This window comes from Equus przewalskii, chromosome 16 (genome assembly GCF_037783145.1).
Source record: "Equus przewalskii isolate Varuska chromosome 16, EquPr2, whole genome shotgun sequence".
Taxonomy (NCBI): domain Eukaryota; kingdom Metazoa; phylum Chordata; class Mammalia; order Perissodactyla; family Equidae; genus Equus; species Equus przewalskii.
In genome coordinates, this window is record NC_091846.1 from 20,618,856 (window position 1) to 20,763,034 (window position 144,179).

The 144,179-nt window shown below is 39.2% G+C and overlaps 1 long non-coding RNA gene across 1 annotated transcript; it reads right to left on the reverse strand.

Annotated features, from left to right (window-relative positions):
* Window positions 1-6,574: 6,574 nt before the first annotated feature.
* LOC139076333 (uncharacterized) lies at window positions 6,575-84,876 on the reverse strand. The gene is made up of 3 exons (XR_011527796.1): window positions 84,736-84,876; window positions 27,617-27,857; window positions 6,575-9,197 (listed from the first exon to the last, which is right to left on the reverse strand). It is a non-coding gene; the product is annotated as an uncharacterized lncRNA (long non-coding RNA).
* Between the last annotated feature and the right edge of the window lie 59,303 nt (window positions 84,877-144,179).

The window sequence follows — 144,179 nt, forward strand, 5'->3', positions numbered from 1 at the left end:
TACCTGATTTGGGGGAGATTCAACTAGACCCTTAGCATATGCATGAATGTTCTGTTTGTATTTGAGAATTAAAGCATTTGAGTCACGTAAAGTTTACTAAAGTTAATAGAGGGCCCTAAATTTTAGATTTTAGTGAGGAAAACAGAAAGGAAAGGAACAGATATTTATTAAGTAATTAATTTACTGTAGGCACTGTGCTTAGTGCTTTCACATGTGTTATCTAAATTTTTCCATCAACCCGGAGAGAGGAATATTCTCTCCCTCTTCTCCATTTTTTCTCCTCTCCTCTTCCCTGAACGATGGGTGGTAACTGTGTGGTTCACTGAATTGGGAGATTTATAATCCTGTCTCCCTGGGACATGTGAGGAGATGCCCAGGGCCTGTTCCGACCTCTTGGAGGCCATTGTGGTTGGCCCTGGCGTCAATGCTATATTAACAGCGAACATTGACTTTTCTCAACCGTGAGCCAAAAAGGCTTCATGGGCCAGTCGGAACAATATCACACGAGACAAAGGCTCCTTTGAAGTGAGAGTCTCTCTCACTGGCCAAGTTTTCAGAGCCTCATGAGGCATTTGATTCTGCAAGGTGAGTCCCAGTCACAGCAACATTCGTTAAGGACTTGGGCTCTGGAGCCAAATGGCGCGGGTTTGAATCCCAGCTCTGCTGCACCATGAGCAATGACTTACCATTTCTGCCTCTACCTCGGTTGGTTTGTCTGAATAGTGAGGAGATCTATAGTACTCACTCCATGGTTATCATGAATTTTCAATGTGTTAATACACGCGGAGGGTTTGGTACCATGCGCGGTACCAACAAGCTCTCAGCAAACACTGGCTATTGCTGCTGTAATTTATTATTAATATCACCATTACAATTATTTTCTAACTCGTAGCCTTTCTCTTCCTCTAAAATTAGATACGATCGTATTTTGGAGAGTGGTTTTGTTGCTTCTATAAATGAGAATAAACCTACTTATGTTGAATACTATAAAGCAGCAGTGTTCCAATAAAATAAGATGTGAGTCACATATGCCATTTTAAATTTCCTGGTAACCACAGCAAAAAAGCCAAAATAAATCAGTGAGATAAATTTTAATAAGATATTTTATTTAATCCAATATATCCAAAATATTTTTGACATATAAAGAATATAAAAATATTAATAAACCATTTCCCACTCTTTTATATTCTTTGTCTTCAAAACGTGGTGTGTATTTACACTTGCAGCAAGCTTTTAGAAGGAGGAGTGCTGAGTCAGGAAGGAAAGCCTTGGCCCTTCAAGAGATCTGGGTCCCAGTGCTGACTCTGCTCCAACCTTCTAGAAATCATGAAAGTGTCCTAAGCACCTGGCATACAGCCTTGTGCAAACTGACTTTAGGCAAATCAAGTCATGTCTTTGAACCTTAGCTTCTTCCAGAAAGCCAAAGAGGGGCAATAAAAAGGCCCATGGGCCGACACTTTAAACAAATTATCCCAGTTTTCAAATTTGTTCAAGTTCCCAAATGTGGTAATAGGCCCTTAAGCCAATGAAAATCCTCTCCCAATCAACATGCTGAGGTTGCCAAGGTCTATTTGGAGCTGGCAGGAAATCTCCATTGTCTGCATTCATTTATGCTTTGCATGAGCATCTGTTGGGTACTTGCTCTGTGCCAGGCACTCTCCTAAGCTCTGGGGAAGCAGGTATGAATAAAATCCTGTCTTCAAGGTGTGCACAGTCTTGTAGAGGAGGCACACACCAGGGGGTGCTATAGTCGAGGTCTAGAGCCCTACCACTGCATAGGAAGAGGAAGAAGCAGTAAAAGCTGCAGTGGAGAGTCAGTGCAGGAAGAATTCACTTCATGGCTCACGTTTCAGCTTGGCTTTTAGGGAGAAGTGAGAAGTCAAAGTGACTCAAAAGAATGGCTAGTGATAGTAAAGAACATTCCAAGCAGAGAAATGAATGGTGCCCCAGGCATTAGTGCATAACCACAGAGACCTAGTGATCCATTTTCTGACTTGGGATGCATGGGGATGGGCAGTGGCAAGTTTCATTTCTCATGTTGATGGACATTGAGACTGGTCATTTATAGGTGGGACTGGAAGAGCCAGAGCTAGTCCCTTCCATTAGACATGCTCCTTCCTGACCTCTCTCCATTCCCTCAAGTTCATGGGTGAGCTCCTTCCTGACCCCTCAAGTCCCTCCAGTTCATTGGTCAGCTCCAGAGTGAGACTTTCCCTGGATCCCTCAGGCAGCCTTCATCACTCCTCCCTTGATGATGGTGGTAGGATAGCCTTAACCATCCTGTATGCTGCTCCATGAGTCTGGGAGCTCATTGAAGGTGTTGTGTCCCAAGTACTTGACACTGTTTTGCACAAAGAGGATGCCCAGTAAATATTTTGAATCAACTTCAGAAATTCAAAAACATGTATTGAATGCTGAATTCACAGGAATAGTCAATATGTACTCTTGATGTATTCATATTTATACTTACATCATCCATGTAGCACAAAATGAAGGTTTGGTGACTTATCTGCCAAATGGAGCATCTTAACCTATAAGTCTGGTTTCTAACTCTGAGCTATTTTGTGGTAGTTGTGCCAGTTTTCAACCTACTGGATGATTTACCAGTATTTACCAAAGAATCTAGCATTTGTAGATATTATTCCACTTATACTTATCCCTGTTCTGTCTGTGTCAGGTAGGCATACTGCCTGGCGTACTGCACAGGCTTGTTCTGACCATGAAGTGAGATACTCTGTTTGAAAGTGCTTTGCAAAACAGGATGTGCTTTGTGAAGGCAAGATGCTATTGTTGCTGGTATCCCAGGATCCAGGGCATATGGTGACTTGGACTCCCACCTGACATGAGTTTTCCTAGAAACTTATTTTTGGTGGTTGTCTCAGAGGTACCACCCATTCCCTCTAGCATGCTGTCCTACATACGTGCATGACTAAGGTTCAGCGTTATGTTCAGTTGGTTAGAATAGGAAATGAGGGATCTCACTTTTCCTCACATCCAAGAGAAAGAAAACACTGCATCTTTTGGGCACAAAGAACAAGTCCACTGTGTGCCTGACACTGGGCCAGATGCTTTACATTCATTATCTCTAATGCTTAAAACAGCCTTATAGCGAATGTTCCTCCTTTACACATGAAAAAATGAGCCCTATGAAGGGTACATAACTTGCCCAAGGCACCACAGTCAGTTAATGATGGAACCAGTATATGAATAAAGGTCTGAATTACTCCAAAGATCCATTGTTTTTATGATGCAATTGCCTCTGGAATGTTCACTTTCATCATCTGTAAAATGGGTTGAATAATACCTTCTTTCCCTACCTAAATAGGAATGCACTATTATGACACTAAATGACACACTAAATGGCATAATGGTAAGAGTAGTAACAGCAATAATAGCTATCTAATGCTTCACCTTTTCACAGCACTTCTGTGTATATCCTTGTAAGAAAAGAGGATGCCCTGTGGTCCATAAAAGGTATCCTAATGGTTACAATCACTGGACTCCTTACGTACGTCTATGTGGGGAAAGAAAATTCCCTCCTGGACCTTCCAGGGACGTAATATAATGTTAAGGGCACAAGCTCTGGAGTTAGACTTTGCCCTGGGTGACCTCAGGCACCAGTTACAGAACCCTCTGTGGTAGATAAATACAGAGCCTCCTTCAGGGGCTGATTTGAGCTTCAATGAGATATTGATGTGGAGCCCAGAGTAAGGGCTCAGGAAATGTTAGCAATAACTACAGGGATGTTAAAGCACTGCTGTGCTTTTTCTGTAGGTGAGGTGTCTCTAGGCATCTCAGTTTCCTCCTCCTTCCCACTCTTCCCAAACTCCAGCAAGAGCTCACAGAGCTTGTCTTTGTTCCTTTTCAATTTGGTGGTAAAAGCAGGACAATAGATCATTTTCGAAAGCAATAACTTCATGATTACATATAAGAGTTTGCTGCTTTCGCATGTTATCCAGATTGAATTGTTCACCTCCCCTACAGGGTCCATTAAAAAGTGATGTATTTTTATGTATTATTTTGCTGGACAACAAAAATGCACGTTTTCCTGTCTGACTCCATCAATCACTTTGTCGCTGAACTGATGAGATCTCCCCTGGGGAGCTGAGCAGTGATTTACTCTGCACCAGTGTATCCAGCTCAGCCTCCAATGCATCTACTGAGGATACTCATGTCTACTAATCTGGAAAGGGATTTTGGCTCAATATTTAAGGAATTTTATCTATGAGGGACTGGACTAATGGAAGAACAAATTATGGGGGACAGAGACAAAAATTCTAAAAGGCAAAGCAAAATTCATGGAGCAAATACTTAGTAGGTCATCGGTGTTGACTCTCATGAAATGAGCTTCCTGATTAAGCGGGAACAGAGCTCTGTCCTGGTAATCAACTCTTACCCCCTTCTGTAGAGAGAAAGACTGGGGACAAGGATGAACATTATCTAGAGGTTGTTGTACAAGAAATGCCAAAGCTTCAGTGAAATCGTTTAGTTCACCAAGAGATCCATCTGGCCCACCACTATCTGGGGAAGAATTGGAGGGAAGCCAATGGCCCTGCATAACAAAATGGGAGAAGTTGCTGGGCAGCAGTAGGTGGAGCATCTGAGAAACAACTTGAGAGAGCAAAGAGAAAGATTGAGAAGAGAGATAAAGGAGCCAGGGGACTTTCAACACCAGGAATGCCAGTCATTGCTGCAATATAATCCCCCTCCAGTTCCCCAAATCTTCTGGAAAGTCTTATATAAATAATTTCTTTGTGAGTTTTTGATTTGGGAAGCAATCATGGAAAAGGGCTACATTCTATGTGGGAATCAATGGAAATGGTAAAGACTAAGCAACAACCATAAGACAGAGAACAAGATACAGGGAAGATGGGAAGTTGGAGTCGAATGTGATCGGGAGATGTACACTCCTCGGACATTTGTAGATATCTTGGTGTGGCATCAGACTTCTCACAAGGTTTGGAGTGGAGATGATCCACTCTCAAAGACAGCATGTCACCAGCAAACATTTACACGTCAACCCCTTAGGTGGAAACAACACGCCCATTGAAAATTGAAACTTTCACTGAAGTTTTGACATTTCTTGTACAACAATTTCTAGATAATGTTCATCCTTGCCCCTCCTCCCTAGTGGTCACCTAAATCAGTTTATGCTTTTCCGAATAGGGAAGAAAACGTACAGACAGTCCCAATACAGGAATAGAGGGAGTACAGACAATCATCAGAGAGAGGGTTTGTGTAAATTTCCAAATGATTTCAGCACTGTTGATTTTGCCATAAGCCTTCTTAATCATAAATAAGAAAACCAAGATGCAAAGAAGAAAAAAATGTCATCAAATTTACTCTGAAGAAAAGCAAAGACATAAATAAAAGGGAACAATGGGATTTCTAAAATAACCCCAGAAACTTGCAGAGCTGCCATCAAAAGTCCTTGATGAATTGTTCAAGTTGGATGTGAGTTCTGTGTGGGGAAAGGTCAAAAGGATAGTTTTTGTTAAAGCCTGTCACAGACTGACGTTGACAGCTGCTGGCAAATCTCTGCTGTCAGCTGGGAGTTAACTCTCCAGAACCCACCTGCTGCTGTGGTCCAGTTAGTAATGAGGACTGAGGCAGGCTGGGTTGGAATCTCAAAATCAAAGGTGTGAAAAGACTCAGGTCCCTTACCTGGACACTCTGGGGCTGAGCATGTGATATGGAGATAACAGATAAGAGCGCTTTGTGCTGCCATAAGTAATAAATACAAAATTTAAGCCCTTGAAAATGGAAAAGTCTATACAATTTCCAAGTATTCTTTTAATTAGATTATTATAACCAGTTAAAGGTATTTTCCATATGGTAATCTTATTAGCAAAAAAAAAACTCTGGAAAATTTGTCTTGGGTTTCCTTACACATTACATGGCTTATGTTTTATGGTTGTGAGGTCATAGCTGTGAAATATCCCCCTTTGACAACTTGACTATGATGTATGCTGTTATATTTCAGTAGCTCAGGGTGATTTTTCAGCTGGAAGAAAAGTTCATTCCATCCTATCACTGCTAATATCATCTTCATTTCCACTTGTGTTCCACCAGTGAAACGCAAAATGCCAGAGATTTGGACACCATTTGGAACCAGTTGCAAAATGGTAGACATTGCTAAGATAGCAAACGAAATAAAGAACATAGACATTTTATATACTCCAATACTAATAATTAAAGTGCCTTGCATTAGTTATGGGGCTCAACTCTTTAACCGGGTAAGATAAGAGTCTCAGTTACAGGGAGAACTTGAAGTAGCTGCTGCTCTTATTTGAAACACAAATGTTGGCTCACGTCCCTCCTTCTTCCTCTTCCATTTGCTGCAGCGCCCCCAGCGCCACCATAGTTGGCATCCAGTCCTAATTTACTGAGATATCCAGAGAGAATTATGGTGGAGCATCCTGGCAGCAGTGGACATCTTAGGGATATGTAAAAGAAGATGGCAGCTGGCAAATAGCAACGGAAAATCTGTTCATATCGATTCACCTGGCGAAATCTATGGTTGAGGTAACCTCCAATTATTCTTTTGAACCAGAGACAAAGAAATACACACAGAGATAGTCATTGTGGCTTTATTTACAATAGATTAAAAAAAATTAGACAATCCAATGGGGTTAGATTAAATAATGATTAAATACATTATGTTGTAGCTATACAATAAAATGTGGCATGGCCATAAAATGCAAGCTTAGAAGAATATCTATTGAAAAAGGGAAATACTCATTATATTATATTTTGTAAAAAACAGATACAAAACTGTATAAAATTAAAATCCAAATTTGTGATATATATATATGAACATAGTTATACTACAAAAATAATTTTTATAATTACTCAAAATTTCTGCAATGAACACTTAAGAAAATGTAAAATACAATATGCACACTTTTACCTAATGATTTGAAGACTTTTAAAATGTATATATAGCAAGTCTGAACTTTCAAGTTTTAGAAAACTGATCACACAGCTGGACTTTTTCTTTAACCAAGATTGTCAGAAAATCACCATGAGAGGAGAAATACTAACAAATGAGCATAACAGCTGCCGCACCATGATGAACAAAGCCCTCACCGTTAGTCTCATTTCTAGTCACATGGAACAATACCTGGACCTCTTTTTACAAATGGGAGAGATTTTTGTTTGTTTTTTATTTTTCCCCATCTTAGAACACAGGGAACTAAACTTTTTAAGAAAGGCAGTTTTTGAATACTTTCTATAATATAAAAATTCAGCTCCAGTGGAAGGAAATAGGCCCCACCTTGGCCTAAATCACTAATTGATAATCATGTGTTTCTTGGGAGGTTCTGATTCTCTGGGTAAAAACCTTCTTCACTCCAGAATATGAGAGTCCCGCTGAGACAGGCAATCCTTGATTACCTGGAGGCTAATTATCCAGCTTCTGCATTATCTCAGGTCTGGCTGCTCCTCTTCAAGCTACTGGCAAATTTAGTTCCAGCACAGGAGGGGAGCCCAACCAAGCCCAGTGACCGTGTTACCAGCAGGTACAGAAGGGATGTGTAAGCCTGAATCAGTCCACGTGTGATTGTGAGTGTGGACTCTCCTCATGGAACAGACTAGAAAAGGACAAAGTAAGAAAGTACTGGACTAAAGAAGAAAGAGCAGTTCAAACAGGTGGGATGAGGGGTGTCCTCAGAGAGAGAGGAGAGGGAACCCATCAACATCCCCTCAACTTCAGGGTTGGGTTTGATCCATGTGCTCCTCCACCCCAGTAGTTAGGCCCAAGGTAATTGCTGTGAGGAGGTCTACCAGAGTTAAGATTTTCTAGTGGAGAGGATTGCTCTGGGCAGGAGGAACGGACATTTGTTGAGTGCACACTATGTGCTAGGTGTTAAGGGGAGGACAAGGAAGACAGTCTTGCTGTCCTCGTGGTGACAAGTGCAGCACAGACATGGTCTGTTCTGAATTTCCATGTGGGGCCCTCCCATCTCTTCTGGACCCCCCAGCACCGAGGGCTGCCCTCTCCAATCTCCCTCGTGAATCTGCACCCAGTGGAGAGCGGCCATGCTCCAGAGCGCCCCTTGTAATCTTTCCCTATAAAAACCTCCAAAGCTGCTTCCTTCTGCAGCAGTCATGCTGCAGGAAAAATCTGATGAACTAATTTCCACTTAAAGTCTGATGACTAAGAATTATCCGTGAGTCCTTACTGATGACGAAACAGAGGCTCAAAGAGTTTGCACCACCTGCTCAACGGCACGTAATGGCCCAGATGAGACCGCAGGAGTCTTATTACTTGTCCAGTAATTCTGCCATATGGTCTTAACACAAAGAACTCCAGGAAACCCAGAGTTTTAGCCCAAAGGAATGAGTTGTTTCCTTAGGTAAATTTTCAGGCATTTGGATTCTCACATGAAAGAGAGATTTTTGGGTCAATGGACTTTCTGGGCTTTTATTACCCCACCTAATCCTACTCTATCTATATTTAAGACAGAATTTGCATCTGAGAATACATAATTTGCTTTTAGGCACAAAATTCATATGCAGTAAATCAAATGACTTAAAAGAGAGGGCACACGCAGTGATGGAAAGGAGTGGAACTAGCTGTTGGGAGGCTTCCTTCAAGTCCTGACTCTACTGTCTCCCAACTCTGTGACTTTGACCAAGACACCAAGCTGGAATTGCCTTGAGAGGGAAGGAGAGCTAATGAAATTACACCTAGCACAGAGTATAGATTTTATCCAGTTTCACCGTACTGTGCATACTCAAGCAGATGTGAGCACCCAGTGATGCATTGGTGGGGCCAGCCCTGAACCTAAAGAGGTGGAGGGAAGACTTGCAGCTCTTACCACTTTCATTTTCACACACATGCATCTAACAATAGCATCCTCATCCTCAGAGGCTGTCCTCCCTGGCCTTTCATACTTTGGGTCTTGAAGCCCCTGTCTCTGCGGTATATGTGAGTGGCTCAAATGCCTGGTTGAAACTCTTTCCTTTCCTACTAGGCCTGGACACGCTCAGACAGATTCCTTGAAATAGTCTGTGTTGATTCCCCTGGGAGGCATTGGTTTTCACTGATTCTCAGGTGGCCTCCATAGCCTCCTTTGGTTGTCTTCCACCATTTTGGGTTGATAATATCCATGTACAACTTCAGTCCTTCGTAAAATATATTTTTCCAAGTTGCTAATGCTTCTTTTTCTCATTAAAAAAGTAATACACATTCACTGTAGAAAATTTGGAAAAGAGAACAAAGAAAAATAATAATTTCCCATAATCCCACCTCTCAGAGAATACCACTGTTAATCTTTACGGGTATTTCCTTTCAGTCTTTTTTCTCTGCATTTAACATACACTTAACTTCATTGGAATACACTATTATATCCAGCTTATTTTTTTTCACTTAACATGTTGTCACATAGATTTAGGGACATTCATTAACACAATATTTTTGATTGTCCTAGACCAATATTTAAACCTATTACAGCAATTAATATATGCAGAGTGGTGTACAAGTAAGACCTTGAGAAATAGCATAGACTCCATGGCTCTCAGGTTTTTCATCAATAAAATAGAAAGTAAACAATACTAATCTGCAAGGTCTTCCATAGGATTCTTTAACAATAGAATATGAATTTGGAGAGACATCTTCCCTCCCTGGATTCTGTCACAAGGACCTTAACCATAAGCTCCAAGATCTTGTCTCAAGATTCTAAGAAGAAAGATTTGGGGCCTATTGTAGATACAGACCCAAGTGACATAAGAAACCAAAACTGGCATAATTTTGCTCTGAGTGAGTAAAGAAGGAAGAAGCCTAGACCAGTGAACTATTGTTGCCAGGGAAACTAACTCCTGCCATCTCAGATGCCTTACATTGTATCTTTCTGGGATGCCAACTTCACTTTTCATCTCAGGACCATAGGTAGAATGTAGCATAGCTTAGGTTTTCTCTGAAATAGGGGTTTTCCTCCAGTAGGATTCCTTTCCACATTGTCAGTTGTTTTTTAGTTTTTTAGTTTCCCTATTTCAATAAGTCCTTCTTCTGATTGTTTTGACCATTCTTGTTTCAATTTGGTTCCTGAGTTTCTGCTTTACTTACTTAGCATTGTCTTCTCTTTATTTAAACTATCCCGCACCCCAACCTTGTTTTATCTTGGAGTCTTAGTTTGAAAGGCTTCAGAATCCTGACAACTAAAACATTTGCCCCACACTAGGCCTTTTGCTCTGTGTGAAGCTTGAGATCAACTCCTGAGCAGCGACCTTTTCCTCTTCAGTACCAACAACAGACTTTTTCTGATTTTGTGCAGAACTTTGGGAAATGTTTAAGCTCAGAAATGCTTCAACATGAGTGGAGGAAGCGAGTTGGGGCCTTAATTCTTTTGTCCAAGGCTTAAAATTTTCAAATTGTACCTACAAACCGGTACGAGATAATTTTACTTGAAAGCAGACCATTTCTCTAGTATGACCTTGAAATGCAGTGTCACTTTTATGAAAATGCCCCAACACAAATTTTCAGGTATGATCACTCAGTTTAGCTTTTGTGTTAACTCTTTCCTGGCAGGTTAGGAAAAGATTACTTGAAAGAAAATGCTAAATACATAAAAACATCTCTAGTTTCCAGGGCTGGCACTAACGTAGGTAGATCAGATGCGGCCCAAATCTTTCCACCATTTGAAGTACTTTCTGGAATTACAAAACCTTCTCAACGGAAGGTCTCATTAAGAAGCACATAGAGCTTCACGGATCGGGTGAGCACCTCAGACTAGTTTTGGAGCAGATGGAGGGTGAAAGTGAGGAAAGAGGAGAAGTGGAAAGGGTCAGACTATAGGACCCAGCTCCAGGAGAATGGGCCCAGAACAGTCACCCCAGGGCACACATGGCCCAGGGGAGAAAACAAGAACTAAGTTCCAAGGGTGGTAGCAGAGGGCATGAGAGTTCCTGAGAAGGAAAGGAGGTGGGAAAAAACCACTTGAGAAAGAAAGTCTCCCTCAAAATTCTCCCAGACAGACTTTGTTCTCTGAAACGACCTCTCCCCTTTATACTCAGTCTCTGTTATCAAAAGACTAAAAACCTTGGGCTCTTTCAAGAAAAATGACTACATTCACATTTTCTTGGAAAAATTTGTTTAGATTCTTTCCTTTCAGAGCCAGAAAATTGTTTAAACGACAGGATGGGATGTACTTTCACCACTTTCCCTATTCTATACATTTCTACCTCTTGGGAGCCAGATGCTAAATTGTTTCCAGCCAGTTAATAATGGCTGTGGTAGTGAAGCTCCCGGGGGACCCCAAAAAGGAAACCTGCCTCCATTTCCAGGGCTCTGTTACATGTGTTGGCTGCTGGGTGGATTCGGATTAGACAAATAAAGGGAGGAAATAAGGCATGGAAGTGAATTAGTTCTCTGTATAACCCAAGTGGGCAAACCCCTGAGGTTACAACCTGCTCCTCAGCGTGCCTTGTGCCTCCACCAGCATGCCTGTCAATGCCTGAAATTTGCGGTCACTTTAGTTTAACTGCAAAGGTCAGGCTGAGTCAAATGACAAGAGGAGTGCCTCAAGAGAGCATTCTATATGGTGCCATTGATTAGTTTCCTGTTTATTCAGTCACGGATGCCATCAACAAGCACCCTTTGAGGACCCTGTTGATGGGAGGTGACATGCTAGGTGCTGTACAAGGTACAAAGATGAGTTAGTCAAAGCTCTGCCTGGAAGAAACACCCAGAATAAGGCTTAAGATAAGACAGGAACATGTATAAATATAATAACCTATAATTTTTATTTTTACATTAGTATGTAGTAATAATAGCTATCATTTATTGATTCCTTGCCCTGTGCCATGCAACTCAAGGGCATTATTGCTGATCATCACAGCCACCTTGCCAAGCATGTCACCCACAGGGAAGCTCGAGCTCCAAGAGGTTACATGGTTAGTAAGTGACAGAGCCAGGTTTTGAACTCTAAAGCACGTGCTTTGAACACACCAACACAGCGGCTCTGGTCCATCTGTCCCCGTGAGATGGTCAGATCAGGTGCAAGTGTCACGGGAGCTCAGGGGAGGGAGAGAGAGCCTCAATCTGGAGGAAGTAGGGAAGACATGTATTTAAGCTGTGCCTTGAAAGATTAGCAGTGTCTAGACCTGAGGAGACAGGAGCGGGAGGGAAGTGGTGGGATGGGGAAGATCTGATAGGGAGAAGGAAGCATGGTGAAAAGACATCCATGGGGACCGCCCAGGACCTGGGGAGGGAGGGGTCATCTCGGGTACCAGAGGTGGAGAGATGAGGCAGCTGCAGAGGTAGGAGTGGTAAGTGATGGAAGCATCTGAGAATACCTAAAAAAAGCAACGAGAAGTCATTGAAGATTTGTGAGAAGGAGAGTGACCCAGTCTAAGCCCAGAGTCAGAACGGTGGAGGATGGGGTGCAGAAGAGGAGATGGGGCGAGCAAGGGTGAAGCCACTCTTCTTCCTCTGGTGAAGCAGGCCAGTGCCATGGGGCTGTAGAGAGGGGGCAGCTGCACAGGTGTTTAAGGAGGTAGAAGCCAGTGACTAATCACCAACGTGACTGGCAAAGGGAGGGGACAGAAATGGAACAACCCTTTTGTGCCTGCGTAACTGGGAGGAAAATACTGAATTAGCTAAATACTAAGTTGGATTATTAGCACATTCTACAGTGTTGGTTCTCAAATTGTTTTGACCTGTGGGCAGTTAAAATGGGCTCAAAGACCCTATTTCATTTCTACACTCTTGCTTACCAAAAAAAAAAAAAAAAAAAAAGAATGAGGCTACTTTTATGAAACAATGAAAACACATAAAACTCTAAAAAGTTAATTCATGCCCAAAGCAAAAGACTTAGACACTGTGAAACTGTTAAAAAAAAATATACAATATGCCAGCTTGGGACCACCAGGAGAAGCCCCGGATCACTAGTGGGACCACACCCCCCACTGAGGAGCCCTCAGTATTATTTACCCCCAGGAGCAGGGCATTGGTTGCAGTTAACCCGAATTCATTTAATAACTCTGATTGGGCGCCATGTGCCATGTTCTGGGCTAAATGCTAAAAAGAGCCTTTCCTGATCAATTTCCTCTTCACCTACATCAGCTCCCCAGCCTCCTCTCTGAAGCTTCCCTACCCCTCCTCATCCCAACACAGCCTTCATATGGGACAAATACGTTGTTCCCCACTTTATTCAAGCCAAGAGATTCATCATCTCCATCACACTCAGACCCTCACCAACCAATAGCCTCCCAGATATTCATTCTCGTCCGCCTTCCTCTGTGCATTTGTGAAGGGCGACGCTGATCTTAGGAAGCCCCTGCTTCCTACCTTATGATATCCCAGCCTTTCCATAGCCTGAACCAGTCCCCGGTGGAACCAAGCAGGGCTTCAAGCCTGACAGACCCCTCAGTGCAGTTCAGTTTTTGCAGCCTTGTCCTGGTTTAATCTGCAGTCCGATTTGCTACTTAGTCACCCCAAGCCCTTATCGACGTCTTAGATTTCAGCATGCCTTTCTAGGCTGAATATCTGTGTTTTCAATTATGTCACCCTAGGTGAATTACCCTCCCGTTGTTCAAGGTCAAACTTTGAGTTGTTATTTCCTGCCCATACAGCTAGTCCCTTTCCCCTCCATCCCTTTGGGGCAGTTTCTCAATTGTCACTGGTGTTCCCAGATCCTATCTCTATCAGGTTTCATCTGTAAATTTAATTATGAAGCTATGCCCCATTTGGCTTCATTTCATTCCATAGTACAAACATTTTTATGCATCCATTCTCCACAAGGTATCCTGGGCTCCAAAGATATCCTGGTCATGCCCTTCTGTAGCTGTATGAAATTGAAAATTTCGGGATCCTTAAATGGAACTAGGTGAGCCTAATTTCGTTCACATTGTTGCGTCCCCTCACCTGATCAGTGGATCCTCTGATCCTGCATTCAGATGTTTCTATAGCCACAAACGACTGTTCTAGCACAAGTACTCAAGAAAAGGTTGTTAAATCAGAAAGAGGAAAGCAGAAGCAGAAACAGCTAAGTCAGAGCCATTCTGGAAAATAGTCACTAATGCAAGTCTTCTTGAAGGGCCCTGCCCTGCTTTCCTACTCAGTCATGGCCTAAGTGAACTTTCACCTTTGCAGGTGTAGACTCTGGGCAAGTCTCTGCTTGGGCATAGCTACTGCTCCCCTGCTTACACTTGAGGTCCCAGTGCCTGAGTTCAGGCTTTACCCTCTTCCTTCTGCACACCACCTGCCTTAACTCCTCTACAGAAGGGAGCATCCCCAAGTGTATCTTTGGAGGGGGCAAGGCGCCCCTCACTATTCTCAAACCTAAAGAGGCAGCATGCATGGCTCAGCCGCGTGGTTCACCCGTCACTTCTAACAATGAAACCTTTTCAGATCCTTCAATCTGGACCTTTCCATTGTACCCCAGCAAATGTGATGTCCCTGGTAGTTAGTTCTTTGCTCATGGGGCTATCATTTAAGTCATACGGGCTGTCTGTCCTGCTCTGCCTGCCTCGGGAGCAGAAACTGGGAGCAGGAGCTATATCAGTTATCTTTACGTCCTCCCCTCACCTAGCACACAGCAGGTGCTCAGTAAATGTTTATTGAATGACTCCTCAAACAAGTCAATATTAGAGAATATACATTTTCTTTTCAGACACTGTTTTTGTCTTACCAACCTTTCATTGAGTCACTGGTTTTCAATGTTTTTAAGAAACAGAAGTCTTACTTCAAACAAAGTCTTATTTGGAGGACCCCAGCCCCTCAGTGTATAAAGTGATAATAGCAGAGCTCTTCTTGTTTGGCCCAGGCCAAATCTTCCTTCTCTCGTGAAGATTTCTCTCTGATCATCCCATCCATGGGGGCCTTGTCCTTTTCTGAACTTCTGGAAGTCCTATTGTCTCCTCTACTCTTTCGGCATGTCCTTAGTCTGTACCAAGGAAAATTCACACTCACTGAGGCTTGCTGAAGGTCAAGGCCAGTGATAAACACTTTACATATATTAGCCCATTGAATCCTCAGGGCAATCCTGTGAGGTAGATGCTATCATTACGCCCATTGTACTGATAGAAACTCAGAGAGGTTAAGCAATTTGCCAAGGTCACACAGCGATTAACTGGCAGTGCTAGGATTCAAACCATGAGTTAACTGATTCATTGTTTCCTGTTTTAATGTGCCTTTATTTTATTTTTCAAACTAGATTGTAAGCTGAAGTCTAGGAGCTGCAACTCTACTTCTTTCTCTCCTTGCCCCATGCTTAATACAGCATTTTGCCCTGAAGAAGAGTACAATGAACAATTTTTCAGAGCACACTTGGTTCCTGAAGTATATGCAGAGTTCCTCGCCTCTTCCTCTTCAACATCTGTCTAAGCAGAGGCTGTCAGCTTCAGGATAGGCTATGGTCTCACCGTCTTTCTTCCTAAAAAAAAAGGTTCTAGTTCTGAAACTTGCAAAGACAGGTTTTTGCTGCTGAAAATACTAAGCACTTCCTCCAAAGGCTGGAAGCTAAGCAGGAGTTTCACAGGAGGGAAAAAACAACAGAGACCTCCTCAAGTGGAGTGGGGAGGCTTAAGGCAGGAAATCGAAGGTACTGTCAGAACAGCTCTAGGGAGAGGGGAGGGGGGGGAGGAAAGAGAGACTATTTAGATTTTTACCACTTGGGACCCTATCCCTAATTTAACTTCTGGACTAAATTTTAAAAACAGACAAGTAGTAAAAGCCTTGCTCTCCGTGAACTCTGGCCCCTCGGCCTGTTTGGGATGTCACAGAGAAAGGCTGCACTTGTGTGCGGCAGCCCTGAGGGGACGCCCAGTGGCCCAGGTGGGATGATTGATCAGGGAAGCCCCAGGGGCTCAGCCTGCCCCCCACCCTCCCTGCACCTGCGCTGTGGATAAACAGGGCCTGCCGTCTGCAGGGCCCCTTCCTGACAGCCCCCAGGCCTTCTCGGGCCTCGCCCCTCGGGCCCTCTTGCTTGAAAATTAACCACGGGTTTAAAGTGAAAGAGAAATGGCTACGTGAGCCCTAAGCATTCGCAAGTGGAACGAAAAGATGAGCAGACAGCAAACACAGCCCTAATGAAAGAGGCCCCTCGGTGTGTGAATTTTAGGATCTATTCTCTCTTAAGTTTCAGCTTTATGTTCTTACAATGGTATGTGTAACAATATTGCTAAAATGTCAGGTGGTTAACCACACTTTCATTTTTATGTTCTGATTTGAATAGTTTAAAGTTAATTCAGTGATTTCAACAGAAGTCTCAAGTCTTGTGAAGGATTTACAGAAGTCCTTTAAATACCTGGCTTTTCTTTGGAAATGAAATAGTCTTCAAAGCCTGATACATTTCTAGTATCCGTGGATAACCAGTCGAGTTTGCTTTTTAACGACTTTTACACACGGTGAATCAGGACAGAAGCAAGTGTGTTTTAAAAACAAAACACACTCACACATGCACATGCACAAGCAAAATGTGCTTTGAAAAAGGAAAGCAAGGGCCAGGTGATAGACACTGTCAGGGGATCTTCACACAGTTGTGCTTTCTCAGACAAATATTCATTTTCAAAATTAAACTTTGTTCTATTTTTTCATTATGCACTGATGAAAATTGCTATTATTACAATCGATACAAAAATATAAAACAAAACCCTTGGTTTAAGTGCTGACTTGAAAATGTTCAGTGTTTCCTATCATTTTCCTGATTCTCCTAAGATCTGAGTTACATGGATAGCTGTTCACTCTATGTCCTTTTCTCTTTTCCTTTCTTATAAAAATATTGGAACAGATTATGCAAAATGCAAAATAAAAGCACATAGTCTGAAGGAAAATTGCTCATGGAGGGAGAGATTAAATAAACAAATGAATATACAAATAAAAACCCGAATAGTAAAAGCCACTAAAAGTAAAGTCAAAAGACAAAAACAATCTAGAAAAAAATGGCAAATTATATCAGAAAGGGTTCATTGTCTTTATATATATAAAGAGCCCCAACGAATCAAGAAAAAACTCCAATAATCCAATGTAAAAAATGAGCAAAATACATAAACAGTTCACAGAAAAAGAACAAAATATGGCCCTTCAAAGTGTGAAAAGATGCTTACTAGCACTTAAATAGGAAAGATGAAAAAGAATAATCCCATGTTGGCCAAAGATGAAGAAAAAGGCTGATGGGGGTGAAAAGATATACAATCTCTATGGGTGACAATTTAGCCAAATCTGTCAAAATTGCAAATGCATTTATCCTTTGACCTAGCAATCACAATTCTAGGAATTTATCCAATCTATATTATTTTACACATGTGAAATGACATATGTAAAAAGATATTTACTACAACACTGTAATAACAAAAAGTATTTTAAAAATCCACCTGGTGGTCAACAGGGGACTAGTTAAATAGATTATGGTACAGCTCCACAATTCTTTATCTGAAACCCTGGGGTTTGATGTGGTTTGCATGTCAGAACTTTTCAAAATTTAGAAAGCTAATACAGTACATGTACCATATATTACGTAAAACCCCTGGAGTGTTCTGGGGCAGCGGGCAGTGATCAAATCCATTAATATTTCTGCAGAGAAACTATGAATATTCATACTAAATGGGAGAAATACAACTCATGTCAGTATTTGACACAAACTTAGGGAAATTTTTGGTTTTCAGAGTTTTTTAAGTTAGCAATTATACATAGGAGATTGTAGGCATGTCCATCAATATAATGGAATACCATAGAGCTATAAATAAATGAAAACACAGTTTCTGTACTGAATAATCTCCAAGATAGATATACTAAGTTAAAAAAAAAGAGAGAGAGATAACCATTTGTGTACAAAAGAAGGGAAAAAGAGTAAATAATATATGCATTTGCTTATGTAGGCCAAAGATGGCGCTGAAATGACTACATTTGCTTCTGGAGAGAGGACCAAGGAGGAGTCTAGGAACTATGAGTGGAAGGGAGACTTTTCACTGTATGTGCTTACATATCTGTCCTATGTAAATATATCACCTTTCAGAGTATACAAAAAACATTTACATTTTTAATTGCTAAACAAAATGTGTTTATGGATTACCAATGGTTAATCGGGCATTATACTTGTGTGGAAGTCTGAGAGACCTCATGGCACCATGTATTAAGTAGCAACTATGGGCCAGCACTAAGCTAGGTACATCGCCCAGATTATAGCTGGTCATGGGAGGTAGGCATTAATATCCCCATTTTAGAGATAAACAAACCAAAGTTCAGACAGAACGACACAACAGTAAGTAAAAGAGCTGGGATTCATACCCAAGGTTGCCTGAGCCTGCATTCTGTGGCACAAAAGAACCTTGGAAAATGGGAATTAGGTGGTTATCTATTGAGAACATGTTATGGAAGTTATGATCAGATGATGAGTGTTTACTTGAACTCAATTCTTAGGACATTTGAGATTCTGCTCTACTCTGATTCCTCTGGGCGTAGCTCATGATACGGCATCAGCAAAGCCTACAGACCAAGGCACCTGTGCCTTGGATGAGGGCTGGGATTGCGAAATCCTCCACCACAAGGAGCTGAAGCCCTGTGGGGTCCAGCGTGGACATGTCTGCCCACAATGGACAAGCAGTCTGGTCAGAGAACACACTGCCCTTTTCCCCAGATTGCTCACGAGCACTGACTGGGGAGGAGGAGGCAGGAAGGAGCTATGGACTGAATGTTTGTGTCTCCTCAAAATTCATATGTTGAAATCTGAATCCTCATGATGGCATATGAAGATGGAGTGTTTGGGAGGTTATTAGGTTCAGATGAGGTCAAGAAGGTGGATCCCTCATGATGAGATTAGTACCTTAATAGGAAGAGACCTGAGAGAGCTTGCTTCCGCTCTCTCCTCTCCACCATATGAGGATATAAGAGGATGGCCATCTGCAAACCAGGAAGCAGGTCTCACCAGACAGCAGATCTACCGGCACCTTCCCAGCCTCCAGAACTGTGAGAAATGAATGTTTGTTGTCTAAGCCACCCAGTCCATAAGAATTTGTTATGCCAACCGGAGTTGACTCTAGCTCTGGAAATACTCACCTTCTGGTCTCAAGTACTGTATATTTAAAATTACAGTTTGAAATTCATCAAAACCCACAAATAGCAATGGGATTTATCTATTCAGTCATTATCCCCTTTGTTCCATAATTGAGAGGAGCAAAGCAGGACAGCACAGACGCTTTTCTTGGGATCAAGTACACGATAGAGGTCTGGACCCATTGATGTGGGACAGACTGATGGATTCAGTCTCGGCTCCAAAACATGCAAGGGTTTCTCCCTTCCCAGAGCCCCAACAGGCCACCCATCTCCCAGTCTTGTGTCCCTTCCACCAGGAACAGGAAGCAGATGGGAGTCTTTGAATTAAGCTGACCTTTAGCTAATGACGCTAGAAAGATTAAGGAAAAAGTAGTGAGTTTTAACAACTGACAGACTTTGAAGCTGGACTTCTAGGGCAACCAACCCTCTCCATTTGTCCTGGGACTGTCCCAGTTTTAGCATTGAAAGTTCCACCTCCTGGGGAGCCCATCAGAACGGGACAAATTAGGATGACTGAGCACCTTGCCTAGGTTTCAATCCCAGCTTCACCACTTCTTAGCTGTGTGACCTTGAACAAGTTACTTAACTACTCTGGATCTCAGTTTCTCCAAGTGTGAGATGGGGAGAATAACAGTCGCTGCCCCAAAGGATTCTCATGAAGATTAAATGAACATTTGTAGAGTGCTTAGAACAGTGCTTGGTAAGAGCTAAGTGTCTGTTAAACAAAATAAATTATGTTAAACTTTGTTGAGCCTTATCGTCGTTGTTTACAACCAGTGTGTGCAGGAAGGCATTGAGCACTCTTAAACCGCATGACTATGCTGGTGGAGACAGAAGCACAAGGATGTAAGTAACTTTCACTGAGACAGTTATTCAGTGAGTCAGTATGCTACAAAACCAGGGCAAGAAGCCAGCATTCCATTCGTCCCGGCTCAGCCCACTCTTCTGATCCTTGCTGGTTCACACTTCTTGCCCTGACTGATTGCACATAGTAGGCTCACAATAAATATTTATTAAATGAATGCATAACTTTTTTTCACACACACCTATCCAGGGTTGCTGGAAGGAGTGTGTTGTTTCGCTTTCTCTTATTTATTTGCAAAGGAGTGTAGCTAATGCTAAGGTTTTGGGCATAATGCTTACTTCTGATGAGATTTCCTGACATGGTAGACTGAAGCAACTGCAGAGAAGAGACAAGGGTCCTCTTCTTTGGCAGTTATTTATGGTCCTGAATCTGTGGGTAGCCTGAACACAGCAACGCACGCGTTAGTTATAAATCGGTCAGCGCTCCGGACACCTGAAGCCTTGCGAGCCTGCAGCACAGCTTGGCCGGCTGCTTCTGCAGAGAAGTCCACACAGTCTTTCACACGCACACTCCGTCACTTCCCTGCCCACCTGTGCAAACCTGCCTGCATTGTGGGGACACACGGGCCTGCCTGCCTGCTGAGTTCCAACCCAGCTGAGTCCCACCCCAGCTGAGTCCCAAGTCACTGGTGAGGCCGGTGGCTGAACCACAGACCTCAAGATGTGCAGGCAAGCTCTGCAAAAGTCTCCACTCCTGCACTGCTTAACCAGCAGCATATGTTTTTTTGGCTAAAAGGTGTTTAAATGAAATCATTTTTTCCATATTACTTTGAAAAGTTTATTTCATCAGCATGAAAATGTTTAATAATATTATTTGGGGGTTCTAAAAAAGAAATTACCATTTTGAAGATGTTTCTTTTTCATTCACTTAGGAAAAAGAACACAGTGACATTTAACCCTTTCCACAAATGATGCAAGCGATATGACTTGAGATGAACAGTTGCTCTGGAAATCAAACAGCATGAAAGACTGTGCCAAAATAGAGAAAGGAAGACTTGCTCCCTCCAGACCTGTACTGGTGTAAGGTGACAGGTTGGGCTTGCTTTGAGTGATGATTGTAATAAAATAGAGCAGGCCCCCCTGCCCAGACAGCTTTGCAAGGTAACTCATGTGCCACCAGGAGAGCATGTGCCAATGCTGGCTCCCCGAGGCTGGCAGATTCTGGAACCATCACAGCTCTTTCCCCAGAGAGCCACATTCCCTTGAGGGGGCAAGCACTTACATGGAAAAGCTCTAGGGGTTCCTGGAAGACTGGGGTGGGGGGGTGGGGATTCAGCCTCCAGCCTCCCCTTTCATTCAGCAGAAAGCACCTCTTTCTGTAGCTTTCACCCAAACAACAAAATCAGACTGCTCTAAGCCACAGTCCCAAGCAGGCCTGCTCCTAACATGCATTCTAGCCGGCTAGGACAGAGAATATAAACGGAGACCCGTCTAGTATAGATCAAGATATTTAGAAGTTATACTGCAAGCTAACAAACTGTGAAATGTGTCTACTCCTCTGTCTTGATAAGTAGACCTGGAAGGCCTCGTACACATTTAGAATTCACAGACTCTTCAGAATTCTACACTGGAACATGGGGGCTTAGGGAAAGTTGGACCCTGTCACTGAGCTCCCAGCCTGTGTGACCCATCCTACTTTTGTCCCTCCTCTGGTTCTGTCCAACATCACAGAGGACTGATGTCCCAGCCCTCGCTTCCAACCTCTGCCCTGACTGCCCACACAGCGCCCCATTGGCCAGTCATCACTGTCAGACACCAGATTGCACAAGGCCCTGGAAGGGGGCTTGGGGCGTTTGAGCAGTCATCAAGGGTCCCAGGTCCTAGCTACCTAGGGGCAGTCTAGAAGAGGGAGTACAGGTTCTGAGTGTTCACATGGACCCTGTCCTGTGCGGGCAGCTGCAGGCAGAGGGGAGCCCGGAGAAGCCCTCTCAAGAGCAAGGCCCAGGCAGGGCCTCATGCCCAGGTCATCACACCGAAGAGGAGACAGAGGACAAATCACCAGCAAAGGGCAGGAAAAGGGGATACTTGATCAGGACTGCTGAGTTCCTTGATGCAGGGCAACTTTTGTTTCCATGAACTGGGAGGAGGCAGGGAGAGGACGGGAAGGGGACACTGAAAGGTCTGAGTGATGCTCCCCTCAAGGAATGTGAGTGAAAGAAGGCAAGCATTTCACTTTAACAAGACGTATCAGGGTCAACTATTTGGGACTTGGCATGGGCTGAAAACAGCGGATCAAATTTTTATCTCTGGAGATATCCCCTGTCTTTCACAAACGCGATGTCAAAGAAGGGTCAGACATTAAAGAAACCACAAGGAACCTAAAAATATGTTCTTCATAGCTATCAGGCTTTGAAGAGCTTTGCTTTGTAAATGAAGGGGGAAAGGGTGGCATCTTAATCAAGCAGCCTTTCTTAATGGCTTTCAGGTTTTCTCAAGATCTTTCTATAAAACCAAAAGACACAGATGAATTAAAAAAATTTAAGCACATATGGGAGAAAAATAGTACAGAAAGACTGAGGTTTGGTGAAAGAAAGAGATCAAGAACAGAGTAGCAGAAGAGAAGTCCGTGTGTTGATGAGAGCAAATGAGGCACTGACCGAACGGGAGGCAGAGGAGGTGATCTCATGCCCTGTCTCCTGAGATTGTACATTATGATGCAAACACTGTATTTAGTTAACACTTTTGTTCCAAGCAACTCAAATTCTCACTCTACCTGCATTAAGCTCTGTTCATATTCTACAAGGCAACTTGTATGTCTTCACACCTCTTCCCCTTTGGGAAAATCACAAAAGGCCTGTCCTCTCTCTTATCTTCTCTGTGCCCTTAATCTTGTCCCCATATCCAAAAGGGTTGTGAGACAGAGTGGCGACAGATTCCTATGAGAATGAGATTCCTCCACTTGGATGTAGAGGTTAATGGAGTATGAAAAGGAACTCAATAGCCAAGAATTGAGGGAAGAGGCAAAAATTACTTTTATCACCAGTAAGAAATTTCGGACTTCAGGAGGTTTAATAACTTGTCATAGAGCAAGAGCGGAAGCCAGAAAGAGACTACAAAACTGGCAGGACCAAGCCATGCTCCAGGCACCAGGGTCCAAGTGCGGCCAGGTTACCATTATCCCTGCACAGGGTAGAGCCCCAAAGCCCAAGACGACGATACACAGAGGAAATTTGAAGAGCGGCATGAAAATAATTATGAGTTGGAAGGATTTACTCCAAAGGCTTAAATCTATATAACCTGGCCAAGAGATCGCATTGCTAAAAGGAAATACGATAGCGGTGGATATGAAACAAGCACTCAAAGGGCATAAACAAAGGCTTAGGCTACTCCAAGGGAAACATAAATTCAGTGATGTGATGGAAAATATAGGCTCAACTGGAGGGGAATTACTATATTGGGAAGCTCTATTAATCTGTTGACAGTTTCTCAAAGAAAGTGATGGCAGCCTGCTAATTTGCCTCATTTGAAACCGGTCTGTATGAAGAGCTGGAAAATATATCTCAGGAAGCGATACTGTGCAACAGGCGAGGGATGGGTTGCCTTCATAAATCTTGATCATTTTTCATCTTGATGATTTTTCTCTCCTGTTTCCAACCATTCTCTTTTCCATTCTCTTGCCAAGCCCCCCTCGGATCCACAAAATCTTCTTCTACGGAAAACTCTTTCTAGGCTAAGGGAAGGGAGCGACTGACCAATGGCTTGGGATTCTGAGTGGGGTCAGCAATTGGTCTGCATCACCCAGGCCCTGAAAAGCCAACAAAAGGCTTTTGATCTTGAGTTATCCTCCTCTGCAGACCTGGCTTCCCTGCATCTCCTCTTGGTACCCCAGAACCAAACCTTAAAGATGCCAACTCTTAAAATCAAGAGTAGTTCAGATCCCAGGTCAAAGGGCTGAGAGGACCCAGGTGAGCTAAGAGACTTTTTCAGCTCTAGTGAGGAGACTGAGCAACAGTCTCTCACGCCTTTCCAGCAGGAGCATGGCGCTTTCCCTAATGCTTTTTCAAGGGCTTTCATTTTCATCCAAACAGCTTTTAGCATTGCCAAGTAAAAGGAGAGGTGTCGCTATCGTCCAAACTATAAGTGAGCAGTATAGTCTTATGTGGCTCCAACTGAAAGAGAATTTTGCTGGAAGGTCCAAATAACAAACCACTTTTTCCAGATGTCAGAAAGCCTGAGGTCTGTGTGAAGAATGCAGCGTTCCCGACTTTTCATCTGGTCTATCTGTGGAAGGACAGAGATGAAAGGCCCCACAAGAAAATGTTTGCTTCAGCTCGCCCTGCTCTTTGCTCTGAGGGCGCCCCAACAGGCCTTGACTCAGTGGTTCAGAAACACACTGTCATGTGAGAGGCGAAATTACCCCGGGAACAATAGGACTTGGACGCTGGGTTTTATTTATCGAAATAAAGATTGCATAAATAGATAGGGACAGAGAAAATGGTTTTGAAATATGCTCCTTGTTATAACCCTGTAGCCAGCACTCAAATAAAAGGGGGATCTAAAGAAGGAAAATCCCTGCTTGGAGTCCCAGGGGAGCGATACCGTCGTAGGGAGATCTGCTGACACAGCTGACGCAGACTCAAGACGTCTGCCAGGATGAAGTGCTCTGTGGCTAAGAGTAGAACCAAATCCTTCAATTAAGACAGAGTCACACTATGTGGAAACAAAACCACATCAGGCTCCACTGATGTCTACTCATGAAGTACTTAGCTTATTTTCCTACATTGAGGAAGCACCTAATATAAATGATAAAATCCAAAAAATGAATTGGGTTTTGTAAGTCACAAGATATTAACATCAAAAAGCTACAACCTGACCCCAGATTTGCTCTCTGGTGAACATAAAGGGCTCGGTTGCAGTCCCATCCCCCTTCACCTGTGTTCCTTATTCACTGCTTCTTTCCCACGTCCCTGTCCTCTGCTTGTCTCCTATATTTCCTCCCCAAACCCACTTTATCAGGCCAAATGTGTGTCCTCTATCAGAAAAGAAGTTTTGCTCTGTCCTTCCCGAGTAGGTACACATGCGTGCCATCCTCCCGGGGCTCCTCAGTCTTCCACTAGGTTAGGGCACCCTGTTCTTTAATAAGTAAATTGGCTTATGGGAAACGCAGCACCCTCAGCATGCTGCCTCTGAAGGCACGAGGGGAGGATCCATTCCAGGTCTCTCTCTAGCTTCTGGGAGCAGCAGGCCTTCCTTGGCTTGCAGATAGCTTTCTTCTCCCTGTGTCTCTTCACGTCATCTTCCCTCTGTGTATGTCTCCTTATGTCCAAATTTCCCTTTTTATGAGGACACAGTCATTTTGGATTAGGGCCAACACTAATGACCTCATCTTAACTTGATTATCTGAAGAGACCTTTTTTCCAGATTAGGCCACATTCATACATTACTGGGGGTGAGGACTTCAACGTCTATTGTGGGGACACGCTTCAAGCCATAACATGCATATAATATATTCCAAAACTTTTAGGTACTGAGAACATAGCAACGAAAAAGGAAAGTCCTTGCTCCCATGGAGTTTACATTCTGGTTGGAGGAGACAAATAACAAATCTATAAAGTGTCAGGTGATGAATAGTGCCATGAGGAAGAATAAAGGATGCTGAGGAGTTGAGCATCATGGAGGGTGTAGTGTTTGTTTTATATCAGGTGATCAGGAAAGAACACTCTGATAAGGTGACCTTCATCAAGACACCTGAAAAGTGAGAGAATGAGATATGGGGATATGTTGAGAAGAAAGTTCCAGGCAGGACAGTAGGTGCAAAGGCCTTGAAGGGGCAGTGCTTGGCTCTTTAAGGCAGCCTAGAAGCTAATGTGGCAGGAGAGAAGGAACTGGGATGAATGATGGGTGGAGATGGGTCAGAATGGGATGGGGCTGGGAGCATGGCATACAGGATCCGATAAAGAGCCGTGATAAGTTTCCTTTGGCTTTTACCCTGAGTTCCATGGTGTCTTAGTCAATTCAGGCTGCTATAACAAAGTACCACAGACTGGGTGGCTTATAAACAACAAAAATTTATTTCTTACAGTTCTGGAAGTTTGGCGTCCAAGATCAGGATGCCAGCATGGTTAAGTGAGGGCCTTGTTAGTCACAGGTTTCTCATTATAGCCTCACATGGTGGAGGAGGCAAGGGATCTCTCTGAGGCCTCTTTTATAAGGGTGCTAACCCCGTACATAAGTGCTCCACCCTTATGACCCCATGACTTCCCAAAGGCCCCACTTCCTAGTACCATCACCTTGGGGATTAGGATTTCAACATAGGAATTTTGTGGGGACACAGACATTCAGACCATAGCAGATGGGCAGCCTCTGGAATGTTTTAAGCAGAGGAGTTAAAATTGGAACCACATTTAAGAAGCATCACTCCAGCTTCTCAGTGAAAATAGACTGGTAGTAGGTCAGGGGTAAGGGCAAGGGTAGCAGCCATGGCCCCACCTCTGCATGGAGAACTGAGTAGCCTTCAGCCCCTCAGGCTAATGCAGGGTGGCAAGGACAGTTCAGCATCCCTTGCCCCTTCTTCTAGGAACAGAACCCCTATTTCTTGTGGGGAACCTCCTTCATGTGGGTCAGGTGTTGCTGACCCTCCCAACCTCTGTCACACGAGTAGCCATGGGTCCAGGCCTGGTCAACTAGAGAACAGCCTGGCTCCAGCTCCAGTGTTCACAGATGAGGCTGTACCAAGTGGAGGCAGTCGCAGCCCTTCCTAGAATGGTTGTACCAATGTCTGGGCTTGCTGAACCCATAGGCAGGGAGCCTGGGACTGCTGGGACCATCATGTTCACCACCCAGATAGAGCTTGTCCGAGAGATGGGGAAGCATACAAGCCTTCCCTTGGGTCCTCACTATGCGAGGCTCCATTCTAAGAGATACATGTGGATCAACTGATTTAATCCTCACAGCTACTGGATGAGGTGTTTGACATTATTATGCAGTTTTACAGATGAGGAAATGAGGCATGAACAAGTTATAAGAAACCTCCCCAAGATTATAACCCTGGAAGTGGAACAGCCTAGATTCAAACCAATGACCTTTGCTTCTGAGAGCTCAAGTTCTCAATCTCCACTCTAGACTCAGGAGAATCTCAGGACCGCAAAGTTACAAGGGTCCTTCAAGATTATTTAGTCCAGTGGTCCTCAACTTGATCAGACTCAATGTCCCTTTTTATAACAAATATTTTCTAACATCTCATTTAGTATTCTAAATGAACTCCATAGCTAATATAATTTACCTGCACACATATTTCTAAATAATTAATATCTTTTAATTATAATATAAGTAAAAAGAAAATAATTTATAATTTAAAAAGACATGCATTTTGCTAGTAAATGTTCAAGCGTGGCTCCTCTAGAAGACATAAAGTCAGATGACTACATCAGGAAAAGCTGAGGCTGTGAAACGGGCAAAAAAAAAAGCGTGGATTACTGAGTGCTGTGTTTAGCACACTTTTCTAAGTTATCTCCACTTTTCATTCATTGCTCTTGAGCTAACAAGGCTGTACACTGTAAAAGAAAATGGCAGTTCTGCAAATGCTTCTTGTTCATAGAAAGGCAAAATGTGTCTAGTAGAGTACAATTGATTATTTCCCTGTAGATATTGATCAGTTTTGCATTTATTTGTGTTTGCAAATTTATCTAAGCACTCTATTAATTGATGAGTTACACATAAATCTTTAACACGCTGTATTAGTCAAGGTTCTCTAAAGAAACAAAACCAACAGGATATATATAAATATACACGAGAGATTTATTATAGGAATTGGCTCACGTGGTTATGGAGGCCACGAAGTCCCATGATCTGAAATCTGCAAGCTGAAGAACCAGGAAAGCTCATGGTGATTTCAGTCAAAATCTGAAGGTCTGAGAATCAGGGCTGATGGTATAACTTCTAGTCTGTCGGAAAGCCCAAGAACCGAGAGTGCCAATGTCCCAGGGCAGGAGAAGACAGATGTCTCAGCTCAGGCAGAGAGTGAATTTGCCCTTCCTCCACCTTCTTCTTCTACTCAGGCCTGCAACAGATTGGATGATGTTCATCCTCATTGGTGAGGGTGGTTTTCTTTACTCAGTCAACCAATCCAAATGTTAATCTCTTCCAGAAACACCCTCACAGGCACATCCAGAAATAATGTTTTACCAGATATCTGGACATCCCTTAGCTGAGTCAAGATGACACATAAGATTAACCATCACACGGGCTCGTCTTCTAGCTGAATGAAAGTCATGATTAAAAGTACTTTCAAAAATTACCCTTCAATATACCTATATGTAGAATTATTGCAAATATGGCAGTTAGAAAATTAGACTGATAAAGACTCAAACGCCAGGTTCAGTATTGCCATCAGTCATGTCATTTTCCAAAATAGTGAAGAATTCTTGGTAGAGGACTAAATAAAATGAAGTACTATCTTCCCTCAATAAGTGCAGTAGGACCATTCTCGGAAAAGTCTCATATTTATTAAAACTATCAAGAAGTATTTGTGTGTGTATGTGTGTGTACAAATATTTGTGTTTAGGTTCTAAGGTTAGATAATTTATATATATATATATTTGAGTTAGACTCTAATCTTGGGTAATTATAAACAGGGTTTCCAGCCACACGAATGTCCGAACCATTAGAAAGTTGTGTGGGCATGAGATCATTCTTCATTGTGTAGGACTTTACTGGGAATAGCAGGTCACAACATCCTTGGCCTCCACCACGAGCCACTAGTTTACCCCAATCACGGCAACAACCAACAAAACCCCCAAAGTTTCAAAAATCCACCATAGAGTGTACTGCCTCTATTGAGGATGACAGATCCACTCCAAACACACTTCTGGTTCTTGAATCGCCTCTGTAACATCCTAAGCGCACGCTCAATAAATATTTGTTAAATAAATGAAAATCTGAATAAAGGAAAGTGTGGAACTGTTGATGTTAAAGACTCTGGAGGATAATTATCAGTAAATGTATACCTTTTATAGACGTAAAAAGTTTCCTGAGGCAACCACGCACTTAGAATGTTTTTTTTAATAGATTCTTAGAATACTCAATCCTTTCCTGAATTAGCAGAAACTTTAAGTAGAGAACTACTAACGAGTTATAATCACATACCTAAACCTTGAGGGAACCTTATTTATTACTGTCTTCTGACTCTTTCTTTTCGACCTTACTGACAAAGCCAAATAATACAGGTCATACCCTGTATTATTACAACTTCCCTGTCTTCAGAGTCCACTCCTCCAAACAGCAATGAAAGTCACCTGGCCGTCTTCTCACGCTCCTCCAAGAGTTCCCAATTGCCTTCAATATTAAAACTCTAGTTAAAGCCTTCGCGGCCTTCCACAGATGGATGAATTCTCTCCAGCAACACTAGCCACTCCTCTGCCTCTCTGCCCTCAGGGCAAAGTCTTGCACCTTCCCACTTTGGAATGACAGCTTTGAGAATCACCATCTCTATGAATTCTTTCTAGATTAGCTCAGCTAATACTATCCATACAGATAGTTCTCAAAACTGTGCATTAGAATCACCTGTGGAGTTTTTTAAAAGTCCTGCTGGTAGGCTCCACCCAGGACCCATTAAACCAGAATCTCTTCAGGGGTGGAACCCAGGTATACAAATATTTTAAAATTCTCAGAGGTTCCCAGTGGGCAGACAAGTTTGAGAACCACCGCCCTAGTGCTACATACTGCACCTCTATCTTATTTAGCTTGAACTTTACCTGTTACACCTGTAAATATTTTTCTGGTGTGGACTTATTGTCTCCCTCCTCAAAAAGACAGGAAGTTCTCAAAACCTCTCAACCTTAAACGTGCATAGGAATAACCTGGGGATCCTGTTCAACTATGAATTCTGATTCTGCATTTCTAACAAACGCCCAAGTATCCCAAAACATGCTTTCAAAATGTAACACACGTGTAATACTCTTATCTATGTTATCCAACACATGAATTACTCTCAAGCTAAGAATTTCAAGAAATGAAGAAGGGAAAGTCTGTTCCTTAATTAGATCTCTGAGGAGATGTTTTGAATTGCTCCTAGGGGTGGTGGGGCCTTGGGCAAACATTTTTACTGGGTCCATGTTTAAATAAATAATTTGATTAAAAATATACTACAGTAAATCAAAACCACAATGAGATACCACTTTACATTCACTAGAATGGCTACAATCAAAAATAATGGAAAATAACAAGTGTTGGTAAAAATGTAAAGAAATTGGAACCCTTATACACTGCTAGTGTGAATATAAAATGGTGCAGCTGCTTTGGAAAACTCTCCTCAAATGATTCAACATAGGATTACCACACAATCCAGCAATTCCACTCCTTGGTGTATATCCAATAGAATTGAAAACAAGTATTCAAACAAAAACTTGTACATGAATGTTCATAGCAGCACTATTCACGACAGCCAAAAGGTAGAAACAACCCAAATGTCCATCAATTGATGAATGCATAAACAAAATGTGGTAAATCCATATAGCAAAATATTATTCAGGTATAAAAAGGAATGAATTGCTGACACATGCTACAACGTGGATGAACCTCAAAAACACGCTAAGTGAAAGAAGCTAAATACAAAAGGCCACATATTATATGATTCCATTTACATGAGAGAGTGAGAATAGGGAAATCCATAGAGATAGAAAGCAGATTAATGGTTACCAGGGGCTGGGAAAAGAGAAGAATGGGGAGTGACTACTTAGCGGGTACAAGGTTTCCTTTTGGTGTGATAACATTTTGGAGTTAGAAGTGATGGTTGCACAACACTGTGAAAGTACTAAATGCTGCTGAATTGTCCACTTCAAAATAGTTACTCTTATTTGAATTTAACCTCAATAAAAAAATTACAAAATCATAGGTCCGCATGAGATATAGTGATTTATCAGTAAAGATTTGAAGTAATGGGTAGAGAAGCATTCCTTACGCACTTTGTTGTCCAGTCAGCTCACGTGGTATCCAGGCGCCACCTCTTCCTGTTCCAGTCCTGGAACTATGTCTTTAGATTCTTTACTGTCATTTATGCCCCTTGCTGCCTAATTTCATGTCTTCTACCATGAGACAAAAAGTAGCCAGATTGTTATTATTCACAATACCATGGCTCTCCAGAGCCTGCATGTATGGAAACAAGACAGATCTTGCCCCCGCATCTATTTGATGCTGATTACATCATAACCATGGGAACACTGGCTTCCAATGACTCTCTCTAAGGTTGTTTCTGTGCCTGGTTCATGGATGCTGATCACAAATACAAGTCTTACCCAGAGTATGTAGGCGAATGTGGACAATAATTTGTTTTCTGGTCGTGTTAAATTTACCGTTCAGAATTTTGGAGACTAACCATAGAATGACACATCTTCCAACCACGTCTTCTTCTGCATTCTTTAGGCCATAATCTCTGCATTCCTGCAATATGATCTTTTTCAATGTTGGCTGTCCCCCTGCCTTTCACATACTACCACCAATAGGGAGGATTAGAAGAGCCTGTGGGAAGAGTGCTAAGAGTGGTCTCATTCACACAAGAAATGTTATTCTCTCACCCTGGGCAACTTAAGACTGACCTGGGAGAGTACAATGTCACTACATCAAGTGCACACTACAAGAGAGGACACTTATTGGTAGGGCCACGTGTCACTGAGGAGTGATAGTCCTGAAAGCCTTTGGAGGACAGGCACAGGCACTTGCTGGGGTCTAAGCATGGGACTGGGTTGGGGGCAAGTAAGGCACTCTCTGCTCTCTTGAAACAGCCTTCTCTGCTTGCTGTATGAAAGGGGGGATCTGCACACATCCACCTCTGTAGACCTAATAGCGTTCTTTCTCTCTCTTTAAATTGTTAACCTATGAAACAAGATCAAGTTCTGAGTCTTTAGAAACACAATCTTGAGGCTCAACCAAATTTGAGTTTTAGTTTTCAAATGAGCGCAAGTTGCTGCAAATAACAAAGGGGACCTTTCTAAAGTGACCTCTCTAAAGAGAGGCTAAAGACCTCCCCTACCTTTGTCAACACAATCACGCGTCACTTAACGGGGAGGATACGTTCTACGAAATGCATCGTTAGGTGATTTTGTCATTGTGCGAACATCATAGAGTGTCCTTACACAAATCTAAATGGTAGCCTACTACACACTTAGACTATATGGTACTAATCTATGGGACCACCAGTGTATATCGTTGACCAAAACATTGTTACTGTCCATCATTGACCAAAACATGGTTACATGGAGCATGACTGTATAACACTCATGTTTGTCTATTGTCTTTCAAACTTTAAAAAGAAAGAGTAATTTTCTGGACACCCCCAGTGGGATGTATTTTAAGACAAAAGATTCTAGAACTATTTATTAGCAGTAGTAGAGTTCATATTGTAATTTAGAAACTGTTGTGTGCAAATGAGTAAGTTTTTAAAAGTCTAACAGAATAGACAGGCTAAGAAAAAACTTAGGATATTGGAAAATGTACTTAAATGGGTGAAATGTCTAGAATTATTAAAATTACTAAAAATTTAAATTGTTTAATAATTTAACTTAATAAATAAATTTATAATAATTTATATTACATTATAATAAATTTGATAAATAATTGTTTAATAAATTGTTTAAACAATTTAAGTTGTTTGAATTGTATTTAAATTGTCTGAGTGGTATAAAATAGTACTATTTGAGATATGTTAGAGTAGACTATAAAAGGCAAATGTAAGCAAACTATATATTCTTCTGCCCCAAATATTTTTTCCTCCTTTTTATGTCTTGTTCACCAAAAGTGAGAAAAGACTGTGAAAGAGTATACGAAACGCCTTGATGGCACAGCTGAAATTACCGGGCCTTGGTACCTAGAGTGACAGGGTATTTTTAGCCACATTCAGTAAGAATCTGATCATCCACTTACCTGACCATCAGGGACTCACACAACACAAGTCTTCTAAAGATCAAACTAGATGGCCTATTGAGTTCATCCATTTTCCCAGATAAGTAAATTAAGGCTTAACAAGATTATGGTCACGTGCCACATAACAACGTTTTAGTCAAGGATGGGCCATGTACACGACAGTGGTCGCATAGGATTAGTACCATACAGCCTAGGTGTGTAGTAAACTCTACCATCTAGGTTTGTGTAAGTACTTTACAATGTTTGCACAATGACAAAATCACCTAGTGATGCATTTCTCAGAATGTATCTCTGTCATCAAGCAACACATGACTATATACCCCAAACTCAGAGAATAGGAAGGCTAAGATGAGAAAGTGTCAAAACCAGAACTAGAATCTGTGCCAGTCTACTGTATTATATCTCACTTCATCATGTCAACAACAAAGCGTTTCATGCGGCATGGAAGGGATCTGCGCACTTCTGCCACGGCAGAGTGAACAGCTTTCTGTCTGGAAGACTGATTTTGTTTTTGTTTTTGTTTTTTTTCTTACAGAGTGGCACCCGAGCTAACAACTGTTGCCAATCTTTTTTTCTTTTTTTTTCTGCTCTTTCTCCACAAATCCCCCCAGTACATAGTTGTATATTTTAGATGTGGGTCTTTCTAGATGTGGTATGTGGACGCTGCCTCAACACGGCCTGATGAGCAGTGCCATGTCCATACCCGGGATCCGAACTGGTGAAACCCTGGGCCACCGAAGCAGGTCTCGCAAACTTAACACTTGGCCACGGGGCCGGCTCCCGGAAGACTGATGTTTTAAAGTCAACCAGATAGAAACAGAGGTGAAAAATATTGACGTTTTCAGAGTAACATTCTGCCGTCATCTCAGGTGTGGAAAAACACTTCACTAGTCTACATATGACAAATATTGCCCTCCATAGGGGCACACTGTGAGGCTATGCAAGGCAAATGCTTCCAATAGGGCACTGTGTAAAACCCTAAGCAGTTTCCTCTCACCCATATTGGCTCTGCAGAGTTAGAAATGCTTTTTGAGAAAACACAAAGTTAGACCAGATAGGAAGGTCAAAGTTTGCACCCTCACCTGATTTTAACAACTTGCCTTCAAAACCTTGTTTTCAATGTCCTGAAAGGGAGCAGGGAGGGAAATCACAGTTTTCTTCAGTTTATCAATTTTATGACTTTCTTCTTTGTTGACTTACAGCTCTTTGACATTTATTTTGAAAACCTTCCCTTGAATTAGCAAAAAAAGCAGTTTCAAAGATTCCAAGAAAACTTTTCACTATAGATCTGGTACCCACATTAAGAACCAACACCCTTGCTTACAGGAAGTCAGGGCCGTGGAAATGACCTAAACCTTGAACTCCAGTGAAGACTCTTTAGTCACAGTCCATAAGACAGACTCATCATTCTTTGGTTTCCACGACTCTGATAATCCTCCCCAAAAGTATTTTCGTAAATCTTGAGTATGAGGAAATACAGAGGATTGTTGACAAGGGAGAGAGGAGGAATCTCATTTTGATGTGGTAATTCCCTTCCAAAAATATGAACCCAGTACAGCTGAGCAGCTCAGTGCTGTAAAACAGCTGTAAGTAGGCACTGTCATCTGGAAATCCGGAATTCATTTCAGAAAAATGTATCCTTAATTTCAGGAGTTCATCTAGAGAAAGTTCTAGCCTTTGAAAGATACTCAGTTGATCAGACCAATATCTCTCTGAATGCTTCAATCTTAATGTGTGAAGAACGAGGTTAGTACAACAAAATTTAGCAGCCGTTGTGAAGGAGCTAGTAATTCATTCATTCTATAGGTAACATGAAATTCCTACTATAATCCAGACATAGTGATAGGAGCTGGCAATACAGAGGAGAAGAAAACACAGTCCCTATCTGCAGGGTCTTGAGAGAGATATTAAACAAATAATTACACAAGTGACTATAGAATTACAGTTGTGGTTAATATTGCAAAGAAAAGCCCAGGGAGCTATGAAATTATAAGAGCAGGGACTAACATTTTAGACAAGTCAAGGAAGGCCTCCTGGCAGGGAGAGTGGTTATTTATAGTTATTTAAGCTGAACCCTTGAAAGATGAGAGGAGGTAGCTGTCAGCCCTGTAAATATCTGGTTTTTATTTTCCAAGAAGTCTTCAGCTTTTATTTTAATGCTATTTTTCCTTACCCTCACCCAAATATTCACTCAATAAAAAAGGGCTAAGTTGGCACATAATTGAAGAAGGAGACATAGCTTATTTAGGCCTACATTATCCAGACCCTAATTCAACTGCCTACATGTAAGCTAGTCCCCATTCCTTGCTCATTAGCGAGAAATTGAACTCAGAACTCTGCCTCTACTGTTGACTCCCATATGCTCATTAATCACACAAAGTCACTGAACTGTTTAGACACCATTCCAGGCTACTTAGAGCAAATGTCCCCCATGTCTGTCAGTAATTTTTCAGCTCCACAATAATTGCAGTGTTCTCTGTGAGACACAGTGTGAGAAATAATTTACTCAAGTGTGATTATTTTATTTGGGTAGAAATCAACAAGGAGTAGAAAAAGAGACTATTTTAAAAGTCAACGGTGCAGGTCTCAAGCTCCAGAGATGGCTCTCCTTTGGGATATTTTTAGCAGAAAAGGACTTCCATATGCCCATCATAGATGGTATCCTCTTTGTCTCCTGTTCATTACTTCAGTGAAGACACAACGGTACTTTATTATCCCACCAACCATCTTGAATCTCCAAATGCCTCATTCAGTCAGACAAAGAAAAATTGATTTTACATACTCAAAGAACATTTACTATATCAAAGACATTTTTCTAGGTTAGTTTTGGGATCTCCTGTGAGTTTTCATATGCACATAGTTTAGATCTTTATACAGACTAATGAAAAAATACTATGAATTAGTCCCTGATGTTGACACGCTAGCTCTAAGTTCGAGTAATTTACAGAGCTTCCCCAATTTCCTCCATGTAATGGGCTGTTTTGACCCACTGGGAACACTCCTCCTGTCCTAGTACCTCCAGCACGAACACAGCAGCATTCACAATCACATACTAACTTCCACTCTTCTGCACTCTTCTCAGGCTCACGGTCATACAATCATGCCCTTCAGAGAGCCAAGTCAGAGCCAAGGAGGACACCCACAGCATAAGCTTCCCAAGGCCTCTATCCCAGTCCTTGAGGTGATAAAATGAAACAGCTCTCCTAACAGGACAACTCCAAGAATAGAAAAGAGAAAGTTTCCTCCATCTGTTCCCAGGGTTGTGCGTCTCTATCAGCAGCCCAGGTGTGAGATTCTGAAACAGCCTCTTCCATTTTGCCTGCACTGAGTTTATTTTGTCCAGTATTTCAGAGGCGTCTCCTGCCTCTGTCCTCAGCATGGAGAAGAGAAACTCAGCAGAAATAACAGGATTTGTTTGTCCTCAGTTGACCTCCAAGGAAACTAGGACAGTGAGAGGCTAAGAAGGCAAGGTCTTTCAACAGCACACCAGTGGTCAAAGCTGGCTTTCAGTGGCACCTCTCCAAACAGCCAAAATCAGTGTCAAACCACCAGCCCCTGCAGCCTTTCCAAGATGCTCTGAGTGTTTATTCAGCCACTAAGTGTTCTGCCCAAAGTGGACTCCACCCAATGGTGAGCTAAGGCAAATCAAACCTTCATTCACACAGTTGGGAGTGACATGCCCACCCAGCCCAGCCTCTGATGCCTGCAAAGTCAAGCTGCAGCTGGCTCCAAGCTTGCAGGTGCCAGGCAGCTGGCCAAGCATGGCAGTGATCTCTGGGGCTGGGCAAGAGGAGATGTTTGCACAGGGCACTGTTCCCCCCTCCCCGCAGAAGCAACAGTGGAGGACACTGTGTGTTGTGGAAAGGGGATAGGTTCAAACCCCACTGACCAACGTTTGGATCCCAGCTCAGTCTCTTTCCACCTGTGCGACCTTGAGCAAGTTCTTTAACGGAGCTTGGATTCAGTTTACCCATCTGTAAAGTGAATATAATGATAATACCACCTCATAGGGTTGTTGTGAGGATCACAGAAGTAAACAACCTGGTACAATCTGGTCACCGTAGGAGGTCAAATAAATGATAGCTATGAACAAAAAAACCTTCCCCAAAGCAGTGACCAGGTTCTGTTTGCGCTGTAGCTGAAGTGGTGGGGAACTGCCTTTGTCCCAAGTCTGCTCTGGAGACTCTAGTGGGCTGTGCCCACAGCCAGATGTACGATGTGATGGAAAGACTTGCCTGGGAGCCAGAGGCCTGCACTATCTCTGCCTTTAATCTGTTGTGTGGCCTTGAATGACTCACCTCCCTTCTCTGGGTCTCATTTTATTCATCTATAAAATGGCATTGTTTTGATTTGTTAATCTTTAAGGCTTTGGGTTTGAATCATTCCTTTGTCACTTACTAGTTGTGTAACTCGGCAAATAACTTCCCTGAGAGTCTCTTTCTTCTCAAAATGCTTGAGGCTGAGGGTCTGCAGTGCAGGTACACACAGTTACCCAGAAGCTTAATTATTAGCACTCAAAAAGGCAGCACACAAGTCTGTATTAGCGATTTAGTCCAAAATCCAACATGTGTGGAACGTCCTGTGCTGTGCATTTAGAACACGGTTATGATCCTCACCATACGGGTGCAGGGAATTCACAACGTCCAATGGGGCCAGATTCTCAACCTTCAGCAAAGGCTCCATTATGGCTTCTAAACAGTATTCGCTAATGAAGGTAAGCAGACTTCTTGGAAATATTTTCAACTCCAAGTATGGAAACAAGAGTTTTCTTATTAACGAAGTTAATTGGAAAATCAAATGTCAGAACTTCCCTTTTCCTAGTTGTCCCATCCCAGTTGTCCAGAGACTAGATTGACATGCAGAAAGGGTTACCTAGCCGCTGTGCTCCCAGGAGCTTTTCTGACTCCCCAAAGGTAGCATGGCCTAGCAGCGCATTTTATGACTTCCATATTCACAACTCCCGTGAAATACACTGACAGGGTCCACTTATGGAGCCAACAGAGGAGTAAAGAAATCTCTTCCAAAAAACAAGTATTCCTGCTCCTGGAATTACTGCTCCAACCTTGGTTTAAAAGAATGTGGGAAATATTGAACGGCATTAACTTTCCTACAGTACTGTGGCTTCTTCCTACCCACTTTCTGCCACAGAAGTCAGCTAAAAACAATACATGCTATCATCTCAATAACTTGCTGATTAAAATGTCCCTTAAATATCCAGGGGGCCACCGATTCAGCTGGTCTCCAAAATAGTGTTTATAGTTTTATTTTTAGGCATCAAGAGAGGCTGAGAATTTTCTATACAATGTTGGCATAACCTCCCCTATATCTTTGGGTTAGGCATCTCTGCCTGAAGAAAAAAGGCTAATGAAATAGATGAGCATGTTCCTATGTGCTGTTTATGCATATGTCATGAAACATCTGGTCCAAGCATCTTCTCAGACATTCTTCCCGGGTGTTAGAATTTGTAGTTATTTCGATGGAGACCCATTGGCATACGTACCTCCCTACACAGCTTAAAGCAAGGTTTTCCACAGAACACCAGGATTCTCTATCTTTTGCAGGAAAGGAACATCATTTGTTTACTTTTTCTCAATGTATTTCTTTGATGGATTTTTCAACCAGTATCTGTAAAAATTCTCCATGGAACTTACTCAGATCTTAGAAAGTTTCCAAAAAGCTTCATCTACTGTTTCACTGTGTATCTTTAGTGCTTAGAACTAGTAGGTACTCAATAAACATTTTCTGGATAAATGAAAATGCCTTACTATTATTTATTATAAAACAGAGAGAAAAGCACAGTTGAGGAGCCATTAAGTCATAAATGGGGAAGAAATCATGGTCAGTGAGTTTATGCTTTTTCTTTGAGTTGTAAGAAAAGAGGAAAGAAGAGTAAGTGGTAACAAATGGGAATGAGGCAGATCTGCCAAGGAACAAAATGAACTATCTCTCAACTGTTTGAGAAACACACGCACACACACATATACACATGTACATACACACACACACGTACCACACAGGTCAGGCTGGTGAAAAGCCAAGTTCATAGAGTTTCCCAGTGAAACTCACGTTCTCCAATATCTCTCCTAACAGTGGGAGACCCGCTGAATTAGATAAATCTTTCCATGTTTGTGTCATTCGCTGAGGGCACAGTGAGGACACAGGGATTACAGGAGCTTATTTTTACATTGTGGTAAAACTGATCTGGACTCAAAATATCCCCTCCCCCATTTCCTTCTCATCGATCTTGTCAAAAGTTTCTTCGATTGTTTCCCCTGGTACTCCCGACAGATTTTTACTTCCAATGCAGAGCTCTACGGGAAGTATGAGAATTCAGAGACAAAAAGCCAGGAGATGTGTTATTATCTCCCTCCCTTTCCCCACCCTCACACCTCCATGACTTCGTGGTTTTAATATGACCTGAAATAAAACCGCACAATACACCGCTAAGACAGTTATATTGTCAGATGTCACAGAGAGACCACAAAATGCTCAGAATTTCAGCTTGATCCAAATTGAATTGTACGTCCCAAATCATGCGCGTACCACAGCCTCTTGACTTTGTAGCACTCACGGTCAAACAGTTCTTTATTCCCTGTTCAGGTAATCAGACTCGGAGAACAGCTTCTCATGGCCATTATCATCCGTAACACAGATTTTAAAATTTTTCTGTATTTTAGGTGTCATGTATAATACATAGATGTTGTGTATACAAAGTTTCAGATAGATAAAGTTTTAATGATTCAAGTTATGTTAGACTTTGGTTTTGGTTTTTGAAACCTGGGCATATCAGAGACCCATTTCCCCTGATCTCCACCCCTGCATGCTCAGATATTTAGCAAAACTGCAAGAACAGTGTTCATTCCACACTCATTTATTGAGTGCTGGTCTGGGCCAGGCACTGCAATAGCTGGTAGGAAAATCACAGTAAACAGAGCAAAGGCCCTGCTTTCACAAAGCATATGTTCCATCAGAGAGGCATATTTAACAAACAAGTAAACACATAAAAAATATATAACATGCCACATGGCAGTAAGTGCCTCAAAGAACAGTGACGTAGGATAAAGGGAGAATGATGAGTGTGTCTTTCAGGCAGGCAGGCAGGTCAGCGAAAGCCTCTAAGATGAGGTGACCTTTACCCAGAGGCCTGAATGAATTGAGCCAATAAGTACAAGAGGGAAGAAAGTTCCAGCTTAGAGATCAGCCCTGAGGTCGGAACCAACCTAAGTGTTTCAGAAATGAGAATCAGAGGGGTGGGTGAAGTGGCACAGCTACTGGTGAACTTGAAAGCAGTTGGCCTATTTAAGGCAAGCAGCTTCTACTCATCTCCAGGTGACTGTCGTTATACACGAAGGCAGGGCTAATGTTGGCAAAGCTTTACAATTTTTCAAGAGAAACTAGGAAATTTGGACTTTTGTGTGAAATCTCCTAATGTTTTCATGTTGGCTCAAATTTTTAAAATAGTCTGTGGGCCAAAACAAACACATGCGCAAGCCAAATCAAGCCTACAGCCACCAGTTTGTGAACTCTGCTAGAGATAAATAGAAGGATTACTTGATATGTTTAAATGTCAGGTCTTTTCACCCTACCTTTGGGCATCAAATTTTTTTTTTAAAGAGTACATTGGTGTCCAGTCCAAGCTAGAGCAGTCTACTCTATTTATATCACTACCCATTAACTCCTACCACACTCTATTAGAGTTAGTTGTGTGGGTGTCTATTTTCCTGACTTGAATATAAGGTTGCCTGAAGACTCTATCTTATTTGACTTATATTCTCAGTACTCAGTAATTATTTGTGCCTTAAGTGCTATATAAATGTTTCCATAATGAAGTTACTAAGATAATTAATCTGAATGAATCTTCCAAATGATAACTGTTTGAAATAATTGATATGTTTATTGAAAGTAATCATAAATATAACAATGAAATCGGAAGAGAAAAATATTTTAAATGCTTCAAAAATCAGCATAAGAAATTACATTATATATGCAACAATCACAATTAAAATATCAAGAAGATGTACCACCATTTGGAAGGTCAGAACCACGAGCAAGCCCTCGAGAATTCTCAAAATATCGCTCCATAGAAGCAAGAGTGAAAGTACCGGAAATGAGCACTACGTGGCCGTAATGAGGCACTCCTCCGCGGTGTAGAAATAGGGCGCCCCTCTACCAATCCAACCTACACATCAGATGAAAAGAATTTTTTTAAAGAAAGGGCCTCTTCTTTCCTGTGTTCTCCCCTTTCTCCCTTCCAGGATGGGCTGATGGAGCTTTGTTTATACTTAGGCCTGCAGCGCAGATGCCTGCACGAAGCTACCACGTTGCATTCCGTTTCTTAGTTCCCAAAGCATCTTCCTAATATATTATCTCATTTGATTCTCTCGACTACTTTTTAAGGTCAGGCAAGTATTATTATTCCTATAAATACATAAGAAAACAAGCTCAGAGAAACCAACTGTGCAACCCAATGTTTCACAACTGCCTCATGCTACGGCTCATGCTAGAGCTAGAAGCTTCCAAACTCCAACCCAGTGATCTTTGTACTGTATCATGTTGCTCTTTTTACATATAGAAAGCTTAAGAGATAGACATCTCTTCTAATAAAATTAAAAAGTTGAGTAGGAACCATTTTTCAAGATTGATGCTCAGTCCCATATTCCCAACTCCTTCCATGTTATTAGGGATTTTATAAGTTTATGATACTCCAAATATCGATTTTCTGAGCCAGATGAAATAAAATACATTCTGACATTTCTCAGAGGAAGAAGAGAGTCTCATGTGATCAGAACTTATATGATAAAATAGGAACTATTTCCAAGACATTAATTTAGTCTTTGCTATTTTAAGTTTGGCTAGGATCCATTAAATAGAAAACTAAATAATCCTGGTCATGGTGTTAAGCTAAAACATGAGCATCAAATCATGAATCTTTGTTTGTAATGAATGATTTTAACTTTTATGCCAACTGCAAAACAGTTTCTCAAACTACTGAAAATTCCAGCTACTATAGATGACAGTGTAGCTCAGTACAGGAAAAAAATTAAGGCCTAAAGAAGAGAGTTAAAGCATCTACTCCTTAGTGAAAATTGCTCTATCACTGTAACATCAAAGTATTAAAAACCAAGCATGCATCTTGCTTGAAAGTTTCAGCTGAAAAAATTCTTGCCCTTACTAAATGGTAGAAATCTAGGGAATCATAATTTTAAAGAATAAATACTGTTACTACTTGTGAGATAATAGAAAGCACTATTTTAGCAAATATGAATGCAACCTTAATAAATTGGTTAAAAAAATAATGAGATTTTAAACTATTAAACCTATAAAACAGAGAATAACACAAAAGAAAAGCTATAAACAATGCAACAGCATTTTCAAATATGGTATTGAAAAAAAATCATATTATTTACCCACATCAGCCTAACCAGAATTATGAGGTTAAGGCTATATATAATTTGCCCCTAAGAAAAAGTAATCATATAGCGAAAATGATAGGTTATTTTGGTAGCAATTCAAAATAGGGTAATTGGCACCAAAAATTATATGGCAATTTTAAAATGAGAACAACTTGTTGGTGTGTAGATAAAGAAGACAAATGGCATTTAGTTGAATTTGCAGTTGGAAACTATGCTGTCTTGGCTAGCCCTGGAAATAGTTACAAAAAAAACTATGTGTGGAACATTAAAGAAGTTATTTCATTTCCATGAGCCTCAGTTTCCATATCTGCAATATAAGAACAATAATATGAATCCTAATTATTTCATACAGATGGTATAAGGACAAAACAAGTTTTAAAACTGAGTTCCTAGGGAAATAGAAGATTATTTTTGTTATAACTTTTTTATCATTAGTAGTGTTTGCTAAGATAATGTAGCTGCCATTAACTTTTCATTATGACATTATTAATAAAATAAGGAAGGAAAACAGATGTCTACTCTAGTGGATCTTTTTGGTTGCTGATCAGAATATATTCTTCTCTTTCCCCATTCAAGCAGCACTCTAGATGGTCTTTGAGGAACATCCTATCTCCTATTATCAGTCATATGTTTTATGCCAGGTCTGATTGTCTTATTTCTCATCACTCTAACCATAATAATTAGCACAGAGATGAGCACATCACTTGATACATAGATGAGCACAAACTTAATCAGAATCAATGATACACAACAAGATATTTGATGAGATTTCCAGAAAGAAAAACAAAAGCTTTTTTAAAACCTTAGTAATTAGGAATTACAAAGCCCTCCCATTTCCTATTTGACTTAACAGTCAAACTGTCATAACAAATTATTTAGAAAATAATTTAAGAAATAATCTTAGAAATCAGAAATTGTGAGCTATAGCTAAAACTGAAATATAGGGCAAGCTAATAATTTCAATATTTTTATTATTAAATAAAACAGAAGGAAAATAAATGAGCAAAATATTAAGAAAGTAAACTAAGGAAATCAGGAAAGCAGAACATCAATAAATTAACAACGATGGGAGTTGGTTATTTGAAATCAACAATATGGAACATAAAGTTCTGGAAAATTTTTCTAAGAAAACAGAGAAGTAACCAAATAAATATGAAGAAGAGATAACAAAAATATGGAAGAGATTCAAATATTGATTATGAAACATCAAAAAAATTAAGGAAACCTTAATCACTCCAGAAAACAAGAAAATTTTATCAGTAGAACAAATTTGTTCAGAAGTGCTTTAAAGATAGAAAGCAACAAGGAATGAATTAATTGAAGTAAACATCACTCTGTAATTATACGCGAGAAGACTTTTGCATAAGTTGGCAGTGGGTCTAGGAGACTGCAAATGCAGAAGCAATAAATATAAGGAACAGGGCCCAGAGGATGAGTTAGCTGATCACTACACTCAGAGCATCTATGACAGTGATTTTCTCTATCTGCCCATTCATCCCTTACTTGAGACAAGATATAAGCAGCAGACTTGCTTCTGAGGTTGGAGTAAGAAATATGAGTGTTTAGGTCCAAAAGATAGGGAAGTCCCATGGGAGTCTAGTTATATCTTGGGGCAAGAGATAATCCCACTCAGTCAGAAGATGAGCTATTGGCACATGCTACCCAGCTGAACAATTTACTTGTCCCCTACAATAACTGAAAGTAATGACAATAAACAAGAGAATACATATAAAAATAAGAAGGGAATCTGAAAGAAGTATAAGCCTAGAATCAATAAATGCCCTGACAAAAGTACCAAACTCAACAAATCGGAGAACACTTGAAGATACACAGTTAATAAACAAATAAAAAACTTTTACAAAAGGGTAATTAATATTTTCAAAGGAATACAAGAAGATATATCCATGGAGTAAGAAAAAGATATTAGGTCAAAGAACCAATTAGAGATCTTAAAACTGAAAAAAAAAAAAATAATCTTTGAAGGAAACTCAAGAGATTGGCTGAATAGCAGAATAAATACTGATGAAGAGCAAATTAGCAATTTCAAAGATTAAGCTAAGGAATTCTCCCAGAACACAAAGGAAAGAGAAGTGTGATGGCAAGTGTGAAATAAAAGTTTAGAGCATGGAGGGAAGATCCAAAGTTTCAACATTTGCCTTACAAGAGTTAAAAAAAAAAAACATAAAATGGAAGGAGTGGAAAATCAAAATTAACTTAAAAATAATAGAAGACAATTTCACAGAGCTAAAGTAAAAACACATCTTTATAGTGATAGGATGCATAGTACAACAAATAATTCATATTTTGATATAAACAAAGTCCAAGGGAATTTAATAGAGTTACCAGAGGGACTATGCCTTAGTGATAAAGGTGAACTATCCCCAGAGTGAAGTCTATTCTATACCTGCTTGAGTGAAGTTTAAAACAGGTTTCAACACTGATCTGCAAAAACCTTAACTGCTTGCTAAAACAAAGTTTCAATACTCTTTAGAGGATGACAACAAAATCCAGACATTCAATAAGATAGTATCACAATGTCCAATATGCAATAAAAAATTACCAGATATGCCAAGGGGCAGGAAATATGATCGATAAGCAGAGGGAAAATCTGTGAATTGACACCAACTCAGAAATAACAGAAAGGATGGAACTAGTAGACAAGGATGCTAAAGCAACTATTATGATTATGTACAAATATTTACTGGAAAACATGAACATAATGAAGAGAGAAAAGGAAGCTATTTAAATGAACCTAATGGAATGCCTAGAGATAAAAATACAATATTTGTAATTGAAAATTTTACTGAATGGAATGAACACCAGATTAGACATTGCAAAAGAAAAGGTTGGTAAACTTGAAGGCAAAACAATAGAATTTAGCCAAAACAAAACACTAAGAGATATAAGAATAAAATTACCAGGGCCTTCTCGGATAATGTCAAGCAGTCTAATAGCCATGTAATTATAGTCTCAGAAGGAATGAGAGCAATAACGGCTGAAAGATTTCCAAGTTTGACCAAAACTCTAAACCCACTGACTCAAGAAACACAGAAACTTCCAAGCAGAATAAACATACACACACACAAAACACACGAAGGTATATAATAATCAAATTGCTAAAAATCAGTGATAAAAAGAACATCTTAAATGCAGCCAAAGAAAAAGACCTTATGCACAGAGGAAGAAAAATAATACACAAATTCTCATCAGAAACTATGCAAGCCAGAAGACAATGGAATCATATTTTTTAAAGGATAAAAAAATTATAATTCCTATACTTCTACATGCAGTAAAAATAGCCTTTAAATGAAGGTGAAATAAGAACTTTTTGAGACAAACAAAGTTGAGAAAATTCATCAACAGTAGATCTACATTACAAAAAATGTAAAAGGAAATTCTTCATGGAAAAGTCAAATAATAACAAATGACAAAAGGATTAATTCACCATGAAGATATAAAAATCCTAAAAGTATATGCACCCAATAACAGAACTTCAATGTGCGTGAAGCAAAAACTAATAGAGCTGAAGGGAAAAATTAACAAATCCACAATTGTAGTTAGAGATTTCAACACTGCTTCTTGGTAATAGATAGGAAAAGAAGACTGAAAATCAGTAAGGATATAGAAGACTTAGAAACACTACTAAAAATTTGACCTAACTGACATTTTTAGAATAATGGAATATTTCATTCCATTCCATTTCATTCCATTCCATTTTAGAAGAATGGAATATTTAATGAGATTATACCATATGCTGGGCCATAAAACAAGTTTGAATAAATTTTAAAAGATTGAAATAATACAGAATATTTTCTTTGAACACAACTGCGTTTAATAGATACCAATTCTAGAAAGAATCCAGAAAATCTCTACATTTAACAAAGTGAAGAGCACACTTTTAAAAAATACAGGGTTCAGGGGCTGGCCCTGTGGCCGAGTGGTTAAGCTCTTGCGCTCCGCTGCAGGCGGCCCAGTGTTTCGTTGGTTCGAATCCTGGGCGCAGGCAGCCCAGTGTTTCATTGGTTCGAATCCTGGGCACGCAGACATGGCCCTGCTCATCAAACCACACTGAGGCAGCATCCCACATGCCACAACTAGAAGGACCCACAATTAAGAATATACAACTATGTACTGGGGGGCTTTGGAGAGAAAAAGGAAAAATAAAATCTTAAAAAAAAATACAGGGTTCAAAGAAAAAATCAAAATAGAAATTAGAATTTTTTAAAATTGAATAAAAATGAAAACATCAAAATTTGTGGAATGCAGCTAACTAGTACTTAGACTGGAATCTATAATTTTAAATGCTCATATGAGGAAAGAAAATCTAAAACATAATACAACAAAATAGAAAACCAACACACAATAAAGAAAATGAACAAAGTCAAAAGTTGGTTCCTTGAATTTTTCGTATTTGACACCAAAAGTAAAGGCAATGAAAGCAAAAATAATTAAATGGAACTACATCAAACTGAAAAGCTTCTGCACAGCAAAGGAAACCATAACAAAGTGAAAAGGGAGACAATAATTGCAATATATCTGATAAGGGGTTAATATCCAAAATATATAAAGAACTCATACAACTCAATAGCAAAGAAATCAACAATTCAATTAAAAATGGTCAGAGGACATTCTTCCAAAGAAGACATACGAATGGCCAACAGGTAAGTGAGAAGGTGCCCAATGTCACTAATCATCAGGGAAATACAAATTAAAACCACAATGAAATATTACCTCACATTTATCAGAATGGCTATTGTCAAAAAGACGGGAAATAGTAAGTGTTAGAGAGGATGTGGAGAAAAGAGAACCTTTGTGCACTGTTGGTGGGAACGCAAATTAGTGCAGCCACTAAGGAAAACAGTATGAAGGTTCCTCAAAAAAATTAAAAATAAAACTGCCATGTGATTCAGCAATTCCACTTCTGGGTATTTATCCAAAGAAAACAAAAATACTAACTTGAAAACATAAATGCACTCTCATGTTCATTGCAGCATAATTTATAATAGCCAGGCTGTGGAAACAACCTAAGTGACATCACTGGATAAATAGGTAAAGAAAATGTGGTGTATACACACACACACACACACACACACACACACACACACACAGGAATATTATTCAGCCATAAAAAAGAAGGAAATCTTGACATTTGGGACAACATAGATAGACCTGGAGGGCGTTATGTTAAGTGAAATAAGTCAGACAGAGAAAGACAAATACCATATGATCTCACTTATATGTGGAATCTAAAAAACAAAAAACTGAGCTCATAGATACAGAGAACAGATTGATGGTTACTAGAGGCGGGGGATGGGAGGCGGGTGAAATGGGTAAATGTGGCCAAAAGGTACAAACTTCCAGTTATAAAATAAACGAGTCATGGGGGTGTAATATACAACATGGCGACTGTAGTTAATAATACTGTGCTGTATATTTGAAAGTTGCTAAGAAAGTAAATCTTAAAAGTTCTCACCACATAAAAAAAAATGTGTAACTATGTTTGGTGATGGATGATAACTAGACTTATTGTGGTGATCATTTCCCAATACAAACACCTATCGAGTCAAGTTGTATACCAGACACTAATAATATGTTATATGTCAATTACATCTCAACTGAAAAAGAAAGTTGGTTCCTTGAAAACACCAAACGAACTCGATAGGGCCTGAGCTAAACTAATCACCATCAACGACAACAAAAAAGAGGGAAGTCACAAAATATCAATATCAGGAGTGAGACAAAGGCATTACTACAAACCACACAGGCATTAAAAGGGAAGTAAGTGAATATTATGAATAACATAAGAACAATAAATTGGACAAGTTTAATGAAGTGAAAAAATTCCTAGCAAATCCCAAATTGCCAACACAGCCTTAAGAACAAATAGAAAACCACGGTGAGATGCCCACTACATACCCACTAGACTAGCTAAAATTGAAAAGACTGATGATACCAATCATTTGAAGAATATGGAGCAACTGGAACTCTTATATACTTCTGGTATGAATATCATAGAGTTATTTTAGAAACAAGCTGGCAGTCTCTTATAAAGTTATACAGACACTATTTCACCCAGCAACTCCATTTCTAAAGCATTTATACAATAGAAATGAAAACACAGGTCCACACAAAGACCACACAAATATTCATAGCACCTAAATTCACAATAGTCTCAAACTGGAAAGAATGTAAATGTCCATCATCAGGTGAATAGATAAACAAATTGTGGTATACACACACAAAAGAACATTACTCAGAAACAAAAAGAATGCACTATGATACACTTGATAACATGGAAGAATCTTAAAAAAATATATTATTGAGAGAAAAATCCAGACACAAAAGAGTACATACTGTATGATTCCATTTAAATGACATTCTACAAAAGGCAAATATAACTTATAGTGACAGGAAGCAGATTAGTGGTCGCCTGTGTCGATGGTGGAGGGATTGACTGGGCGGGGGCACAGGGGGACTTTGGGGGATGATATAAATGTTTTCCATCTCAGTTATGGTGTGGTTTCATGGGAATAGAAGTTTGTCAAAACTCATCAAAATGAACATTCAAAATGGGTACATTTCATTGTTATACAAATTACACCTCCATAAAGTTGATTTTTGCAAAGGATTGTAAGATAGGCTCCATTTCCTCTCTAGACTCCAGTTCTTCTCTCAGCTACTGATCTATTTCTTTAGCTAAACTCGATTATTCATACTAGTTTTCTCTAGTTTCCCTCCTCCTATTCTCTCTTAGGCCTGTTCCAGTCAGGCTTTCATCTATACCACCCTAATAAAATTACTCTACCCAAAGTCACTAGAGACTTCCCTTTTGCTAAATCCTTTTGCAAAACCAACTCTTATCTTCCATGACCTGTGAGCTGCATTCTACATTGCTGATCATTCCATCTTCTTGAGACACTTTCTTTGTCTTCCAGTACATATATTGTATTCCATGGTTTTCCTCCTATTGCAGTAGTTGCTTCTTCTCAGCTGCTGGTCCTTCATCCCTCCACAATCTTGAATGTTGGAGTACACCAGGGCTCAGTCCTTGGACTTCTAGTCTACTCTACCTATACTTAATCCTTCATCCTGTCTTCCATTCCTGTGGTTTATGAAATGTTGACAACACCTGTATTGACATCTTTAGTGTGGAGCTTTCCCCTGAACTCCAGATTCACATCAAATCACCTACTCAACATCTCTGTTTGGATGTCTATTAGATATCTCAAGATTAGTATCCCGCATCTTTCCCCACAAACTTTTTTCCTCCCAGAATGCCATATTCATAACGGCAAGTCCACTTACTCAGTTTTTCAAACCAAAAACCTTGGAATCATTGACTCTTCTCTTTATCTAATGCCACACACGCAATTTGACCCTACCTTCAACACATATTCAGAATCTGTTCACTTCCCACTACCTCTGCTGCAATCATCCTGCTCCACGTCATCATCATTCCTTGTTTCTGTAATTGTAATAGCATTCTAACTAGTCTTCCTGCTTCCTTCCTTATAAATGACTCTAAACACAGCAGCCAGAGTGATCCTGTTAAACTATAACACATCACGTCACTTCTCTGCTCAAAATTTTTCCGTGACTCCTCATTTCGCTTAGAATAAAATTCAATGGCCTTCAAGATCTTACACAATCTAGCCCCTTCTTTCCTCTCTCACCTCATCTCCTACCACCACTCTCCCTGTCCCAACGGTAGCATTTAGTTTCTCGTCTATTCCTCAAACATATCAGGCCTGTTTCCACCTTAGGGCCTTTGCACTTCCTGTTCCCTCTGCTTTGACACTTATTCCTGGGTCATCCACTCTCTCACTCACACAATGTCACCTTAGCTTTCCCTAATCACTCACTGCAATTTCAACAGACCTCAGCACTTTGTATTTCCATTCCCTGCTTTTTCATCTGACAGCATTTCCCACCTTCTGGTGTACTGTATGTCTTTCTCAGTAACGTTGTTTGTGTCTGTCTCTCCCAACTGAAATGTAAGCTCCATGCAGGCAAGAATTTTCACCTATTTTGTTCATCTCTGTATCCTTAGCACCTAGAACTATGTCTGAAACTTAATAGGACTTCAATAAATATTTGTTAAGTTAAGATTAATGGGGAAATACTAACATTAAAATCAGCTTTAAAGTGAGATTTTCCTCCATGATCATTATTTATCATTGTTCTGAAAGTCCTGGTCATACAACTAGATATTAAACAAAAATAAGAGTTTTAATGACTTAAAGAGAAAATCTTTCCATTATTTAAGGGATGACCTCTTCCCCAGAAAACCCAAAAGGCAAAAAATAGAATCATTTTAGAATTAGTAAGAGAGCTCAATAAAGTAGCCAAATACTCTTTAAATATATAAAAATAAATAGGTTTCCTATCTACAAGTATTTTGGGGAGAATTGTATCCTTCCAAAATTCATATGTCAAAGCCCTAACCCCCAGTACCTCAGAATGTGACCATATCTAGGAACAGGGCCTTTGAAAAAGTGATTAAGTTAAAATGAGGCTGTTAGGGTGGGTCCTAATCCAGTCTCACTGGTGTCCTTTCTAGAAGAGGAAATTTGGACACACAGAGACACCAGACATACGTGTGCACAGAGGGAAGACTATGAGGACACAGCAAGAAGAAGACCCTCTGCAGGACAAGGACAGAGGCGTCTGAGGAAACCAAACCAGCCAGCGCCTCCATCTTAGACTTCCAGCTGCAGAAGGGTGAGAAAATAAATCTCTGTTGTTTAAGCCATCCTGTCTGTGGTGTTTGCTATGGCAGCGCTTGTGAACCATTACAACTAGCAAGAACCAGTTAAAATATAAAATGAGAAAAATAGTTTTATTCACTTAAGCAACACAACAATAAAATACCTAGGAATAACCCTAACCAGGAAAAATCAATGTTTTGTTTAATTATTCTTAGTATGTACGATCCTGTAAGATTCTTGGCAAGGGCAGGGACCAAGTCTGTCTTATCCACCTTTGCATCCACAGTGCCTGGCACATACGGTAGTGGGATTATCTGCTCATGGCCACTAGAGGGGTCTTTGTCCAACACCACCAGTCGTAGGTGTTAAGGGTGTTAGGAAGTTAGACTGGTCTCAGTTTTGATTCATTCTCATCCCTCCAGATCAAGTGGGTTTGCTTTCCCTCAAAAGGATTTACCAAGAGCAACATTATAATTTCAAGCACATTTTCTTTAAACAAGTACAGATTTAAGGCAAAGATACTTGCTGTAACAGAAATCCCATGCCCAGTTACAGTGTGTCCCAGCTCTGAGGGCCACGGTGATCTGTCAGAGACCCTCCAAGCCCCTTCTCTGTGCTGTTGCTGCCGGTTCACAAGAACACAAGATGTAGATTCAGGGACAATTCGAGGTCCTTCCTGCCGTGGGGACTCCACTGCTGCCTCTTCCAGAAGCCCTCTCCTTCCAGATCTTCACATAGCTGATTCTTTCTCCTCCTCATTCAAGCCTCAGCTCAATGTCACCTTCTCTGAGACTCATCCAGATTCCAGCTCCATCTCCACCCTCCATTCAGTCCCTCGTCCTGTTTTATTTTTTATGCCTTTTTTACCATCTACCCGTCTCTTTGTTTCGTCTGTGGTCCACATTTCCTCCTCCAGACTGCAGGCTCCAAGAAAGCAGGGACTTTCAGTCTTACCTTGTGTCTTCAGGGCTCACCCCCAGGGCCTAGAACTATGCCTGGGGCAGGGTGGGCACAGAAATAGTTGCTGAGAACATGTCATTGGACTGATAAGGCAAAGTCAAGGCGATTTCTAGCCCGGAGATTACAGGCAGAGCTATAGTTCCTGCCCCTAACCTTGACTTTTGAGAGGGTCTACCTCTTTTCCCTCCTAGGTGCACAAGGAAGGAATTTATTTCCACTAATCCCTGCTACTCATCCCACAAAAGGGGAAGAGAGTTACTTGGGTTGAGGGTGATAGCCATTCTCCCACTTCTATGGGGTGAGATAATCTATCAAAAGTCCCAGGAAAAAGACCTGTGCTTTCTTTCTCCTTCCTTCTGTAGCTGAACCAGTGGGAGGCTGCAGCCGAGGGGCTCATTTTGGCTCTATCCTCAGGTCAGCCTTTATCAGTAACAAAGTGCATCATCTGCTGACTCACGTTTTATTTATTAGTTGATTTGTAAATCAGGCAGCGAACAAGGGTGGTATTTATTAGGAGCCCTCAAAGATCCAAGCAATGATTCCTTATTGTCTCAGTCTATTAATTGTTTCTGCACACTTAGAAAGTTGCCACTCATAAAATGGGCACCCAACCATTTATTCCTTAGTTGAAAGGGTAGTGAAGTCATCTATTAGGAAAGTTTGGGATTCTCTGTTTCCATTGCCATCTTGACATCACTGCAAGTGATCAAGGATGTTGAGATCAAAATATAATCTGCAAAGAGATCCTGGAGGGATGCTCTCTTTGAATGGAGGAGAGCCATTTATCTGGTTACAAAAGCCAAATCTTAGAAAGAGCAGCAGTTTATGTCAGATGCTAAGCTTCCTCTATGTGTGTGTGTGTGTGTGTGTGTGTGTGCATGTATGCGTGCTTGCACATGCACAAAGTGAAATAGCCTTGCAGACTTTTATAGTGGACACCAGTGAAATACTTGTGGAGTGACTGCCTAAACTCAAAATGTGCATAACCCATACAAATATATAATAAGAACAGAAAAGATCATGTTTTTGTAGGGGAGACTGAATGTTTTTAAATTATTTCATTTTTCCAATAGAAATTTCTTAGAAAGAAAATGACCTAAAGTTCATTTGAATATAAAAATAAGAAAAAACAGGTGAGAAGATTTTGAAAAGATAAAGTAATCCAGAAGACTTATATCATCGAGTTTTAAAATACACCATAATACATGGGGCTGGCCTGGTGGCACAGCAGTTAAATTCACATCTTCTGCTTTGGTAGCCCGGAGTTCGCAGGTTTGGATCCTGGGTGCGGATCTACGCACTGCTTGTCAAGCCATGCTGTGACAGGCATCCCACATAAAACAGAGGAAGATGGGCATGGATGTTAGCTCAGGGCCAGTCTTCCTCAGCAAACATAGAGGAGGACTGGCAGGAGACGTTAGCTCAGGGCTAATCTTCCTGGAAAAAAAAAATACTATACTACCACTTCAATTAAACAATGTGGTATAATTGTGAGGCTGAAAACAGACTACATTACATATAAGAATTTAACATCTGATAAAGAAAAACACCTTAGTAGAGAAACAATGAATTATTCAACAAATAGTGTTGAGAAAATTGGCTGAACCTTCAGGTAAAAAACTTACTTAGAACTTCACTTCCTACACTGTATAAAAATACCTTCTAGGAGCCAGCTCCGTGGCCTAGTGGTTGAGTTCGTGTGCTCTGCTTCGGCGGCCCAGGGTTTCACTGGTTGGGATCCTGGGCGCAGACACGGCACTGCTCATTAGGCCATGCTGAGGCAGTGTCCCACATGCAACAACCAGAAGGACCCACAACTAAAATATACAACTATGTACTGGCAATATTTGGGGAGAAAAAGCAGGAAAAATAAAGATTGGCAACAGTGGTTAGCTCAGGTGCCAATCTTTAAAAAATAAAATAAAATAAAATAACTTCTAAATGGATTACAAAGTTAAATGTAAAAATGATGTCATAAAGTTGGCATACAAGTGCGTCCACTAGAATGAGAAAAACTTTCTAAGCAAAAGCAACTGTATAAATCAAAAAGTAAAAATTGATTCACTTGACCACATAAATAATTAAAATGTCTATATGTCAAAATTACCATTAATAAATTAATGGCAGAAAAGCCTGAAACAATACTTGTACTCTCTCTGGAAGACAACATATTATATTGTATTAATATACAAAAAAATTCTCACAAGTCAACTAGAATTATTCCAAAACACACACACACACACACACACACACACACACACACACACATCACACCATTTAACACAGGCAGTTTTGAAGAGGAGCAGACTGAGGCCCAGAAAAGCTAACTAACTTTCACCGGTCACACAGTTAATAAGTGGCAGACCCCAGGCAGAATGGTTCCAGAATCCACACCATGCCACGCTATATTCACAGACACAAGACAGGCAGGACGACAGCAAAGGCCAACAGTGTTTTTCTCTGACTTGCAGATCTGTGGGTAGTTTTATTACCTGCTTTGGACGAATTGGAGGTGGGTCTCTGCCCACAATCAATCTCATGCTGGTGTCTATGCTCTTTCAGACAGGGCATCCTGTGGTGAATCCAGGACTGTGTTCTAAGATAAGGATTCCAGGCCCAGGTCAATACAGCCCTAGACTGGACACTATCCCCAAACCAGGGACCCTACAGACACCACAAAGGCCCTGTTGGAGCTCTAATGCATGGCTTTGTAGACCCATCTCTTTTAGGAATTTTGCCCTGAATCTCTGTCTTTCCTAGAGCAATCCATTCACATGAGCTATTCCTCTAAGCAACTGATCTCTTAACCTATTATTTCCGCAGGGGTGGAGGCACTCAGAATGTCACATTTTTCTTGGGAGATGCAATTGTTCTGGAACTGTTGCGTTGGTATATTTAACTTCATTTTGTTCCCTCTTCCTCCCCTGTCCCTGCTCCCCCAACGACTATGTGGATCTGGAGAATTCCTCTGCCCCAAGCAAGCAGTGCTACAATCAGGCATATAAAGCAAAGCAGACGTCCACCTTCTATCAGCTTTTTCTCCACCATTCCCCCAGGGCTTAAAGAAAATTCAAATTTTTGTTTCACTTCCTCCAAACTTTCAGATGTCACCTCCTGAAATTAGTATCCCAGCCCCTGCCTAGATGCTCTGTTTTTTCTATACTTGGGCTTCTCATACCACATACCAATTACTCAAATTCATCCCATAATAGGATACAAATGTCACTGTTTTCTTCTTCTGACCTTGTTCCCTGTTGAGTCTGCAACATCCCAGACCACAAAAAGCAAATACCAGGAGTATTTTGGGGAGATATGACCAGATGACTTCATGATTACTCAGACCATTCCGAGCTGTCCCAAAGTCATGGCTTGCTTGAGTTTTCAGTGCATTTGTCCCATATTCTAACCTCAGCCTCTCTCAATGTCTTTCTGCACTTTTGTTGTACAAAGTGCCATCTCCTTCCCAGAATAAGCATCCTCTAGCTATGATCAAGTCTGTCCAACATAGATTGCTTTCAGAAAAAAGGCCTTCAACACTTACCTGTTGATTCCCCGAGGGGTCGGGCCACCATCCACCATGCAACTAGATGGTCTCGAAAGTTCTCACTACCTCACCTCACTGCTTTCTCCAATTTTTGCTCCCAGACTCTGGGAAATCCCACCCAGTCTCATGGGTGGGACGGGATTTTAAAGTAGCCATACGGCAACACCAAAGTTCCCAATTGGAACCTTCTAGGTAACAGCCAACCTCCCTTCAATCCACACTCAGCACTTTCCCAGCTCCCTTCACAATCTTCCTTTGTTTACTTTTTTATCATGTGTGCAGAAGTTTATTGATGTCCTCACCCTTAGAATGGAAGTTCTGTGAGAGCAATAATGATTTAACTCATGTTTGAGCTCCCCTAGGCTCTTGTCACCAGTATCTGTCACAAGACCTTATTCATAGCAAGTATGCTTTTTGTTTGCTTTAAAGAGTATCTAGATACAGTCATGTGTCACTTAATGACAGGGAACATTCTAAGAAATGCCTTGTTAGGCAATTTTGTCATCGTGTGAACATCATAGAGTGTAGTTACACAAACCCAGATGGTACAGCCTACCACACACCTAGGTTATGTGGTACTAGTCTTATGGGACCACTGCCATATATGTGGTCCATGACTGTATTTCCAGCCACAAGAGAGTGCTCATGACCATCTTAAAGTTTCCTCGATATTTTGATACTAAAGACAGTGGACTTAGAGGATGAGGGAATGGAAAGGGAGGTAGCATCTGGCGAGTCTGGGATTCTTTCTTTTGATCTTTTGCAATTACCTTGCCCTGGGCATATCGTACTTCCACTTCCAAGGCTGGACTAGGCCCCCATGTTGACCATTAATTTATCACCGAGCATTCTTCCCTTTACCTAGAATATGATCTCTGCCCTCCCCACCTTTGTCCTCCTGACAATCTGCCATTCCTTCTTCAGGGTTCTTTCAAGGATTTCCCTCTCTGGAGAGATTTTTCCGTCTCCCTGCCTACAATGAGGTCCCTCTGCTCTGAACTCCCATATTAATTTATGGAAATTCCCCAATATATCCCGTATCTGTTAGATTTTAGTTTGGCTGCATAAATAGAAAATTCCAGAATAACAGTGGCTTAATCAAGATAGAAATTTATTTCTGATGTTAAAAACAGAACAAAACAAAACACATTAGGAATAAGTAATCCAGGGTTGGTAAAGCTGCTCTGTGGTATCATCAGAGATCTAGGCACCTAACTACTCCAACAGTCTAGTACTTGACTTCCACATTCAAGGTCACTTCATGTTTCAAGACAGCTGATAGAATTTCAGACCAGAAGAAAAAGAAAAGGCAACTATGAAAAAGCAGCTCCTCCTGCTAAGTTAGCTGCCTTTAAGAACTCCTCTTGGAAAGTCTACATAATATATCTCCATTTACATCTCCCCAGACCATACCCACCAGCAAAGCAAGCTAGGAAAGGGAAATAGTTATAACCAGAGATCATGTACTCAGATATAAACTGGGATTGATTTCTAAGGAGAAGTGGGAAACTGGATGCTGGGGTAGGTAACTATAGCTTCTGACACACAGCCCATATTGTAAACCATAACTACTTGTTTTTACATCTATCTCTTGTCTGCATCATAAGCTTCTTGAGGTCCCACATTGATTTTATCATCTCCAACTCCACAGCACCTTATACAGTGCCCAGCAAAAGGATGAGAACTTGTCTGTTTCATTCATCATGTTCATCACAACACAGACTCAGAAAATATGGATATAGGAATGAATGAGGTACATGATTCCAACATAAAAGTCTGGCCTAATTAAATAAAATCAATTCAATTCGACAAGCATTTATTAAATACCATCTATTTTCAAGACTCTGGAAGGAAATAAGATTAGGCTTCAAGCAAAAGGCTCTGCACACAACTTATAAATATTTCATAGAAGTGGGAGAAACTTAATCAAACCAAGGTGCTGTTAGAGAAGCCAAGCCAACATGAAAATCCCAGGAAGAATTCTACCCTGTCAGCATCTGGGAATCCAATATCGAGTTGCCTCTTCTCTCCTCATTTGCCAGAACGAGACTGGGCATCCACAGACCAGGGGAAAGAGGCTAAATGATTTACCCGCCACTGACATGTGTAGAGAGAAAACCCAAATCTTCTCACTTTAAGTCAATTAAATTACTCACCATTAAATTGCCAACCACATTGTGAGTTCATAGTAAGTTTCAATTAATGGGTTCTTGTTGATCAGTGAATGTCTTTCAATGGACATCTCCTGGTTTTAGTTTCCACCGAAACTTCACCACTGGTTAGTCAGAAATCCAACTCACTCTGATGACTGGATTCATAACTGTCAATCTGAAAACATCTATACTGGTTAAATAGGAGCTTTCCAAGAAAATACAAGGGCAGCATAAATTGATTAATAAGTACTAATCAATCCAATTCGGTGTGAATCGCCCATGAATATAACCAAATGTAAGTTCTGCAAATTATCGTGATGACTCATGTTATGGGTAAATGTGTCATAGTCCCAGAGCTCTCTGAGAACCTAAATATTCTTAGACTTCTCCTGAATGATTTCCCCTTTGTACAAGATAGACTCAGGTAAAAGCAACTACAAAGAGTGTCACTAAATTGTTTGACAAGTTATTCTACTTTGACACCGTGAAAAGTCTAGTTCATAAAATGTTTTCATTATTTGAATAATTTTTTGAAAGAGTGTTAATGGTTTTGAAAATGTGCCATGTAAAAAATAAGGATAAACCTTTTCAACTTTTGATTACCAAACTTGAGACCCCGAAAAATGGAACCCAATATTACCCCTGTTTAAAATGTCCATATTTGTTGTGTATTTTATTCTGGGAACAAGGCCGAATCCAGAGACATTTTGAGCTCATCAAATATGTAAATTGTTTTTCAAGCACTTTCGGGTTACCACAAAACCTAAATTGTTTGCAACCAACCAAGCACTTTCTCCCTTTAGTTTCAAAAGCCAATTGTATTTTTTTCCAAACAAATCTAATTCAGATGTAACTGATTCACTTGCACTTAAATAATTAAAATGCTAGTTTGCAAGAGCTGATTGGTGTGGAAGCAAACTCTTGAGCCTCTTGTCTAAGCCTCTTTGAGTCTGTTTTCTGAAAAACAGCAAGTTTTGCTTTGCCAAGAGTAAACTAACTGCAGTGGCACATTTGAGTTGAAAGTCTGATTTCAGTGCAAATCCAAAGCCATCATTTGGAGAGGGGTGAATCGTGCTGAGGCATCTCCTTCTGTCCTTTCCATCTCCAGAGGCTGCGCTTCTGAGCCCAGGTGACTTCCCAGCTTAAGATGCTGAGGGGACAGGAGCACAGACCCAGAGGCCTTTATCGGGAACACACCTTGGAGCTTCTAAGGCTTGTAATATTTCTTTTGAAAGACAATCTGGCTCTAGTTGATTTCCAAGATCAGTAAGATAGTTTTCACAGCTGGAGCTATTGAACCATGGAAGTGCACGTGTGTATTTCCAGGAGACTATAGTTCTCTACCAGAATTTACTTTTGGGGGGGGCAGGGGAAAGGGACTACTTCTATCAAAAACTTCTGAAAATTAATATAATGATATTCTAGATCATTTGGATGACAATCTTGGAGCGAATAATTGTTGTACACACACAGTTTTGTTTGAGATCACTGTCTGATTCACCAATTAGTTCTATTTCAACCAGCCCCTACTAACGAGTAAGGCACTGACTGCTTTCTCTGCACTCTACCTTCCAATCTGATACCATCGTTGTAGGATTCAACAGAATAACACATGTGATGAGAACCTGGCACACTGGAAACACTCCATAAATAGTAGATAATATTACTTTGCAGACTTTCATACAACACATGCAAGAATACTCAACAGAGTAGGGGTGTTGCCACTTCTTAAAGCGAACCCATTAAAAATAGTCTGTATCAAGTTATTGCATCTAAGCACAATATAAAAGCCCAGATCATATCTATTTCTTGAGCTGCATTAGCAGGTAGTAAGAATGCCTCCCCTTGGCCTTTTGGCTATGGAATTCAGAAGGTACCCTGTGGCCCTTCGCAAATTCTCACCTCCATCCAGACTTACAGCTGGCTTAAGGGAAATTCAATCCTCCAGCTGCTGGCAATGAATATTCCTGGTGTCCATGTGGCAGGGGTGTCATGACACCTGTGCCATAATCCAGAATACTTCGTGTTAACAAAAACTCTTCTTAAGATCCTGAGGTTGATAATGTGAGCGTCCCTGTTTTCAAGGAAAACAGCAGTCCCACATTCCTGTGAAAGGTTTCTTTCTGGCTTCCAGCTGAACACTGCAGCCTCAAAGGAGTCTGGGGGTTTTGTCATTAGTATACTGAGAGCACCACTGACAGAGGGCAAGTGGACACAGACAATGAAAAGCCATTAATTAGGAATATGCCAGTTGATGCAATTCAACAAATAAGTGTTGAGCACCTATGTGTTAGTCACTGTGCTGGATGTCATTGGAGGCAGGAAACAATGAGACCCAATTTGATACCTGTCTTCAAGTTTAACAGGCTTGAGAAAAGAGTTGATTAGATAGAAATACAAATAATTAATCATGCAAAGAAGAATCTGAAAAAGACTATGAGAGACACATAAAAAGGTCCAAGATAGCCAGAAAGAAAATGGAGGCCTATGGAGGAGATGACATTTTAAATGTGTCTAGAAATAGTGGTAAGATTTAACAGATAAATGTGAAGGATAATATCATAAGTGACAAATTTGTTTCTTACAAAGGGTTCAGGGTTAAGGGTTCAGGCAGTATCTTTGTCTCCCCATCTCTCAGTGCCTAGAGCATAATAAACACTGATTTATGTTGAATTAAGGAATGGAATACAGTCATGTGTCACTCAATGATGAGAAAATGTTCTAAGAAATGCATTGTTAGTCAATTTCATCATTGTGCAAACATCCTAGAGTACACCTACACAAACCTAGATGGCCTACTACATACCTAGGCTATATGGTACTAATCTTATGGGACCACAGTCATATATGCAGTCTGTTGTTGACTGAAACATTGTTATGCCACACATGACTGTAATTTACACTTGGAAGATGATAATGAAGTTGAATCATCGAATGAGTCAATGAGTATCATACTTCAAATGAACTAATTTTCAGGTAAGATCATCCCATCTACCCTCTTCATTTTTTACCAGATGGGAAGACTGTAGTCCAGAGAGCTGACTGATGGGATTGGCCCAGCTCACAGGGCAAGACAGCAGCAGAGCCAGGACTAGAACCCGAGTCTTCTGATTGTCAGTGACCATTCCAGTCATTCCAGGAGCTATTACGTTTTATTACTTGAATTCAAATGCGTTTATGCTAAACAATCTCTAATTCAAATTTTTATGGTTTTCTCTGGCAAAATGGAGCTTAACTGTGTCAATCCCTTTATGCCCACAGCTGAAGCCAGGTCGATTTCTCCACATCACTGTGGTAATAGCAACTACTTGTTATAAAAACCCAAATCTAGACAAAAAGGTTTCATAAGCGGTTGTAGGTCCTGCTGGAGCAGGCCTGGCTGGGAGAGGCTGGCATTCAGTTCCAGGGCATTGAGGGCGCCCCCGCCCTCCCCACAGAGCCACAGCAGCCAGAGTACAGAGATGGCATGGTAGGGCAGCAGGGACGAAGCTCAGGGTCACTGAAAGGATTGTTTAGATTTATTGTGTTTTGTTTCATTTTTCACAATTGATATCCACATTTCAAAACAAAAGAATAAGACTTCTGGTAGATTTCCTCAAAGGCAACTACTGAGAGATTTGCCAAAGCCATTGCCCCAGGGGTTGGTTTAGATAAACAAGGGCACTGGGAAGCCGTGTAATCTAAACTTTTCCCTCTGGCCCATGCCAGCGTTTTCGTTGCCAATAAGTAGACATGCTTTCTGCTTCCAAAAATAAAACGTGATTATACTTTTGCTACCCAAGTCTACCCTTGGCCACTCCACAGACCATCACAAAGAGACAATGAGGGACGCACTTTGTGGTGTTGTTTTTGGAAAGCTCTTGTTCAAAAAACCCTTGAGGGTGTGCTGTCACCGAGGGGTTGGCTGCTGTGGGCAGGCAGTGGCCACCTACTGGAGCCCCTGGAAGTGGCTTTCCCGCCAGGGACACATGGCTTCCATTAGACAAGAGCTCACCGGCTTTCTGACCCCGAGTTCTCTCTCGTTGTAGTATAAATCTGATGCTTCTCTAGGCTGGACATGAAGGTAAGAAAGGAAAACATGGAAAATTGGGTAGCTATTAAGGAGCAAGAACATCCTACCTAGGTTACTGTCATAAAGGACTTAGAAATAGCCTTTTTCTTCTGAAATTATAGTAAATATTGGAAGATCTGGAATCCCATTTCAGACCATTCTCCTTCACTCCTCACAGGAGTCTACAACCGCCCTTCTACTCAGGGTGACCAGCTCATCCCAGTTTGCCCGAAATTTTTCTGGTTTTAGTCCTAGAAGTCTCTCAAAGGCCCGCATACTAGTAATGTCCTCGTACCGGTAACGAACACAAAAAAAACAGAATTGGAAAGAGAGGAATATGAGGCCCCCTCTACTCCTGCAAGCACCATCCAGAATTCTTCAAGGAAGGAAGAATATCTTCTTCGAGACTATGGAAGTTAGAGAATAAGCACAATATTCGGGGTTCTATTTAATACTCTATTGTGAAAGACTTTGAGAATCTTAAACTTGACAGAACTTGTGCAATCAATTCTTCAATACTTGTTTCTTTCTGATCTCTTTTCATCATCACTTTCACATTTTCAAAGTTAATTTTCTTCTAAACTAGCAATACCGGTGACATGCTACCTAGTCCAACCTCCATTATCTTGTGAAAAATCAATCCTGCACTTGAAATGGATTATGTTCTGTGCAGGACCTTGTCTGTGGGCTTACAACTCTATCTCGTGTATGGCCCACTGCGAGACACAGAAAACATTCAATAAATGCACGTTGAAGGAATGAATGAATGAGTGAATAAATTAATGCACCAGCAAAACACTTTTGATATCCTTAAGGAACACATATTTACAAGAACCTTGAGGGACAAATGACATCATATGCAACATACAGTCTATTTTTTCAATCAAAACACATTTTTAAAACGATATATTATAAATCCTGGGAGCACATATTGTAGTCCTCAAATCATAAAAGCTGGGTTCCAAATTAAATTTATCTCTTTATCATTATAAACAATAATACAGGTTGCATTTTAAAAGAGGTTATTTGTCTTTCTAAAACATCAGGACTACCTTTATTGTTTTGATTCCCATAAAAAAAAAAAAACCACTCATTGTGAAAATTAAAATAACACTGTAAGTAAAAAAGTAGAAAATAAAAGTACTTCCTTAATCCCACCCATTAGTGGTAACAATTGTTAACAGCTCTCACATACTCATTGACTTTTCGGTGCATATATGAACATATGTACAAAAATATATGCATTTGTTTAATATGAGCATAATATACTATTATGTACATCGTTCCATGACAAAATATGGATATAACACATCCTTATTAATGGTTACACGATATTCTGTTTTAAAAAAGTGATTTTAATATAGCACAGATTTTAAAAAGAATGAAAATTCTCAGAATTTGAACATTGAGGGAAAAATAATTACTAGCCACTTTATATGATCATTTCTCAGCAAATGAGCTAAAATCCCAGGATTTTTGGTCAGCAACATCATTCATTTCCAAAGAAGGACAAAGCCCTGGTAAAGGCTGGGGGCAGCACTCCGAAAAGCTGAGCTTGTACCTCTCCAAAAGTGTCTTGCTGGTTCTAGAATATTGGAAAGGCCTCTTAGTCACGATTCATGCCCAACAGAGAGGGAGGCCACGTAAGCCTCCATGCTGGTCACCTGCCAGGGGAGACCCAGGCACTCTCACGAATCCTAGTTGCTGGGCTGCTGGCATGAATTTACCTGGAAGGGAAGCAACTGCTTCAGATTCTGTTCTATTCCTCCTCAATAGGTATTTATTTAGCTATCAGCTAGTTATGTTTCTGGGCACTGGCATAGTAAAAGTAAATCGGACAAATCAGATCTTTCCCTTTTCAGTTCAGTCTAACTGCTTTCTAGGGATCTAAAATGTTGCCATCAAGAATGACTATTAATCATAAGTCAAAACACACACACATATATATATATATATATATATTTTTTTTTTTTTTTGCTGAGGAAGATTCGCCATGTGCTAACATCCGCTGCCAATCTTCCTCTTTTTGTCTGTGAACTGCTGCCACAGCATGACCACTGACAGACAAGTGGTGCAGGTCAGCACCTGGGAACCGAATCTGGACCACCGAAGTGGAGCACACCGAAGTCAACCACTAGGCTACCAGGGCTGATCCAAAACTATATTTAAAACATGTTTATTGCAACACTAGTTAACAATAATAAGAGAGAAAAAAAACCTTAAATATTCAACAATACGGAATTGGTTAAGACCCCATCATGGATTCATTAAAAAAAAATAAGAGTTGTAGAAGACTATTCAGTGCATGAGAATTGTCCAAGATACACAAGCGAAAAGAAGCAGTGTTTATAAAACTGCATGTTAGAATATTATCATTTGGAGGAAAAACATGCAGAGTAAAAAATGTACAGTATGAAAGCATTATTTTGATAATGTAGGGTAAAAAAGCATATTATATTATATATATTATAATATATTATAACATTATATTATATTATAAAAATAATATTAACAACAAAAGGTTAACAGTAATTATCTTCCACAATTAGTGGTGATTTAAAATTTTTTCTTATTTTTGCTTAGTTTTCTTTTCTAAAATGAATATGTATTGCTTTTGCTATAAGAAAAAAATTTTAATAAAAACATAATTCACGAAAGAGAAACAACCAAACTCATCATGATTTATCAAGAGGCAGAATATGATTCTTTTCTTCAAAGGAATCAGACATCTACTGACAGTCACAATTCTCCCAAAACAGATTGGTGAGAGGGGCAGTTAAGTGGGAGAGATGCGTATATTAACAGACTTGCAAGCATATGCTGTGATTCTGACACTGCGTATTCATATTATGATTTCCAATGTGGAAACAAAAGTTGAGAGAGATTAAGTGACTTGCCTGAGGTCACAGCAAAGAGTCCAGGTTCAAACCCAGATCTACCTTCTTCCCACCTGTGCATAATAGAGGGGTTTGAAAACAGGGGTTCCGGGGCCAGCCCACCTGGATCAAAGCTCAGCACTGCCATTTAAGAGCAGTGTGACCTCAGGTGGGTTATTTTTAAGCTCCCCATGCCTCAGGATTTTGCATAAAGTAGTTGTGAGGTTTAAAGGAGCTAACATTTGTGAAGTGCTTAGAGCAATGCCTAAGACAGAGCATATATTGCATAAATATTAGTTAATTTTACTACTGTATAGCTGACCTGTGCCTCAGTCAGTGCTGATTGGTTTAGTAGGGGGGTACTTGAACCTAGGCAGGCCAGTGAGTATCCTTCCTGAGTTCGGGAACCAGGAAGGATGGGCCGATCAGGAGGTTCTCATAGATTCTATCTTCTTCAGATCTTAGGCACATATCGTAAAAGAGTTTGTATAATCCATGAGCAGGCCATTGCCTGGCAAATCCACCGGATATGTGAATTTAAGGCCCCTGCCACTGCAGATCTGTAAAATATGAGTCAGATCTGAGTTTCAAACACATTTCCCAAGAAGCCAAGTAGGAAACTGCCATAGATACATGGAGCCTGTTTCATCAATTGATTTTATTGCAGCCTTTATCTAATCCAGCGGATGTCCACAGAGCCCAGCCCATCATTGAGAGAAGCTGGCTTTCCTTTCACATCCAGGGGCCAAATGGACATTTGCTTCAGGGCACAGGAGAAGGATATTGTCATCCCACAGGCCCCAGGTATACCCTATAGAAGTTTTTTCCCAAGCCAGCTCTTTGGAATACCACTTCTGGAACATGTTTATATCTGTTGTATGAACAAAAAGGTCCTGTGCCAAATAAGTTTGAAAAATATTGCATTAAACACAACTGTAGAATTTCTCAGGATCATTGACATGCTAATGTGAAGTATGAGTCTCTAAGAGGGGGATACGATACCCAACTTTCCTTCACTATATACCCTTTGTTCACATAGTCGAGGACATATATGTCATGGAGCACATTTTGGGAAATGTTACTCTGGTTCTGTCACCACAGGTCCTCATTGAAGGGCAAAACTGACAAGTTCCTTGGCTGTGCAAGAATCTAGGTGAGGAGGATGGTTAATTAAGGGAAAAGTAGGCAAATCCTTGGCCAAAAGGACTGAGAACAGGGATGAGAAACTCCAGCAAAGGCAAAAAAGAAGAAGGAAGCAAAGTCAGAGATTCTGAACAAAGGTGAGGGGAGTATGAGAAGGTGTATTAATTTTCCATGGCTGCTGTAACAAATTATCTCAAATTTAGTGGCTTAAAACAACACAAATGTCTCTTACAATTCCGGAGGTCAGAAGTCCAAAAGGAGTTTTAAGGGGCTAAAATTAAAGTGTCAGCAGGGCTGGTTCCTTCTAATAGCTCTAGAGGAGAGTCTGTTCCTTGCCTCTTCCAGCTTCTAGAAACTGCCTTGGCTTATGGCCCCATCACCCCAATCTCTGCTTCTGCAGTCACATCGCCTTCTCCCCTGTCTTATCTTCGTGCATTCCTCTTATAAGGACCCTTGTGATTTTGTTGGGCCACCTGGATAATCTGGGATAATATTCCCATCTCAAGATCCTTGACTTAATCACATCTGCAACTTCCTTTTTGCCTGTGAGGTACCATATTTATACGTTCTGGGGATTGGACCTGGACTTGTTCAGGTGGCCATTATTCACCCTACTACAGACGGGTAGAGGCTCGATGTGGGAAGAGAGGTGGGGAATGGATGGGTGAATCAGGAGGGCTTGATCTCCTCATGAGCAAAAGCCAAGATTTCTCCCTGCCAGTTCCACTAGCTAGCCATCTTTCTTTAGAACAGGTTGAATCAGCACTCGCCACAGTCACACTGAAGTGCAGAATGAAAGACCATCCCTTCATGCCTTACAGGCGGGGCAAAAGCTTCACCAAACTTGCAGAAGACAGCTAAATTTTCTTTCTAATTTGGGGAGTAGAAACAAAATTACAAAATAGACGTATGAGGAAAGAAGACAGTTAAATCTGGGGTTTAAAATCTGAGTGGGCTGCTGTTTCTCTTTTCACCAGTTCTTACACCTTATGTTTATGCACAGAATTTTAGAGCAAATATTTTATTCTGTTAAGGATAAACACTGAAGAAGAAAACACATATACATGTTCACACAAATTATAGAGTGGGACTTGCACCACCAGTGTATTGAATGGTATGGATAAAATTATCCAGAATTATTTTATGCCAAAGACAAATATTTTAAGGTACAAGGTACCCAAAGTCTGCCGGTGTGAGGGGTTTGTCAATGTCTTGCCAGAAACTCAAGGATGCGCTTAATCAGCCAGCCACATGGCGGTCTGAGGCTTCCTTACCCTCCACTCCCCGATGATCTAAGCAAGAACAGACAATGTCTAGATTCTAGGAACACTCTTCTCAGCGAGGAAGATGCCTCCATTCTCACAAGGCTACATTCTTGCCCAGAAAGAAAGATGCTCCAGGTCTGCTTATAAAGATTTCCATACAGGACATGGGTGTGAAGATAAACATAAGCCACACTTATATGTAATAGGACTTTTTTTCCCTAAAATTATGTTCAAAGTCTTTTAAAAATCCAATTCCTGCAGTTAATATAAGTGCCAAGGGGAGAAGAGCTAAGCTGTCAATTTTCACTTTGCCAATTCCCCAAAGAGAAACAAAGACTTTTTTCATTTGTTTAAGAATTTCAAAATTTTGTCAAGACTGGAATTTCACTGTTTTTATTTTTACAACAGCAGTATTTTGCCCATAGGGGGAAAAATGAAGAAACCAGGAAAAGAGACAATTTGCCATTGACTGGGAGGCAGCACTGTGGGAGACGGGTGGAAATCCCAACAAATGTTCAATGTTCATCCTGAGAGATTTAGTCAGTTATTTGGTCAAACCCACATGAGGATGTCAAATAATGCTGATACAAGGACCTTGAAAAATCACCTTTTGTTTCTGTGGAAAAAAGGAGGGAGGAAATTGAGGTGAAACTGCAAAATGTTTCATTTTTTCATGAAACCAGCAAAAGAGAAGGTCCTCTTTAGCCGCCAGTGCAAATGTTTTTGCAAAGTTCAACTGCCAAATGTCCTTTGATGCCTGCCAGTTTTCATAATTGAAAGATACCTTTTTAAATGAACTTGCTGGTTTTCTATTGGGCAAGAGGAGCCTTCTGCTGGATGGTTTTCTTCCTTCCAGCAAGACTCAATTCCTTCAAGGACTTCATTGAAGATCTGTGATGTTGGAAGCCACACCACCACGAGAACATAATACCCAGTGGCACTATTTTAGACCAGATGGATGCGTTAAGACTCTTTTCCTACAAAATTATATGATGAAATGCAAATCAGTAACCTCTGAGCAGTGTCAGACGATCAGTTCGCAGGAGAATCTTATCGGTTTACTGCTAATAAAACCAAATCTCTTCTTCTTATTGAAAAACTGCAGAAAACCTGAGCTGGGAGAATAACCAACGAAGTAGACTGAAGGGAAACACTAACCTCTACAAGAAAACTATTATTTTTGTAGAGGGAAAGGCTGCATAGAGACACCGAAAGTGTTTTGATTGCACTCCATCAAGACATTTAATAAAACTGCCATTCCTAACACACTACTAGCTACTTTAGAATTGTTTTCCCAGTTACTCAGCAGGAAACTAACATTTGAACCCACCAATCTTTTGAGTTGCAAATTCAATTTTAAGCTTTTTATTTAAAAGGCCTCAAGAATATCTATCACTCCAGGCAGAGGGATGATAATAACGTTAAGCTTTATGAATTATTACTTTCCAATCAAGGGTGACAGACTTGCTTATATGAACAGGGTGAGACTTTTCATAAGCAGTAGAGTTCCATCCAAGATCTCCTGATTCTATTTTGCCAAAGAAAGGAAAAGGATATTACATTTTAAAATAAAATTCCTCCAAATAAAATCCTACCGAAGCTTAACGTCTAAGAGTTCTTGTGGTGCCTTTATGTTGTAAATGCTGAGGTTTTATATTACTTATATAAGCTTTAGTCTCCAATAGAGCTGGCAAACAAAATCCAGGAATGCTAAAACAGCTGTAGTACTATATCTGAGTCATTTGGACCAAAACAGGCTTGGGGACATGAAACAGAAGTGTTCTCTCTGCCCACTGCAGCTCTTTGCTTTTCATTTCAACTTCCAGACAAAGAACTAGTAATGGCTGCTAATCTCATGAAAACTCAGTGAGGCATACAAGTTGGATATTAAGGCTGATACTTGCTAATATTTTTAAAGGGTCACTTCAAAGGGAGACTCCGAGTTCTTAGAAGTAAATCCAATTCCTTAGAGGCTTTGATTGTATTATCATTACAAAGAGTGAATCTCACAGATATCCAAACAGCCAGACCCAGTCAACAAGACATGTATTTTAAATAAGAAAGCCAAACAAGAATGGCTACAAATCCTCTACATTAAACTGTATTAGTCCACGTTCCCATTAATTCAGAGTCAGTTACAAGATTGGCCTAAAGTTTGCTAAGCAAATCAAGGATGTAAAGAATGATAATTTAAATAGCTTAAGACAAACTGTTTCTTAAAATCCTTTTAAAATAATCTAGAAGTATTTCTTCAACTATAAATAACTGACATGTTAATTATAAATAATGCTCTAAGAGTGACATGCTAATTATAAATAATGCTTATCTGTAGGTCGTCCAAGACCCCCTAGGAGGCAAATGCTCTCTTCCCATACGTAGTTTAATTTACTCACTGTCTGAGAAGGCAGTAAACTCTTTAGCTTTAAATATCATTTATTAAAGCATGTGTCTCACAAATTCAGGTTGCCTTGCCTCCATTAGTCTAAAATAGTAAATTTTTACTGCAATCATTTAGTGCACATTTTTCCCCAGACCACTAACTCACTGTGGGACCTTAGGCAAGTTACTTAACCTCTCTGAGCTTCAGTTTATTCCTCCAGGAAAATAATAGTACCTATTTGATCAATGGGTTAATGTACGTAAAGTGCTTAATAGAATACATGGAACAAAGTAGGCACTCAATAAATAACAGATATGGTTTATATTAGCTATAGTCATTCCCATCTAACTCAACAAATCTTTATTGAGCTCTTTCTGCATTTGAGGTGCTATGCTACATTCTGTGGAGGAAAGAGAAATAATAAGAGGTGGCTTCTGTCCTCCATTGACAAATGCAAGAACCATTTGCAGGACCTGTTGCAATTTGCAGCTCCAAGTCTTAGACCCATGGTTCTACCTCTAACGTTCACCTAGAAGTAGACACAGCAACCCAAGACAGATCTCTGATTTATGCCTTTCCTGCCTAGAATGAACTGAATTATGTGAACTGCTTTTGCAATAAAGACATTTACCCCATGTCTTGAAGGTTTCATATCCTATAAGTGACTTCATTCAAGCCGGAGCATCTGGTCAAAAGGAAAGTTAACTGTAACTCCTTCCCAGTGAACAGGGATCATTTTTTAAACATGACATAATACAATTTTCCCTTTCTAGAAGTCCTTTTCTTTCTTGGCTCTGCCACTTACTTGCTGGGAGAGATCTTGGACAAGTTGCTTAACTGCCTGCCCTTCGCGTTTCCTCATCTGTAACAGGGGATAGTCATAGCCCCTAGCCCTTAGGGCTGTAGTGAGGCTTAAATAGTGAAAGATGGAATCTTCGTGGAACACGGCCTGGTACATAGTAAGCAACTAATAAAGATTAGCCATAACCATTGTCATTTTTAAGTTACTAGTAGTACTGGTTGTCGTATTATGCTGCTAGTATGGCAGGTAGACGCTGAAGGAGTGACACAGAAGAACAAAATGGTTCCGTGTATATCACACCATCTCCTTAGTACACCAGAATGCCATTAGACCATGCTTACATGCCTTGGAGAGTAAAACCACTGAAGAAGAGCATGAAAATTTTAATCTTAGCCCCAGTTCTTCCATGAACTTGCTGTGTGGCTTTGGGCAAGACAATTAGCAGGGCTGCCAGGTAAAATACAGGATACCTAGTTCGATGTGAATTTGAGGTAAACAATAAACTTGTAGAATAAGTACATCTCATGCAAATGCTAAAAAGTTATTCATTATTTATATGAAATTCAAATGAAACTCTTCTAGAAAGGTACAGTGCAAAACAGAGTATTGAAGGCTATGAAAACTCCAGCAGTAAACAAACCTGTTTAACTTTCTTTAACCGGCATTTCCCTAAGGCATTTATTCACAGAATTGTCCTTTAGCATCTATTAACACCATTAGCATACCTTTTGGGACATGACGTGGATAAGTGGATAACTAAGGATCTTTCCATCTCTAAAAGTTTATGCCAGGATCTAAGACTGAACGCCCAGAAACTATGCAGTCTTAAAGGGCCCCCCACTCCAAGAAACAAATTAGAAACATGAGCAACCTACTGAGTAGAAGATGTCATCCATACAGCCTAAATTTCTAAGTACAGCTCACTGCCTGGTCATGGTTAGAGCAGGTGGTATCAACAGAAACTTAGTCAAGACACTTTCTTTCTTTTTTTAAATAAAGACATTTTTTAATTTCCTAAAAGTTTGTCATAAAACAATCCTACGACCCACTGTCCCATACACTTTCCATAGTTCTACTGAACTACTGGCATTTTTTCTTTTTGTAGTATACAGTTAAATAGTGTTAAGCATATTTACATTGTTGTGCAACAGATCTCCAGAACTTTTTCATCTTGCAAAATTGAAACTCTCCATCCACTAAACACTTAATTCTCCTTCTCCCGCCCCCCCCCCCCCGACCTTCGGTAACTACCTTTCCACTTTTTGTTTAAATGATTTTGACTATTTTAGGTACTTCATGTGAATGGAATCATACAGTATTTGTCCTTTTGTGACTGGCTTATTTCACTCAGCATAATGTTCTGTCCTCAAGGTTTATCAATGCTGTAGTGTGTGACAGAAATTCCTTCTTTTTTAAGGATGCATAATATTCCACTGAATGTATATACCACATTTTCTTTATTTATCTACCTCTCAATGGACATTTGAGTTACTTCTAGTTCTTGGTTATTGTGAATAATGATGTAATGAACATGGATGTGCAAATATCTCTTCAAGATCCTACTTTGAATTCTTTTATAAATATACTCAGAAGCAGAATTGCTGGATCATATGGTAATTCTATTTTTAATTTTTTGAGGAATCTCCATAGTGTTTTATATCGTGTACACCATTTTACATTCCCACCTTCAGTGCAGAAGTGTTCCAATTTCTCTGCATTCTTCCCAATATTTGTTATTTTTTGTTCTTTTGATGGTGGCCTTCCTAATGGGTATGAGGTGATATCTCATTGGGGTTTGACTTGTATTTCTCTTATGATTAGTGATGTTGAGCATCTTTTCATTTGTGTGTTGCCTGAGGGTCAAGATCTTGTAGACTTCACATATTCAGCACTCACCATAGTATCAAATACAGACACCTACACAGTATTTTGAGCATTTTTTCAAGTGCAGTATCTATGTAAGTAATATTGCATTCAGTTAGCATTGTTAGGGAATGAGTAAGGCATCAGCTGACTCTAGTTTTCACCAAGGTTGCCAGGAGAGTTAAACCAAACTCTACTCTTAAGACAATAGAAGTTTAAAAAAATGGTGGCCCATTTGGATGTGATTAAGAGGAATTTTGCGAATTCTCTAAAAATATTTATTTCATTAAAAGTCTAGAACTTGAGGTGATACTAACATAAATGGGAGAGTAAGGACCTTCAAAAATCCTCTCCTACACAAAGGCAATGAGAAAACCGGAAAAAATTGTCAGAATTAGCTTTTTCAGAATTCTGTAAATGAATCAAAAGCTTGCAGCAACCCAAGGAGTGTTTGCTCATAAAGATGGCTGAATCTCAGTAAGCATAGAGAGTTTTATTGAATTTTAATTTGTCCTTTTCTCATTATTCCCCCACCCAATCTTCCCCAGATCCACAGTGGCCTTGAAACCAGTCCACAACCATGTTGAAAAACAGCAGCATTGTAGCCACTGAAGGGAGCAGAAAGAGGTTAGAGTTTCTTCAAATATCTATTTCAAGAAAATTGCAATTATTTGACCTATATGGAGGTACCCTGGGAAATCCCACTTGCAACACTATCTTTATTTGACCTGACTCACAGGTCACCTAAGGCAAACATTCTTTTCCTCAGGGGCATTTATCAAAAACCATCAGAGGCAAATGATGAATATTGCAGCTTCCTGAAGTCATGGAAAATGGCTGGTACAGACAATGGACTAACCAAGACACTTTAAAGGAAAAGCTGAATGTCCACAGGTGACTTTGTAAAGCTCTAACCTATTCCTGGGAAACTAGAAGACCACACGCATGCGTGGGGCTATGTTCAAGCCCATGACTGTGCACATGGTCAGGGAAGATCAGAGAAGGCCCTAAGTCTCACCTCTGACTAAACTTGAGGCTCTGTGTAAGCAAGAAATGAAGCCTAAGGCAAAGTTGTCATGTTCTTGGCTGAATGTTGAAGGTGTACTCTAAAATGTACACAGTGTCCCTCAGCAAAGACTAGGAGACTTACTGGTTCCATGCATCTAAAAAAATCTTCTGATCATTAGCTGATCAGAGCAGAGACTTCAGTGGCTACACACAACAAAAATGACAGACTTTGGAGAATTCATTCAGAAAAGTCACTACATCTCCACCACCATCAAATCCGAGGAGGGGGGAGAATCTGATTTCCAGTGTGGCCACATTATATTATTTTAAATATCTAATTTTCAACAAAAAATTACAAGACATGCAAAGATAAAAGAAAGTATAGCTCATACACATGGGGAAAACATAGCCAAGAGAAATTGTCCCTGAGGAAGCCCAGATGTTGGACATATTAGACATAGACTTTAAATTAGCCATTTTAAATAATGGCAAAGGACTAAGGAAATCACATGTAAAAAATCAAAGGTAAGTATGGAATGATGTTGCAACAAATAGAAAATATCAATAAAGAGCTAATGATTATAAAAATGAACTAAATAGAAATTGTGGAATTGAAAAATACAATATAAAATGAAAAATTCACTTGGGGGCTCAGGCAAAAGAAAGAAACAGTGACCTTTAAGAGAGGTCAATTGAGATTATCCAACCTCCTTAACAGAAATAAAAAAGAATTAAGAAAAAGAAACAGAGACTCAGAGACCATCAAGTATAACAGCATACACATAAATGCAGTCCCAGAAGCAGAGGAGAGCCAAAGCGACAGAAAGAATATTTGAGAAATAATGACTGAAAACTTCCCAAATTTGATGAAAAATGTTAGTCTGTACATCCAAGAAGCTCAACAAACTCCAAAGAGGATAAAGTCAAAACCTAGTCACATCATAATAATACAGCTAAACTGCAAATAGAGAATCTTGAAAGCCGCAAGAGGGAAAAACTCATCAGGTACAATGAATTCTCTACTGGAGGAAGCTCTGATCTTATCAAATTAATAACTGATTTCTCATCAGAAACTGCAGAGGTCAGAAGCGGTGGAATTACATACTCAAAGTGTTGGGGGGAAAAGGAGATTGTCAACCAAGAATTCTATATCTAGCAAAGCTATCCTTCCAAAAATAAAGGAGAAATTAGGATATTCCTGATAAACAACTGAGATGATCTGTCACTAGCAGACCACCCTACAAGAAATACTAAAGAGAGTCCTACAGGCTAAAATAAAAGGATTCTAGACAATAACTCAAATTCATATGAAGAAAATAAAGATCATTGGTAAAAGTACATACAAGGTATAACTATATATACAAGACAGTATAAATATATTTTCTGTTTATAACTCTCTATTTTTCTCTTAAGTTACTTTTAAAATTTCATAAATTAATACAGCCATGCACCATATAATGACACTTCAGTCAACAATGGACCACATATACAACAGTGGTCCCATAAGATTAGTACCATATGGCCTAGGTGTGTAGTAAGCTATAACATCTAGGTTTGTGTAAGTACACTCTATGATGTTTGCACAAACAACAAAAATGTCTAATGATGCATTTCTCAGAACATATCCCCGTCATTAAGTGATGCATAACTGTAATTATAAATCTGTGTTGATGAGCATACAACGTATAAATATATAATTTGTTGACAATAGTAACACAAAAGGCAAGAAGGAATGGAGCTATATAGTGCAAAGTTTTTATATACTATTAAAATTAAATTGGTATTAATCTGAACAAGATTGTTATGAATTAAGATATTAATTGTAATCTCTTGGATAACCACTAAGAAAATAGCTCAGCCAAACATTGTAGAAGTAATAATCAGTACACTAGAAAATATCTATTGAACAGCCTAAAAGGCACCAATGGAAAAATAAAGGAACAACAACAAAAATACATAAAACATGTAGAAAGCAAACAGCAAAATGGCAGATGTAAATCCTACCTTATCAGTAATTAGATAAAATGTAAATGAATAAACATTCCAATTAAAAGGTGATATTGGCAGAATGCACAAAAAATATGACCCAATTATATGCTGTTTATGAAAGGCACACTTTAGATTCAAAGACACAAAAGATTGAAAGGAAAAGGATAAAGATATACTACACAAACAGTAAACAACAGAGAGCTAGACTGTCTATACTAATAGAAAAAATAGACTTTATGATAAAAATTGCTATTAGGAAAAAAAGACATTTTAAGGCCAATCCATAAAGCAAATATAGCACTTATAAACATATATGCACCTAACAACAGAGCCAAAAAATACCTGAACCAAAAATAGAATTGAAGGAAGAAAGAAACAATTCAACAATAATAGTTGGAGATTTCAACAGTAAAGGTTTCTTTCAGTAACATATACAACAATTAGACGAAGATAAACAAGGAAATAGAAACTTGAACAATACTATAAGCCAATTACTTAACAAATATCTATTGAACACTCCACACAACAACAGTAGTATAATATTCTTCTCAAGGACACATAGAAGATTTCCCAGGATGCACCCATGTGAGGGCATAAAACAAGTCTCAATAAATTTACAAAGATTGAAATTATCCTAAGTATGTTCTCCAGCCACAATGGAATAAAATTAGAAATCAATTACAGAAAGAAATTTGGAAAATTCACAAATACATGGAAATTAAACAAAATGTTCTTAAGTAATAAAAGAGTCAAAGAAGAAATCACAGAGGAAATTAGAAAATACTTTGGCATGAATGAAAATGAAAAGATATATCAAAACTCATGTAATGCAGCTAAAGCAGCACTAAGAGGGAAAGTTACAGATGCAAAGCTCTATCATGAAAATGAAGAAAGATCTCAAGTCAATAAACTAATCTTATACTTTAAGAAACTAGAAAAATAAGAACAAAATAAACCCCCCCAAGAAAAGAAGGAAAGAAAGAATATATATTTGAATGGAAATAAATACAATAGAAAAGAGAAAAATCAATGAAATTAAAAGTTGGTTCTTTGAAAAAAATCAACAAAATTGACAAAACTTTAGCCAGAAAAAAGAGAGGACATCAATTACTAAAATCAGGAATGAAAGAGGGGATGTTGATACTAAGCTTATAGAAATAAAGAAGTTTTTATTCATATAGAAAATAAAAAAGATCAAAAGGAACTATTTTAATAACTGTATGCCAACAAATTATGTAAACTAGATGAAACAAATTCCTAGAAAGACTACTGAAACTGACTCAGGAAGAAATAGAGAAATAAATAAACCTGTACAAGTAAAGATTGAATTAATAATCAAAAAACTTACTACGAAAGAAAAGCCCAGCATGTCTTCACTGGTTCTACCAAATATTTAATGAATAATTAACACCAATCTTTCACAAACTCTTCCAAAAAAATAGAAGAGGAGGCAATAATTCCCAACTCATTCTATGAGATCAGTGTTACCCCGATGCCAAAATCAGACAAGGACATCACAAGAAAATAAAACTAAAGACCAGTATCCCTTATGAATATATATGCAAAAATTCTCAAGAAAGTACTAATACAGTTAATTCAGCAACATAAAAAGAAAATGAAGAGGGAGATTATAGAAAATCATAACCTAGAATTTATCCCTGAAATGCAAGGTTAGCTCAGCATACCAAAATTAATCAATGTCATATACCATATCAGTAAAAAAAAGAACAGAGATCACAGGACCATCTCAATAGAGACAGACAAAGCATTTAACCAAATCCACGATAAAAATGCTGTCACATTGAAACCCTTAACAAACTGGGATGGAAAGGAGCTTCATCAACCTGAAAAACAATATCTAAGAAAAACCCACAACTGACATCATACTTAATGCTGAAAGCCAGAAAGCCTTTCCACTGAGACCAGGCAAAGGATGTTCTTTCTAGCCACTTCTACTCAATGTTGTACCGGAAGTTCTAGCCAGGGCAATTAGTGAAGAAAAAGAAAGAAAAGCCTTCTGGTTGGGAAAGGAAGAAGTGGATCTATCTCTATTTGCTGATGGCATGATCTTATAAACAGAAAATTCTAAGGAATCCACAAATATCTATTAGAGATAAACCAGTTCAGCCAGTGTGCAGAAAACAAGATCAATATGGAAAAATCAATTGTACTTCTACAAACTAGCAATGAACAATCAGAAAATGAAGTTAAGAAAATTTCATTTACAACAGCATGAAAAAGGATAAAATACTTAGGAATAAATTTAAGAAAATAAGTGTAAGACTTGTGCACTGAAAAATACAAAAATCATTGAAAGAAATTAAAGAAGACCTTAATAATGGGAAATACATCCAGTGTTCATGGATTGGAAAACTTAAAACTATTAAGATAGTAATACTCCCTGAACCTATGGATTCCACACTACCTCTATCAAAACTCCAGCTGCCATTTTTTTTGCAAAAATGGTCAAGATAATCTTAAAGTTCATATGGAAATTCAAAGGGCTCAGAAGAACCAAAATAGCCTAAAAAAGAAGAACAAAGTTGGAAGACACACACTTCTCAATTTTGAAAGCTACAGTAATCAAGACTGTGAGACTGTGTAGTAGTGGCATAAGGATAATCATATAGATCAATGGAATAGGATTGCGAGTCTAGAAATAGACGCATACATTTATCATCAATTGATTTTTCTTTTCTTTCTTTTTTCTTTTTTTTTTTTTTTTTTGGTGAGGAAGATTGGCCCTGAGCTAACATCTGTACCAATCTTCCTCTATTTTATGTGGGATGCTGCACAGCACGGCTTGACAAGTGGTGCTAAGTCCCTGCCTAGGGTTCTGAACCTGCAAACTCTGGGCAACCAAAGTGGAGAGCGTGAACTTAGCCACTATGCCACCAGGGCCAGCCCCTATAGTCAATTGATCTTTAACAAGGGTATCAAGACAATTCAATGGAGGAAACAATAGTTTTTTAAAGAAATGGTGCTGAAATAATTGGATACTGACATGCAAAGGAATAAAGTTGAAATCCCTACCTCACACCACACACAAAAATTAACATAAAATGTATCAAAGACCTAAATGTAAAAGCTAGAACTACAAAACTCTTAGAAGAAACCATAGCTGTAAAATCCATGACCTTGGATTAGGCAATGGTTTCTTAAACATGACATCAAAGCACAAGCATTAAGAGAAAAAATAGATAAATGAGACTTCATCAAAATAAAAATTTTGTGTTTCAAAAGTTTTCCATCAAGAAAGTAGAAAGTCAACCCACAGAATGGGAGGAAATATTTGCAAATCCTATATTTGATAAGGGTCTAGTATCCAAAACATATAAAAACCGTTGCAACCCAACAATAAAAAGACAAATTACTCAATTAAAAAACAGGCAGGGAATTTGAATAGACATTTATCCAAAGAACATATATAAATAGCCAGCAAGCACATGAAAAGATGCTCAACGTCTTTAGTCTTTAGAGAAATGCAAATCAAAACCATAATGAGATAAGACTTCACACCCACTAGGGTGGCTTTAATCAGAAAGACAGTATATACACATTGGTGAGGATAAGGAGAGACTGGACGCCTCATACAACTCCAGTGGGAATATAAAATGATACAGGCACTTTGAAAAACAGTTGGGCAGTTCCTCAAAAAGTTAAATATAGAGCTATAATATGACTCAGTAATTCCACTTCTAAGTATACACTCAAGAGAATTGAAAACATATGTCCACAAAAACTTATATGTGAATATTCATAGCAGCATTAACTATGATAGCCGAAAAGTGGAAACAAACCAAATGTCCATTAACTGATGAATATGTAAACAAAATGTGGAATATTCAAACAATGGAATATTATTCAGGCATAAAAGGAATGAAGTTCTGATAGATGCTATAACACGGGTGAACCTTGCAAACATTATGCTAAGTGAAAGAAGCCAGACCACATATGGTATGATTCCATTTATACAAAATATCCCAAACAGGCAAATCCATTGACACAGAACGTGGCTTAGTGGTTACCAGGGACCAGGGAAGGGGTGATGGGGCATGGTTGGTAATGGGTATGAGGTTTCATTCTGGGGTGATGAAAATGTTCTGGAATTAGATTTGGTGACAGCTGTACAATTTTGTGAATATACTAAAAACCACTGAATCATATACTTTAAATGAATGACTAGTATGTGTAAATTATATCTCAATGTTTTTAAAAAGTCTAAAGCTTGACATGTCACTTCAAGTATTGAAATTAGAAGAGCTTGCTCCTAAGGCAAATAAGAAGTAGAAAGTGGTCATCAAGATCAAGAATGGAGCTTTTTAGAGGATGAGGAAAATGAGAAGTAAGTAGGAAGCCAACCCTCCCTAATTTTTTAGGTGAGCAGCAGGGGGAGCTCTTGACAGCAAAGAAAATTACAAAAATAATGTTTATGCTTCTGCTCATAAAGTTAATACATTCTTTTCGCAGAAAATCTGAAGAAATGTCAAATAAAGATAATTTTAAAAACCCACAGATAATTTCACTATCCTGAGAATAACTGTTAACATTTCATTTGTGCAAATCTTTCCCATCTTTTTTCCAGTACCTGTCTACACATGTACAACCATAACCAAATTTTTTACAAGAAGCAGAAGCATGATGTACTTGCAGCTTTGCATCCTATTTTTTTCACTTCACATTTTTTTACATTTTTCCAAAGCCTTAAATATTTTTGAGAATGTAATTTTCAGTGTCTGTAGATGTACTGTAATTAAATCTATTTTTAGAATTTTTCTGTTATAAATAACACTGCAATAAACATCCTTGTACCTAAATCTTTACATTTCTTAAAACTATTTTCTAAAGATAGATTCCTAGAAGAGGAATGATTAGGTTCAAATAGTATATACAGCTTTCAGTCTTTGGATACATTTCTTTTTCTTTTCCTTTCTTTTTTTTAAAGATTGGCACCTGGGCTAACAACTGTTGCCAATCTTCTTTTTTTTTTCTGCTTTTATCTCCCCAAACACCCCCTGTACACAGTTGTATATCTTAGTCGCACGTCCCTCTAGTTGTGGGATGTGGGATGCCGCCGCAACGTGGCCTGACGAGCAGTACCATGTCTGCGCCCAGGATCCGAACCCTGGGCGGCCGCAGCGAGCGCGGGAACTTAACCACTCCGCCACAGAGCTGGCCCTGGATACATTTCTATTCAGAAAATTTGAAAAATCTTTATACTTCCCACAGGAGTTTATGAAGCTTTTCTTTTTCCTGAACTTTTTCCCAAATATGCAATTATCTGTTTTGTTTGTTTTAAACATTTGCCAATTTGATAAACAAAAATTAGTGTCTTCCTTCAATTATTTTTAGATAGTAGTAAGCTTTAAATTTTTTCATGAGTTATTGTCTAATGTTTTATGCTTGTACAGATTGCCTTTTTGTGAACATTGACAATTTTTCTATTTAGGATATTTATCTTCCAATTATTGATTTCTAGAAGCTCTTCATGTATTAACCACGTTAACCGTTGTATTATATTTTGCCATTCTTTTCCAGGTTATTCTTTGCTTTTTGCTTTTTTTAATCATGAGTTGTGATGTATACAAACTTTAAATTTTTATAGTAAAAAAACTTATATTCTATTTTCATAGATTCTTCCTCTATCTTTTTGTTTAAAAAATGCTCTCACACAGTGGGAGTTGATGAATATTTACCATAATTTCTTCTATTTCTTTGTGTTTTTAGTTTTTTAAATTTATTTAATTCATCTAGATTTGATTTAGGTATATAGTATGGGTCTCTCTCCTCGCCCCAAAAAATGGACCATTGAATAATCTTTCATTTCCTCCTCTGATTTGAAATGACTGGGGACTTTGTATTCTCTTCTCTCTGTTCACTCCTGTATCATACTGGGCCTAAGAATTAATTTGAGAAAAAGTGACATCACTCAATAGTGTAGAATATATCTTAATTTATTCAAGGCTGCTTTTGTATTATTAACTGCAGTTTTATATCTAATTTCATAGAGGCCCTAGACATTTTTTCAAACTTATTTCTAGGTTTTGTTGTCATTTGCTTTGCTTTGTTCCCCCCCTCCCTCCCCTATCACTCCCCCCCCCCCCCAAATAAAAGAGCTCTTTTCCTTCTACGACTATTATCTAGTTATGGGTATTTTGTATCCAAACATCATAATAAACTATCAGTTCTAATAGCTGATTTCTTTGGTTTTCTAAATAGATTATCCTTTAGAAATTCAAAATTCTCTCCTCCTCGGTGACTTCAGAATCTCAAAAACAATTCAACTTTTTGGAATCACAGCTGTCTTTTGTTTCATAAGCCTGACTTCTTTTTTCAAAAAAAAATTTTTAATTAAGTTTATAAAATGACCAAATAAAAAGTATAAACAACTCTGAAACACATAGTTTCTATTCCTCCACATGGATCTTAAAGAGTAAAGATTTGCCATGAAGGGTTTTTCTTTTAATTTAATAAAAAAATTAAATCCAAAATACTTTTAAAGATGCATTTGTGACTCAAAATGATCTTTGGTTTTAAATGACCTCCAAAATCATAGTAGTTTTAAAATCAGGTTTATCGAGTTATAATTTACATATGATAGAATTCCTCCTCTTTAGGACACAATTCTACGACCTTTGACAAACATACACAGTCAAGTAGCCACGACAATCAAGACAGAATACTTCTAACACCTGAGAAATCTCTGTCCCTTTGTGGTCAATCTCCTTTCTTTTACCCTCAACCCCTGGCAACCTCTCGTCTGTTTTCTGTCCTATACGTGCTGTATTCTATTTTTATTTTTCAAGCTTCCAGTTGGAACCTAAGCTGGCCATTAGCAGCCAGCACAATGCCATTTAATGCTACTCACTTAAAAACCACCTTTTCTTTTCAGACAACCAACAGATCAGTCCCCATGTCAGCAAACCTGACTGCCAGTTCCAGACACAGGCAAATTCCTCCACCGAAACTTGGCCTGGCTTCAGACAAGCCTGCCAGGGCAGAGGAGCCAGGCGGACGGGTGGTCCTCACGGCATGGAGTACCAATTACACATGTGTGTGTCTGTGTGTGTGTGCATGTGTGTGCACACACTGTAGAATCCCAATATATTTGTACATGTTTTGTCCATCTACAGAGTGAGCAACATACTGGAGGGTAGATGAGCCAGTAAGTTCTGAGAAATAATCCTCTTTGAACCTTTCCTCTCTGTCATCTGATTGCTGAATGGCGTGAGCGTGTGGTCTGCTGGCGAGAGCTGGCAGGTTGGGGAAGCGATGGCTCCCACTGAGTCAAAACACAACACAAACACCTTGGGGAGATCTGAAGCCTTGAGAGCCAATCGCAGAAAATTATAAGTTGCCAAAGCAATGTAACTTTAAGCATGACGTCTGGAGCAGTTAGGAAGGTTTTTCATTTTTGTCATTTCTTTTAAGGTCCATTTTCTTCTGTGATACTTCTGTCCCGGGTTCTCTACACATGGCTTGGGCTGCTTTCCTAGTTCACTTAAATACTGCTGTAAAGAAACCGATCTGTGGTTTTATGTTACCCCATTGGAGTGTTGTCTGTGAATACAGGGCATAAAAGGGGATAAATTGCCTAACTCAATCCACCCAGGAGGCCTGCCACATTAAAAAGATATACCCTGCAACTTTCGTCTGCCCTGGACTGTTAGAAAACTAAGAGACTACAGTGTTTGACGAAAACTCTGAGTCTCGTTTGATGTAGATAACTCTCTGATCTACGGTTGCACCTATATATAACATTTTACATTTGTGAAGGCCTCTCACCATTCACGGTCATCAGAAGTCCTGGAAGAACGTTTGTAGTTTACATTAATTCTTACCCTGGAGAAACTCGAGGTACAAAAAAGGTGAGAGAACAGAGCATCTGGTAGGTCTAAATTCAAACCCCCACACACTCCAACTTCATAATCCGCCTGAGTCTGGAGCTGAGCACTTAGGGCTACTTTACCTCAAGCACAAAATATCTGAATTGTGGGCCACACAAAGGAGTTGCCGTATTTATTTCATCAGGGTTTTTTTTTCCTCTTAATACGCCCTGGTTAATTGTTTATATTCTTGGCATTTGTTTAGCAGTATATGAGGAAAGGGGCACGACGTGTTTAAAAATGAATTGTGTAAGGAAAAGTTAAAATGGAGAACCATCTATTTGCCGACTCAGTCCGTTATTGAGAAAGGCTTCCCGTAGTCCAGCTCACCCAAGGTCGGTGCCATGGGGATGCCCTGTTTGAGAATCACCGATTGAGATGGCGTTTCCCCACATCCAGCCCCAGTTCTGCCTCTCTGCTCTGTAGATCTGCTGACTGACAGCCTACCCATGGCAACAGGGACTCACAGGCATCTGGCACACGAGCCTCGGGAAGGAACTGCAGCTTGGAAGGCAGAGTTGAACGTTTTCATCACCAGCCTTCCTTCAGATACTTCACTGAGACCTGGGCTTCACATCTCCACCAGTAGGAGAGGAAGGCAGAGGAAGGCTCTGGTTCATGGTGCCATGGATTCCAGTGATGCCTTGGTCACCATCTGCCATTCCCTGACCATCTTCCCTGTGCAAAGGGCCAAGCTGGTGATGCAAAGTTCACACTGCAATGAACAACCGAGTCCCGAGTCCCCCCCCACGAGAGTTCTGTAGGCTCCCCACACTTCTCCTGGGTTTGAGTTTAGGATAGGCCCATGTGGAGCACTCAGGGCAAGGGGACTGGTGGCTGCTGAGTGAGCAATGGTGATAACAGAGCAAATGTGACATTTGCTTCATCATGGCTCCCCTCTCCCTGCCTTCCAAACCATTTCATCTCCCAATATACACAGACGTGAGTAAAGATCGGCTACTTTTTGGAGAAAACAAGAAGATGATAATAAATAGCAAAACTTTCACTGAAGTAACGTTTGTCCCTGACCTGGCACTGTGCTAAATACTTCACATGCATTATCTCATTTAATTCCCACAAGAACCCTATACAAACAGGTGCTGCTTCTGCTCCATTTTATAAATGGGCATAGAGGTTAAAAAAACTTACCCATAGGGCACACACTCAATGAGTGACTGCATCAGTTTACATGAAGCCTGTGCTCTGAACTCAAGTCCTTCTCTGCACATTTCGTGTCTAGGAGCACCATAAAGCGCTTTGAATACTAAAATAGTCACACAAGTGAGGGCTCTGACTGGAGGGAGAGTTGAAGGGAGAGACCAGCTCAGCAGGGACAGAGAACGTGGGTGTATCCCCATTGCCGGCTGCGACCTCATTTAGATTCACTTGTTTTTATAAGCACAGGTACTGCACAGTCATTTCAAAACATGTGCAAGCCAGGGCGGAACATCCTTTGATGGCAGCAACCCACCTGGTGCTGGCAGAGTCGGGGAGGGAAGGGATCAGATGAATGTGGGTCAGCCCTTCCAGCGCAGAAAGGAAGGGAAGGTTGACTTTCAGAGGGAATGATGAAGAAAGTGGTTCTGAAATGTTTCTCACAGAAATAGAAACCGGTGAAATAGAAGCCAGCACTCTACTGCTTTAGAAAGAACAGGGCAACAGACAGGCAAGCAACTGGTAGCTACTGCCAAGCTCAGAACTTGTCATATTTAGTTTGCTACCCCAAAGAAGTGCATCCCAAACCACCCAAGGACCCTGAGTGGTAACAAACAGGTCTGCAGTCACAGCAGCAAATTGCCTCCGTATCATACAACTACCACACAACACACAGTTGCAGCACGTGCACTCTCTCTCTCTCTCTCTCTCTCTCTCACACACACACACACACACACACATGCACACAGCTCTCCCTCCTCCACCCAGGTCTCTGACGACCGAGACCATCTCAGCACAGGCAATAATCAGGCAAGCAGTTTCTAACCTCGCCTCCAGAGCCCAGTCGAGATCATGCTGGATTTTACTGTAAAGCCTTCCTAATTCTCCAGGGATCTGTCCCAGAGGGAGCTGAATGCTTTATGAACAGCAGGGCCTGTTTCTCCAGCCCCCGTGTGTGCCCAGAGCTGGGGAGCCACTCCTCTATCTAGAGTAATTGTTGTCTCCAATGGGGTGGAGCCGCACAGACTTCCTTACCGACTGTAAATTTCTATGGGCCTGAGTCTGTTATTACTGGCTCCTGCTTGATTTTAGGGACTTCGCCTGCCCCTGTGTGTCTGCTGGTGAGTTGCTGGTTGACTCCAGCTTAAAGGCTTCTTAGAAAAGCGGCTTTGTGAGTTTTCCTTTTACACATCTTTTCTGCCTTTTTCTCTCCAGTTTCCTCTCTTTTCCTCCCCTCACTCCTTCCCTTTGCTCAGTTGGAGCAGAGGATTTTAATTTTTCTTAGGAACAGTCAAATTATGCGAGAATATGTTGTCAGAGCCTGCTTCCAGGTCGTAGACTCAGATGTCTGGAAACTGCCCAGATTGTTCTGAAATTCTGAGCTGGGGTTCCAGGACCCAGCCTCCAGTTAAGCTGGATCTTTGTGCGCTGCAAATTGCAATGAATAAGTAGGCCAGCCACCTAATCCTGCCAGTGCCAGCATCCCACACTGAAGGGACTGGAGGAGGCAGGGGAGCATGCAGGACTTGTCCCCACTCACTGTCAAAAGGTCTTCATTTCTTTTCTTTAAGAAAAAGCAACATTTCTCCATAATCATGAGAGTGGAAGACAAAGCCCAGCCTATTTTCAGCACACTTCCCTACTCTGCATGGTTGGTGTCCTTGCTGCCCTGGAGCTCTGGCTCCAACCTGTGTTTTCAAACATAACTAGTTCTAACATCCTCATCTACTGCCGTAAGATGTCTACCATGGCAAGCAGGTTCACGTGTTCTCCAGCCAGTTCAGGTGGCTGGTTGGACCACTGCACAGAGACTTGCTATGAGGACCAAGGAGAGGGTTTTGTGAAGTGCTTGAGATCTCCCATTGAGACTGCCGTGTGACAGGGAAACTTGTTCTAAGAGGCTATTTCTACTACAGAAATTACTGGGGATATGGTTTAAACGTGCTTTGGCTTATAATCAGAAAGCCAGGTCTTACATCTAGCCCTTTAGACCGGTTTTATGGCCTTGGGGGTCTCTGCGCTACAGCTAAGATCTTAATTGTATAATTGCACCTTATGGAACCATGATGAGGCTCATGTCACGTGAGGAAGTGTGTGAGAAATTGCTCTCTAAACTGGGAAACAGCACAAATAAAAGAGGCTATTGTTGTTAGGCCTCTATTCTGAGTCAGGAGAAACAGGGCATAGAGAAGAGGAGTGAGAGTTAGAAATCACCCAGTCTGAGCTGCTGGAAGAACGACTTAGGCCTCTGTAGATCCTCCTGGGGTCTTTCTTCTGGAACGCTCGGCCATATCAGTGGCAGCAACACAGGCAGTACTGCTCTCACTAGCGATGAAATGGCCAATTCCACAATCAGCTGTGATAGAACCTAGCCCAAACTATCTCCTGAAGTCATTCCATTGCTAGCCCTCAAGTCGCCTGGCTGGTCCTCAACTCATCGGAGAGAGAGAGAGAGAGAGGAAGTAGTGTTAAGACCACAGACCACAGGACCAGTTGGCTCGGGTGTGAGTCTGTCTATCTCTGCATCCCCCTAACTAGGTGACTTTAAGCAAGAGACATGACTTACCCGTGCTTCAGTTTACTAATCTGTAAAATGGTGATAAAAATGCTATCTACCTCATGTTAATGTGAGAATAAAATGAGTAATAAATGTAAAGTACTCTGAATAATTTCTGACATGTAGTAAGCTAAGTGTAGCTATTATTCTTTTCCAATAAAATTGTCCACTCTTAAAAAAGAAAATGTGCATTCTCACTTGTGGGGAGAGGTGGATACTTTTAGGCATAATGGAGAATGGAGTTTGATTTGGCTCCAGGAAATCCAATCCGTCTTTCCCCTCTCCAGTGTGAACTGACGACATGCCAAGATAGGTTAGATGACAGGGTCCAGCAGAACCAAAACGGTGAGCATGTGCCCTCGGACACCTGGGAATGCAGAGTGATGACGTGTCCTCTCCCTGGTGGAGCCCCAGACTGAATGAAAATATATGTGGCTGAATCTGGGCTCCTCCATTGACTGCTGGATGACTTTGGACACCTGGCTTATCTCTGGGCCTCACTTCGCAAACTTTGCAATAGTACGTGCCCTACAGGGTTGTTGCCGAGAGCAGTGCACGGAATAGATACACAATATATTTCAGCAATGATTGTTATTAAGATAGCATTTGCCATTCCCAACTTTGAGATTCAGGCTTTTGAGAAATTACATAAATTTCATTTTTCACGTTAATGTAGAAGAACGAAAGAGCCAGATAAATGCAACCTAACATCGTATTTACTGTTAAAGACAAGGAAAGGATAAGGCTACAGCATCACAATCAAGCCGTTTGTGCAAACTTTATAAATTACAGTGAGTTGTTTGAATTTCAAAAAATCTCCATACACGAGAGCCCAATCCCCTTTAGACGTTCCTCAATTTTCTTTAATAAACTGACCCAGGAGACATGGGTGATCCTAGCCTTTGTTCCTAACATCAGGTGTGGAGCATAAGGGGTACCAAACCAATGTCCACTAATTCCAGTCACTCAGTTTTGCCCCTTTCAGTTTTGCTATGGTTTGGCCCACTTTGGTATTCGGAGGCATATATTTTTGAGAATTGCTCATCGGGATATTTGAGCAAACTCATAAAAGTGGCAAGAACTGAAAATGCCAAGTGATTTTCAATTTTTTAAAATAGCTCTAGGAGGTTGGTGACCTTAGTCAGGTCAGCCATAAAGTTTTGGATCGTGCAATAAAAGTCATAAAGTGAGTCAACTGATGGTGCAGAACGGATGAGACAGCATGATTTTTCTCTTCTAGTTTCTCTAGGAAAGCACAAGTTCTGGCTTTGGGGCTGTCCCTGCAGACAGGGTGTTGGGTTTCTGACATGCTGGGAGGGTCCCTGGAGAATGTTGGAAGGCAGAATAGACTGCTGGAGTCAAAGGGCCAGTATCAGTAAAGTTAGCAGAAGATTTAAAAGACTGGAATATACCCGCCCGTTCATTTCTTCAGCCTGATAATCCAGGGCAATTAAGGGAAAGAGCAGAGATTTTGGTGGCTTTTAGCATTTTGAAAGTTTCATCTGGGCAAACACAGAAATGTGTATCAATGTTATCCAGACTTTACCACTGTTTGTTTTTGAGACTCCAGGATTAAACTGAAGACTGGCCTAGGACAGCAGATATTTTTGCCTTTGCCTGAGAGAAGACAGAAACTTGAGAAGTCAGAGGGGTCTTTGGAGAGACTGGGTTTCCTCGAGTATCCTCTGAGGGTCCCCAAGCAGCAGACAGACAGGACCCAATCCCTGATATGCTAAACAGGGCTATCTCCTTACTGCTGACACGCTAAGGCAAAGGGGTGAATTTGCAAATGTTTTATGCTTTATTAAGAAAATTATTCAAGTTCAGGAAATACGAGGGTTAAATGCTTTGCTTTCATAAACACACTGCGATGGGGGAGAAAGGAGATTTTAGATATTACTTGGAAAAAATGCAGTAAAAGTGCTGAAGGAGCCCATTCCATTCCATTGAATTGTTCAGCGATTATGGTCATCCCCAATGCCCCAGAAAATTAAAGCACACGATGACAGCCCAATCGAAGGATATCAACTCCTATGTTACCAAATAAACGACACATCCCACTTAGAAAGCATTTAAAACTGTATCAAAAGAGATTGTGCTGAAGAGGGACTATAATTTTAACATCATTCGCTGTATGACTGTCCACTTAAATTTTAACTTGAAGCTAAATGTTGCAAAGTTAAGTCAATTTTATTTGATCACACAGGGGAATTTACACTCTTTCATTTGGGGTGGATGGAGGCCCCCCCGCACAGTCTAGAATTTATTAAGACTCCTGTCCCACAGGAACGGTTAACTCTTTGATCCTAGGATAGTCTCTCCTCCTAGAAGAGTCATTTAAAAGTTACACATCCTTTGTCTTTTTTTTTTTTTACCCCAAACCCAGCAGGCACAGACACAGAATCCCCCTTTCTTTCTCCCTCTGTCTCATTGTCTCTCTGTCTCTCCCTCTTTCTCTCTGTCTCTCTCCCTTTCTTTCTGTCTCTCCTTCCTGGAAGTGTCTAAAGGAGTTCCTTCAGCTCTAGTTTTCTTTTTCTAAATTTAAAAATGTGGTTTCTCTATAAAACATCTCCCCACCTTCAGCAGCCCCTCTCCCCGGGGGCTGTTATTGGCATGATCTGTAAATTAACTGGAGTCACTTAGAACCCTCAGTTAGCTTTTAGTCAAACATTAGCAGCAGTGTTTACTCTTGTGTAATCTTCAGTTGCTACTTAATTTAATGCCCATCAGCATTTTTTTTTTTAAACATGTTCAGCAAATCCTTGGCACATGCCGTTCGGTTTCTTTCCCCTCCCCCACCTTGACCCAAATCAAGCTCAAGTGAATCTGAGTAAAGGCTTTCTAATATTTTTAATTTGTACTGCAGCTTGCTCTCTTCTCAAGGAAATAAGAGTTTGCTTTCTGTGGCAATCCAACCACCTCCTACTCAGAGGCCCTTGCTTTGCGTCCCCCGTCCCACCTTACATCAAAGAGGGTGAACTGTACATGGTATAGTTTTTGTTTCTTGTTACTCTGGCAGTTATTTGTGAGTGATGTAAGATGGGAAGCATCCTCAAACTCATTTTTGGAAGATGATGGTGTGGCCCCCTGGGAAAAACCCATTGAAAACTAACTTTGAAGGTCTGCCCAGTGGCGAGCTAAAAGCTGAACATCTCACATCATAACTCATACACAACTTTGTGTCTTTTGAACTTTCCTCCTCAGCTGCCACCACCTCTAAAGTAAATAGAGCCTTGGCCATTCGACGGTGTTCTGGAGTGCTTTTCCTTGCTCCTTTCATAATGCGAAATCCAACTATGTCCAGCAGGAGAACTTCTCTAATGCTATGATAAAGGCAGAAGGAAACACTGACTTCAAGCAGAACAGGGAGGCTCAGCTTCAAAGAGCAAAGCACATTATTAAGGGGATAAGAATGTAGGGAAAAAATTATGAGAGCTACCTTTGAAAGATGCGGGGAACAGCTCCTCCAATCCACTCCTTGCCATTTCCGTGCACTGTGCACAAGAGAACACTTTCTTCAGTCCAGGGGCTTTGGTTAATAGCATCACACTCAATATTCTGGGTTTCAGTGCAAAGAAGGCACATGTCACCTTGAAAGTCTCATGGTTTTTTGGGAGATGTGATCCAAAGAATACGTACACCTGAAAAGGAGAAAGGACTCTGAGTCAGCCAGGTCTCAATTCGCTATTCCATGCTTTTCCCCCAAACCTTGACCTTCAAGTTTCATTGTGTCTCAGCTGTACCTCTATTTCCTAGTAACGAGAAATCAGAATTCTCCTCCACACACCACTAGGGAAAATCCTACTGCTAAGAATCCTAAATGTGGGGGGATATCCTTATTCTGCCTCACAAACAGCACTCTACAGAGTGGGGAATACATGGCATAGGCAGGAGACGAAAAATAGATATGGCGACTGCCGCTTCATCCAACTGCTACAAATGTGCAAATGCCAAAAGAGGCATTTCCCCTGTCTCAGATAGGAAGGGAGTTCCTGGACTGAATCCACATGGAGTTCATGGTTTGATTTCTAGGAAAGCCTCAGTGAGGGGCTGAATTATGTGCTATTAACTCAAGCTGCAATTGTCCCGGGGGTCAGCAGATCTGTCTGAGCTCAGGTTACAAGTGCACACTGGTGGCCCGTGGTTGGGGACTGGTGTCACTGTGGGTCAGTCCTGAGGTCTCCAGTGTAGCCCAGGAGACACACGCGTCCCTGTCACTGACCACCAGCTTTCTGCTCTCCCTTGTGCCCACCTCTGGGATGTCACCACCTAGGCTCCAAAACATAGCTGTTTGGCTACACAAATTGCGAACAAGTTCTACAACTTTCTTGAGCCATTCGCCACATGCTTGAAGCACAGGGCCGCATCACCAAGGACGTTAAAGCTTAAGAACTCACTCCCCGATAACAGCTCTTCTCAGCAAGGAAATCTGCCCATGTCCCTCAGGCGCCCAAACAGCACTGTTGGTAAGGGGGCTCCGCTGTAGCCTTGTCCTCCCTTTGTTATTCCCACTGCTAAGGGAGCCCAGCAGTGGAAAGCGAGGGTTGTTCTTCCATTTTCTTTTCACAGCTCTTCCTACTCCCTCTTCAATTTCCTTCTCTTGCCCATCTTGCTTCCCAACTTGCTTATTTAACAGTGCCAGTTGATCAGTTCTTATGGAGCAGTGTGTGCCTTTAAAGGTCTTCAGAGAAGAGCCCTTGACAAATATACAACGGAAATTTTTTCTGGACAAAAGTCCCGTTTAATTTGAGGTGTCAACCATAATGATCCACAATAAATCCATTTATTTTCTATTAGGTAATCTTCGTGTGTGTGTGTGTGTGTGTGTGTGTGTGCATGCACGCAGGTGCTGTGTTGTGTCCCACTCTTTTCCTCTGTTTCTGCAGCACGTTTGTGCATGTGGTTTGTTCACAGAGCAATGTCCAGCTTCTGGGCTCCCCCAGTGGCAGCCTCAATCTGCTGAGGCCTGTCTGGGACCATGCCTAGTCAATGAGAAATCAGATGAACTGGCTGCAGTAAGCCGCTTCCACCGGTTCACAAAGGGAAAGCTTTGGGCGCCTTCCCCGAGCGCCAGGCATGTGAGTGAAGGCCGCAAAAGGAGGCTGACTTGCAAACCTTCCCCCACACTCAGGGCTTCCTCTGTTTATTCTGTCAGCCCTGTTTATTCTTTCAACTCTGTTTTCTCAGCAGAATAACTCATCACACTACACCCAGATTGTGGGGACACACAGAAAACATCCAAAAAGGACCATAGAGAGCACAATCCTGCTGATTCATTCACTAAGCCGTTTGTTAGCAAGCAAGTTTGGGGTTTCTCTTTTCCACAATATTTCAACACTTAGGGAATTAAAATGGCCAGCTGTTCTCATCTTTAAAGAAAATGCCCTGGATAATTAGGAATTTTAAACTAAGTTTCACTATTAAAGTCCCCTTCTGAAATATGTCTGACCAAAATAATCAGCTAATGAAATAATTTGGAAATCCGGACTATGCAAAAGAGACACGTAAAACGTTAAGCACAGAGTCAGTCAGCACTTGGTAAACATTCACCGACGCGGACCTGGTTTCCTAAGGTTTAAAATGTGTAACCAAATAATGCATAGCTTCTGAAATATCACGGCATGAATGAGAATTTACAAAAGGCTATCAAAAACCAAATGGGACACAGTGCTTCAGAGAGGCTGTGGAATGAGACAGCCCTGGACTCAAGTGGTTTCCATGCCTGCTGTGCAACCTGGAACAAATGACATGTTCTCACTAAGCCTCATTTTTCTCATCTCTAAAATGGGGATCCTAAGAGTCATCCCCCAAGTCAGGGGATTGGTGTGGGGATTAAAATGAGGAAATGCATGTAAAACACTTAACTACAGTTTCTAGCTCTCAATAAGCACTTAATAAGTGAAAAATACTGGACACTCTTATCTTACAGATAATGTCTTTAAAAACTGGGAACTTAATTTTAAAACTTTGGAAATAGTGAAGACCTCTTTGGAGAAATATCTGACTCCCAAAACAGGTAATGAAACATCTTGGAAATCCAGACCACTTGAAATAGACTTGTTAAAGTGCCAGGGACAGGGCTTATACCCAGCTGACACTCAATAAACATTTATCGATACTGACCATGGTTTCTTCAGGTTTAAAATAAAACGTCTGGAAGAATTACAGAATCACTTGTGCTTATTCCTGAAATATTACAACATCAAAGTAAGAATTCAAAATACCACCATCAAAAAAGAAAAGCTGGATACCAATTTTGTTTAAAAAGACTGAAATGACCCTAAACACAAGCATTGCACTGCAAGTAAAGCAGAGGTTCATAAAATTATAAAACCAGAATTAAGAAAGATTTCGTAGAAATAGAGGGAGTCTCATGAACTTCAGTAGAGAAATTCCTTCATCTGTCATCCTGTGGACTCTACAGGGTAAAGTCGCAATACCAAGGAGGTATCTGTGTATTCCCAGGGTGGGACTACCAACAATTTCCATTTAGCCAAAGACTACCAAATTAGAATGGAACACTGGCTGACTGAATAATTCAGAGTCAAGTTCAAACAGATGATCTGAGAAAGGAGCGCTCCCACACATAGATGCAGAAAACTGAGGAAAGCTATAGTTTAAAATTCTTCTTTTTGCAATATGACAATGATTAAGGTGTAGGGAAGGGTTTTAACACAGTTCACTATGGCCTTGAACTAACTCACTGAAATACATCATTTGCTTTCCTAATCTTCAATTTTAGTCTAGAGATTACCATTTACCTTAGTATTCTCTTTCACATAGGGTAAAAAGAATCAAAATTTACAGAACTCAATAATGCATTGATTCAGTCATGTTGGTCTCTCTTCTAGGCATCAGATATTAAAAAGGAAGGCGACCAAGATATTATCTCCGTTCTTGAGAATAAGTTCCTGATCTTTAGGGATGTATTTTTTAAAGCAGTGACTTGCTCTTCACTTAAATGTCAAATAAATTGATCTCTGGAATACTTAAAATTCCCTACTGTGTGGCTGTGTGGTGCAATAATACACACACTTGCACGTGCCTAGGTAGAAAGAAAAAGGAATCAGCAGGGGCTGCTTGTGGGTCTGGCTGGCTTTCCACAGTCATTTGCACTTTGTCTGGCCGGAGAAGAACCATAATGGTACACCCTTTGCAAGAAAGGGGGCACATCGCCAAATTAGGCAGGTTCAGCTGCAGGTGGGTATGGGAATGGGGAGTTCATGTGAACTTAGCTTTTTGCTTATTTATTTATTAATATCTTTGTTGAAAGCTGCGAGCTTAGCCAGCCTTCCTATTCTGACTTTTGGGAAACACACCTTGAGGCCTCTTTAGCCTCCTGGTTCACATTGCGAAGTCAAGTTGTGATGGACATAAGCCTAGTCGTTCTCGGCCCAAGTGTCAACACGTAGATTTACTTTGCCCTTGTGTCGGATTAAAGTGCTCGGCCGCACTAGTAGGCTAAATCTGTTGTTGCACTGTTGATCAGCTTTCTTTCAAAAAGAAAAGAAAGCTCATGCTATAGCTCTGTTTAGCAGAAAGCCACTTTCTACTTTATCCTAATTAGGTCTCATGTTTACTCTTCTGACCCAGTCGGGCTCCCCTATAGCTTGGCAACAAACACTTCACTAAAATGAAGAAATGTGGTAATTTATACTGGCTGCTCTGGCAGGAAAGAAATTCAAAGTGTAATTTTTTCAAAGTTATAAATATAGCTCACATATAAACATAACGTGAGCATGTGGCAAAGATTTATTTAATTCATTAATGAGAGCTGGTGCAAAGAGCATTTGAAGGACTGAATACGTACAGGCAGTAGAGAACGAATGTGCAAATCAGTCGCTAGATTAGATAGAACGCGGTAAATGTCGCACACAGCGATAAAAGCACAACCTTTAGAGTCATGTTCTCTAGGATCAAAATGACTTGCATCACCACTGAACAAAAATCTACAAATGAACGTGTCATTTCATAGAGTCTGAGCCGTAATCAGTAGCAAATAGGTTGTTAATAAGGTGCATTCCCTCAGAGAATCAGATAATCCTTAGGTGGGCCTGTTAGAAAATGCTCCAGTAAGACGGTGAAAGAACATGCAGTCACCCTTTTGCCTTATTTAAAGTTGATACTTTGTCTTAACATCAGTAAAGTGTTTTTTGGGAAAAAGATGTCTCATATAATAAGAGAATTGAGACCATGGGACTGATCATTGTACAAATATTAATAGAAAAGCATTGCCATTCAAACTATGCTGAATCTAAGAAATATAGAATTGGAGGGAGAAGCCACCCAAGTGTCTATTGAGGTAGGAATGGATAAACAAAATGTGGGTATACACACAATGGAATATTATTCAGCCTTGAAAAGGAAGGATATTCTGACACATGTTACAACATGGATGAACCTTGAGTACGTTATGCTGAGTGAAATAAGCCAGACACAGAACGACAAATACTGTATGATTCCACTTATATGAGTTATCTGGAATAGTCAAATTCCTAGAAACAGAAAGTGGAATGGTGGTTTCCAGGGGCTGGGAGAAGGGAGAATGGAGAGTTGTTTAATGGGTAGAGAGGTTCAATTTTGCAAGAAGGAAAAGTCCTGGAGTTGGATTATGCAACAACGTGAATGTACTTAACACTACTGAACTGCACACTTAGAAATCGGTAAGATGGTAAATTCTGTTATGCATTTTTTACCACAATGAAAAATAATTTTGAAAAATCTCAGAGTGGGTATCACCAATCCAGATGCATCTTATAGGGCAAGAGAATGACTCCCACCAGAGTGAGACCAAAATGTGGAGGCTAGGGGACCATCTGAAGTGCTAGAGTGTAACTTAACCCACAATATGACACGAATGAAATGCTTGTAAAGATGCCGATCTAGCCCTGGTGGACTTCAGCCCGGATCATGGAAACGAAGTAGCAGAGATGGCTGGCTGAGCAGCCCAGCCTCCTGCGAGGCCTGGTACAGCCAGCAGGAGCTCGGGATGAAGCGCGTCGGCCGTAGCCCAACGTGAAGCCCCACAGCTGTGAAGGACTGTCTGCCCTTTCTTTTTTCTTTCTTTTTTTTTTTTTTAAGGATTTATCCCTTATTTAAAATCTCACCTTTTTTTCACCTTTCATGAAAATTTATTCAAAATGGATCACAGACCTTAATGTAAAACGCAAAACTATGAAACTTCTAGAAGATAACACAGGAGAAAATCTAGGTGGGTTTGGCCATGAATTTTTTGTTATTTTTTTATTTTCATATCCCCTTTTTTTCAGCTTTATTGGGAAGTAATAGACAAGTAAAAATTGTATATGTTTAAGATGTACAACTTGATGTTTTGATATACGTATGCACGGTGAAATGATCACCACAATCCAGCTAATTAATACATCCATCACCTCACAATGCTACCATTATTTTTTCTTTTTTTTTTTTATGGTAAGAATACTTAAGTTCTACCCTCTTAGCAAATTTCAAGGAATAATACAGTATTCTTCACCGTAGTCACCATGCTGTACGTTAGATCTCCAGAACTGATCTATCTTGCATAACTGAAACTTTTGAATAAATCCTCGGAGAACTTCCCACCACAAATGCTTTTAACTTTCCTTACTCCCATTTAAGAGTTAATGAGAAAAAGTTCAATCCACTATTCACTAAACGTTAGGAACTAGCTTTCCGATGATTATATTTGTGTCTTTTCTCAATTGCCCCAGACTTTATGTCAGGCCCTAGAAAAACCAGGCCTCTTGCAAAAAATGCAAAGAAAACTCTTCTTATTGTCCAAGGGCAAAGCTCTAACCCTTGTCTGAAGTGACTTCGTCATAACTGGTCTACACACTCCTGCAGAATGTGAGAACCCTCATGTAAGCTTTGCCACATACATATAAAATATTTTTATTCCCTCATAAACTTGGTTAATCTTCTCAATAGAGCAATTATGTCTCTACTTTCTTTCTTTTTCTTCCTGACCAGTAGAAACTTTCTCTAATTTTTATGGTAGATTGACATGATGCCATGGAATGATGATTTAGATGGAACGTTAAGCCCAATTGCATTTTAAAATCCAAATCTTTTATGGAGTCAAAGGAAAACTGGGCCTGCCTTGGTGAGGCAGTGTCCTTCAATGCCTTACATAATGCCCACAGTCAGAGTATTTTACCATCTGGTCATTAATTTTTCAGTATTATAAAAATTGGGAAAACGCATTCATTTGCAAAAACGTTTAACTAACCCCAACACTCAACCCGACACTAAAAACGAAAACCAACACTGTCTAGAAATGTGTTTTGTTTCGTTATACCTTCCATTGTTAAGATGAGCATTTATTTGGAACTAACTGCTGTCGAAATCCAAATGCTCCTTAGAGCCAAAAGAAATTGTTCCCTCCGACTTAGGAGTCCCTTCTTGGTGTGATTTATTTCACTGTAATTCAGTGATGAGTATGGAGCTTGTAAATTGAGGGATCCCTTCCAAAACCCAAACAAATCTAATGCACAAAAAAGATGACAACAGGTAGAGAAAGAGGCATGGAGCTTACTAAGGCTGGCTGTTTACTGTCTTTTATTTTGTTTCCTTTTGCTTGTTTTTGTTTTCATAAAGCCCGGCTTTTTAGCAGCTCGTATAACCCAACTCAACTCACCCTCAAGTTCTGGTCTTTCCAGTTCAGACTGTCTCCTGACATGGAATGACTCCAGGATGGTCAGCCAAGAAAATAATTATGACGAGCTCAGAGAAATCTATAAACTGTTTAAATAGCTAACTAACAAGTCAACTGTTGGAGGAAGCAGGTAGAATTAAGTGGAAAAATTAATTTTGAGAGAGAGAGAGAAAAAAAAAAAAGAATGACAGAAATAAAGCATGCCAAAGAAGAGGGGAGGGAGAGGAGAAGCAAGCCAGGAGGGAGAAAGGAGGCTGTCCTTAAAGCAGCTACAGTCTGAGGACATAGGGGCTGTGAAATATTTACTTATCCTAAGTGCTTTCTGCTCCCCTGCCCAGTTGTGCCAACACACAGCATCTTATAAACTCTTCCATTTTTTATGGTCTTTTAGGTGCAGATGCTCATCAGTTCAAAGGTGAACTGCAGCTATTTCACAGAAAATAAACTCAGAGTATTTTTATGTGATCATTGCCCCAAGACAGCAAGGGAAGAAAAAAGAATTCAGCACACTGACCACTTTTAAGTTTTGATCCCAGTCAAACCTCAAACCAAATCTGAGTCTCAGACTGGTCACCTCAGCCTCCTTTCACTTTCCTCTCCATCAGAACACAATCATTTGACACTTCGAAGAGTCGCAAGTCTAGGAGTCACCGTTGGTGCAACTTGGCTGGTTGTCCCGCAGTCTTGACACTGTCCTATCCAGGGAACCCAGGGGCCAGGGTAAGGATTTCACTAACACAATTTTTGACCTTTGGGCATTGCAACTATGAAGACAAGTATCAAAACCACACAATGCACTGGAGCATAAAAACAGTCTATATCCCCATGGGATACCTGAAAATAACTCCCAGGTTAGCTTTTTGGAATAAAGCAAATGTTTAAAGTAGCCTGAAGTGAAACTTAAATGTTTAATCAGCCCAGCTGCCTGTGAAGCTGGCCTTGGGGCTGGGGGAGGAAGCAGTGGTTTCTCTTTGAAGCCTGGCTGCTACAAGGCCAGGAGCGGCCAAGTTCAGGGGGAAGCTGCTTCTCCAGCCTGCGCGGCCTCTTCTGGAGGGGTGGAGACAGGCAGGGTTGTCCTCTGGCTTCTTTCTTGAAGGCAGAAAAGAAGTAGAAGAGGAAATGCAAAAGGACAAGTTGGAAATTTTAGGGCTCTGGATTCAAACACTTTTTGGCAATTAAATTGTCAAGAAACCAAGCTGACTGCAGCAGGAAGAACTACGTTGAACACTGAACAAACCGAGGGGGGTTGAAGATGGATCTTTCATTTTCTGCTTTGATAAAAAGAAATTGAGGTGCAAGAAATAAAAGAGAAAAGATGATCAAGCAGGATGAGTTCCCCCAATAGGTTATTTCACTTTGTGGCTTCGATAGCGAACTACCAGTGAGCTCCAAAGGCAGCCCAGAATGTCTCTTCCTTCTCTACTAAGCAACCTACAGCCAAGCAGCTTTTGCCAAACTCTGTGGTCTATAGTGTGTATCACAAGAGACCATCCTCCCCCATCCTCTTTCTCAGCTGAAGATTGGCTTCCTATGTCACTAAGAAAACAGAAAAGGAGCTTCCATAAATACCCGCCTCTCTGCTTCCAGACCATTACTTCCTTCCTGTTACTCTGTATGAACAATCCACACTCCTATGGTGTGGATTCCTCTTAACCCCACTTCACCAGCAGCTACAATCCTGGTTATCTGCTCCCCTTTACAATAAAACCATTTGAAAGCATTGTTTATATGAGTGTTGTCCAGTAGAAATATAATGAGCCACATCTGTAATTTTCACTTTTCTAGTAGCCACATTAAAAAAGTAAAAAGAAATAAGTGAAATTAATTTTAGTAATGTATTTTAAGATAACATGTCCAAAATAGCATCATTTCAACATGTGATTGTTATGAAAATTATTGAGAGAGTTTACATTCTTTTTTTAAAATTTCTAATCTGTGTGTATGTCACCCTTATAGCACGTTTCAATTCAGAGTAGCCACATGTCAGGGACTTAGTAGCAAGCTGTGTCTCGTGCCCCATATTGGACAGTGCAGTTCCGTGCTGTCCTGATTTCCCCACCCCTCCTGTCTTGAACCCAATCCTTTCAGGCTTTTGCCTTCATCACTCTACTGAAACTGCTCTTGTCGAAGTCTCCAACAATCTCCATTTTGCTCTATCAAGAGATCAAATCTCAGCCTATATCTTGCCTAACCTACCAGCAGCATTTAACACAGTCGATCACTCTTTCCTGCTTGATAAACTCTCTTCACTTGGCTTCCAGGATACCACACTCTCCAGGCTTTCCTCTGACCTCACTGGTTGCTGCCCTCAGACTCCTTTGCCCTCTAAATAATCTCATTTCTCTGCCTTCTAAATAATGTCCCAGTGGAAGTTCCCAGGGCTTAGTCCATCTTCTTCACTTTTCTAGGTACTGGACTCCTTGGTGATCTCATACATCTGTTTGTTGACCAATCTCCAGCCTGGATCTCTCTCCTGAGCTCCAGCTCCATGATCTCCATTTGGACCCACACATCTCCATTTGGATGTTTCACGGCATATCCAACTTTACGCATCCGAAAGCTTATCTCTTGATTTCTACCTCCCAAACCTTCTTCGCCTGCTGTCTACCCCATCTCAGCGTATGGCAGCTTCTTGCTCCAGTGGCTCATGGCAAAAGCCTTGGGGGCATCTTTGCTCATCTTTTGCTCATATCCTACACCCAGTCCTTCAACAAATCCTCTCAACTGTATCTTTAAAATATATCCTAATCTGACTATTTCTTTCCAGTTTCTCTGTTTTGCTCCTCAGAGTAGTTGCCTGGTACATACAACGTAGTCAATAATAAATAAGTGACCACTTCTTGAATCTTTGAGAAATAGAAACAGGCTAGTATTCTATTGGTTTATGCCCAACTGCAGCCGGTGTTAAAGACACTACAATAATAACACAGAGCTCGGGGATGGGAACAAGAGAGGGCCAGAGATGTCCCTGGGTAAGGAAGGAGAGACAAAATAGAATAGCTGAATTGTTTTCACTTGTGGCACCACCAGGTGGAATGCCACTCCACTTTGCCACTCCTTATCCACCCAAAGCCACCAACCTAGGCATGCTAATCATTTCCTGCCAAGCCTTTCAAGAATCACCATCACTCTCTTGCCTGGCTGCTCTCACACCAGTCCTCATGCCATCTTCCCTTCTCCCTCAACACAGTTCCAGAGAGGGAAAATCTTTGCAGATTCCTATTTTAATGCTTATATAAATCAGCTTTGCGCTCAAATAATTTTTTCTGTTACCACTGAATCTAAAATTTTTAAATCAGGTAGTTGAAATCACAAAGTAGGAGATTTGTAGATTTCACACATTAAAATGAAAATTTGCTGCATATATAAACTAACCAATATTAAAAATTCTTCAACAAGTTGTGAAAAAATGTCACAGAAACTAAGTCAAATGATTAATATTTAAACAAAGCAGTAGGATACAAAAGCGAAATAAATATGTAAATAATACAAACAGTCCTTGAGAGTCAATACAAGTGGTTAGCAAACACATTGAAAAATGTATTTGGGCATCCCTAAGGAAACAATTTGAAATATAAAAAATAAAATTTGTATTCAAAAAGTTTAATAGTGAACATATTATTTCCCAATAATGATAGACTAGTTAAACTGTGATTTATACACCCAGTATTACAGAGTTACTAAAAATGATGTTTTGTGGGACTGGCCTGGTGGCATAGTGGTTATGTTCAGTGCACTCTGCTTTGGCGGCCCAGGTTTGCAGGTTTGGATCCTGGGTGTGGACCTATACCACTCATCAAGCCATGCTGTGATGGTGTCCCACATACAAAATAGAGGAAGATGGGCACAGACGTTAGTTAGCTCAGGGCCATTCTTCCTCAAGCAAAAAGAGGAAGACTGGCAACAAATGTTAGCTCAGGGCCAACCTTCTTTACCAAAAGAAAAAAAAAGATGTTTTGCAAGAATTTATAATGATATGAAAAAATGCTGATCTTACATGAAAACAATGGGATATTAAATTATATATCTGGTAGGATCACAAATTATAAAACAAACAATAACTACACATGGAAAAAGATTAGAAGAAAAGACACTAAAATATTAGTACCTTTGAATAGTGACACCCTGGACATGACTGATATTTCCTACAACAAACATATGTTATTTTTGCCGTGAAAAGAACAGCCAGTTTCTGTATATAAATGAAATGGGAAAAATAAACTTCTCATTCCATTGGTCCAATTTGCACCTAAGCCCCACTTGTTCACAATTAAGTTTGTATTGATTTAATAAACACAAATCCTTCTTATCCACTTAATAACATCATTTTACTGTCTTAGCAAAATTTAAATTATTCGCAAAGGTATTTCCAAAGAAGAATGTATCACAGAATCCTGGTAAACCAATAAGCAATCATAGTTTCTTGTTGACTTTCCAGAACAAGAAAGAATTTAAAGGAATGTGCCCACTATCTCTCCCTCATCCTTAAGGGACAAAATATGGCTTGGGCTCTCTGGGGTTTTTCTTGCTTGCAAAGGGACAATCGAAACATGGCTTCCTTTCTTGAAATCCCAGAAGGAAGTCCAACAATAGAATTCTCAAAAAGATATGAGTCAGAGACTCAAAGATTAGAGAAGTTGAGGTGATCCTGATCCAAGAAAGTCAATATAAAACAAAACAAAATTAATGCTATTTTTTAAATCATTGAATACCCAGTCTGTATTCAAAATGGCCAGGTTACCTCAAAAATATCTATTTACTTTTTGTTTGTTTCAATCAAATCTACACAATACCTATTTAGTGGATCTGGTTGTTTTCTTTTATATCTAAAAGTAAAATATTCAAGACTACATAAATGCCAAATTATAAAATAATGCTTAAATAAGTCATGTCATATCCATGAAAAGAAATTATATACAATCAATAAAATATAATTGATTCAAAAACTATTTGCTGATATGGGGAAATGCTCCTGAGATCAAATTAAATGATAGAAAAAGATGTCGTGCTCTTACTTCCACAGGATAAGTTCCTAGATGTGGGATCTCTGTGTCAAAGTTTTATATATATCATCTCAGCAATAGTGTAGGAGAGTGCTCATTTCCCCTAATTATTACCAGCACTGGAGATTGCAGGTTTTTAAACAATTTGATAAGCCAAAAATTATATCTGCCCATTTAAATTTGGACTTTAAGTTGGGGTGAGCATAAAAATCTGCACCTATTTATTGGTCATTTGTATTTCTTCTTTGATGGAATGCTTGTTTCTAGACTTTATCTACTCTGCCTTTTTTTCTATTTAAAAATATTTTTATTAACATATAGAGCTTTGTCTGTGTTAAGGATGTTAATTTCTTACTTGTTATATGTGTTGGAAATATTTTCCTTCACTCTATTGTTTGCATTTTATTTTATTTTATTTTTTTTTTAAAGATTTTATTTTTTCCTTTTTCTCCCCAAAGCCCCCCAGTACATAGTTGTGTATTCTTCATTGTGGGTTCCTCTAGTTGTGGCATGTGGGACGCTGCCTCAGCGTGGTCTGACGAGCAGTGCCATGTCCGCGCCCAGGATTCGAACCAACGAAACACTGGGCCGCCTGCAGCGGAGCGCGCGAACTTAACCACTCGGCCACGGGGCCAGCCCCACCCTATTGTTTGCATTTTAATGACAAAAATTTTAAAGTCAATGTAATGTCTTTTGACAAGTACAGGTTTGAATTTTTATTTAATCAGAAACATTTTTCTTTTGCTTCATGGCTTTCCTCTACTTTGAGTTTACTCTTAAAAAGTGTTTTTAAATTTCTTCTAATATTTTTATAGATTTACATTTTGTATAAAGTTCTTTAGTTTATCTACAATGTGGTTTTGTACATGGTAGGAGAGGAAATCCAATAATATTTTCAACTAAAAAATATCCATATCCTAATACAATTTTTTAATGATTCATTATTATCCCACTGATTTGAAATGCTATCATTATCAAATCTTAAACTTACAAATATACTTGAGTTCATTTCTAGACTCTACTCTGACCACTAATTTACTTGTCTTTTCCTCTGCAAGTCTCATATCATTTTTATTATAGTAGCTTTAGAGTATGCTAAAATATCTGGGCAAATATCTTTTCACTATTCTTTTTCAAAAATTTATTGGCAAGTCTTATGCACTTTTTCTTCCATAAAGTTTTATGATAAATCTATAGAGTTCCTTAAAAATCCTCATTTACGTTCAGTTGAATAGCATTACATTTGTTTATACATTTGAGAAGGACTGACAAAAACACATGAAAAGGATATTCTCTTTAGCAAAGTTTACAATAATAACAAATTTAAGTAACCCAAAGTTATTGTAACCAATAGAGGAATGGTTAAATAAGTTATGGTACATCCACATATGGTAGCCAGTCTGCAAAGATGGCCCCCCAATGACCCATACCCCCTGGGATTCATGCTCTTATCTAGTCAGTTTCCACACTGAATCAAGGCTGGCACGTGTGTCCAACAGAATGTGGCAAAAGTGGTGCTACACAACTTCCAAAATTGGTCTTAAGAAGCTTTGAAGATTCCACCTTGATCACTAGGAACACATACTTTGGGGGAAGCCAGCTGCCATGTAAGAAGTCCAGATACTCTGAGACTTTCCTGCTATGAGGCATCCCAAGGTACCTACATGGAAAGACCACAAGGAGGCAAAGAAGTGCCCAGCTAGTCTCAAGCTGTTCCAGTCATCCTAGCTGAGACATCAAAACCAGGTAAATGAAGAAGTCATCTTAGATATTCAACTCAGTCAACCTTGGACTCCAGTGCCAGCCACCATCTGACTGCAACTTTATGAGTAACTTCAAATGAGAACCACACTGTCAAGCTTAGTCAACCCACAGAACTGTGAGAGACAAAGTAGTTGTGTTAAGTCACTAAGTTTTGGAGTGGATGGTTTTGCAGCCACAGATAGCCACAATAGAAATCGGTACCTGAAACTGGAGCGCTACCATAACAAAAGCTAAAACATGTAACATTCACTTGAATCAGGCAGTGGGCAGAGGCCAGAAGGCCTTGAGAAAACTCTTAAAGAAAGCTGAAAAGACAATAAGAGATTTATGAATGTTGCTTTTATCCAATTAAATAAACCTGAATAAGATTCATAGGCAGTGCTCAAAATTGTTAAGAGAATGGTACTTAGAGAAATATCACTGGCCTAGACTCAAAGGGACAAAGACAGTTCAAAATGAAAAGAACTCCCAGGGCTCCAATATTCTGCAGTCAAGAAGCAGACTGAGACAGCCACGCAGTTGCAAATAAGGACCATTTTTTATGGCAAGAAAAACATGACTCAGACAGCAGAGATAAGAGCCATGGAGAAACATTTCCAGGTAGCAGAACTGGGCCCTAATATAGCAACTGGTATTGTGAGCCTGGCTAAGATTCAGAATTGCTATGGAATAATAACTGCTATATGCTTCCGGTTCTCATCTTTTTCATGTTATCCTATGTCTGTGTTACTATTGTATCTTAAGTGTGGGGGTCACATAACTTGTCTCTTTAGTTAACAGATCTTCAGACTGAGAGGAACCACATACAAAGAGTTGCGCTTGAGAAAGAGCTCCTGAGGTGCCACGTCTGCAGCTGGGCTTCTTTAGATAGTAAGATCCTAGATCCTGACTTGAGCTATTACTATGATGGGATGAGGCTTTTGGGGCAGGCCTAGGAGAGGATGAGTGTATTTTTCACATGGTGAGAGCTGAACTGTTGTGGCCAGAGGGAAAACGAAAGTACTTGTCTCCAAATGGCCACCAACAAGTCCTTTCCTCCTTGTATGCATATGGCACTCCCATATCAAGAGATGGAAGCTTGGGGAGGTTCATGATACAGTGATAACCAGTACACCATATGACAGAATACTAGGAAACATTCAAAAGAATGCGATAGACTTATACATACCTGGAATAAAGCCTGTGATGTAATATTAAGTGAGAAAAATAAGTATTTAATATACATAGCATAATTCCATTTTGATGAAAAGAAATATATATGCATTCATACATATATTTCTTATGTTTAGCAACAAAGAGAAACATAGATTCACACATAGAAATATAGAAAGATGTAGGGTAGGTATATGTATAAATATATCTCTATAAGCAGAGGAAAAATTAGTCAAGGCTGTACTCCAAACACTAATAGTGGTTATTTCTAAGGATTGAATTAGATGGACAGAGCGAAGTGAGACTTTTGTTTCTTTATATGAATTCAAAAAATGGGCTGGGATTGTAGACAATATTTGCTTTTGGATATTTTAAAGATTACTTTAAATAAAATTTAAATTCAAAACCTACCGTATATATATACATATATATAAACATGTATGTGTTTAAATTTAAAGCCTACTAATTTACGCATAAACATGTATGTGTGAGTATATGTATTTTATATATGTATATGTATATAATACATATATGCATTTTAAGCTCAAAATGCAATTAATGCATTTTAAGCTGTTACATGGAAGGAAGTGTGTTCCTTGTCTCTTAAGTTATGATAACAATACCAACCATCCTTTAAAAGAAAAACGTCATTTTAGAAAAATGAAGTTTTCATGATCAAATAAAAACTATATATTCAGTGAAAGAGACTAGAAGATATACAGGCAATTCTGTTATAAGGTCACATAGTCATTCTTGAGAAACTTTATGTTCTGCAAAATCAAGCATTGGCGATAATAAGGTTTATCAGTAAAAACACAGTCCAGGCAGCCCCCTCAAAACCTACAGAACTTTGTAACAAAAATAATCAAAATGATGACACAGTTGAGTCTTCTCAGGCATTTGACCCAGCATCACAAATAGATGATTTTTTTTCAGCTTTAAATACTGGGACTCATGATTACTGCTTCAAGAGATAAGTTCTTCAAGGCATTTGCTTGTAATAGAGATGTTTCATCAAAACTTAGAAGTCTATTTAAACTCTATAGAAATTTGTTAAAAAAATGTATTTGGATTGTAAATAATTTTTATTATACTCTTGCTTTGTTTCTCAAAGTATATTGATAAGCCTTTTTTTATTATTTTAAGAAAGCTCATCCTTGATCTCTTCAAATGTTAGGGTGCTGGGAAAAAATCTCATATGAACCTATCTGACTTCTACCATTATACGGACAGAGTTCCCTCTTTATCAATCACTTTTGAGTTAATTGGCATTATAGTAACATGTTATGGCAGAAGAGATTGCAACCAAATGTTAAGATTAGTTATTCCTGGGAGATAAAACTATAGGTAATTTTAATTTCTTTTTATGATTATCTTTATTTTTTAAATTCTATATAATATGTATCATTTTCATAACTAGGAAAAAAAGATTTTTTTTTTTTTTAATGAATTGGGACTGTCTCTTTCCTTTGTAGCTCCCCGTACTCATGTAACCGAGACCCAGTCCTGTGGCCAGATTCTCCCAAGCAGTTCAAATGGTTGGCCACTTTGGCTTCAGTCAACTTCTTCATTTTCTTGTAGAATTTAGAAACTAATCAAATTTAGGAAATAGCTGAAAAATATTGATCTACATTAGATATGAGATATAGAATGAAAAATCAAGTTTCAATCCAAGGTCTTCTGAGGTTATTTTTCTACAGATAAACACTTTTGGTGGTCCACGGCAATTTCCTGACCTGTAGTTGTGAGGACGCCCAGCTCCTCCACGAGCATCAAACTGTGTTGGCCACTTTATCCTTCTGAAAGACAGTCTGCTCATTGATCTGTGCCCTGTGCTCAAAGTCGGGAAAAATCAGGCCCTCTGAAAACAAAGTCTTTCTATAGGCAAATGTGTTCTATTCTCCTTTTCCAGCTCTGGTTTAACCCTGTATGAGTGCTACAAGCAGAGTGTAGAAGTCTTTTAGTCCATGAGCTGGGAACAGGCAAGGGAGTAGTCAGCTTGAGTGGGGTGAGGAAATAGTTTTTTAGTAAATATAAGACAGTTGTCAAATTGCAAGAATTTTGTAAGCCATCCAAGCAGTAGTTGTTTTTACCTTGTATCTTAATTTAACTCTTCTGAAGATGACTTCTCAATCTCAGCTCCACTTTTCTGAAATAATAAACCCAACTTTTTTCCTAGGTAACTAGGGACAGGTTTACTTTCCTGACCTGAGGACATGGAATATCCCTTTTTGAGGTTTTCTCATGTTGACACTTCTAGGAAAATCATCCCATCTGAACACGGTGCGGGGATTTTAGCTTAACTAACGCCAGGCTCTGTACCTGAAACCCTGGAACGACCTCCACCTCTGGGTCCAATACCACAGGAGGCCAGGTAGAAGAGTTTATAACCATTGGAATAGATGATTCCATGGGCATAGTCTAATACCCACCATCATCAAACAACAAAGCGTAAGCCCATCTTGCAATCAATCCTGTATCAGAACACCATCCCAAGAATCCTTCCCTGTCTATTCCAACCCTAGTACTCCATTTTCCAAAGCCTTTATCCAGGCCCTCTGGAACTGTGGTTCCACTATCATCAAACTTCCACATACTCTCAACCTAATTTCCAGGCACATGAATTTCTTTTGAAGTTACTGTTTCTCCAGCAGCCCTCTCAAATTGTGGCTGTTATTTTCTCACACCGGTTGTATCCACAGCATCAGCATCCTCTTCACTCCCCATTGCTGTTTCTAGTCTACTAGCCTCTTATCAAAAAAAGTTAACTAAGTGAATTAATAATTAATTTTTGAGACTCAATCATTTATTTATTCCATTCTCTCCTCCATCCTGCTGCTATCTGCTATTGATCTCCCTAATATTCCCTTTACTCATCAAAGACTTGTGGCCTTGATCAGTTTTCTCTGGTAGGAAACACAAGGTCTCTAGGATCAGAGAACATATATTTATTACTTACCTAGCATCTTAGCGCTAGTTCCCTCCGCCTTGGTCCCCATGAGGTGACATAATGAAAGCCAGAAAGAAGTAATCTGTGCCTTCAGCAAGACTGCACCACAGCAGAAGATCCCTGAAATTCTGAGCTTACGTAGGACGGCTGGCACATCTGCCCCTCCTCCCTTCTGAAAGGAAAGACAGAGAGAGAGAGAGACTTTTGCTCTGGAATGTGAACAAATCCTCTCTGGGAATCTGAGGGAAGGCCCCTAGGTTATTACTACCAGCAATGAAAGCACATGACTCCATGAGAAATAAGTCTCTAAATCTCTCTGGAGCAATACGCTATCTCTAGCTTCTAAGGAATATTTGCTATTTAATCATCCTTTAACCAAGTTTGCCAGTGTTCTTTGCTCAGAAAGCCCCAGACTGTGCAGAAGTATAAAAATATTCATGAAGAATTATCTCCCAGGGCTATCCTAGAACTTGTCATCACTCCAAACCTCTCTACCACCAAAATCATTAAATCACGTTCCTACTAATTCCTTTCCATCCAGCCTGTTGGTTTGACTCCTCAGATTACAAATGTTCTTTACCCTCTTTAGGACCTCCATTCTATTGACCCTTCTACATCCTCCCAATCTATCAGTCCTCTTTTTCAAATTCTTCCTTTCCAAACTTGAAATTCCATGGTTCCTCATTTCAATAACATATGTGCCAGTGCCCTAAATTCTCTCCTTTTTAATAATTATATCAGCAGCTGCTAACAAAATGCCAATGTTACCTGAACCCAACTATTTTTTTTCTTTGTTTCTGATCCTAAATAGACAAGCATTGTGGAGAAAGTGATACATAGAGCAGATTGGCATCATTGTGAAGTTCTGAACACCAAAACCAGTGTGTCCTCAACACACCTCAGCAAGATTCCTACATGCATCTAAATCACTTCTCTCTCCCACCTTTCTAGCAAATATTTCAAACTTTCCCCACCCTCCTCAGATCTCTAATTTGCCCTTTTATTCCCCTACCTTCCCTCTCATTCTTAACAAATGACCTCACTTCCTACTTCACAAAGAAAAGAAAATTCACAAGACATGAGTTCCCACAATGAACTCCTTACATCTACATTCACCCTGTCTTTCTCCTCTTCTGTCAGAGTAGAATTAGTCCTTCTCCTTTCCAAGACCAATTGTTCGATTATTACATTGGCCTTTTCAGGAAGCTTTCACTATCTCTTCTTTCTCCTTTATATTCAGTATTTTCTCTCACGTGAATCTTTCCCATTGACATTATACTTAGTCAAGTTTCTCTCATCTACAAAGGGAAGAAGAAACCCTTCATATACTTCCTAACCAGTCTTCCCACATTTACTCTTGCTGTCCTCCCAATCTATTCTCCACCCGGCAGCCTTTGTGATCTTTTCAAATTAGACCATGCTCACCCCCTTCCAACCCCGCCCCACCCAAAACTCTTCAGTGGTTTCCCTACGCAAACCCTCATATGCCCTACAAAGCCCTGCTGGCCTGACCTCGCCCAGCTTTCCAGCTTTATTTTGCACCACCTGCCTCCCTCACTCTGTATACTACATTTTCACCGCTCTTCTTTTAGTTCATCAAATACACCATTCTTCTCTGTCACCAGGACCTTTGGGCATGCTGCTCCAGTTACTTGCTATACGCTTCTTTCTATATGCCTCTCCCCATCCCTGACCATCTCACCTAGTTCAGAAATTATCTCACTTGGGGAAGACTTCCCAGAACTTCCAAATCAGATAACTCTCCTTCAGAATAATTCTCTCTGAAATACATTTATCTTTGTGATTATTTGATTAATAGCTATATCCCTCTACCAGACCATAAACTCCATTAGAGAAGAAGAAAATTCAGCACTATTCTCTGAAGCCCAGACAATCATAGGCAAAGCACCAAATACATTTCTGATAAATGAATAAATGAATGAATGAAGACTGGCACAGAAGTACCCTTTATCCATCCAGCTCCCATAATCTTAATATAGTCTCTATTTGTGAAGAAGACAAATCTTGGTTTTCTAAGGAAGAAGTTGTCATGGCCACACCACTGGTGTTCAGTTCCTACAACAAATGAGATTATATGCTAAAGGAAGAGGCAGGGCTAAGAGATCCAGTGCTGCCTTCTGCTCATTTTTTATCATCTTGCTAATCCACCAAAGGAGGACACTCACCACAAAGCAAGGTAGTCATCTCTGTTTCTATTATTCTTGGCATGTTTGTTGAGTGACATTTCAATTATAGCCCTCTTGCCCCTGATTGCAGGGGTCATTTGAGCCTAAGAGAACTCACTCAATCCAAGAAACACAATATCGTATTCCAGTTTGGTGGGTGAATGTACCAGATGGATACACATGGCCAAAACATTGTGGGGTTATAAACTCTATGTGCCTATATGCTCACTGGAGAAAACTCTGAGATTTAAGTTTTTGGAAGAGATGGCCAAAGTAGTTGAGCTTTCAGATACACTTTTATGGGATCTTATTTGCAAGCTGCATCTTCCCCATTAGCATAGAATCAGCCACTCTGGGAAGAACTTCTACAGGAAGGACAGATGCTTCTTCTTTCCAACTGGACTCCTCAGAAGACCTTGGTGAGCTGATCATTAGGTACCTAAAGAATTTTAAAACATTACATTTAGTGGCAGCAAATGACAACAACATCAACAATAATAACTACTCATTATGGATCTTCCAGAAGCCTGGTGCTTCACGTAATGTTCACAGCAGTCCTATGAGATAGGAAACAACTTTATCATTTTATATATGAGGAAATTGAACCTTGGGAAGGTAATTTGCCCAAGGTTCCTCAACTTGTAGGTGAGAAAGCCAGATTTCAAATCCAGATTTGTGTGAATCAAAAACTTTTTATTGTTCTAGAGATGACACCATGAAGATACCTGAAGGAATGCAGAGCCTATGACTTCCAGAAGGTGCTGTATTTCTCCACAGTTTCCTTATCTACCTCCTACATCCTTACTTCAGATCCTCATGTCTTTTCCTCTCTCATCCCAAATCCACTGTCACTTGCCTGAAAGAGCAAAAAGTAAGATATCCTAGAGCGATGGTGATCGACTTGAGTTTCCTCATGAAAAATTCCCTGAGCTTCACCCTCATCCACACTGAACTAAAAGGCCCTCTGTTGGGTTTCAAAGCACCTAGAGTCTACTCCTATCATCATACATACTAGGTTGTAATGTTTACCAGTTGTGGTTCTCTGCTACAGAGCTTCTGTACAGGATGAGCCAAGTCACAGTCAAATTTACATCTCAAGCATTTAGCACTTTGTCTGGCATATAGATGGTGCTCAAATATTTTTTTTGGATTAAACTGCATCAAGACACCTCCTTATCTCTCCCCAGATCCTTAAGAATAGACACTATGCTTCTTAAAGGAAAAAATTAAAATATGTAGAAAAAGGTCTGCAGGGATGCAGTGCCTGCCTAAGACAGGCTTAATGAGAACAACAGAGAATGTTCTGCTGACCCCACATCACCAAGCTAACAAGCATCAAGTAACAAGCAACAGCGCAAAAGTGCTGGAAGAATTATGGAACTGTAGAAAGAAACTCCCTCTGAGGCACAGTGCAAAGAAAAGACCTAAAGCTGAGAATGGATGTCGACAAAATCCTTCTGGCAAACCAGCCTTCACCCTAAACACAAAGTATCACTAGAGGAATTTGAAATCTATAGTGCCTTGTGAGTAACCATAGCAACAACAATCCCCAAACCCAGCTCAATTCCTGACTAGATTGACTCAATAATCGACATTATGGCCTAGCAGAAAGAAGAGTGCCTATTTCCAGGCATAAAAACCACTTACTTTCATATCTACTGTCCTACAGAAGGTGTCCAGCTTTCAACAAAAAATTACACAGCACACAAAAATAAAGCAGGACAAAGCAACACACTATCAAGAGTAAACCAGCAGAACCAGACTCAGATGTGGCACTAATGTTGAAACTGTAAGACAGGAAATTTAAAATAACTATAATTAATATGTTAAAGGTTTTAATGGGAAAGGGAGACAACATGCAGGATTAAACAAGTAATTTCAGTAGACAAATGGAAACTACAAGGGAAATTCAAATAGAAATGCTAGAAATAAAAAACACAGTAACAGAGATGAAGGATGCCATTGAGTTATTCATCAGTAGATTCAACAAAGTCAAGGAAAGAATCAGTAAACCTGAATATGGGTCAGTATAAATTATCCAAATTGAAACACACGCAAAAAAAGAATGAAAGAAAGCAGAATGGAACATCCAAGGGAGGTAGAAGAATGACATATATCTAAGATATGTTTAATTATCCTCCAAGAAGAGAGAAGGAATAGGACAGAAGAAACATTTGAAGATATAATGGCCATAAATTTTCCAAAATTAATCATAGACACCAAACTAAAGATCCAAGAAACACAAAGAACATCTAGGACGATACACACTATACAAAACTAGCAAACAAGCCTTAGACATATCTTATTCAAACTGCTAAAAAACAAAGAAAGAAGAAGGAGAAAATTTTGAAGGCAGACAAAAATAAAAGACACATTAATACTGATATTAGTGACTGAATAAACAAATAACTGGGGGAGAAGAGACAAATCTCTCTTGCAGAAGAATTCCAAATAATTTATGCAGGTACTCCACCCTCAAGAAGGAGGAGCACAACTCTTCACTCCTTATGCACAGGCTGTGCATACTGACTTCCTTCCAAAGAGTACAGAAAGAGACGAGTAACTTTACAGTGGAGAAAGCTGACAAACACAATCTCAGCCAGGTGATCCAGGTCAACCTCAAGAGTGAGAAGTCATGTTGATGGTAGGTACCCTTGATATAATGTGATGAAAATGGCACTTTATCTCTGCTGTCTTCCTCCCCAAAACCCATAACCCCAGTCTAATCACAAGAAAAAATTCAGACAAATACAAATTGAGGGAAACTCTAAAAACACCTGACTAGTACTCATCAAAACTATCAAGGTCAGCAAGAACAAAGTCTGAAAAACTATCACAGCCAAGAGGAGCCTAAGGAGACATGATGACTAAACGTAATGCGGTATCCTGGATGGTATCCCAGAACACAAAAAGGACATTGGGTGAAAATTAAGAAAATCTGAATCAAGTACAGAGTTAAGTTAATAATTTATCAATATTAATTCATTAATTGTAACAGATGTAGCATACTAATATAAGATATTAATAATAGACAAAATGGAGTATGGTGTATATTGGAAAAATAAATAAAGGGCAAAAATAAATAAAGACAGATAGAAAAAATAGAAGACAGCAAGCAAATGGGCAGATTTTAATCCAACCATGTCAATAATAACATTAAACATAAACAATCTCAACACAATAATTAAAAGACATAGATTTTCATGTTGGATAAAAAAGCATGGCCCAAATATATGCTGTCTACCAGAAACTCACTTTGAATATAAAGACACAGAAAAGTTTAAAGTAAAAGGACAGAAAAATATACACCATACAAATAATAATCAGAAGAAAAGCTGGCATACTCATATTAATGTAAAATGAAGTCTATTGCATTTGAAATATTACCAGAGAAAAAGAGAAAAATAATCCCTTGCCAAAGGGATAAATTCTCCAAGAAGACATAAGAATCCTAAATGTGTACTCACTTAACAACAGAGCTTCAAAACTCTTGAAGGAAAAAGCGATGGAACATAAATGAAAAACAGAGAAATCCACAATTGCAGTAGAGATTTCAACATTTCTCTTTCTGTAACTAACAGAACAAGTACACCGAAGTTCTGATTATTGCTATCAACCAGCTTGACCTAAGTGACATTTATAGAATATTACACCCAATAACAGCAGAATGCATATTCCTTTCAAGTGCACTTGTAGTATTCACTAAGATGATCATATTCTATTCCAGAAGACAAACTTTGTCAAATTTAAAAGAAAAAAAATCATTCTAAGAGTGTTCTCTGATCATATAGAAGTTAAATTACAAATTAGTAACAGAAAGATATCTGCAAATCCCCAGATATTTGGAAACTAAACAAGTCACTTCTAAATAATGCATGGGTCAAAGAGAAAGTCTCAAGGTTAATTTTAAAATATTTTAGACTGAATGAAAATTAAAAGTAGCATATAAAAATTTGTGGGATGCATCCAAAGCAGTGCTTAGAGAAAAATATTAGCATTAAATCCTTTTATGAACAAATCCACAAAAATCCTGAATAAATATTAGCAAATTTAAGGTAGGAATATATAAAGATATATTTTAAAAAGAACACACGTTCTATATGTGGATAGGCACATAGATAGTGAAATAGAATAGAGTACAGAAAATGATATATGTAAGTATAGTCAACCGGTTTTTGATAAAGCTGCAAAGGCAATTCCATGGATAAAGAATAGTCTTTCTCACAGAAATCAAAATATAATGATGTACACCTGAAATGTATATAATGTTATAGACCAATGTTACTTCAATAAAAGAAAGAATAGTCTTTTCAACAAATTGAATTAGAATATATATTCACACAAAAAAGAACCTCAACCTATACCTTGCACTTTTTGCAAAAGTAACTAAAAATTTATCATAGACCTAACATAAAACATAAAACTGGAAATTTCCCAGAAGAAAACAAGATAAATCTATACGATCTTGAGTTAACCAACAAATTCTTAGATGTAACATCAAAAGGACAATCTATAAAAGAAAACATCAATTATATTGTATTCTAACAAAATTAAGAACTTTTGTTCTGTAAAATACTGTATTGACTCAAAAAGACAAGTCAAATATTAAGAGAAAAATATTTACAAATGGCATACCTGACAAAGGATTTGCATCTAGAATATATAAAGAACTCTGAAAACTTAATAATAAGAAAAAAATGAAGTTCAAAAATGGATAAAAGATTTGAACAGACGCTTCACCAAAAAACATACACAGATGGCAAATAAGCACAAGAAAAGATGCTCAACATTATTAGTCATTAGGGAAATGCAAATTAAAACCACAATGAGACACCACCACTTGCTACCAAAATGATTTAAATTAAAAAGCAAACTGACAATGCCACGAGTTGGTGAGGATGCACTTTGCTGGCGGAAATGCAAAATGTTAAAGCCCCTTTGGAAAACAATTTAGCCATTTCTTATAAAATTAAATCTACATTTACCATATGACCCAGCACTCTTACTCCTAGGATTCTACTCAAGAGAAGTAAAAACCTATGATCACACAAAATCCTGGATGCAAATATTTATAGCTGCTTAATTCCTAATCACCAAAACCTGGAAACAGCACAGATGTCCCATGAGTGAACTGAAAAACAAACTGTGGTACATCCATACGATGGTATACTACTCCATGTGGCACATCCATACGATGGCATACTACTCCATGTGGCACATCCATACGATGGCATACTACTCCATGTGGCACATCCATACGATGGCATACTACTCCATGTGGCACATCCATACGATGGCATACTACTCCATGTGGCACATCCATACGATGGCATACTACTCCATGTGGCACATCCATACGATGGCGTACTACTCCATGTGGCACATCCATACGATGGCGTACTACTCCATGTGGCACATCCATACGATGGCATACTATTCCGCAATGAAAAGGAATAACAGTGATACATGTAACAACATGGATGAATCTTAAATGCATTTTGCTAAATGAAAGAAGTCAGACCCAAAAGACTGCATACCTTAGATTCCCTTTATATGATATTCAGGAAAAAGCAAAACTATAGGATGGAAAACAGATCAACGGTTGCCGGGGGTTGGAGGGGAGGAGGGGAACTGACTACAAACCCACAGCAGGGAGACATTTTTTGAAGTGATGGAACTCTGTTTGTTGATTGTGGTGGTAGAGACGCAACTCTATGCATTTGTCAAAACTGTATACCCCAAAGAGTGAATTTTATAGAATGCAAATTTAAAAACAAAACAAAAATAAAAGGTCTCTCATTCAAAGGAAAAGATAGAATCGAAGAAAAACTGTTCAAATTCTATAAACCTTACCTTACAGAAGGGGTCCTGCCCCCAAGAAAAATTATTGCCCTAGCAAGTCATCCCAGGCCACTGAGGCCTCAGGCAAGCCATTTAGCTCTGCACTTGACAAAAGCATTTCTGGGGGGGAAAAAAGTGCACTTTAAGACAGAATAATCAAATCAGATATATCCTAACACCCCCTCTCCATGTACTAAGCCCCCTGATAACAGACCAGCACTGCAGAATGTTTGAGCAAATGTAACTCTTTTCCTCTTCAACAAACCGAGGACTGGAAAGCCTATAAATGTGCTATTTCAGCTGTTTTAAGCAGCTTATCGTGATTTTCTGAGAGTCTGGCCTCAAGACTCTGGATCCCTTCTTAATAACATTTAATGCTACCATTATGTAATTGAATCCATTTTGTCAGTGTAGTGGGAATATCATTAAACTGTAATTCATTTCACTGTCTTCTAGCTTTCAGACCCTGAAGTCCCAGAGTCCAGAACACCAGGAACTTGAAGCAGGGAGTGATCCTAATCCTTTCCCTCCCACCACCCTCCTGGGCCCCGCTGAGTGTTTCCACGGGGCACTGTTATCCATTTCATTATCACCAAGACTCTGGGATGCTTCAGGTTCTCAGAGTGACCTGCAAGGCTCCTCCTCATCTGTCAGTGCCTTCAACTCCCTGATACTGAGTGACACCTCCAATTTGCTGAGTCTCAATCAAGGCCCAGAGCATTTTTGGAAATGTAATCATATCAGGAGATGGTACTTTTTATATCAGTTGCCCCCTCGACATTAAGTACCTGGCACTTTGCCACCTAACGCACAAGTAGCCACGCTATTATTGAAACCACATGTTCATTAGCAAGGTTGGCACCAACTCAACCTCCACTGTCCGAAGTTAATGTTATATTCTGTTATAGTCCAGACAAGGGGACAGTGTAGGATACGGTTTGGGCATGAGAACAAACAGTCTCGTTTGACGAAATCTGAGTCTTCAACTGTTAGAAATATGATCCATTTTCTATCTCGGCATACGTCTGCACTGATGTTTCAGAGAGGGACATGTTTTGAAAGAAAATACCATTCTTTCAGTGTTATCTTTGCAAAATTGTATTTAAATCTTTCCACCTCTTGCAGGGACAACCGGAGTCCACTGGCTTCTTGCTGTGCTAATCACTTCATCCCTGAGATTCATGCAAGAGTGTTTCACTTAATATAAAAGAGTGACTCAGAATCATTGTTTTCAATTAAGAAAGGCTGAGAGAGTTCTGAGAACAGCATTCTCTTCTTTTAAAAATAGAGAGGAGGAGGGGTGCTAAGATGGAGAGGGAGGGAAGGAAAGAAGAGAGGAGAAAAAGAGCATGAGCAGAAAAATGATTTGTGCATTCAAAATGAAATCATCGATTCTACGCACAATTTTCATAAAATTTAATTCCAATTGCACAAGTTCTCAGCCTTCAGACATTATTTATGTACAGTGCATATTTACTCTTTTGCTCCATCCTGATAGAAAACATGCTCGATTTTTAAACACATTATTATTATTATTATCATTATTATTATTATTATTCATTCTCATGTGTGCATCACATATAGGCCAGACAGCTCGGATCTTCTTGTATTCCTGGCTGGAGAAGCAAACTCACGTATTGCATGTGTGTTCAACAAAGCTGCCAAAAGCATTTTTTTAACCCGTTAGTTGCATTGCTTTACAAGAGTTTCTTACAGCATAGCATATACTCAAGTGCCTTCTTGTTTATACATGGCAATCATAAAGCAGAATTTTACAAATTTAGAAACCTATATTGTGGAAAATGGATTCAAGTATTTTTATGTTTGCTGCTGGAAATAGTGGCGTTGAAGACCAGATTTTTTCCCTGAGAACATAATACCTCATGAGGTATTATAATCTTAGGAATGGTTAGGTCTATTGTAACAAAATATTTTCCAGAAATCTGAGGATGACCTAACCTCACCAATTTCTCCCCAAAGCAGCCATATTCTAGCCAAAAGTAACCGGTACTCTTAGATCAGTGCAAAAGTACAGGCAATGAACTACACCGGTGAGCTGACCTTCCTACCAGGTTTCCTGACAAGTAATTATTTGGGCTTCCTGAGAAGATGGATCTGAGCCAGTGCCATGTTGCCCAACAGTACCGCAGGTATTTAGGTCCAAATAAAGCAAGAAAACTAAATTATGAGAAAAAAAAAAAAAACTTGGAAAGAATTTGATATTTAACTTTTTGCAAAAATTATTAATCACATGGAAAAATCAGAATAAAAGAATATTTTATTTATATCTTCTACTGTCTTTACTTCCTTATAGTCTATTGCTATTTTTCTTTTGACTTGTGTTGGAGAGACATAATCTTCATAGTGCTAGGGGTCTTTAAAGGTTTTCCTGTAACTTGGTCTGTTTACTGTCCTCACTGAGGCCTGAGAGGCAGGCCCTGACCCATTTAGGAGCGTCCACCCTCTTCCTGGGCTCAGGCACCACCTCCGTATTGGGTCTTCCCAGAGCTCCCAACACCAACAGATCAAGTAAAAATTTCAGTGATTCACTTCTGTTTTCTAATTCACACAAATTCAATTTAAAACCATCTGAAGATAAAAAGAAAAGTCTCCTTGTTGCTGTGTAAGCAAAGGGTTAACACTGACAATGTTCTAAATGTGTTCATTTATGCATGTGCTTGCATGTCTAGTTGGAACACTCTGCCCATGCTCATTTTCCATATGACCTTTTACAAGTAGCTAAGAAAGACCTCCATTGTTTCCTTGCATTTAGTGGGTTTAAAAACACAGTAGTCCCCACAACTGAAAAGGCAAATTAGAGAAGGAATGCCCAAAGCAAAGATAAAGTATTTTCCCCCAAGAAAAGCCATGTATCAAGTCAGCCGCAAGATAGTGACTGACTTAAAAATTGTACCCACATCTGTGAGACGTGCAATGGATTAGATAGTTCTAAAATATAGCCTGTATGTTTTCTTAAAGCCCCATTCAGGTCCTTACACACTCTTCCTATGCCATATAATTTTCCCTTTCAAGCAAAAATGGCGCACGTGTGTCATTCATGTGGGCCTACCTGGCTGAGCTAGCACCAAAGCATACTTCATTTATTTTATATGCATCTAATATATATTTGCATATATTGTATTATACAGAGATAGATGCCATGCCAGCTGATGGGAGGTAGGCTCTGATAAGTAAGCATGTTCCGATTTTGCACATAAACTCATTGTGGCAGCTAGTCTCCAAAGATGGCCCCAAACGGTCCTCCTCTTCCTTGTATGTACACGCTGCTCCTCTCATCAAGAAACGGAGCATAGTTCCCCTCTCCTGCAATCTTGGCTGGCCCAGTGACTGCTTTGACCAATGTGGAAGAATGTTCTGGGACTTCCAAGCCTAGGCATTAAGAAGGTCTGGCAGCTTACTGCTTCCTTCCAGAAACCTTGAGTTGCCATGTCAGAAGTCCAGGACACCCTGCAGGAGAGAGCGATCATGGGAGACAGGCTCTGAAAGCTAAGACAGCAGGTGGGGAGAGAGGCCAGGTGGACGAGCTCTGGGGCCTGAGACGGCCAGTGACAGCCACAGTTGCAGCTCCCACCATCTTGTGAAACTGCATGAGAAACTCCAAACAAGAAAAGAAGAACTAGCCCGTAGAGGAACCACAAGATATAATTAAAAAGTTGTTTTAAGCCATGAAAGTTTTGGGGTAGTTTTTAATGCAGTAATTGATAAATGAAACAGTATTCTTTCATGCAGCAGTTTCTGTCTATTTTAGCAAAACGACAGCTTCAAATTTTAAATAGAACACAACTTAAAAGATAAGCATTTGTTGTTTATTTTTTGGTTTGGGGTTTTGTTTTTTTTTTGGATGAGTGGAAATTGAACATCAAATAGTTCTCATACAATAATATTTGAATGAGCTAAGAAGAAACATCTAAATTAAATTACTTTAAAAATACAAATGATTTGTCAAATAAGAGGGAAAGTATTTGGCATAGTGTATTTAGGACATTAGCAATTCCAAAAAGCAATTTGAATAAGTTTTCGTAGGCTTGCTTAACATCTTCCACACCTAAAGTCTGACCAGTGTTTTAAGAAAAGAGACATTCCCTAATTTTTCTAAAACTATTTGTCACAGAAAATTTCAAACATAGAAGAGCATAATAAGCCCCCACGTACCCAATACTCAGTTTCAACAGCTGACTCCCTGCCACTTTTGTTTCATGCATACCCCAAGCAACTCCCCACTCTCGATTATTTGAAGCACATCCAAGAACACATATCATTTCACCCACAAATATTTCTAAGGATTCTTAGATAAAAGATAAAGATTCTTTTTTAAAACAAAACTGCAATACTGTACCATTATCATACCGAAAGTTTACCAGTGATTTCTTGAGAGTATCAAATATCCTACTAGTGTTTGGAGGAGGTTTGTTTTGTTTTTTATGCTTGAGATTCAAAGAAGATCCATACATTGTTACTGGCCGACATGTTTCTTTAGTCTATGTTTCTTCTCTCCTTTTTTCCTTTGACTTTTTGTTACGAATACTGGATTGCCTGCCTGTCCTACAGAGTTTTCCTTAATCCAGGTTTTGATGACTGCATCCCCATGGTCTCATTGAACACGTTCTGCTGTTCCTTGTGATCCCATGAGATGGTAATTTGATTTGGAGACAACTGGATTTAGGTTCAATATTTTTGGCAAGAATATTTCATGGTGGTAATGTGAAATTCAATCAGGAGGGACATATAATGTCTAATTGCCTCTGTTTTGGTGATGTTAGCAGCTATTGATGATTATTGCCTAGATTCATTCATTCATTAGGGATTGCAAAATGATGATACTTTTAATTCTCTTATTTCTCTTCCATGTATCACCTGGATCCATCTCTAAGAGAAACTTCTCTTCATCAATTGTCAGTTTACCCTGAAGTACTTTTACTAAAGGAAAGGCTGGCTAAATGCTGATATTTCTTTTCTATTCCTTAAAAAAATAAATTGATGAGCCAGCCTGGTGGTCTGGGGGTTAAATCTGGCACATTCTGCTTCAGCAGGCCAGGTTCGGTTCCCAGGGGCAGACCTATACCACTCGTCTGTCAGTGACCATGCTGTGGCAGCAGCTCACATATAAAAAGAGGAAGACTGGCAGTGGATGTTAGCTCAGGGCAAATCTTCGTCATCAAAAAATAAATAAATAATAATAATAATAATAATAATAATAAATTGGTTCCCTAAGTCTTCCAAAGGTGACCAATGTGATATTTTAGTACCATTGGAACTCATGGATTTAATTATATTTGATATGCCACAATTCATTGACATTTTTGTCTTTATTGATGCCCAAAATTTACTCAGTGGGAGCAACTTCAAAACGGTTCCTTTTGAGACCCTCGTAGTCTTACAGCTTCCTTGCTCTGTGGTATGACAAGATGTTCCAGGCTAACCTTGTACCTTTCCTGATCTAGACCTACAATCAGTCATTTCTCCAGAGTCCTGGTTTTTTTAATTGGGAATTGAGATTTAAAGAACAATCTGACTCCTACAGGTACTCATTATCACTGGGTTGGTGATTGTTTTCACTTCTTTGCATTGAAAAGATGGTGGTATTTCTTGAGCATGTTGAGATAAAATAAATTTCAATATAAGAGTACTGCATTTTTTACTTAACCTCCTTCATCTTACACTTGTACATTTATATTTCATTTTTCCCAGCCAAAAATTCCAGCTCTTAATGACATTCAGAATATGTTGCTAAACTTGGGTTATAATCAACCTGCTAGTTAAGTGCTATCTCGATGTAATTTTAACTTGTGGTTCTCTTACTATACATGAGACTGTGCATCTCTTCATATGGCCAAGGGTATTTGCATTTCTTTTTCTGTGTATTGTCTCTATCTCTAACTGATTTTTCCATAATGTTATTGGTCTTTTAGCTCAGTTTATGTAAGGGAGATAACCCTTTGTCTATGATATAAATTTCAAATATTTTTTCTATGTTTGTCATTTGTTTTTTGGTTTTCTTATGGTAGACTTTTTCTGCCATGCAAAATCTGTTTTGTATTTGTGTTATCAAGTGTATCAATCTTTTTCATTATGCCTTCTGAGTTTTGTGTCATAGGAAATTTTCTCTACTATATTTTCTTCTGGTACTTGTAGGGTGTCATTGTCTATATTTAAATCTCTGATACACTTGAAATTTATTTCAATGTGCAGTGCTAAGAATAGATCCAATTTTATCTTTTTGCATAAGGCCTTCCAATTTTCCCAACACCTTCTAAAAGCCCATCTCTTTCCCCATTGGTTGCATATGTAATGGAATCTATTTTAGATTTTCTATTCTGATTCATTAGTCAGACTGTTTATTTATGTACACAAACCACTCTCTTTTCATTATATAGGCTTTATACTGTGTTTATTATCAGCTTGTGCTAGTTCCATTCTCTATTTTTGTTCTACTATTCTTGCTTCTTTGTTATTCCTAATGACCTTTTTAATCAACTTATCTAATTGATTATAAAAAACAGAAAAGCTGTTGACATTAAATGTATAAACTAATTTAAGGAAGCTTGGCAATTTAAAAACGCTGAGTCATCCTATCCAAGAACATAGTATGCCTTTCCATTTGTTCAAATTTACTTTTGTGTTTGGTGAGGAATGTTTATAGTTTTATTCATATGGATTTTTAATGTCTTTTTAAATCTACACCTAGGTATTTTCTTTTACTTTATTTCATTTCTTTTCATTTAATTCCACTTTTTTATTTTATTATTTTATTTTATTGGCTATTGTAAGTGGAGTCTTCTTTTCCATTATATATATTAAAGTTTTCATTTTTATGTATAAAAGCTGCTTATTTTTATATGATTTATAATCTGTCACTCTATGAAATTCTTTTGTTATTTATAGCAGTTTTTCAATTAATGCCTTTGAGATTTCCAGACACTTAATCCAATACAATCTATAAATAAAGATAATTTTGCCTTTTCTTTTCCAATTCTTTACTGCTAATTATCGCCTTTTGTCTAATTGCATTGGCTGATTCCTCCAACACAATGTTAAATGGTGGTGGAGATAGTGGACATCCTTGTCTTGTTCCGGGCTCTGACTTTAGAAGGAAACACACTAGTATTTCTCTATTAAGTAAGAGACTTTAACACTGAGGTACATTATCACGTTTTTAAAATATCTATGATTCCTATTTTGTTGATTGTTATGTAACATGAAAGGACATTTGAATTTTGTCGAATGGCTTTTCTGCACATACAGATATAATCATAATTTTTTTCCTTACTTCTTTGACTTTCCTAATGTTGAATAAACTTTATATTTCTGGAGTAAACCCTACATGGTAATGATGTAGTTTTTTAATATACTGTTAAATTCTGTTTTCTAATATTTTATTTAAAAAATTTGTATCACTATTTATATGTGAGATTATTCGGTAATTTTCTCTTTTTTGGTGCAGCCTTTGGCCAGGTTTGGGGGTCAATTTTATCTCATTTTTTAAAACAAATTTGAAAATCTTCTTTATTTTCTTATGTCTTGGTTTAGTTTTATTAGAATTGGGATTATTTTATATTTGAAAGATTTTGAAGAATTCCCTTGTGAACTTTTAAGAACCTAGTACTTTTTGGCAGGAGAGTTCTTAATCTACTTTTCTATTTCTTCTACAGTAGCTGATCTTTTTTTTTTTTTTTAAAGATTGGCCCTGAGCTAACATCTGTTGCCAATCCTTTTTTTTTTCCTTCTCCCCAAAGTCCCTCAGTACATAGTCGTGTATTCTAGCTGTAGGTCCTTCTAGCTCTGCTACACGGGATGCCCCCTCAGCATGGTTTGATGAGCGGTGCTAGGTCCACACCCAGGATCCTAAATGATGAAACCCTGGGCTGCCAAAGCAGAGCACACAAACTTAACCACTCGGCCATGGGGCCAGCACCAATAATTGATCATTTTACTCTCTTTGTTTCTATTGGGGTCAATTCTGCTGTATCACATTTTTCTTAAAAATTATACCTTTTCATCCAAGTTTTCAAATTTATGTGCATAGATATACAAAATAGTCTCCTACAATTATTTTAATTTTCTCTATTTGTTATTTTTTTCTACTTTGTCATTTCTAATTTTGCGTATTTGTGCTTTTTTCATTTCTTTCTTGATTAAATTAGCTAGTGGTCTATTTTGTTGATTTTTTTTAAACAAATTTTTTTTATTTAGTGAGCTCTTCTACTTTTTCTGGTTTCTATCTACTTTCTGCCTTCAGCTTTATTAATTATCTCCTTCTGCTTTTTGTTGTTGTTGTTTTAATTTGGATTTTTCATTTATTTATTTTCTCTTTCACTTTTTATCATTGTAGGTATTTTTAAGGCTATAAAATTTCCTTTGATAACCGCTTTGACTCCATTCCATAGAAGCTAAGTCATGTTCTCATTATCCTTATTTTCAAAGATTTCTCCAATTTAGTTTTTTATCCCCCCTTTGACCTGAAAGTTAATTAATAGCATTTTTATGATTGTTTTGCTAATTTCTATTTTATTGCACTGGCTCAGAGAATATTATTTGTAATTTTTTCTATCCTTTGAAATTGATTGAAGTTTTCTTTGTTGCTTAGACGTGATAAATTTTTGTAATTGTTTCATATGTATGTATAAACAAAGTATGTTTTCCATTATCTGGATTCAGAATTGAATATTTATCTATAAACCATACCTTAATGATTATGGGTCATTTAGATCTTCTATATTCTTATTAATTTTTTTATTCACTTCATCTATCTTAAATTGAGAGAAATGTGTTATAGGTATATTTTTGTTTGTTTCCTTCTTGTTGTGTTTTATGAATTTTACTGCTGTATTATTGCAAATGTAAACATTAATAACTATTATATTTTCATCATGGATTGTAGCCTTTAGTATCATAAAATGTTCTTTTTCTCTTTCAATGCTTTTATGTCTGAACTCTACCTTGTCAAACATCAAGATAACAGGCCCTACTTTCTTTTCACATCTTTGTTCACCTTCTGAATATCTTTTTTTAGGTATATCACTTATATACGACAGGGTATTAGATTTTGCTTTGTTGGACAATTTCACTTTTTTTATTTTAATAAGTGAGTTAAGCCCATTTACATTTACTGATATATTCAATGTATTTGGTTTCAATGTATCATATTGCTGTGTGTGTGTTTGTGTGCAGGTGTGTGCATGTACTGTATATTCAGTCTTTCAATATGTGGTCTCTTCTATTTTCTCCTACCTCTTTTTTTTTCCTGGTATATCTTTTGATATTTAGGAATCTTTATATTTTTGTTCTAATGATTACTTTTATATTAATATCCTTAGTTTTCCCTCAACTCTTTTTTCTTTTTGTATTGTCTATTGGTTCCCTATTGTACACATGATTGTAAGTAGTCAGTAACTATTTCTCCCATTCTTTCCACTTCTCGTATCTAACTTGAAATAATGTCCTTTTATTCCAAATTTTACCTAAAATGCAATACGCGAACTTATTTTACTTATATTAATAATTTCCTGATTATCTCCCAAATTCTTTATGGTTGTGCTTATCTACACTGTCAGAGCATTTAGCCAATCTCTATTATAAAATGTCTCCTTTATACATATTATGTAATCTTAATTCATCAGATAAATATATATTTAATGCTCTCAGTCCAGTCCCTCCAGTCATTTCAGTTGCCTGAAGCTTGTTTTGTAGTAGAATCTTCATGAAGTCTCAAGGGAACAATATTCCAAGAGTTTTTTGCATAGTCATAACAGTTTGTCTATTACCTTTATAAATAAATGTCAGTGTGACCAACTATAATATCTTTGGCTCATATTTCAATTCTTGACTTTCTTAAATACATTATAGTAAAGTTTTGCTGTTGAAAAGTTTTATACAATCTGATTTCCTTCCTCTTATCAGTGACTTCATCTTTTTGTTTGGATGACCAAAGGATTGTCTCCTTTTCTTTGAAGTACACAGTTTTAGTGGAATTTATCTTGAGCCAGTTTTCCTAGGTTTTCAGTAACACTTTTCAAGTAAGTATTTTCAACTCAGGAAATTTTTCTTGAATGATAATTTTGAGTACTTGTTCTTTTTCCATTGCTCCAGTTCTCTCCTTGGGGACTCCTATGCCGTATGTGTTGGATTTCCTTTGCCTATTTTTACAGCTGTCAATCCTTTTAATCTCTTTATTCAATCCTTTTAATTTCTTCATTCACTTTACTATTGTTAAGTCTTTTCTTCTTTCCTTCATCTAGTTTTCTCAAGACGTTTATTTGCTCTTGGGTTTCTTCTAGTTTAGATTTCATGATTGACCTTGATTCTTTAAATTTATTATCAATTCCTTTCTAAATTCTGTCATCCCTCTTTCTAAATTTTGGTTTTTTCCCAATTACCTCATCTCTGAGTTTTTCTAGTTCAGATTTGTGTTGTTCTGCCTTAGCTATTAGTGTCTTTTCAAATTTTTTGGCTCATTTTGAAATATTAGATTACAGTTTTTATCTGCCTTGTGGGTCTATCTTTCTGGAGCACCTTCATTGTCTGCAGAGACATTATTCTGCTCCATCTCTCTTTTTTCTTATTATTATAAGAGATTTGACTGTAATCCTTTTCTGTTCTTCATGTTGAAGTGAAATGAGTGTTTTCATACTTTTAGAGCAGAAGTAGGACCTAAATTTACACTCTAGAATAACCTCTTATGTTTGTGTCTTTTTTTTTTTCATGAAAGATTCCAGAATATGGCCTCATACTATCTGAGATTTGCCTCTGTTCCTCTATCTCACTCTGGGCAGGACCGTCTCATTCCTTGCTCCTACCATCTCCATCTTACTCAATTTAAGTTCTGCTCCAAGGTGTCTCTTCTCAGTGCAGGGCTTTGTTCTGAAAGTGAGCTTCACTTGGTTAGTTTCAAAAGTTCATAGAGTCAGAGAGCCACAGCATCATCAGACCTTACCATGGCCTCCTTGCACTCACCAATAAGTTGGGTCCTATAAAGTACCGCCCAGAATCAGTTGCTCTTCTCAGAGTAGATCACTGAGCTTTTCAGGGAGAAGCACTGGTAACTGGGAGGTTCTCTAGGACTCAGGTCCATCATAAGTCTCAATTCCTTCCCTCTGCTTCTTACATAGTTTTGATGATACCACACAAGTCTTCTTGCTGTCAGGATTTTTCCCCACATGCACACACATTAAGGTGAGTGTTCTGTTGTAGATTTCATCTTTGCAGTTTTGGTTTTGCTACTCTGCCTGTGTTTACTGGAAGATTAGGGATAGTCATAAACTATATTGCTGCTGCTGCTATCTTCCCAGGATTCTTATTTTCCTAATTTCTTATGGAACAGAGATTGAAAATAGTCACTTTTCTTCTATACAGATCACATCTCACCTATACATCTATAGGACAGCTAAAGAGTAATAAAATCTTAGAAGATAATAAAAATTTAAATAAAACATGCTTTGCTCCAGTACCTGCAAGGACTAGGAGCTAATTTTCTAGGTATTTTTGAATATTCTAGGTACAGAGACACATACTCTGTAGGGGCTCAATGAATGCTAATGGTATTAAATTCTTTAGTTTTCTATATGACCATTCTTTTTAACTTCTTTAGATTTTTCTCTAACTCTGCCATCTCATCATTTTGTCATAGAACAGCAACTTTTCCAGTATACAATGTGAGACAGTCTAGCCAGCCATTGGCAATAGTTTCTCATAAGTACAATGGCCTAGATTTGTTGTAGGATTAAATGAGTTAATGCATATAATGTACTTAGAATAGTTAATAAAAGCTATACCTGGCACGTGGTAAATACTACATAAATGTTACTTACTATTATCATGAAAATGTTTCTTATGTGTATTGTTTTTATCAAGGGAATACATGTTCCAGCCTTTCCCCACTTGAACTTCTACTATAGTGTTGGATAAGGGAGTGGACTGTGTTACAAAGAATATTACTTCTGTGGAATATTAAAAGACATTGTGTTCAAAACTAGTTCTATTGTCAAAAAAATCAGAAAACTCTGGATTAAAGGAAGATGAGATTTCCCCAGCCCACTGTAGTTCTCTGACAATGAATCCAAAGCACTTCTCTGTCACAGTGTTCACCCCCCTCTCTTCCACTCTCTTCCTCCCCACCATGCTGGCCAAGAATTATCAACACGTGGAGTTTACTCTCAGAGATACCATACACAAACATAGTATTTACCTCAGATGGAAACTTAAACATATTTCTCTTTACTTCAAAGGAAAGAATAGACAGTAGGGACAGAGGCAGATCTCTGGGTTGAGTTGTTTTCAAAAAATGGAATTTACTTGTACTGATGACTGTAATTTACTTCAAAACATTCCATATAAGCAATGTAATATAATGTTTGACTAGTTAAAGCTTTAATTCTAAGGATGGATAGCTACTACGATATCCAGAATGCATAGTTCATGTGCGGTCACCTACATTACATCAGAAGAGGCCATGCTCCAGAGTCTCTATTACAAGTCTGTCAGCTACCAGCATCTCACTAAACAAGCTACCTTACTAATTAGCATCCTGAATGTCAAAAATGGATTTTATTGGTTAAACTAGTGACTGGTTATTGAGTATAATGAAGACTAGAAATGAGCTCTTGTTGGTGAAATTAGAAATATCGAGATAGGTGAACTGGCAAAAACAATCTTGAAATACTCTTGCACGAACAGAGTTTGAAAATCCAAAGAATCCTGCGACCTAAATGATTAGGAATGATTCCTGATTCCCATCGTTGGTTTAAGAAGATTTCCGATTTCATGTTGCCTACTGGAGGGCACAAAATCCTGACTCTGGAAAATCATCCTTGGAGTAAATCTTTCATACAAGACATGGTCAGAGTGCCAAAAAGGAAAGAGAACCTAGACTTCATGAAACTTACAGAACTGGTTACATGACCTGTTCTGTGCTTGCTTCCTAATGAATGGTAGTACAAGAGAAGTACGGGGGAAGAATGTCTTCTGAGACCTATTTTGTTATAGCCATGTAGGAAGTCTGTAGGGGAGGTGCTAATCCCAGCCGCCTCAAATTTCTTTGGTAGCTGCTACTACCTACCCAAAACAAAGAAGAATTATTCATAAAACAGTAAGAATTATGCATTAATCAAAGTACTACTTTTGGAAGTGGCGAGTTGTCTGTCACTCAGGAATTCAGGAAAACACTGAATCTTGACAGAATTTTGAACGCTAGAAGGATATCAACTAGACAATTGTCCAAGTGCCTTTTTTTTTTTGATAAAATACACTTTATTTTTAGAGTAATTTTAGGTTTACAGAGTAATTGAAAGATAACATAGAGAGTTCCCATATGCCCCACATCCAGTTCCTCCATCAACATCTTACATTAGTATGATACATTTGTTACAGTTAATGAACCAATTATTAATATTAATAACCATTATTAATAACTAAAGTTCATGGTCCATTTAGATTTCCTTAGTTTTTACCTAATGCCCTTTTTCTGTTCCAGAATACCGTCCAGGACCCCCCATATAGTTGTCCTGTCCCTGTAGGCTCCTCTTTGCTGTGGCAGTTTCTCAGATATGCCTTGTTTTTGATGATCTCGACAGTTTCGAGGAGTACTGGTCAGGTATTTTGTAGGATGCCCCACTATTGGAATTTGTGTGTGGTTTTTCTCAAGATAAGACTGGGGCTATGGGATTTTAAGAGGAAGACTACAGAGGTAAGGCGCCATCTTCATCACATCATTTCAAGGATATACACTGTCAATATGATTTATGACAGTCAACGTTGGCCTTGATCACTTGGCTGAGGCAGTAGTTGTCAGGTTTCTCCACTTTAAAGTTTCTCTTCCTTCCCCTTTCCACCCTCCATTTCCATGCTGTACACTTTGCAAGGAAGTCACTATGTGCAGCTCACACCTAAGGAATGGGTGTTATGCTCCCTCTCCTTGGAGGAGGGGGAGGGTAGAATATCTACATAAATTATTTGGAATTCTTCTCCATGGGGCCATAGTGCCTTTTAACTTGAGCTTTTATGATACTGTGAATTAGCTTCAGCAACCCCATCGCCTCCACAGTTCTTCCTGGTTTTAAATGATTTGAAATATTTTCTAAGTCTCCTAGGTAATCATCAGCACACATAAAGATTTCACATTTTGCTAATTATCTCAATTGTCAGACAAAATATTAAAAAGTCAAAGAAATGGCTAATAGCTTAACAACGTAAACACCACCCTTTCTATTAGTGATTTCTTGGGTGTGAGGACAGCATCATTACTGAAGAATATACATGGAGTACCCCTCCAAAAAGAATCAGATTCTGGGGAAAACAATTTTGTAACACTCTTGCTTGCTACTACAAGGCAATACAAGCCATCCAAAGACATAAAAATAGAAATAAATCAGTAAGTGGTATTTTCTTTTGTTTTTGTTTTAGGAACAAGAATTCAACTATGATAACTCCATAAATTTCCAGCACTTAAGAAAACATAGTAAACTACTAATTTGGAGGCAGAAATCCAGTGTTTAAACATAGAGACACAAGCCTGAACAATAACTTGATCTTCTATAAATATCTCTCCCCTCTTGCACCAGGACCATCAGATGAGGGCTCTCCATGAGAGCAGTATGGAGAAGGTCAAAGGTCAAGAGTCCAATCATGAATTCCCAAGGGAGAAGACAAGATTCTGGAAGGTTTGGAGTTTCCAGATGTCTGTTCGATGCCAAAAAGACACCAGAAGCATGAGGAGGAAGTCTGAATAAGCAGAAAAATGTTATTTTCAGAGAAATGATTATTGTAGACCTGAACATTAAATATTCTTATTCCCCTGGATAAAAGGCTAAAGTAAAGTTAAAGTAATTCTTTATGGTCTCAAAAGTGTATTCATGCCCAGAGCATTCACTATCAGGCATGGGTGGCTGGATAAACTTAAGACAAAGAAGACAGTTATTATGCTTTCCTTTACCTATTTTTAAAGTTCCTCTTGTCCTCCTGTCTTCTAAAGTGAGGAGAGAAAGAATATTTGTAAAAAAGATTGAATACTTTAGCCAAAAATGGAAACCTTACGGTATATTTAACAATACTCACGTGTGTGTATATGTGTGTGTGTGTGTGTGCAAATGCTGGTATTAACAGTAAATGAATCTTTATTGTCTTAGATAAATTCATATATGGCAGTGACAGTATTATAATAATAATAGTATCTTTATCTTTTAGCACTTTATAATTGGGAAAGCATTTTGACATTTATTATAAGAATATTTCAATCCTACGGATCATAAAAGGATACTACTATTACTCTCATTTTACAGACGAGGAGACGGACTTGATGAGGTTAAATGACTAGTTCAGCTTTTCAGAGTTGGAACCCCAGCTCAACAGGAACCCTGAAACTTTGTCCACTGTACCATCTTGCTTTTCCTGTATGTGTATATGTGTGTATTGTCCCAGTCAAAAACTTTGGTCTTCTTTCTGCTGAGCTGTTGAACCTAGTTCATTAAAAGATAAGGAAAAAAATATATATATATATATATATGTATATATGTAGACACACAAACACACATGCCTCCCTTTAATATATTATGACATGCCTTCCCAAAAACCACTAAGAATCATTGCATCTGCTCTATATCAGCCAAAATTTTGACAGTCTTTACTTTAAGTAGCTTATATAAGAAAAATAAAGTTTTCATTCATTTTCAAACACAAATAATATAATATTAAAAATGCTTTTTTAAAGATGTACTATGCCCCAACCCCCATATACTGTTATGACTTTGAGGAGGATGTTGAACTTCCCCACCATTACTTCTACCAATGAACCTAAGTTTCCTCCTAGTAACTAAATAAAAATAAAATTGAAAGTAGAGGCCACTTATGTAAACATGTACCTGTCATCTGTGTTTAGTCTGACACATTAAAAGTGATGCCAAGAAATATCAAAATAGAGCAAACATTCTTATTAACACACGTCAAAAACTCCTCAGTCCACAAACTTGTTTTCCAAAACATCTAGAAGTCAGGAATATTTATATCATGTAAAATGATGGTGGGAATTAAAGTAATTTTCCAGACAATTTAAATTCAAAAGCTTCCTTCCCCTCATTTTGCTGTGGCATTTTGGCCCAAATTAGCCAGGTGGTCGCCTCCTTCTGCACCTGACTTTGGAAACTGAAGAGCCCCTACCTTTGTACGCCATCATGGGTATCAACACTGAGCTCAGAACCACATTTTTGACTAAATCAGAACAGACTTACCCCACATGAATGCTTAAAGTAGTTCCCTCCCTAAAAAAAAAAAATCTGTCACTCTCTCCAGCTTTCTAACCCAGTCGTCAGAAAAATTTGAGGTGAAAAATCCCTTATTAGGTCATCTTGTCCATAACCTCACAAGCATAAGAACGCTTCCTGTGATGGACTCCTTGTATTTTGCCTGAGCTTCCACGACTCCAACAACAGGGATCCCACCTCATCCTTGGGGATCTGTTCCACAGCTCAACATACCTCACAGTCAGCATTTGCTGAGCGCTGTTGACAATTTTCTCCATTTCTCACTGTGACATTTTTGTCCTACTCACTTGAGTGTCTTTACTATGATTTATATTTCTTCATTGTCCTTAGCTGGGTAATAACAACAGCTAATAATTAATGAGCATTTACTACAGAGTTAGAATTTTCAAAATACTTTAAATATTTTGAAGCCTTTAATCCTCAGAATGACCCTACTGGGTGGCTGGGTGCAATCATTATTCCCATTTGACAGATAGTGAAGTTGAGGCAGAGGAGGATTCAGGCTGCACAGTTAGTAAGAGGCAGTTTCAGGACTTGGAGCCCTACAGCCCAGCTCCAGAGAACATGCTGTAATGAACCGCACCCGCCTTCTGTGTCAATAGGCTCCATTGTCTGTTTGGCTCAGCTGGAAATCACAGATGTAGTTTTTCCTCATAAGTGAATGACTCTACCATCTTCTGTTGCAGGAAACATAAAGATCATCCTTCAGTTCCTTCTACTGCCTAAGTGGAAGACTAGTCTTGTCAACGGAATCCTCTTTATTCATGCCATGTCTTCTGAGCACAGTTTTCAGAAAGCCTCCCTTAAAATAATGATAATAACAAAACAGCCATATTTCTTCTTTATCCCAGCTCCTCAAGAAAATTACCTGATAGACTCCTTGGCCACTGTGATTATTTCCCCAAAGCCTGTCAAGGTTGGAAGATACCTTTATTATCCCCATTAAGACTTCTTTTTAAGAACTTTATTCCAAGTCATGGTTGTCTTTGTCTCTTTTCCCAAGTTTTTCATATTAATAATGATAATAACTAGCATCAACTCAAACTTACAAGGTTCCAGGCACTCTTCCAACTGCTTTACAGGAATTATAAACTCTACAACCCTATGAGATAGACATTATTATAATAATATTCATTTTATACACATGAAAACTGAAGCACAGAGGGTTAAACAACTTGCTGAAAGTCACACAGCCAGTAACAGGTAAACCGCTGTCTTCTATATTAATACCTGGGGCTCCACCAACATACTTCTCACTAACTCTTTATTTCCTGCACCAGGGATGGTAGTACTCACCAAATGTTCCATACACTCCTCTACACTTCCAGGTGCCTTGCAGTTAGTTATAGTTATAATTAAAATAGTTATAATCAATAGAATATGAAAGAAAAGAATGTATGAAAATAAGCACCTTTGTGCCAATGCATCCATGTGTTGCGATGGCGGTATCAGATGATGGAGGGAACCTGGACCCCAGAGCCTCTGCCTGGAGGAGAATTGCTCTTGAGGGTTGCCTGACCTGCAATGGACTTTGTGTGGCAAGAAATGAGCCTTTATTGTATTAAATCATGGAATGTAGACATTTATCTTATTAGTGCAATATAACATGGTAACATAATACTTCTCTAGTACATTGATATTCCTCTTCTTCCTATTTGTCTGCCAGCTATAATCTTATTTCTGGACTTTTGGTTATTGGAATCTAATTTTATTGGGAAGGAAGAGATTTAAAGAATTTTTAGGGGGCCAGCCTGGTGGTTCAGTGGTTAAGTGCGCACATTCCGCTTCGGCAGCCCGGGGTTCACTGGTTCAGATCCCGGGTGCGGACATGGCGCTGTTTGGCAAGCCATGCTGTGGTAGGCATCCCACATATAAAGTAGAGGAAGATGGGCACGGATGTTAGCTCAGGGCCAGTCTTCCTCAAAAAAAAAAGAAAGAATTTTTAGTTCTACCAGCAATCAGTAGGACCATTGATTTAATGAAAATGGAGGAAATCTTTTAAAATGTAGGTCTTACATATGGAGAGTAATATATGTATGAATACCTAATCCCTAACTCCTGTCAATACTATTTTATTAACAATCCATAAAAGCCTCCAGTAAATTAACATCTCATTGTTCAAAATTCCAATATCCTTATTCTACAAATCATGTTTTAAGCACTGACCATTGGCATTGAGTTCAAAGTAGAAAGAACAGTCAAGGAAGAAAGGAAGCATGGAGTAGAGTTTTGCTTTGAATTACAGAGTATGAAAGTTCTATAGAACCAAAACAGAGAGGTTCTTGCATGCAGGATAGGGAATTTGGACCTTTATCTATAAGCAGTGAGGACCACTGAAGGTTTTTGACCAGGAGAATATAACAGCTGTGCTTCAAAGAAACCTAACCTGACAGCTAAACATAAAGTAAATTGGGCAAGGAGACTGGAGGCTGAGAGCCCAGCGGAGAAGTTATTGCTAGTCTGAGATCAGGGATAAGGGAGTAGTGAGAGGAGGGAAGGCTTGCAGAGATATTACAGAATAGAAAATCAACGGGGTTTTGAGGTACATTCAGACATGAGCAACAGAGTGAAAGGGAAGGAGCAAAGATCCCTTTGACATTTACAAACGGGAAGACAGATGAAATGTTGGTTCCATGAATACACAAAGGAAAACAAGAAAAGAAGTAAGTTTGGGAGAAAAAAACTGTGTATTCAGCTTTATCATCCTATCAAGTCATTTGATGTATATTTGAACACACTACATCTCACTAGACTGTTAGAAAGCTTCCTTTAGAGATGCCTGCATTGTGTCTTCAGAAAAGTTATTGTTTTCCTCTCTCCCTGGAATTCACTCTCTTTTCTGCTCTAATAAGCTCTCTTATCAGTCAGGGCCTAAGTCCAGTGGCTACTCCTCGCCACAGCCAGCACTAACCACCTACATCCCTTCCCTCTATGGCACTTACTGTCAGCGTTCCTCCTACTGGCACCAAACCATTCATGCACCATGAATACGGATTGCAAGGATGCAGAAGACAGAAAAATATGTTTCCTTTTATGCCTTAACCTCATCATAATTGTGTCATGATTATGTGCATGTGTATAGAGAGAGGAAACTGTTGCTATGATGAGGGGAGGGGTTGTACTGTGGCATTCTTATGCCTGTTAAAATGCATATCTAGTATTTGACAAATATTAAAATTCAAGCACTCAATATATCTCTACTATATGTAATTTCCTCCAATTATTGAAAAATGTCATGTGAAGTAATATAAAAGATTCATACAAAACAGGTGATCTCTCCCTTGTTGACGAAGATGCCACCATTAACCCCACTCATGTATTCCAACAGAGGATGAGTAAGTCCATCACAGAATAGGCTTAACAGATGGCAATACAGTCACACAGAGAGAACTTTTCTTGAAGCCTCAGCAGTACCAGGAAGAAAGTTTCTGCTTCCGATACACAGATCCTTGGTCCCTTTCTTCCAAACTCCCTAAAATGCCTGCATTACCCAAAAGATCATATGAAGCATATTTCACAAAATCTGAAACTTTGGGCAGACAAATTATCTTCTCTCTCCTCAGCTATGAAAATGAAATGAAAACATGAAATAACCAATCTGAATAACTATTCAAAAGCAACGTTGCTTTAGAATCCAATGCCAATTTTCTTCTGAGACACAACTCAGATTCACCACTTCTTCCCCAAACCATCTAAAATCAGACTCAGAGCCCATTTCTAAATTCACTCAGAAGAGCCGAAGGGTTAAGAGATGATCCAGCAAGCGTAACACAGCACTTCAAATTAACTCTATTTCCAACTGATATGCAGTGTTTATTATTTAGACTTCTTTTTTCCCTTCTTGCCCTCCTTCCCCCTACTCAAAAGGCTTCCTATATTTTTCAGTAAAGAGAAATAAATTCCTACCTTAATTTAGTCACGCAACTAGCATGAAAATGAACTCAATGAATAAAATTGTCAAAAGCGGTAAGTGATAGGATTCCCTCTTAGCCAAGTTTTCTGTCTAAAATTCGACTGCCTTTCAGGATTTACGGCCGTTGTTAAGCGAACGTCCTTTTGACAATGAAGCAGTGCGTCTTGGATGTAGAGTGCTACGGAGTGCAGGCTAAGTGCTCAGTGATGGACGACTTTGACGGACTCCAGGGACTTTCCTGTTTCAATGCTATAGTCTGTTCTTTGTCCATCAGATGAAGATGCTGCAGTGGGATACACAGTTCAAGACCAGCACTTGGAGAAGGATGAGTGTAAGGACGGAGAGTACCTTGTTTCTGCCATGCTAACATGATGAATTATGGTGTATTAAGAAAGTGTTGACACATGTGGGAATAAGCTCTTGACAGGCTTGCCAGTAATTAAGGCACACTGTATGTAAAGTCACTACAAAACATCGCAGTCTGGTTCTTTGTTCAGGGTCTTCTGCCAAGTGGTGTTATTCATAAGCTTGATGGAAAATAACTTGTATCTACAAAATCTTTGTCGTTCACTGCATGATGAGGGCAAAAAGAAAGAGAGATTGGGTTTTACAAAAGCTTTAAATGTTCCTGTAGCTAGATAGGTACAGTAATGATTTTCCCACTGCTTCAGAGGACTGCAGATTTTAAAGATAAATCACCTAAAATAGACAAGGACATAACAGGATGTTTGGGAAAGACAAAAACGTTTGTGCTCTCCATTCTCTCCCCGATCATTTATCCTTACTGCCGCTGCCTTTAAAATTCAATGGAAAAAACAAGAACTGCATAATAGAGCAGAGTTTCATGTCACATTCCTCAGGCCTACGTGGCTCTTCATCCTTGGCTACTGCCAAGAAACTGGGCTTCCTATTTGTGATAATAACCAAGTGGATCTAGAGCTGACAAGCCCAGAGCCCATAGCCAGGCTTCAGATGGAAGCCAGCAGCCTTTGTCCAGGCCCTTAGCACTTGGCTTCCAACCATCTGCACAGTTTCACTCCCCAACCCAGAGCCGACCTCAGGACCCAGCTCCTATCCAGGAGCCACAAGGAAAGACATATCTTAGTTACCTCTCCTGCTGTCCAACAAGATTTAGGACATTTATGATTTGCAAGGGCTGTATCGTATGTAGTCTGGCACTTTTAAATCTTATTTTCCTAATAAATTGTTTTATTGAGTGATAAGAAATAGAATCGACATCCAGTCCAGGTGTAATGGAAATTCTTGGAACTGTGCATCACTAGGAACCAAACTAAACCTCTCGTTCCCTAAGAAGGACTGAACTAAGAGTCATGTAAACAATAGCCTCATACTGAGTAATTTTCACTAGAGGGCCATTATCCCAAATTGCGTCTCAGTGAAGGACAGCTAATTCAGACTGGATACCTGGCAAACACAGTGGTGCAGTACAGGCCCCGCCCCTACACTCACAGGGCCAAAACCCAGACTGAGGGTAGTGACGGGCTTTCACTTGCCTCAGCTTATCCTGCCAAAGGAACCCCTGACTTTCACTTCCTTGGCTGCTGAAATGAGCCAAAATGTCAGATCTCTCTAATACTACGCGGTGAGCTGTGGACAATGGTCTGGACCTGGATGCATGTTAGAATCACCTGGGAAGCTTTAAAAATATATACCAGTGTCTTCGAGATAATTTGTAAAGCTTCCCAGATGATTCTAACATGCAGCCAGGGCAGAGGGCCACCAGCTCAGGGGACCCACTCAAGTATTATTAACAACAGTGACAACAGTTACTCCGTAAAGAGACCTCCTCAATGCAAGGTGGACATTTGCCACAGACTTTGTACACTGTATTCAGGTGGCCTGTCACTCACTGTATTCACATCTACTTTCTTCAAGAACAGATTGATTTGATTTTGAATTATGAAATTATAAAGACAAAATTATAAAAATATTCCATGCTCAATATAGAAATGTTGGAAAATAAAGTGTGAAAAAAAAACCCAAACCCCACTGATCAGATATAAATGTCTTTAATATTTTGAGGTCTTTGTTTCCAATGTTTTTTTTCCTACAAATTATAGCATACATATGCATTTTATTTAAAAAATATTGGGGTCATACATGGTGAGACAAGAACAGCTTATTTATATCATTGGAATTATTTGTTCCTTGAAAGTTTAAAAGAACTTACCCATAGAACTCTATGGTTCTAAAACCTTTTTTGGATATAAATCTTTGACACTAAAATTTTTTTATGATATTTGTCTATATAATATTTTTTCCTTTTAAAGTCAATTTTGACAATTCATAATTTTCCAACAAAAAAGAATAAATTTATTTGGAAATTTCTATTTTATTGGCATAGAGTTTAACATAGTATTTCCTGATATTCCTTGCTATGTTATTCTCAACAGGAGTGGGAGAGGTGGCACTTGGGAAAATGGTGGATCATCATCTCCTGGGGGCCATTTTAGAGCACATGTCCCACCCAATACCTCTGCCATTGTTGAGAATCACTGAAGTGAAATGAGAACTGCTGAGAGCTGCACATTACACACACAAATGGCGTGAAGTCACAAAAAAGTGCTAAGAACCACCACGGGGCACTCTTACTTCAGACCTCCTTTTCATGGAAGAGCCTGAAACAGCACAGGAACAGTATAGCTGTCATCTGATTTGCCCAGTAAGGAGCATGACTTGAAGTAACACACTTTATTTATGTGGTTACTCGGGGCTAACACTACTTACATTCAGTGTGGAGTAGACCATCCAACTCATAAATTCTACACATGTCCCTGCTATAAACAATTGGGCTTTACAATTAGATCCAATTACATTTCACATCCAAGAACTCAATCACCTCTGTCATAAGATGTTCATTACATCTGAATTTTTATTTTTGCTTTCTTGGCAATGTATAATCCTTCTTAACATTGGCCCTGAGAAACACATGGAGAGCTTCCAGACCTGTAGAAAGACTTAGGCGTCTTTCTGGACAGCTCAATGAAGATGTATGCTCGTACACAGTGGTAATCCAAAAAAAAAGGCAGTAGAAGTAGAGGGATTTGGAAAAATAGGAGATATATTATTATTCTATTTCATAAATCATCCATGACTCATCTTTATCATTTAGGGTCATCTTCTCCCAAAAGGGAAAGGCATGCCACAAAAAAAACAATAAAAGGGAAGCAAGGCAGAGTGAGGATTGTCACATACAGAGATTGGATTGTTTTTGGAAAACTACAACAATATTTCAGAGTAATTAGAGGAATGTGAACTAATGTGTATGGATGTAACAAAATGAATTAAAATGAAGGAACGAATGATTTGCATGCTATGCAAATTAACCAATTCACTTTAATCAAAACCTACCTAGCCACAATTACAACAATAACTCAGAATTTTTAACCCAATTTTTATTAACTGATCTGGATTACTATTGCATTTATTTAAATTGAATTAAAGGCAATGATTTGGGGTATAAAATCATATAAAACTCCAGGTCCTAAAAGTCTAGCAAAACAAATTGGTTTCTGACTTTTTCTGTACTAGAAAAACTGTCAACCTCTAATTTAAGTATTATCAGCTATACTTTAATAAATTATATAAATAGATCAAATTAAGTAGTTTCAAGTGAAGTATGGTCTTTCATAAACAAAGGACCACCATGAAAATGTCATTTTCCTGGAGAACTCAACCCAGTACATAAAATGAAATCTGAAAATCATACAACAAAAAAGAAGCTTTGTTAAAACAACACTCTCTGGGAAACAATAAAGATGATTAACTCCCTACTTAGAACAACTGAAGGATGAAAGCTTTGGCACGTTTATGAGAGTAATGATGAGCGGCCTCACATAAATGGAGTATACACAGCACAGTGTATAATGTACCCTTCTCTATTTTTACATTCCACTTGGCCCATAAACGAGCTGAGAACAAAACTACATGTGTTATAGACACGATGATTAAAACATCAGGACTAAGTCTTCAACAGAAATGCACCAGCAGCAGACAACCATCCTTATCTCAATGCTTTAAAAGCAAGCTGAAAGCTTCTTGGGGGAAAAAATACGATGAAGATTTAGGCTCACCATTTAGTTCTGAGAACTCTAAAGAGCCAGAGGACCAAGGAAAAGCCTGACTTCAGTGAATACTGATTCTAGAAGCGTCATCTATGTCCCATGACTCTAGGTCTCCTAAGGTCCCAGCGCTCTTCAGACAGAAATTATTTTTCCTATCTCTATTCAATATTTTCTTAATCCCTAGATTGCATGCTCAGCAACAGCTAGTCTAATAAATAAGAGCATAAGATAGTAAAGTGGTTAACACACTGCCTTTGGCATTAAACGGATCTCATATGAGTCTTAACCAAGCCACTTGCCAGCATGGAACCCAGTTCCTCAACCTCTCTGAGTTTCAGTTTCCTCATCCATAAAGTGATCCATAAAGGGCCTACCCCTTCTGGGGAGTTCAGCTGAAAGTACTTAATATGGTGCCTGACGAATAGCAAGATTTCAATAATGTTGGCTATTTCTGTAGAAAAACTACAGCTACAACCTACACTATCTGAAAATATAAGCTCATACAAATTGCACAAACCTTGAAAAGCAATTTGACAATGTGCTTCAAAAGTCTTAAAAGTGTCAGTACAATTTGTGGGAGAAATTTCATCCCAAGGAATACACCCTAGGGAAACAGAGACTCACATGCATAGGAATGTTCATTGCACTGATGTTTTTTAATTTGAACTTTTTTTTTTTGGTGAGGAAGATTGGCCCTGAGTGAACATCTGTTGCCAATCTTCCTCTTTTTACACTTGAGGAAGATTGTGCCCAGGCTAACATCCATGCCAATCCTCCTCCATTTTTTGTATGTGGGACACTGCCACATTATGGCTTGACAAGCAGTGTTAGGTCCATGGCCAGGATCCAAACCTCTGAACCCAGGGCCACCGAAGCAGAGTGCCTCTGAACCCAGGGCCACCGAAGCAGAGTGCAGGAACTTTCCCAAACAGGGACATTTCACATTCCCAGGAACGTTTCACAACAGCTATTTGCTCACAATCTTTGTACTTATAGATGTTATTAATCTTTCACATTTGTGCCAATATAATGCATGCAAATGACAACTTATTGTTGCTTTCATTTGCATTTCCCTCACAGCGTGTGATGTTTCTATCTTCTCATTTGTTTATTGCCCATCTGATTTCCCCTTCTATCTCTTACCTGTTGATATTCTTAGCCCAGTTTAAAACTGAGTTACTTAATTTCTCCTAATTAGATTGCAGGGTGCTTTTTTAATATAATAAGGACATTAACCCCTTGACTGTTACATGTACTACAAATATTTTTTCCCTATATGATTTGTTTTCAACTTTGTCTATTGTCTTTTCCCAAGCAAAAGTCTTTTTGTATAGTCAAATTTGTCAATCTTTTTGGCCTCTGGATTTCTCATGTTGTTTAGAAGTTCTCAATATACACACACCCCCAAGATTATTCAAAGGGTGTCCAAAGTTGCCTTCTAATATTTTTAATACTTTATATTTAATTCCTTAAATTTACTTGTATTTTTATATAATAGTCTTTCTATATGGTACGTAGATAGGAGGGGAGGGAATCATTTTCTTACCAATTTAGAAGGCCAAATTCCCATATGAATTTCGAGCTATCCTTGGCCTTTCTATCGTGATCTATTTACCTATTTTTGTGCTGATACCACATGATTTTAATGAAGTAGCTTTCTAATAAAATTTTAATATCTTGTAAGGCAATTTTCAAGACTGTCTTAGTGTTTCAAGCACATTTATTCTTCTTGATGAAGTTTGAAATCAGTTATATCCATGATATATTAAGTAAAACAAGTCAAGCTGCTGAACAGCAGATATAGCAGATCTTAACCGTCTAAAAGATAGAAAACACTGACGGGGAGGGAGTGGTGTGCATGTGTGTGTTTGCATAAGTTTGTAGGAGTATAAAGAAAAGTCCAGAAAAAGAACACAAACCAAGCTGTCAACATCGGTTACCCCAGAAGGACGGGATTAGGAGGTGTGGAGACTGGCCTCCTCATCCCGCTCCACCCTGTTGTCGGGTCGCCTTGTGGTTTGGCTTGTTACAAGAATGCTTGTTTGAAAGAAAAACCCGATTAAGTATTTTAAATAAATAAAATATAATTGCATTATTAGACCTGGAAGAGACCTTAGAATTTATTTCTTCCAACTCCTACCCAAACAGGAATCTCCTTGGCAGTATCTCTGCCAGATGGTCTTCCAGACTGTTTGAAAACATCCAGAGACAGGGAGTTCTCTTATTTTTGCTCAGCCGCCTGCGCCATCATTGGAGCGCTCTAATTGTTGGAAGGCTCTTTCTTGCGTTTTTTCAAAATATGACAGTATCTAATATTTACCCCAGGTCCTGGGTCTGTCTTCTGGAGGAAGATGGCATAAAGAAGACTTTCTCTTCAGTCCCCTAAGCGTTCAATTATGTGCCCAACTAGGTTCTGAACTACGTCAATCCTTCAACTGCATTATTGTTGCTGCTGCCATTGTATACACATATTTAGAGCATATCATGTACCAAGCACTGTGTAATTAAACATTTTACATGGATTGACTTACTTAATTCTCACAATAACCCAGTGATGTGGTGATTGTTACTATTCTCACTTCACAGATGAGGAATGTAAACCGGAGATGTGAACTAATCTGCCCAAAATCATTTAGCTAGTAAATAACAGCACCAGGACTCAAATCTAAGCCTGGCTGCCTCCAAAGACTATATTCTAATTACTGCACTGCACACCACTGCCCCTGTATTATAATAATATTACGAGGGGTTTTTTGTAGTATAAATAAAGCTGCAATGAACATCTTCAGCCATGTTTCCTTTCCATGTTTCCTTTCCTTTGTTACTGTGCCAGTAGCAAAAAGCCAGCTCACAGGACAAGAATATTTTCAGTGTTATAAGATAATACAAATTTATGCTTTTAGGCTTAACTTTCTATGGACAGCTGAATACTGGCCCCCAAAGATATCCCAATCCTAATCTCTAGATTCTGTGAACATTAACTTCATGGCCAAAGGGACTTTAGAGAAGTGATCAAAGTACAGGGAAGAAAAGGGAGATTTGACTACAGAAATTTAAAAAAAAAGCAATGTGATGACGGAAGCAGGAGGAGAAAACATGATGTGATGTGAGGAAGGAGTCACAAAGCTAAGCAATGCAGGTGACTTCCAGAAGCTAGAAAAGGCAAGGAAATGGAGTCTCCACTGGAGTCTTCAGAAGCAACCAGACCTGACAATACCTAGAGAACAGACTTGTGTTGATTTAGTCTACTCAGCAGCCATAGATAGAATTTCTAAGACCATTTTTTAAAAATCATGAAAGCACTGAATTTTATTTATTCCTTTTTTCTGCATCCAATGAAATATATTTTATCTCCTTTATTTTACTAATCATTTGAATTACATTGATGGCATTGATGGTTTTTTTGACATCAAATAATCCTTACATTTCCAGGAAAAATCATACTTAGTCATGATGTATTTTTAAAGTACATTGTTGAATTCAATTTTGCCAATATTTTGCTTATAATTTTTGTATCTGTATAAGAGTATCCTCTCATTTTCTTCTTTTTACTAACATTGTCTGGTTCCACCAAAATTACTGCCCCAATAAACCCTTTTACCACATCCTTTCACCCCATTTTCACCCCTTTACTTCCAGGACCTTTTCCTTATAAGCTGCTGCCATTTTGGTCTCCTTCATCCTGTACATTAATTTTTTAAATTGAAATGTATCCTCCTTTCATTCAATAAAGGTTAACAAAGCACCTTTTGAGTGCAAGGTATGAGAGATTTAAAAATTAAAGACATATTTCACTCCTTCAAATAATATGCAGTCTGGTAGAAAGAAAGATATATAATGACAGAAGAATGGAATAAAACTATTTTTTTAACAGAACATAGATGAAACATCAAGAAC